The sequence below is a fragment of the Eulemur rufifrons genome, chromosome 7, assembly GCF_041146395.1.
Source record: "Eulemur rufifrons isolate Redbay chromosome 7, OSU_ERuf_1, whole genome shotgun sequence".
Classification (NCBI taxonomy): Eukaryota; Metazoa; Chordata; class Mammalia; order Primates; family Lemuridae; genus Eulemur; species Eulemur rufifrons.
The window spans coordinates 109,258,708-109,402,886 of NC_090989.1; the positions used below are offsets into that span (position 1 = coordinate 109,258,708).

At 36.7% G+C, this 144,179-nt stretch overlaps 1 protein-coding gene and 1 pseudogene across 5 annotated transcripts; one reads left to right on the forward strand and one right to left on the reverse strand.

Annotated features, from left to right (window-relative positions):
- Positions 1 to 15,642: 15,642 nt before the first annotated feature.
- AGTR1 (angiotensin II receptor type 1) lies at positions 15,643 to 60,002 on the reverse strand. 5 transcript variants are annotated; one of them, XM_069473117.1, is made up of 4 exons: positions 59,598 to 59,661; positions 50,201 to 50,285; positions 40,352 to 40,530; positions 15,716 to 17,648 (listed from the first exon to the last, which is right to left on the reverse strand). In XM_069473117.1, exon 4 carries the CDS (start codon positions 17,599 to 17,601, stop codon positions 16,522 to 16,524), a length of 1,080 nt encoding a protein of 359 aa, XP_069329218.1. In that variant the 5' UTR covers positions 17,602 to 17,648; positions 40,352 to 40,530; positions 50,201 to 50,285; positions 59,598 to 59,661; the 3' UTR covers positions 15,716 to 16,521. The 5 variants fall into 5 exon arrangements, with proteins under 5 accessions (XP_069329219.1, XP_069329221.1, XP_069329218.1 ...); XM_069473118.1 differs by lacking the exons at positions 40,352 to 40,530; positions 59,598 to 59,661 and adding an exon at positions 59,707 to 59,928 and having other exon boundaries at positions 15,643 to 17,648; XM_069473116.1 differs by lacking the exon at positions 40,352 to 40,530.
- A 1,552-nt stretch (positions 60,003 to 61,554) lies between these two features.
- On the forward strand, positions 61,555 to 61,766 carry LOC138386602 (large ribosomal subunit protein eL38 pseudogene; annotated as a pseudogene).
- The last annotated feature ends 82,413 nt before the right edge of the window (positions 61,767 to 144,179 follow it).

The window sequence follows — 144,179 nt, forward strand, 5'->3', positions numbered from 1 at the left end:
AAAAATCAAATGAACTCATGCTTGATTTTCTTCCATCTTCACTAAGCTGCCTTTTATTAGTTCTCTCATTACAAATCCTAGAAAACAGGTGATGATGATACTGTCTGTTGCACCTTGTTTAAAAGATAGAACACTTCTAATTCATTCCTCTTAGAAAAGTACACTATATGAACAATTTGCTGATTAAAGTATACATTTAAGAAAGCTAGTCCCCTTCAAACTTTCAGATCTCTTACATCTGGCAATTTGTGTGTCCAACATTATTAACATAAATGGGAAAAGCCTCAAACAGAATGCTAAGGATAGTTAAAACTGTTTTAAAACATAATAAAAGGCATAATTACTCTATTCATTTGGAAATGAAATAACATTGTAGATAAGACAAAAAATTTGTAACTTGCCCGTTAGTTGGTTAAGAATAGAACCCCCCCTAATTGTGGGGGGTTAGAGCTTCTCCAAAGGTTATATGGTTGAGGAATAGAATAATTTTTTTTAAGATAGATTTACAATATTTTCTAACCTTTTAATTTTGGCCAGAGACTTTTAATAAAAGTGTATTACATTTGTGTAATGATGTGTCTAAAGCATTTCATTTAGCTGGTTAGCTCAGTAGACTGCATAATTTACATGTGACTCTGATAACCATATAGTTTAGAATTTCTACTTTAGTTTTTGAAGATTATACAACATTCATCTCCAAGAAGTCTGGAAATTTCAAGTAATATGTTTTAGAAAGTATATTTCAGATGATTGTATTTTTAAAAATTCTCACTAGCAACAAATGAGCAGCAATTTGATAAATCTATCTGTTTTTTGGGGGGGCTACTTGTAGAAAGATACTCAGAATTTCCATTACTATCATTATACTTCTCTTATCTTCAGTAGAGTATTGAATCCATGTTCTGTAGCCTCTTTGCAGAATGAATTAGTTTTAGTGAAACACAAAATATTCATAATCTGCCTAATTCATTTAATGATTATTCAAGAATTTGATGTTTCTATTGCTTTCTAACAGTGTAGAAAAACATGATTCACTTATCATTAGGATTTGTTTGACAAATGTCAACTTATTTTCAAAATATCTAAGTTGGTCAGCCTTAAAATTTAATCAGAAATTAGTGACTAAGTTGTTACTCTAAGTCTATACATAATTGAGGCAATGTACTGCCACTTTTTAAATAAGTTTTTCAGACTTGTTATTTTCAGTTTTTATAACTGATACTCATAATCATAAAAGCTCACTCCATAAGAGAGGCAAACAGCAAAACGTGTGGAGGTTTGTATGTGTATAGAGGAGGAAACTGGGACTCAGGGAAGTTAAGCAACTTTCTCTTGGACCCACTGTCACTGAATTGTGGACTCATCATACTTTTGGACCATTTACATGAACTCCAAGTTTTATTTGTGTGGTGTGTGGATGGTCTTTCCTAGACCTGGGATTTTTGGATTAGGTGAATTTCCTTATAAGTTTTTATTTTATCTTTAGATACCCACCTCTGTTTTCCTCTGGTAGCATCTAGATTGTTCCAAGTATCTTTCTGTAGCTATGTTAGGGCTGGGGGATTCTGAGAAATAAAATGAGAATTTTGACATTATGAGTCTAGAATGAAAGTAAATTAGGATTTATCGAAATGTTCACCAGGAAGCTCAGCCACAAACTTGATTGAAAGATTAAGCCTGAATATACAAGTCTTCCTATGTGTTTCACAATGTATTCTTTTGCGCCTGCATTACCTATTAAATTTTTATAAGCATTTTTTTATTCAAGCCAGAGCTAGAAGAATGAAAAGTTTATGAAAGGATCAAAACATTTATTCCTCAATTTTCTTGAGCTATAGTATAAATCCCTTCACATTGGTGAATGTATTCATAGAAACGTATGTTTGTCAGAGAAAATTACCCAGTTTCCCCTCAGTGAAACACTCATTCAATTTGCGTGTGTGTGTGTGTGTATGTGTGTGTGTATCAGGGTGTGGTAAATTATTATTTCTACAAACTCATATTCTCTTTGGGCTGGCTATAAGATATTACTGAACAAGCTATCTTGAATTAATGTGAATATAATTTCCCCTTGGACTCTTTAACAACTATGTTTTGTAATTTTTACTTCAATAACTATAGATATTGAAGATATCTCTTTAAGATATTTGTTATAGCAAATGAAAATAACCTTCCTGGCTTTCAGCTTTCATTTTCATGAAGTTCTTTTTTGGATAATAGTTGCAGGCACATTTGTGTTTCTTATGTGTTTCCACCTTTATGTTACATAACAGGAGGGCTGTCCTCTAAAGTGTGTATTGATACACTTACAGCTGGTTTTGGTTGACATAAATTAATTAGAATTGTAAATTATTACATAACTCCTTTTCCATTCTTCATTGGGAGCTGTAGTTAAAATGCTGGCACTGGCTAATTAACAGGCTCAATTCCGCCTTTTCAGTGAGGCTAGTCCATAAAGGATTTGATGCTTTCTTTCCTGAAACAAACAAAAACAGCTTTGGAACTGTCAGAAATAACAGCAGCTCTTGAAGGCTAATCATTACCAGCTTTTGTCATGTGGTTGTAATTGTTGCATGAATTCTGCTTCAATCAGGGAAAAATATGCTTAAGTGCCAGTAAAAGTTTTTATGCTGCTATGAAATTTTGCAATTTATGGCTTTGTACAGATCAGTCTGCGTTACTAGGCAACACTGTATGTGTCGTTCATTCAAATTATTCTTTAATCCCCAGTGTTGCTACAAATTCTAGATTAAAACAAATCATAATAAACTATTATAACATAGGGTTAATTTCTGATGACAAAAGTGAAATGGAAGTTGTGATGCTGAAAAAAGGAAGCAGTATTAAAAAAAAAAACACTTGATGGGAAACAATAAGAATATTTAGAGCTTAACTGTATTCACCTCAGGAAAAAAAAAAAGTGGTTCCAAATGGATTTAATGATCATGTAGTTCTCTGATTGGCCATTAAGCGGGCTAGGTTTTTGGCACTTAAGCAATCATATTTGTGATGCTGGTTTTAATTAAGAAGTACACTGCAGGGTATTCAATGACCAGGGAAGTGTGGCATTGCTGCCTGCTTGCTCTGCATCTATACGCATGTGACAGAAGATAAAACCCTGAAAGAGATATAATGGCTGTCTCCCTCCATCTTGAAATAGTCTGCCTGAGATTGTGAGTTGTCGCGCAGACCAAATCTTAGAATCTACACGAAGACTGAGCATTCTCATTTAACATGCAAGAAATTGCAACATCTTCCTCAAAACAATACCAAATTAACTGGCATAAACAGAGTCGTAGACATTTCAGAGATGTTTGATGACTCAGAATGATGTTAGAGAAACCCTAGAACCAGTGTTGGAATAGCCGTAGTAACCTTGGTTTGTGGTTTGGAAGTGTTTTCTTGTTTGAATGCTTTTGGTGTTTTGAATTTCTGTTACTGTTCTTAAGCAGACTACTGATATTTCAAAAATGGTTCCTGTGCCAAAAGTAACAAAAGTCACGTTTGAGCAGAAGCTCCCTAAGTTTTATTTTAGTACAACTCTCATACCTAGGACATGTGCCTTAGGTGAGAGCATGTGGCTTACCTGCCTAGGAAATGGGAGACTTGAGTTCAAACTACAGCTAAACGCTGTCCTCATGTACTAGATCCTAACTACTCAAATTGTCACCCATGGAGCAGTGTCAAGAGAATTCCCTGGGAGCTGGTAAGAAATACAGACTCTTAGGCCCCATCCTAGACCTACTACATTAGAATTCCCAGGTGAAGCGTATTGAAAGCTTGCAAAGTTTGGGAAGCACTGCTCCAGAAGCACAGCTCTAAAGCAGGGCTGGTTTCCTCCCTGCCATAGGTCCTTTGCTTTGGTCTGTGTCTCTCCAGCTGGGAGGTGTGACTCCTAGAGACATGTAGAAGTTGTCATTGTGAAGAACTAAAGAGGACAAGCTGCAAAGCTGGGGATGGCTCATTAGAGCAGCTTCTGCTTGAAAGGCTAGGCTTCTCTTCCCTAATTACCTGCAAACCTACCTTCTCCTTCTCCCCTTTCCCAGATCCCCCCAGGGGTGATTTGTCATTTCCTTTAATTGCCTTTTCTTATTCTCAGGGCTGACCTATGGTGTGATTTTAAGAGCCCTAGAAACATCTTCTGCTCCAAAGTTCTCTCCCCTCTGTCTGATATTTAAGAGTTGTAGTTCCACTTCTGATGTTCCATTGCACGTAAGGCATTGTTCTGTGTTAAAACAGAAAATCTTATGCAATGGTGGGGTTCAAATTTTGGGGCCTTGATGTCTGTAGAATAAGGGTGTTGGAGAAGACCTTATCCAGTGAATTTTCCTTTTCTAAAATTTATAATATGTGAAACTTTATTAGAGGCTTCTGACGTAACTAAAATCTGACTTGATAAGAGGTAGGGGAAGAAAGATTTATGAAAATAAATTATACAGTAAGGAATAGATTAACCAAGAGTTACCTTTTGGGCTGGTGAAAAGAGTTGGTGATGTGGGGACATGGGCCATAGAAAGGAAAGCCAGGAGCCTCCTATGTAGTGACAGACAATGGACAGACACCCACAGCAACTGGAGTGACTTTCCAGTTGTGTCCAGAATGGGCTCTGCTCATTATCATGTTTTTATTGGCCTTTCCTTCTTAGTAATAAATGTTTTTTGGAGAGCTCATTTGTTATTTTTTGGCTGCCCAGCAACTGAACATGGAATTGACACTGCACACAAGCCAGCAGGTTTTGGGGAAAATTTTTTCTGGGGCTGTCACCAGCCTCCTGACCCCTCAGTCTCTAGGTTCACCAGTGGGAGTGGGGGAAGAACTCAGTGCCCAGTGCCGGTAGTGTGAGTGGGATAAAGCCACATCTTACTGCCTGTTTTTGAAGGCTGGCTTTGGATACTTTGAGCACGAGTTGACTTTTGCACCTCCAGATCAAGATGTCCACCCAGTAGGCAGTTAGGAACATAAGCCTACTGGGCCTGGAAGGAGGAGAGAGTTTTAAGACAGCCAGTTGCATCAATACAGAAGACAAATAGAAGGAGATTCCTTTTGTTCAGGTCTGTACATAGAAAGTCAAAGTGAGTAATCTGTGTATGTATTTAGGTCAGGATAGCTTCATAATTGATCATTAAACAATATTGGTTGTGTGTTTATGTTTTTATGATGACAATTTTGCAGAGAAGAAAAAAAGAATTGCTTTGGGATTCAAAATAGTTGGATTATGATAATTTGAATTCTCCCATCTCACTGTTTTCTTGAATCCATAGGAAACAAGAAAATTACTCCACTGCTTTTAATTTCAACTGTTTTCTATACAAGGTGGATGCTTTTACAGGCAAGAGGAGAAGGAGAAGAGTATGAAGGCAGAAATTTGAGAGAGCACCCCACACTCCAGGATGTGGTGCTCATTCCTCCCTTCTTGAGCAGATTGAATGAAACACAAAACGTGCTTTGTGAGAGTGGATGTCATGTGGATAGTGAAGAAAGGGCTGTGTTTTGCTCTGGAGAAATGCAGTGTAGAATGGAAACAGTTTGTGCTATAGGAGGAGCCCATGGAGGAAAAGGAGGAAGAAGAGGAAGGGGAAGGGGAGAAGGCGGGGGATGGAGGAGCTAAGCACCCAGTCAGCCTGTGGAGTGAACACCATAGGGCTCTGCCCCGTCCTTTCTTCAGGTCTGAGGCACTCGTCCCCCAGGGGCTGAGAGGATTGCTGGCCCACAGCTGAGAGCTGAGTTTCCTCCTCTGGACAATGGCCCTTTGCTGGAGAGAGCCATCTAGGTGTCACTCTTGGAGGGCAGACTACCTCCAAAGACTGGTCAATGTCAGGGGTTAAAGTGCAGGCCTATAAAGGCATAAAGATATAAAGGTTACACCCCAATTTGGTGTAACTGTGGTCATTGTAGCTCCAGAACTCCCTGTGGGATTGTCTGATACTGGCATTGAGCTTGTATCCTTGCACCCTGACTTCATCCTCTTCTCAGTCCTGCTTCCTTTATTTCCTCACAGATGTTGATCCTGGGAGCACTCCTCAAATCCTGCACAAACCTTTATCTCACAGTCTTCTTTAAGGGGAGCCTGATCTGTGAAACCTGTAGGTCCCCTCAGGATTTGCAGAGACCTGGAGGAAAAGACCCAGCGTTTCATAGAGTTGACCAGACGTCATCACAGCAATTTTTACCTGGATCTAATGAAAGTGGTGGGAGACCCCAGGTGATGTTAGTTATTTACATAACTCTGTTAATGTGCTGTTTTTTTTCTGGATAATATTTAGAATTAGCTCCACATACACTGTGTAGGCAGTGTATCCTATACTTAGTCCTGAATTTGCTTGTAGCAATGTTCTGGAATCCTTTTCAATATAGCCACCAAATCATGGTGCTGGGTTCAGGCAAAACAAAAAAAATTCCAGATCTGTTTTCTTGATGTAGAACATCTTGGCTTATATCTTGCATAATAAAATAAAAAGGACTTTCTAGAAAAAATATTCAGAGAATGGCCTCAAGTTTAGTTTTGAGTCATAACTTCTTTTTAGGCACTGAATGTGGAGAGGGAAAATAAGAAGAAGCAATGCTCGGGTCTCTTATTTAAAAATTGTTTCTAGGCTCTTGGAATGACAGAATGCAATTTGACATCAGAAAAACATATATTCCTTTATGAAAGCTTTTCCCCCCCCCTCTTTTGTATTGGTATTCCTGAGTCAAAAAAACTAATTAAGGCATGGGGTGGAAGCTGCATCCTTGGTACTACTGTTCCTGACAAGGTCTGGATATGGTCCTTACCTATCAGAAGATTGTGAAGGGAACATATAGTTCAAGGGAACAAAAATTAATCTTTAACTTCTGTAAAATTAGTCCCTTGCCATCAGTATTTTTTAAAATGTGAGGTTATATTAAAATAACATTCATAATTTTTGTACTTGCATGTGGTAAATGGAGAAAATGCTAACTTAGAATGTATACTTCCATGTATTAGCTGCATAACGATTTAAATTTTAAAATAAAGATGATATTGTTTTACATTTTTCAATAACTATGGAATATGAGAACTTCATAAAAACTGAGCCCAATACTGTGTTAAATGAATATAAAGAGAAAAATATTGAGATGGTTTAACAAAAACATCCATTGGATTAAGCCCAGGAGTGTTCCCTGAGGAGTGGGTGCTCACACCCCCTCTGAGCAGAGCACAGGGGCCCTGCCTTATGCAAAGCATTGGATAGCCCTTGGCAAGTAGCAACAGCAGGAAGTGACACATCACTTCGTAGAAAAACATGAGATTGATGGAGCATGAATTCTGAGTAAATCAAATTATGAAGATACTCCATTTGATGAGGAATTTTTCTGTTTCCCACCATTAGGACTGGGAACCACTATTTGAGAAACATTGGACTGTCAATGATGAGATGAACAGTTCCTTATTTTAGTATTGTGGGCTGGAATTTCTCTTAAGGAATTTTTCTAAGGACATATCCTGACAGTCCACTTGGGGGAGAAAATGCATCTCTGTGGGAGGGAAGGCATGGCAAGGTTGACATTCAGTAGAGGGTGGCTAATGAAATGAACGTCTAGGCTGCTTTGTGTGAGGAAATAGAAACTGGGTTTGCTTTCCCAAGGGAGGTGATGATAAAAAGGAAAAGGTGCAGAGAAGGAAGGATATGATGTGTGAGAGGGGTGAAGTTTGGGACTGCATGGAGTCTAGGGGAGAAATGTTCCAAGGTACAGAGGACTTTTTGAATCCATGACATCCGCTAATGACATAGCATGTCAGTGTGCTTTCCGTGTGTGTGTGTGTGTGTGTGTGTGTGTGTGTGTAACTGGAGCTGTTTCATGCCTGTATCACATGGAATAGAGGCATCTTACAGCCTGTGTGGAACAATGAGATGATCTAAACTGGGGAAAGCAGATGGCTAGAATTAAAGGAGAACATGGAAATGTAAGCGTCTCAAATTTCCGCAGAAATTTGTGGAGATCTTGCACTGTTTTAGGAAGTCTGAACAATCTCATCTAGGGTTTCACTGGACCCAGAGGTCTCCACTGACATCGCAATGACATCACTGCTCCTGTCAAGTGTGCCCATTGAATGACTTTCATACCATAGTACTGAATGCCCTTACATCAACAAGCTTCATGGAATTGATGTTGCACTCTTGGCTTTTAAGAATACCACTGCAAGACCAACCTAAGGATTAGGCCTAAGTGAAAAACGTTTCTTAAAAATGATCCCTCATGTGACTCTGTGTCTCCATGCATAATCCCACATGGGAAATTTCCTTAGGAATTCAGCATCAAGAAGGCTGCTCCACTTGGGGACCTGGTCTGCTCTGGCTTTGGTAAAAAGAGCTAAAGATTTAGTGATATCTTTCAACCTGAAAGAAGCTGCAAGAAGCTCAGAACCCAGTATTTTCCTGAATCACAACTACTTTTTTCCCCACACACTCAGTGGTTTTGCTTCTTCCTTTCTGTGGTTCTTCTGTCTGATTTCTTTTGTATTACCCTGTTTGAATGTGCTTTTCATTGGAAGCTGCTCAAATCCTCTATGGAAATACTTAGAGTAAAAATAAAATACACCTTTGATTTTGTTCAATAAAAATTTTCATCAGACTCACACCAAATGCTAGGATACTGTGGAGTGTCCTGGTGAAGCTGCCAGAAGCACCGCATGCTCATGTTTTATTTCTTCACTTAATGTCTTCTCTAAGGATTAGCAGCTCAGTGGGACCCACACCTTCATTTTGTCTCCAGTGGAAGCAGGAGTGTAACCCTTTAGCTTTACGTCATGCTACCAGCTGCTTCTGTTCCTAACATTCATAAATAAATTTAAAATATAGCACTTTTTGTAGAAGATTAATAGACTAATAGCCCCAGTGCTCTTTTTGACAAAATTTTTCCATGAAATAAATTATTTGGGTGAAGTTTACATGCAATGCAATTTGAGAAAGTAAGTGGGAGCATAGAAAAGAAGAGAAGGGAAAAATGCATTTTATAGGTTATAAAAATTGGGAGACTAACACTTCATTATTTAACACAATGTATTGTAGCTAATTCACACAGCTTCTCAACCTTGGCACTACTGACATTTTGGACCAGATAGTGTTTTAGGACTGTTCAGTGCATTATAGAGTGTTTAGCAGTATCCCTGGCCTCTACCCACTAGATGCCAGTAGCACTCTCTTCCCCTAAGTTGTAACAACCAAAAATGTTTCCAGGTATTGCCACACTCTGGTTGGGAATCACTGATCTACCTTTATGCCCAACTTTCCTATCATGATAGGCTGCATAGCTTCTTGGCTGCTGGAACTTTTGTGTCATGGTCATTTCCTCAGCCCATGATGAAACCACCTTGTTTTCAAATATTTCATGTATAATTGCTCCTTTCTATTTGTTCTACAGCCAGAAGCAAAAGGTGAAGCAATGTGTATGCTTTGCCTGTTCTGTTGCAACTCTCTTCCTACCTTCCTACCTTTCACTGTCTTGAATAGCATCCATTTTGAATTAGTTTTCAATGTTGTTGCTGGAACTGTCCTTAGAACTCATGCACAGCAATATCACCTTTATCCTCTGGGTCTCTGTGCACAGTTGAAATAAATCACACTTTTGTTTTAATTATTCCAGGTCTATTCCTCACCTAAATCTATTGCCAGATCTGAACTGTATACCTTAAAAGAAAATCTTTCTCAGAATATAATGTAGTTTCTTCACAATGTTTTCTTCAAAAGAACATCATTCCATTAGGCTGTAAGAAAGTAAAACTTTGACATGAAAATTAACTTAGGAATTTCCTTCCCCCTCTCATTTAGTAAATGCTATCTAAATTCTTGGCTTCAGAAAGGACCAGAGAATTTAACTAATTACTGTGACAGTTAACAGTTGTAGCCTGTTTATTTGCTAGACCCAATATAAACTCATCCAAAATCAAATTACAATAAATGTAAAATCCAGCACTATGTTGTGTAAGGTCAATTAGTGCTTTCCATTAGTAAGCCCAATTTTCAAGGACAAAGACTGTTGAAATTCTAGCTTGAAATCCAATATGATGGGTTTAAGACAAAGTAAAATATTATCATCTTGATTTTGAATAAATAGGCATAGACAATATTTTGGAAAGGACCTACACAATTCATAATTTGTAATGCCACTTAGGGAGCTGGGGGTCAGAGCAGAGAAGAGCAACATAGTCAGCAAGTAAAAGCATAGATTCTGGAGTTAGAATACCTGGGTTCAAATTTCAACTCCAGCATTTACCAGTCATGCTATATTGGACTGATTATGCAAAAATCTCTAAGCTTCTTTTTTGTCTCATTGGATTATAACAGAAGTAGCATGATTGGTTGTTGTGAGGAGAGAATTCTGTGCCTATTCTTTAGTGAGAATTTAATGAATGACAGCTATAATGATTTTGCAGAAGGTTGGATCTTAGTGGATAACTTTGACAGAAAATCCATCCTCAACTGGCTTAAGAAAGAAGAGAAGTCTGGAGTGTGGTACTAGTTCCTAACACGGAGAGTTACTTCTCAAACTATGTTATAAGGACTTGGTTCCTCTCCATATCTTTGTCCAGTCTTTCACTATGTTGGCTGTATACTTATGCTCCCTGTGAAAACTCCTGGAAACTCCCATTTCTCCCTTTGGAGTGACAAATATTAATATCTGCAGTATCTCCTCACATCCACTTAGGTCCCACACAATAGGAAAGAACAAGCACTTTGTCTGGTAGCTCCTAGCAACACCAGGAGATTCACCATGATTGGGTTCATTTAGGTTATGTGCCCATCTCAGTGCAGCCAGAGGAATATGATGGACTGATTTGCTTACATCTTCTTACATCCTCCATGGAATTGGTGGCAATAATGGGGGTGGAGGCTTATCCAGAATCTGCACTAAAAGTGGATACCCAAATGGAAAAAGGAGGCTATTTCTGGAAGACAGTATAACAGATAAAGGAACTCAAGGATATCATTGATGAAAAGGGTATCGCGCCCCCCCCACCATTATCCACTTACTATGTGAATAAATGAGAATAGCAGTCGCTTATTTAGGGAATATAAATGTCTGCATATCCTCTGGCTAATATACTTTCCACTGTGCACATTCAACACTGTTTGGATGTTAACAACAATGGCCAGGAGAAGGCCACCAGTCAGAACGAATCTGCATCTGGGGCTTGTTGTGTCACACAGCGCTGGCTGGTTCTCAGCAGATCTGCTCCGGCATCTGCAGACATGATGCTATCCTCTCTGTGGTGAACTCTAGGAGGGCTTCTCCCTGTTGACTAACACCAGCTGCTTTCCATTTGCCATTTTGGAGAACTGAAGCTTATTTTTGGAAAATTATCATTTAGCAACTGTATGTGCCCATATGGCATAGCAGAACTTCATCAGGCTTGGGAAAGAAGTTCATGAGATATATCCCAACTCACCGGGAGGTTCAGCCAGGATCCCTATTTCTTATCTTGTTCAGTTTTTCAAAAGAAGCTTTATAGGACATGAAATGAATCAACAACTGGGCCCAGGGGCGTTTTTGGCTCATCATCATTTGGATACTTGAAGCAAAGTAATCATAACAGCAAACTGGCTTTTAATAGTTTCAAAATTAACATCATTTATTCATCAAATTTACATCTCTTATGCATATAGATAAATATTTTCCTATTACACTGCTTGAAGGGTAAATCTCCGGGTCTTTAAACTCTCTGAAGGCTATTATACAAAGCTTCCTTGTATATAAATGATTTAGAATTAAATGTTATTAAAGCTAAATTCTCTTATTTTAAGCTTTTGGGGGGAAAAAGGCTAGTCAGATTTCTAATTCTGGCTTTTTCTGATTGTGGAAATTCATCTTTTTGAAGCTCAGCTACATCATTTCTTAAGTAAGGTGGGTTGGTTTGGTGAATGGAGGCCTTTTCCGTTGGATTTGGGCAGTGTTGAATGCTGTGCTCACTGGCTCTATGAAACCCAGAGAACTCCCAGGTCACTGTCCACTAAGGAGGGCCCAGGTACTATGCAGGCCATGGCTTTGGGTCCTCAGCTGGTGCAGGGCACTCATTTCTTCTCTTTGCTTACAATTTCATGGTCCAAATCATATTTATTATAATTGCTCATGCAACAGAACAGTATTTTACCACTGTGCCATCTCAGGGGGAGATCTCAGTTTACAATAACTTACAACAGTAGGTATTATATTAACCATAGTCCCCTCCCACTACTGGTCCTTCTGTATCACCACACTGCTTCCCCCTTAACACCCACACTACTGAATGTCCTGGCCCTTACTGTCTCATGAGACACACGAAAGAGGGGTAGTTCACATGACCCCTTATTAGGACAGGGAGCAAGAAGTTTTGGGATTTATATGGTATCACTCTTGCTGGATGGCCAAAGGATGATGTGTTGGTCACTACAAAAGGGAAATTCTTATTGGTCATAGGCAGGAAGAAACACTTGCAGATCTTAGTTATAGATCATTGTATTCTGGTCCCTTGATTAGAAACGTGTGGGGTGAGCAGGGATACAGCCAGGCATTAGACACAGGTACGATCAAGGACTCAAACATCTCCAAGGCTCTCTTTCCTTTTCTGTTAATTGCACTCTCCATGCAAACCAGCTTCCTTCACACAATGGGAGACATGGTGGGTCCCAAACTTACATCTCACAAATTCCAGCCCTGGGGAGAGGCCAACTCTTCATCAGTGCCTGTTTGAAAATTCCTTAGAAAAACTGTAATTAGTCCACTTCAAGCCTGGAGCAATTAACTGTGGCCTGGGGATGGGATTAGGTAGAAAAATGGCTCATCCTGAGGTGATACTATCCTTGGGTGAGGCAGAAAATCTCCACAATAAGGGGAAAAGAGACACTGTTCAGATGGTTCCATGTGTGTCCACTGTACAAATAGACAAGAGTGGATGTAGTTACAGATGTCAGGTTTTAACTGACTCAATTAAAATTTAAAATTTGGAAAATCTGACTCTGATCATTAGCTCCTAAATTTTATCTCTTCCATTTCCTTATTCCCTTTACATTTATAATTCATTCTCCTCAAGGCCTCCTCTATGGCCTTATAGGGGCTCTGTCCTCCTAGCATGCAGCCTGAAATGCACGCAGCCTGAAATATATAAAATTTATAGAGTTGAGTCTTGTCCCATCCATTCTGTCTATTGTTTATAGCTTTTCTCTCCCTAATATTTGGGTTCCCTCTTCCTTTGGTTGATCTGGGTCCAGTGGATCCAACATGGCCCCGGGGCCCTAACATCTGTGTGCAGCTCTCCTGTGAGGTCTGCACCCTGGCCTTTGAGGCAGCATGTGGCTGCCTCCAGCCTCCTGTCCACACCTCAGGATCTCTGTATCTCATTTGCTTCTGATTTACTTTCTTTACCCTCAGAGATCTCATTCTTCATACTAAGTATCTGAAATTCCCTGGGGTTTGTTTTCTTCACTCACCACTTTTAGAACCTGCCTGAATCTATTTCCTCTGGATCCTCAGCTTGGCACATATTGTTGGAAAAAAATGAAGCGTTACAAAATGGAAAATCAATGGTATCAAACTTCTGTGGGTCTTTCCATGGCTGGCAATCAAGTTGCTTCTCTTCCACACTGCTGCAGCAGCTGAAAAATGTTTATCATACATTCTAAACTCTATGTTATACAACTCTAGTTTCTCAACACAGAGTAGACAAGCAATACAAAATTTATTGAATCCATGAATGAATTATTATTGACTGAAAAGATGAATTTGTTCATGGGGGAATAAGAATTGAAATGTAAATTAGAATATTGTCTATGTCTATATCTATATCTATATGTATAGCTCTTGAGTTCTATTAGGCACCTAGATCTTTACGGTAAATATTCTTTTCTGTATAAATTTTTAAAATATTCCAAAAATAAGGAGTCTACCTAACCTCTAAATAAATTAAATAAATTCATGAAGAATAAATCATGGCAGCCCATCCTAACATTTTGGAAAGTAGAATCTTAACTTCAATATTAAGTTGGTCTCACTGAAAAAGCAAGAATCATCATAAAGGTTATTGATATCTTTTTCACAAATTATATGGGGCAAAATCACAATATAATCTGAGGAAATTAAAATAAAAATGAGGCATGAAACACGTTACTCACACCAGTTAATAAACACATGATATGGGACATCTAAATACAATTATCTACCAGAAATCTCATCAACTATAACCTATCAAATGGTTCAGCAAATTTGAAGTGCTTACTATCCCTCAGATTAGAATGACTATTGAAAAAAAAGAATGGTTATAAAGCTGATCAGGAGAGATTTCAAATAGGATAAGTTTATACTTTAATTTGGGATAAGCTAGAATTTATTTATTTAGAGGTGTTCCTTTGTGAAAATAGCAAAGAAACTTTGGGGTGAGTGGCTGGCATTATATTAAAGAAATTTAAAATAATATAGAAGGAAAATGACATGCAGCATATATAACCATACTTATTCATAAAATAACTCTATCCTTGGGAATGTGAATGTAATAGTCTGCTTTGTGGAGATTGTGCACCAAGAAGACCCCCTTGCCCACAACTTCCTTCAGTTATTCTATACATCACCCCAATTCTTTGGCCACAGTTCACTGGGCCAGAATGAGCACCTTAGCCTGCTGTGTGTGGACTTCAGGAACAGCAAAGGCCTCTAGGTTGAAGAATGAGGCAACTGCCCAATGGGAACAGAAATGTTAAAGCATGGTCTTCAGGCACGGTAGCATCCTTGCCCTTGAGTGTGGCACCTGGATCCTTATAGTAAATCTCCTTTCTGTTTAAATTTAGTAGATACCCCATGTTGCTGAGGCTGTGGTGAGATAAATTCATACACAGTTTATGGTATTGTAAATTGTTACATGTCTTCTGGAAAACATTTGGCAACATGTATTTAGAATATTAAAAATGTTCATCTCTGTATACTCAGTTGTGGCACTTCCATGAGTGCAAGGTCTTTATCAGATTCATGTACTTGAGTGTTCATTTCAGTGTAATTTATCATACCAAAAAAATCAGAAAAGAGCTCAATGTTCCAATTTGGTGACTAGCTAACTATACTGCAGTGTGTTTGTATTTTGCAATATTATGCAAATATTAAAAGGTTGTAGGGAAATATTTAGTGGGGTAGGAAACTACTATGCTATGACATTAAGCGAAAAATATGTACACAAATTACTATACACAATACGACTTCAGTGTTTTGATTTATGCATGTATGTGTGTATAATGAATAAAAAAGGTAGAAAAAAATGCACCCAAATGTTAAAATAACTTTTGAGGGGGCACTAAACATGACTTTTATTTTTATGCTTTTCTATGTCTTCTAACTTTCCTACAATGATGATGGATATAATTATAAGAATTCTATCATTAAAAATTGAGTAAAATAATGTATAATTTTAGTGTTATAAGGAATGAGTTTTTTTCTTCATTACGTGAAAAAGTTTGGAAAATTCAAAATGGTGTGTTTATTCCATGTTGTGCAGTAGAGCAAAATATCCTTTCATTATCTTTTCAAAGGCAAGATATAAAATCCATAACCAAAGTATTAAACTATCAGTTACATCAAAATTTAAATGAAAATGATAATACATATTCACAGTTGTCTTATTTTAAAAATAAATCAGCATCTATTTTAAGTAATGCAGATAGAATACATTAAAATAAAATTATTTTAAAGTAAATATAACTGACAGATTTTAATTAACAGCAGTTTAGAGATATATACATATATATGTAGAATATATACTTTTTTAAAATAGTAAGGCATACTTTATGATATATAATCTTTTTACCACAAACTATATACACTTCTCAGATATGAAATCAAACTAATATGACTAGGAAGACACTACTACTTGGGACCAGAATGACACCTTTACAAGTAGTTTAACTTTTACATGTGACTTTAGTAACACCATTATACAAATAAGCCTTCTTACTGGCATTGTTTTGGCAGTGTAAATCTCTAAGACACTGGTTGAATTTCACAAAAGCTTCTGAAACTTGACAACTACTGCTTGGCAAATTTTTGTATATAAAATGTGTAGTAGCTGATACAAGTGGGCCACAGTTGTTTACAGCTAAACAGGCACAAAAGCTTTACTGTCCTTTGACTATTGGGCAGAACAATCTTGAACTTTGACCTCCTATTGCTCCTCTAAAGGCTTAACATATTCTAAATACCTTTATGCGGAAATCAAAAATAATAGGCCAAGAGCAGACTGGGGGATTGCATTTCTGTCAGTAAAATTTCCCAAACCAATACATTCATCCAGTTTCTGACATTGTTCTTTCAGCAGCCATCATCTCTCTAATGCAAAATGTGGCAAAATGTGGCTTTGCTTTATTTTGTTGAAAAGGGAAAGAAAAGTTTTTGTTCATAGCTTTAGACAAGTTGGTTCAGTCCGTGTAATCCATTTTCTTCTTAATTCTGAAAAGTAGCTAATGCTCATTGGGTAGCGAAGTGCTGTGCAGGAATGTTTCTCTTGCTCCTTCTTTCACAAGACGACTTCACAGACAGGTTTCAAACATGTCATTCAACCTCAAAACATGGCGCAGGTTTCCTGGTGGATGAGTTTACATTGTCCGAGGGGCGGTAAGAAAGTGTGCTCATTTTTGTTGAAATGCCCGAGTGGGATTTGGCTTTTGGGGGAATATATTTTAAAAGCTGGAGAAAATATTTTTTAAATTTTTTTCCCAGAAAGCCATAAAAAAGAGGATTCAGGCAATTGTTAAAATAAGCTATGCAAATGGTGATGGGCATGGCAGTGTCCACAATATCTGCAATTTTACAATCATGTATGATGCCCAGTTGAATCAACACATCCAGAAAAGTGAATATTTGGTGGGGAACCCAGGAAAAGAAAAAGAAAAGCACAATTGCCATAATTATCTTAAAAATATCATCATTTCTTGGCTTGTTCTTCTGAATTTCATAAGCTTTCTTGAGAGCCTTCCAAATAAGTGTATAACTTGTAAGAATGATCAGAAAAGGAAACAGGAAACCCAGTATATTTTTGGTTAGGCCCAGCCCTATAGGGAGGGTTGAATTTTGGGACTCATAATGGAAAGCACAAACCGTAATATTGGTATTCTCAATGAAAAATACATTTCGGTGGATTATAGCTGGCAAACTGGCCAAGCCAGCCAGCAGCCAAATAATGATGCAGGTGACTTTGGCTACAAGCATTGTGCGTCGAAGGCGGGACTTCATTGGATGAACAATAGCCAGGTAGCGATCGATGCTGAGACACGTGAGTAGAAACACACTGGCATAGAGGTTGAAACTGACGCTGGCTGAAGCAATCTTACATAGGTAATTACCAAAGGGCCAGCGATATCCCATAGCAGTGTAGACAGCCCAGAGTGGCAAAGTCAGTAAAAAGCATATGTCAGCCAGTGCTAAATTCAAAAGAAAAACACTGGCCACCGTCTTCAGTTTCATGTAAAAGTAAATGACGATCACCACCAAGCTGTTTCCAAATATTCCCACCACAAAGATGATACTGTATAAAGTAGGAATCATGACAAATATGTAATTATGCCTTCCAGCTTTGGGACAGTCATCTTGGATTCTTTTAATACCGTCTTCAGTAGAAGAGTTGAGAATCATTTTGATCTCCTGGGTTGAATTTATCTCAGACACTGTACCAAATGGACCTGGAAAAGATAAAAGTAAAAAGGAGAAAAAAAATTTTAAACTTCCAGTTGTAAACAATAAGCTTCATTTCTCAATTATAAATCCAGTGACACAACTTTTGTCTTAGGAAAAACTATTGGAGCATATTTTCTAGAGAAACACTGTGAACTGCTAAAGTCTAAGATTGTACATTTAATTTTTAAAACATATTGCTTTTGTAAAAAGTGGTAAGTATTTTCCAGAGAAATGGAAGTGAGATCCTATTTGAATAAACCTATCTAGGTTCTTTTCATTTTTTTAAAATAAGTAAATCCTAGCTTCCATATTGATTAAAAACATAACCTAAATCTTAGAAAACATTACTGAATTAGTTATTCAGAAAGACTTGAAAGTATTTCCTGAGGTAAGCAAAACTAATTAATTTATCTTTAAACTCAGAAGTATGACACATCTGTACCTTATTCTTGAAGCGGTTTCTTTCAGCTCACAATCTTTACTTAGATATAAAAATTATTAGCATCTTCTTTTAAGTGGTCAGAAGAGCTGCCTTTAGGTCACTGTGGAATTGGTCATTGTGGAAAATGATTTAAGAGGGTTGGGGGGAAGGCTCAAGACTTTGGGAAACAGCATCCTTTCCCTGGTTTTCTAGGCCTCTACAGGCAGTAACCCCTTATTTTTTAACTTCCAACTCTGTCTAGCAAAAGGGCCTGAATACCCTACCTAACTTTCATGCTTACCAGCCATACCAGAATTTAACTCTGAGGTTAACCATCTGTATAACAAAGATGTCAAATGAGTAGATTAAGCTAGGATTGTCAACAAAGCATGTCTTCAGTGAGGGCTTGAGATAACAGTAGTTCTTTAGGATTTTAGGAAGAATCAGATGCTCAGGAATGAGCTCCACAAGTACTTCTGCAAATATTTGCTCCAATATGCTACATAGTCAACACTCAAGCTATTCATTTATGTGATTTAGAAAATCAACACATTCTGCCCTAGATCAGAGTCCATCAGGAATTCCTGGGAAGGAGGCTGAAGACGCTGTGAGAGTAATATCACAGAATGTGGTACAGGCACACTCTGAGGTGGAGGCCAGTCTTGGGCACAGGTGAGGACAGCCAGGTGGGGCGTGGGGCTGGGCACCCAGATCCTACTGCTGCACCAGGAGCAAGGCCCCCATTGAGCATGGCTGTGCGTCCCTGTAGCAACGCACCCTGGGGAAGCAGAGCAGCAGGAATGAGACACTACTGCTCTGCCCAGCATGGTTGTGTTGGCATCCAGGAGAGCTGAACACACGTTCTTAGGGTGGAGTCTACCTTGGTGCAAAAGGGTTCTGGGCACCAGGTGAGACTCCAGTAACTGAGTTTTAAGAGACAACACAGACGAAGAAAAGGATTCTTATGTGGCCTCTTTGCCTTCCCTGAGTGAAGTTATTCTCCCTATCCAAGTTTTTGATTCCATGTCCTTATTATCTTTCCCTTTTGTATTCAGCCTTGTATAACCTAAATTCCTTTCTTCTTTCACTTGTGAGGACATTAGCATCCATGAACAGTATTACCTACCACAAATATCATATCTTCTGTAAAGCTTTCCCAATTTTTCTGAGCTGCTTTGGCACTCTGGATACAGGTTTTGACACTTAATTATAATTGTATGTTGACATATGTGTGTCCCCCACTGGTCTGCTTGAAGGGAGGGTCTGTTTTAAATCATCTTTTTTACTGTGTAGGCCCTGGTGCATTCCAGGAGGCAGATGATAAATGTGTCATGAATGAGAGAGTGAGTGAACAAAAGAATGAGTGAATCGCATATACCTCAAATGCTCTGAGCATTGAGACTAATTTCTACGGGGCTTATGATATGAATTTACATCTCGCTTCTTACAGAGTCTCAGAGAGAATACACAGTGTCACCCTGGACCTCACCTTGGGCAAGAAAATAAAAACAAAATAAAATAAACAAGCAGAAAACCCCTTGATCCCTGTAGAAATCTGTGGTTTAGAAAACAGAAGATGATGAAAAGAAGGAATAATGTAATAGAAACTAGGGCTAGTTTAGGGAAGTATGATTAGTTGTTCCTCACTCAGAGGATTTCCCTATACCTCGCTGATTTTTCAGTTCATTTTATTATAGTTACTGAACTTAAGCCAATTTAGAAGTATAAATTCATTTATATAAACACAATTTTTATTAAAAATTACTTATTAAAGGTCTATGGGCTAGCAGTCATTCATGCCTTAATGTGGCTTAATTTACCTATTTGCTATCCTTTTAACATGTAGTTGAGATCAGATAGATTTTGCTTAGGAAAAAAACTAGAAATGTCAAGGTTAAAGAACCTCAAAGGTTGAAAAAGGCCTGAGTGAACTCCATAACTGAAAATTAGTTATGGAGTTCTAAAAATAGGAATGAACACACTTTACACGTTAGAATCCCTTGGGTACTCTGAGCTGTGAGAGCCAGGAGGAAATCCCCTTCTCTTTCCCCTTTCCCCTCTTGATGCTACTTTGGGGGCACACAACTCATGTTGGTTCCATTAATCCTATGCTTGGAGTGAATTGAATTATATTGACTAGTCTGAAACTATAACTGGCATTCATTAAAAAAAATTTTAATGTATATCTATTTTATTTCATAATATTATGGGGGTACAAATGTTTAGGTTACATATATTGCTTTTGCCCCACCTGAGTCAGAGCTATAAGTGTGTCCATCCCCAAGATGGTGTGCACCACACTCATTAGGTGTGAATATACCCATCCCCTCCTCCCTCCTCCTGCCTGCCTGACACCTGATGAATGTTACTACCATATGTGCACATAAGCGTTGGTCAATTAATGCCAATTTGATGGTGAATATATGTGGTGCTTGTTTTTCCATTCTTGTGATACTTCCCTTAGTAGAATGGGCTCCAGCTCCATCCAGGATAATACAAGAGGTGCTAGATCATCATTGCTTTTTGTGGCTGAGTAATACTCCATGGTATACATATACCATATTTTATTAATCCACTCATGTATTGATGGGCACTTGGGTTGTTTCCACATCTTTGCAATTGTGAATTGTGCTGCTGTAAACACTCGAGTGCAGATGTCTTTTTTATAGAATGTGCTTTTCCCTTTGGGTAGATGCCCAGTAATGAGATTTCTAGATCAGATGTTAGTTCTACTTTTAGCTCTTTCAGGCATTCATAATAGAGTTTCTATGGGAAAACGTTTGCATTTGTATGGACCAATTAGTTTTGGACTCCAACTTCTTAGAGTTACAACTGATCCATACTGACTAACATTTGATATTTAAAAGGTTGCTCTGAACAGCTAGAGGAGAATCCTTGGAAAGTTCATGAGATATTTATTATCTTAATGTGTATATCACTTGAAAGACTCTAGACATAGGATTGAATATACGAATTAGAAAAACATTTTACATAAATGTTTGTATAATGACAAAAACTCCCTACCTAGGAAGGAAACAAATTTTCTCATACTTGAGGGTGGAAGAAAAAGAGAGAGGGATTTTAGGTGACGGAAACAGCAGAAGCAAGCACAGGGAAGGAGAAATACAAATAGCATATTCAGTGGGCATACATCACATATTCACTGAACACCTGCTATGTATGGGTGTCAAGGATGCAAAGTGAATAGTCACAGTATTTCTCCTCCTTTCACTGTTTGAGTCTAGCTGGGGGGACAGGTTATTTCCAGTGTGCTGAATGTCTTACTAGAGGCATGTGGAATGTTCTATGTTTTCCACTGACTCAGTTTGTAGGGAGTGCAGGGTGGCAGAAAGGGAGAGGGATCAGAAGATGGCACTTGGAGGATGTATGGGAAACAGAATGGTTAGAACGTAAAGGTGACCAGCTGGCCAGCCAAGGGAGAGATTGTGCCACCACTTGAACTTTTCCCTCCTTGCCAATGCCTGCAGCATCATCTATGGGAAAGAGCTTTTGTAAGTTTACAGATATTGCACAACCCTTTTGGGGATGTGAGATCTGGATGTGCACTAGGTGTTTCTAGACGGGAGGGTGACACAGGCCATTCCCCAGTCTGCACTGCTGCGACTGATACGTCTTCCCGGAGAAACTTCATTTTTAGGAAAGACGGAAAGTTGGAACTCTTGTGAAGGGCAGCTATCTTGTAACCATGATAAAAGAGTGGGAAACAGTGGGGCTCTTTTCTCTTTGAAGCTGAAAGGATGCTGTTTTGGTGAGAAGCTGAAGGAGAGAGAGATGTGATCTATTAGGAAAACCAAACTTGTGAGTCCCAGAAAGCAGCTATGTTTCAGCTCCATTCTACTTCTTTTCCCAGCAGGGTTTTGGTGGGTAGAACACTAATAAAAACACAAGAGGATCCACCTCTTCCTATTTTTCCTATTTCTGGGTCTTGCTATAGCATTTACCCAGGCTCTATGGCTTACATGAATTCCATTGCACCATTTCGCCTTAGGGAAAAGAATATGGGTTTGTAGTTAAGAGATTTGAAATGGAATCTTTCTTTGCCATGTACAAATATATGTGGCTCTGGATGTCACCCCATTTCTCTGAACACAAGCCTCAGTTTTTTGATCTGTAAGAAATAGGAAGAGTGATTTTAATTGTACATGATTGTTGTAGAAATAAAATGAGATAACGTGAAAGCACTGGGCATATCTTTCAAATAGTGTTTAATCTACTATCTAAATCTATTATTTGAATCTTTACTATTATTTTTTGAATCTAAGGCAAGCACTGACGCAGAACAGCGTCTGGGTCAAGAAAGCATGAGAGATTTAGGAAAAAAAAATTTTATCATTGGTAAGTTTGTTCTGTTGTTGTTAAAAGTCTAAAAATTCCAAACCTTTGTTCTTTTGAAGTATGAGTAAAAAATAATCTTAAACAGCTGAATAAATTTGCCATGGTCAGGTGGGAACCTTCAATCTGCTGGGAACACAGGGGTTGGTTCATTGTGGCCAAACAACATTTGTTTAATGATTGGTTTTGTAAGAGTTACCTTGTATTCATTGACAGCTTCTCTGGTTCTTAAAAACAAGCATAAGAAAGAAGATTTTCTTTTTGTTATTCCAAGAATATTTCCCCAAGACTTTTGATTAGAATATTAATACCTTCTTAAGCTTTTAGGCAAGCCAAAACCAATCTAATTAAATTGTTCATTACAATCTTCTTTTTAAATGAGTTTGCAATCTAAAGAAAAAAAAATACCTCATAGTTTCCCATGATAATAGAGAACTAAAAGACCAAGTAATTATATTTTGGAATAGTCTTCTATCAAAGTATCTTTCTCAAATATCAAAAAGAGTAGGCCAGCGTTTGTAAGTCATTTGCTCATAGTTCTGGACAGCTCAATAAGCCATCCTGTTCAACAAACCATTCTCTTTATTGTTCCTGTTTTATAATTCAGACTTTGGAAAGCAACTGTTTCTGCTCTGTGTCACCACCTCTGCCTCTGCCCCCAGTAATGCTACAGGGAATAACTGTTAGTATTCATTTGTGAATTTATTGACTCATAGAAGTTAGCATGAAAATTTTTAGGATTTGTACTTCTTTTTTAAATTCTCTTATTTCTTAGCCTTCTATCCCTGTTTTACGAAGTCCACTTTTTCCTTTGTCTCTTTCAACATTTTGAACATCTGCATGTTAAGAGCCCCAACCCAGTTGCTTTACCATTTGTAGTTCCTCAGATATAAATTCTATTTGTTGCATCTGTGGATGCTCTATTCCTGGTATTTGCCTTCCTCTTAGGATTTGTAATCTTTGACTGTGAGTTCATCTTTGGTGGGAATTAACTTCCTAGAGGCTTACGTGTCTGGATGGTGGCAGCCTGTGATACTTTTGTTTGGGCATACAACACTCATTTGACCTGGAAATTTCTAGTGCCAATTTCCAAGCTTAGTTTTCAACCTCATAAATTTGTTTTTGCAGATACTATAGATTAGGCTCTCCATCCATACTCAAACATTGGCTGGTCTATGGAAGTGTTCTAGTCTTTGGTCCCAAATATGCAGTAATTTTCCAGTCTCTAGCTTTAATCAAGAAATAGAGTTTCAACTGTCTTTAGTACATGTGTCTACTGGCCCTGACTTGCATATTGGCAAAGTCATTAGAACTTTATCTCAGCTGTGTATCTGGTGTTAGTCCTACTCTGGACCCTGTGGTCTTAACTTTTAAGCAGAGCTGTGATCTGGTATTTTGTGTTTGGGGCAGGAAGGGGACTCTCCATGCCTGCTTAGTCCATTGTCTTCATCTTGACTGAAGTTGCCCTCCATAGTCATGGCCTTTGATGAAGCATCCAAGCCTTCCCAGGCTGCATTCGCTACCATACTGTTAATTCTGTCAGCTGTGAAGAGGGGAGCATGGTAGAGCACCTGACACCATGGGGCAAGTGACTAGAATTGCCTTCAAGTCAGATGCAGAGGAGAATTCCACACTTTTGGTTGGTAATCCTGGCCTAACCTCTCTATGTTAAATGCTTTTTAGATGACTTTGTTCACCCCTGTAATTCCTAGGTGAATATTTCTCTCAATATAAAACATTTTATTAAAATTATTAATGTCGTACCAATTAAGCACTTAAGATCCAATCTCCTGCAACTTAATAAATGGCTCTGTGATATGTGTAAGTGGTAAACAGTGGTTTCTGGCCCTCGTCCCAAGTCAATATCATCCACGGTGGTCTGACCTCATGAGAAATGAAAACAGGGCAAGCTGCTTTCTTACTTCTGCACGTGGCCTACTATAACCAACTGTGGTGATGGTGGGTAAATGTTCCATCATTCCCAACTAGCCCTCCCCTTTGCTTCATCCAAAATACCCCAAGAACCCAAAGAACTCAGCTTTATGAGAGGAAATTCAGAAATTCTTTTCAAGTTAAGATATAAATTTCAGTGAAAGCAAAATGTTAATCCCACATTTTAGCATCATGGGAATTATTGAAGACTATTATCTACTAATAGAAACTTAAACTACAGTTAAACCTCACTCCAGAAATTCCTGCTTATTATGAAGTATAGTTTAAACAACTCAGTTGTGATGAATGTCCCAAGGTCTCCCCTACATCGCTATCCCAAACTCTTGGCTGTTTTTGTTGTTTTTATTTCAAAAAGAAAAGAGAAACAGGTAGGGATGAAAGATATGTGATCAAGTCTAACTTATATGCTTTAAAAATCTTCCTTTGACATGTTGGTGTTAGTAGAAAATATTGTTATGTTCAATATGAAGAACCATGAAAGGCATCTTTAGGGAGCCTAAAGACAAGAGACTCCAGAGAGTAGGAGAAAAGGAAAATAGAACCTCACTTGGAAGAAAGTCTGTAAATAAATGAATTTCTGTCCTCTTATACTCACAAATTCTTCAAACTTATGGATTCATAGAATTTCCCCACTAGAATGATCACATTTTAACAAATCAGCATCTCAGCCATCATGGGGGAGAAAACATTATTTTAAATAATATGGATTTTGGAGACTGCTCATAGGCTTTTCAACAAATAAAAAAGGCAGCACCAATGTGGTCTTCCCCATCAATAATAGCTGCTTCATCCAACTTGTGAACAAAACCCTAGATTTCCTACATGAAGCCACTTCACTCTTATTTTTTGAAACTTTAATTCAGCAGCAGAAATTGTTGATCTCATTTCAAATTCCACTTTAAGGGGTATGAGGAAAGTTATTGGGCAGGAAAAGCAGCACTAATTAATTTGCACCCTTAAGAAATTATGATAATATTATAGAATTTATATGTATTATGAGTTTTATGTGAGAGATTATTGGCCACATGGCAATTCATTTCAGATTAAAGCTTTTAGCATTATACAAATCACATAACCATGAATTTTAAATGAAGCTAGAAGGAGTAAATATTCAATATACTGTACATATTCCTCCAAAATGCTCAATGTGCTGATTGCAGTAGGAATACTCTTTGAATGATAGTCTGCAAATTGGTCCTGGAAAATGTGAAAGGAGACTGAGGTTTTAATTTTGGCTTTCCCACTCACTACCTCGGTGACCTTGAACCAGTCACTTAGCATCCCTAGACGTCTATCCTCAGGGAATTGGTTGCACACTTAAAAATAAATCTTCTGAAGCACTGAAATCTCATAATCTTTCTTTTGAATAGGTATGCCTCCTTTGAAGACAAGGCCAACGTGGCTTTACAAGTAGAAATATATTAAATCAGCTATTTATATTTATCTATATATTTTTAATCCCACATTAATTTAATAATATTCTGTATTAAACGTAAGAACTCTGAATTAAAATCAACAAAGTGGAAATAATTTTACCTTTTACTCAAGATGAATAAAGAAACTCCACATAAAATTATTATAGTCACAGTTTGTTTCTGTCTTTTCAAAAATTAACTATCACTCAAATGTTTCCTAAGCACAATATTTGGATAGCTGGTGTGGCCTTGGGCTAAGGAGGTCGATGCTATAGGTTTGGGCCCTGTTTGGACAAACATGTTTCATTACATTTATGCCAAAGGCTGTGAGCCTCCCAGACATCCCTCTATTATTCACTGGTGTTACTAGGTGAAAGAGAGTAGTCCATGCTTGAAAATTAAAATTAAAAGCATGTCCTGAAGTTAGGGAGTTTAGATTACATCGTTCTATGAAAAGAGGGGCACAATGTGATAATGTTAAAATAACTCATACAAAATGAACCTACTATCAGATTCTTTATGGGAAAATACAACGTTTTAAACCTTAGAAATTAGTTAATATGGTTCAGTTCCCCAGATAAAAACACAGAAGTGAGGGCAGAGTATTACAAAAAAACCTCCTGGTAATGTATCATTTAGTATTTTAAGTATTAGTCAACATTTTAAAGAGTTAAAGGGACTCTGTTCTAAGAAAATGAATGCTATTATAGGGATGCTATTTATTTTATTTTATCATATAGTTGCATTTTTTCCAAACAGTTTTGTATACATTTTACTTCTTACTTTTTTTCTTTTTAACATTAAGATACAGTAAAACTTGAGGGACAGAAAAACAGTCTGGCAGAGAAAGCACTGGACTTGGAGTCCTGGCAAAGAGTCTGCCCTGCCAGTAACCAGTGACACAATCTCATACAGGCAATTTAATCTCTTACTTTGTTATTCCTTAACTATTACAAAATATTTAGAGTGGGAATACCAACACCTGTTCTCACTTCTATTTCATAGACTGTTAAAGGTAAAATGTCAGGTCTTTGGAAGACTTAAACACATTTTGGAAATATAATCTTTCTATGATGCAAGGATAAGTGAAATGAATTTAATGAAAGCAAGCTCAGATCTTAAAAAGATGAACGGAATTTTTTTAATTCAGAAATTTGCAGAAATATTTTTAATTATTAGAATCTAATGCTTTTATTTCAAGAATTATAACAAGTATTTGGTTAATGCTTAAAGAAAAGTAAAATGGTAGATATTAGATAGCTGCTACATTTAATACTTGTGGCAGCAAATGTTTGGGTACAAAATTGGGCCTTTAGGCCAAATCTGACCAACAGATGTATTTTCTTTGGCCTGCAGAATGTTTATAGCTTTTGAGATTTGAATCCTCTATAGTTCACTAATCCTCACCTTTCAGTCCAAAAGAAATACAAGGTGAGCCATATATGTAATTAAAATTTTTTCTATTAAAAAACATTAAAATAAGAAACAGGTGAAATTAATTTTGCTAATATTCTTTAACCAATCCAATATATCCAAATAATTGTCATTTCAACATGTAATCAGTATAAAATTATTGTGATATTTTACTTTTTTGGTACCATGTCTTCAAAATCCAGAGTATAACTGATGCTTCCAGCATGTCTCAGTTGAAAATAGCCACATTTCAAGTGCTCACCACCACCTAGGCCTGGCCCCATACTGGGCAGCACAGTGCAGGGGCTTAACTCACTGAAGTCCTCAATCTGGCCCCTCTAGCAATGGTTCTGAAAGTGCGGTCCTGGAACAGCAGCATCTGCATCACCTGGGAATTTGTTGCATCACTGGCAAGTCTCAGGCCCCGCCCCAGACGCACTGAATCAGGAACTCTGCGGATGGGGTCCAGGAAGCTGTGTTTGATGAGCCCTCCAAGTAATTCTGATATACACTAATATTTGAAAAACACTGCCCTAGAGGCAACTTAATTTAGAATTCTGGCTTAAATGATGATAATGATGATTAAACAGGCAAAACCAAATCCAACAAACAATGAAAATACCCTCAGCTAAAATGTTTTCAATTGGCCTTTATGAGGCATCAAAAAACAGAAGTATGAGAAACTCTTACTCATTAAACTGTGTATTTCTCTTACACATTCAGGACCGGTATAGTTAAGGTGTATCCAACAGGATGTCATCCAGTAAAATACTCACAAATATCTGAAATTTTGTGGCTACTCACCTCCATACCACCATTAGAACTAAGATCTATTTGGGTAGGGACCACAATGACTGAGGAGAGAGCTAGAGTTAAGGTAGTGAGAAGCAGATAGTGATGGGAACCAAAAGATCTGAATCAGGCCCATGATCTACCTCTTATGAGTTATGGAGTCTTTGGCTTTTCACTTAACCCACGACTCATTTTCTTCCTCTGGAAAACAATGATAATGATAATGTTCATAATGATGATGAAATAGTAAATTATCTGTCCAGTCTGGTTCACATGATTCGTGGGAACATCAAAGGAGATTGTGTATGTGGAGATGCTGTGAGATCCCAGAACTTTGGGAATTTTGCTGGTGTTATTAAATTCACACTATGGTGTAAATGACTAATTTTTTTCCTCCTACAAGCAAATTTGGATAAGAGATTGGGAAACTGCACATGGCGCTACAAGTGGAAGAAATGAAAGTACCAGCAAGGGGTGGAAAGACTCAGGGGAGGCTGAAAGGCCGCTTGGACTATTTTGCCAGCTCTGATAATTCCTCTTAAATACTATTTAATTTTTAAACATAAGTTAAATGATACTACACTATTGATTACAATAAAAAATTTAGGTCATTCTATCTACTGTTATTTACCACTCCTCTCCTTTTCTATGTTGGGCTACTTGTGCTTTCTAATTAAACAGCCTGTGATAAGAGGCACGGATGCTGGGCCAATAAAAGGTGAACAACACTTTGCCAACTGAAAAATAAGATGAGATACTGGTGACTGCTGCTTCCTGTGAAAACTTCATTAGCAATAAATGAGTTACCAGATGTCACACATCAGATTTGAAATTAAAATATATTCCAGTATTTGTGTGCGGTCTGAGCAGGAATTAAAAAAAATGAACTCTAAGAGATCTGCATAAGATAACGTATCATTTTTGCTTTCTGAGTATTTATTCCTCCTCTAAATGTAAAACAAAATGCATCCCTTGGGTTGCAAAGTGGAAATAGAGCATTTCTGCATAGAAGGGCAATGTAGTGAAGCACACATTACTCATACAGCAGCAACTCCTTAAGGACAGGAAAATTTTTTCGAACATTTTGTGCCATACCAAGATCACTATGTTTTTAACTTTGCCATGGCACTTTCTCCTTTTCTCACCTTCACTTTCAGCAAGCGATTTCTGTTTTTTGTTTTGTTTTGTTTTTTTTAACCAGCAACAAAACTGTTCAAGTCAATAACTGTCAATGTCGACTCCACTCTTCCTAAACTCTGCTCTAACAACAACCCTGTTAGTGCTTTCCTTTCTTCATGAGATATTAAAACTCTCCTCTTGTTCTTCCAGCTAGCTAAGCCGACTGTTCTTGTCCTCAAAGTTACAAGCCTCCAAATCTAAAGCAATTGTGGTTAAGGAGGAAACCCCACAGTAGGAAATAGAAGAGCACAATTTCACTTGAGCCAGCAGAAATTTCAAATGATAAACCAGTGTGAGAGAAATATCTAATACTCTCTAGTTTTTATAAACAAATATTTTTGGCTGAACTTCTTCAACCCACTTCCTTTGCAATTTCAAAATTTTTGCAGTTACTAGGTTCCAGCTGAAGATCGTGGCTGTTCGAAATCATTTGTTTATTTTTTTTCTCCCCAATTAATTTTGGTTCTTATATCCTGTAAGATAGGTGAAGCTTATAAATCAGATTAAGAGGGTGACAGTAAATTATCACTCTCAAGCCTCCTCTTGGAGAAATATTTACATAGAACTTTTCTATACATAGAAATTCCCCAAAGCACTTAAAATTTTATTTCCAGATCATTAACTACTTCATCAGAATCTGGGAATGTGGAAGCTACTGACCTTTGACCTTCATTCAAAAGAAGACAGTTCATCCTTGAGATGATTAGCTATGTCAATGGGGGAAATGTCAATTTAATCTTTTCAGCTACATAACTTTAGCACAAAATGACATACAAGTGTATAATTATGCTTATCTAATGTACAATTATTTTATAATTGGTGTTTCTGCTGATTCATAGAAAGGACATAATAGTGGTTTAATAGTAACGTTTCTTATTTATGATTAATTGAATGCTTACTATGTGCCAAGTATTGTGTTGATTGCTTTCATTCCTATAAGAGCCCTTTGAGGGAAAGTACTATTATGCCCATTTTTCAGATAAGGAAACAGGTTTACAGAGCAAGTGCTCACATTTTTGACACTCTATAAATAACGTTTCAAGGCTCTATTAATTTTATTTTTTGGTAAGGTTATGTCTTCATACTCAAGTCCAGTGCTTCTCAATCACGGATGATTTTGCCATCCAGGGACATTTGGCAATGTATGGAGACATTTTTTATTTTCTCAACAGGGGTTGGGGGGTGCTACCAGCTCTTAGCAGGCAGAGACCAGTGATGCTGCTAATCATTTTACAAGGCACAGGACAGGCCCCAACAACAAAGAATTATCTAGCCCAAAATGTCAAATGTTGCTATTGGAAAATCCTGCTCTGGTCCACCCTCCCCTCTTTTAAAAAATCTTTGATAATTTGTAGCTCTTACCTTTTATGGAATAACTGTGTACTGCATGTTATTGGTGGCTTTTGTTTCATGTATTATATCTTCCCAGGAAAACTTTAGACCCCTCAAAAGATAAAACCCTGCTGGGTAACGTCTTAAAGTCTAATGTGGTATTGGGTACTTTTGTAGCTCTGAAACTGGGAGTTGACTAAATATCTGCTGTGTTAGGTCATTCTAGAAATTATCCTTTCTAAGCATTTTTCATAACTTTAGGATCTTGCAAAAATACACTGAAAGAGTGAATTTGAGTTTAGATTCATTATAAGGCCTCCAAGGGATTCATGTCTATTGTGGTGGCCCCAAGGTTTTTCCCACTGAACTGAGGAAGCCACCAACTCCGGAAGTCAAACCCTGCCCTCTTGTGGCATTACTGCCATAGACACTGCAGGGAATCTGAGGGTCCGAGGGCATCAGCCTACATTCTTAGGGTCTGAACTGACTTTGCAATTTTTCAGTTTAAATTCGGCTTTGCATTCACATTAGGCTTTTTCATCTTTGTGGAACAGCACATTAAATATAAGATATCATTAAGGCTTTCATTAGAATTAAACCAAGTAGAGAAAAGTGAGAAAGAGAGAGGATAAAGGTACCTAGTTACAAATGATACTTTATAGAATTTGGCAACCACAGAGTTTCAATTACTTATCTGGTTTCTTTGTGACTTGCCTCCTCTATAAAACTGCTTTTCTGACCCATAAGGGCATAGAATAGTTGTTTTTTAGCCAAGGAAGAACATTTCTGGGAAAAGCTTTCTAAGGAGAACTATTAATAGAATTCTCTACCAAAATTCTATGGCCATGGTTTTAACCATTTATTGGTTCCTGTGATATTTTCCCTACACATTTCTTATAGACTAGTTTAAGGAGAAAAGCACTATGAAGTTTGAAAGACCAACTAAACTGGAGGAAGTTATACTCTCCCCTTTTCCATTAAGAACTCTATTCTCTTACTATGAAAACACCACAGTTCTTCTTTCTTATCACAGAGTGCAGCCTTTTCTGTATACTGATGCCAAATGGGTAACATTTTAGTGAGGCATTTGAAGTCATGATATGCAACTCGGTAGGAGAAAAACAAGGTCACTTAAAAGGTCTCTTCATTGAGAACATCAGAGCTTTCAAAAGATGCAGGCAGCCTTCCCTTGATAATAGGGGTGAAACAGAAATAAATAAAAAGCCCATCAAGTACAAAAATTTAAAAAAGCAATCAGATGGAAACACTCAGAATTAGGACTGAAAAGATGTGAATGCTGATGCTGAATTTTAATATACAAAACTAAAAGCAATGAGTTTAAAGAACAACGTAATTTAAGAAGTTGAAGAGCAGAAATCAGTTGACTGCAGGCTTTAGCAGGGGAAAAAAGACTTAGAACAAACACTAGCCTAGAATTGGAGTTGGAGGTCTTGGGAGCTTTTTCTTTGCCTCTGTAGAATTTGAGACCTCAGGCAAGTCATTAAACTTTCATTGAACTTTGATTTGGGAAATGGGAATGATACTATGAAGCCTCTACCTTGCCCTTAAATGAATGTTTTAAGATCATGTGCATAAAATAATTTCTTCAAAAGATAGTATATTGTCTAGATACAATAAAACAACTTTAACAAATGGCTGAAGTGTAAAACTAATATGTATACTAAGAGGTATATATTCAGCACTTAGAATCTTAAAAGGAAACATAATTTAATTAATGTTTGCACAATCTATTGGCCAGCTGGTATAGGAAACAAACGAACCCTAAGCTTTGCGGTAACAAAAGTCAGGGTTAAGAAGCTGTCTCCATCTCTGACTAATTGTGTAACTGGCCAATTTACTCACCCTCTTTAAGCCTTAGTCTCCTTATCTTTAAAATGAGATAAAAACCTACTCTATACTGTTAACATGAGGGTTAAATAAAACATGAAGAAAAAACATTGCCACATATCAGACACTCAAGGTTATCTATTGTAACTAGCATTAAATATATTGTCGATATGTATTCAAATGTCCCTACACATATACAAGTAAATTATTATCCCACAAAATTTGACTTTATATGTATAATTTGTCACATTACATATAGCCAAGAAATTGAGGTTGTGTTAGAAACCCTAGTAATACAATAATATATGGTGATATAGTTTGTTATTAATCCCATAAAGCCACTTAAAGGATCTATCTGAAGTGAAAGAATAAACATCTAAAGTGCAGATGACTTTAAGATTAAGTTGGAGGAGAAAAAAATATCACACTATAGACCTTTGGTTGGTGAATCATACCTCAAACTAATTAAATGACAAAATTCCCTTCAAAATGCAGGGTGCGGAGAAAAAAAAATTGTTTGCATACAGCAGCCCTAGTATTCATATAAGTCTCTTCCTTGAATTATTTGACTTAACATGTGGTAATTGTTATTCTTTAATATGATTTCATGAGTTCACTTTCTAATAATTAGACACTGTATTGTTTCTGGTAATAGCATTTTTGGTATTACTTTATTACTATATAAAATAATGGAAAAACAAATTAGGCTAAATATTTTTATACCCAGAACAGAGCAGGCAGATTTGTGAAGTTCATTAGAACTTTGCGAAAATAACATAACATGCTAATAATTTTGGATATCTTGATATGAAAGAGATTCCAATTAAGAAGAAATATGTTTTAGAAATCAGTCTATACCAGCAGGCATAGTTGTATAGATAAGTCAATGATCACCTTAAAGCCATTGCCTAGATAAATTACATGGTTTCTTTATGTTATACCCTAAATTAACATGTTATCTTTACATAAAAAGTCATTCTGCAACTTACAGACTTTCTGTTTAGATTTGGAGAGTAGTTTTATCTCAATGTGGATTAGGAAGTCACAAAAATTTCTGCTATAGAAGGAAATCTATGGGTCAAATTTATTGATGTTCTTCAGAGAAATACAAGAATATATATGTATGCCCTTTGTCCTGGTAAATACACACAATTATTATATTATCAATTGTCAGGTTATCCAAGTAAAGTCTATTTTAACCTATAATGTAGTTGAATTACTATTCTCTACAGTCTTTTGCTTTCCTTAAAACAACTTAAGTCAGAGATTCGTAGCATTTTATTGTTGGTATGGTCCCTAGAAATTATATGCTTCAGGGTTCAAATATTCAAATACTTATATAGGCTGGGAGTGGCAGAGATGAGTGAAGTGGGCATGGTGGGCCCTCCCCCTTTCTCAAATGGGGACAGGAGAGTCCCTTTTAAGCTACAGCCAATTGTGCCAATTGTAATGGAGGTGGGATATAGCTGATTTTTGAAGATAAGCTGGAAATTTCAAATTCTATGTGAACCATCCTAATTGAAAATGTTTTCAATAATGCAAATTAAAAAAAAAAACACTATGAAACTTAACAACACTCTTCTACAGATCAGATTTGGTCCAAGGGCTGCCAATTTGCAACTTAGGATCCAGGCAAACCACCACATTTTACTACTGAAAAAAGACTCCAAGCCCCAGCAAGATGCTGCAGACCCTCATTCTAATGTCTTACACTACATTAAATACTTGAAGTACATCTCTGATTGTTAGACATCCCCCTTTTCATTTACACATTCAAAACCAATTCATGGCAGAGTAGTCTCAGGAAATGGGAAAACACAGAGATGTGATGGGATGGGGTTATTGTCCACCCATGCTTTCATTAAGCCAGGCTGCCCAGTCTGCCTGTGCGTGAGACTGGCTTGGCGTCTGAGAAAGATCTCAGAATGGCAGCCTGGACTTCACCACTTCCCCCTTCATTGTTCCTGCCAGCAACTTATTTTCCCCTTTTCATTTTTCTATACTGTAAAAGACACTATTATGACTCTTAGAGCTATTGCTGCTCCAAAATGATGTCTCCATGTGGATGAATATAGCATAGAATCTATGATGTTTGGGTATTCTTGTATATTACTTTGACATTTATTCAACAAATAACATCTAGTACCCAGAAGGTCATCAGTAGTGAAAGAGATTGAAACAATTGCATAGAGCCACACTGACTCAATGGCCCTGGTTATATAGCTGATGAAGAGCTTAAATTTTAAAATATTTTAATAAGTGCTACAATGTTTATTTTTGAATGTTTCATTGTCAAAGAGTTTCTGAAGTGAACTTTGCTCCAAGTATGAAATTATCTGCATATTTATAAGAGTACATTTGTATTTTTGATACTAATGTATCTTTTAAATTCATTCATTGCAGGTTTGGGAACATGCACCAAAAAAGTGCATGAAGAGAACATATCTGCTATTAATTAGGCAGATACACTGAGGGAGACACAAAGGATTAATACTGCATGGATATAGAATGTTTCTGATTAATAGTAACACTTGGCTAGCATATTCATTGTTTGGGATTCTAGCCCTAATAAAATTTCCTGGACATGTTGATTTTTCAGCTTTACTGAAAACAAATAGTTTAATTCTCAATAGCATATTTCAAATTCTGTAAAAGGACAACTTGTATATTTCAGTTAATTGCTTGGTTGGCTGGAAGAACATAGTTCATGATTTCATACACACTATGTTGGATGGGAAGCTGAAAAAATGCTAACTTCCATATTAATTGAAAAGATAACATTTTATGCTTTTTAAAACTAAAGTTTAAACAGAAAACAGATGAAAACAGTAGTCTGATGATGTAAACGTCCCTGTAACTAACTCAGAAGGTGCCATGTTGAGGACTGTTGACGGCTGCTTCCCTGCATGGGGCTCAGTCTAGAGTGGAGTATCTGTCTAGGAAGGTGCTGGAATCTGAGCACCGGAGATAGGCCGGCAGGAGTCAGAGTGAGATGGAAAAGGGGCTACATAGTGGCAAATCCCCCTCTGAAGAGGGAGCATGTTTCTGAGAGATTTAGCATTAAGTATTAGGCTACTGGATTAGAACAGAATCCAGGGGAGAATATTGTGGGGGCAGTGGAATAAACATGGTCTCAGCTTCTGACATCCCAGTTTGAGTTTTCATCTTAGATGTAGTTTTAATCTCAAGAAGTTCAGTTTCATTCTTCTTTATATCTTCCATGTCTCTACTTAATACGTTAAAACTTTCATCTACTTTCTTGAACATATAAAATACAGTTATGATAACCACCATTTAATGTCCTTGTGTAATAATTCCATCACCTGTGTTATTATTGGGTCTGTTTCTATTGATTTGTTTTTCTTTTTATGAATTGCATTTTCCTACTTCTTTGCATGCTCAGTAATTTAAAATGAATGCTAAACATTGTGAAATTTACTTTGTTGGGTATTGGATGTTTTTCTATTTCTATAAAAATTTTCTAGAAATTTGTTCTGCAAAGCAGTTGAGTTACTTGTAAATAGTTTGATTCTTTTGAGTCTGGCTTTTAGGCTTTATTAGGTGGGACCAGTGCAACATTTACTCTAGGGAGGATTTTTTTCCCCATTCCTGAGGCAAAACTTTTCTGAGTATGCACCTGATGCCCCATGAATTATGTGTTTTTCTACTGCGGCTGGTGGAAACAGGGACTATTTTCTGTCTCTAGATGATCTCTGGGGTTGTTCCCTTTATTCCTTTTGGGTGATTATTCACTCACATGCACTAAACACGAGGGGTCCCCTTTGCAGATCTCTGGGATCTTTCTCTCAACTCTCTGGTACTCTGTCCTCTGAACTCTAGCCTCCTTGGCCTCTCTGTCCTCCCAGATCCACCTCCTCAACTCAGGGAGACGTCTGAGCTCTGCCCGAGTTTGCCTTCCCTGTACCATGGCCTGAAACTCCCTCCAGGTAGTGAGCTGGGCAGTCACAGGGCTCCCTTCATTTGTTTCCTATCCTTCAGGGATCACTGCCCTTTGTTATCTGATGTCCACTGTCTAGAAAACCATTGTTTCATATGTATGTCCAGTTTTTAAAGTTGTTTTAGGTGGGGAGATCAAGCAGAAGTGTCTGGGTTTGAGTTTTCACCCCTACGTCTTATACGCTATTTCATTTTGGAAGAAATACTCAGCCTCTTCCTCCTCTTGGCCCATTTATGGAGATAATATTACAATGATTAATTAATGGAGTCACATAGGGTTAAAATGTTATAGTCTATAAGATTAGGCAAAGGAACATCCACACGCTCAGAGTGGGCTTTTAAAAAAAAGACCGGAAGTGAATGAACCTTCTCTCTCCTTGGTGGGAATCACCTGAGCTCTTTTCTCTTGCCCAAACAGGGATACTCGCCTTATTTGTTGCCTTCTTGCCAATTAATGATGTTGTCCTTTACCTTCTAGGCCTGCTTGTAAAGGGGCTACAGGACAAAGAGACAACTTACCTCTTCCCAGAACCCACAGGGCAAAAAACAAATTTAACTAAAATATTTTTGCCCAAAGCTATACCAACACAGGATTATAATACCATCAGCAGAATATGTGATTTGCAGCAATAAAAATCTCATTTTTTCTTATTTATACCTTAATTTAAAATAATAATTTTCACTAAACTATGAAGTAGGAAGAATGCATAAAATTATTAATTGAGAACATCTGCCCACAATTATAAATATATGGAACTCAGCTTATAATCAGTACATTAACATTTGAAAAGAAAATGATTTTTTTTTTAAAAGCAAAGATGTCTTTCTCCTGACATATTAAAATTCCAACTTACTAAAGTAGTAACGTGAGTAAAAAAAATAATAAAATCCTATGGCTTTTTTATTGCATGTTTATTTAGGCCAAACCAGTATGAGGCAGCTAGATTAATTACTTTTATACTGTTAAGTACTGTACATAGTTAATTATTTCATCTAAGTTGTGTCTGAGCCAAACCTGTGAATTACTATTCATGCAGGGCAATGATGATAATTTATGTACTCCCTCCATGCTACAGCTTGTTAATATATTATTTTTGATTTGAAACTGGATGTTAAAAGTTTGTAAGAGGCTTTTAAAGACTACCCCATGACATAAGTTCTAAAATTATGGATTCCAAAATTAAGGCTGACAACATGCTATGATAGGAAGTTATTTAGATGATGGAATTATAATAGATTTGGTCTGAAAAATACATTCTCCCAGTTTTTACTCTGACCTGTTGGCTCTCATGGTTTCACCTTTTGCTTTTTTAATTCTGCTTGATTTCATGATGTGGATGTCTCTGGGCCTTTGTCATTTTTCTACACGTCTACGACATGCAAAAACCTGATCTCACCCACTCTCCCAAGGTGGTGTGGCTGAAAGTGCCCAATAACTTCAAGCATTTAGTGAGGTGTTCACAACTACCATGAACTCACCAAGCTAAAGAGAGGACACAGAATCTATTTTCAAAATGTAAGATCAACTTTTCAAAATTCTAGTAACAGGACCCCAGAGATATGTGTACATAGTCAAGTGAAAAAGAAATTTAAATGTTTTATAAATTTAAAAATTAAAATTTAAAGTAAACAAGAAAACAAAGAAGAAATCAGTAAAAACTAAAAATGTAATCGAAAGAATAGAGAGTTGTCATAGAGCCCGCTTGCTGTTCCAGGTGTGGCCCTGTAGAAGCAGTATTAGCATCACCTGGGAGGTTGCTGGCACCCTCAGGCTCCACTCCACACCCACGGAGCCAGAATCTGCATTTTAAGAAGATTCTCAAGATGATTTGAGTATCCATGAAGGTTTGAGGAGCACCAGTCCAGAGGCACATTTAGTAATCACTTGGACTTAAACATGGAGCAAATATTTCCCTCTCATGTAGAAGACTGGAAAGCCACCCCAATCACTGAACCTTCCCCACTGAAGTTTGGCTGCCCATGGACAGAACTTGAGAATGGGACAGGCAAACTGGGGCTGCTGAGATTCTGTTTTCATAGGGAGCCCTTGGAGTATAGAGGAAAAAAAGCCCCAATGAGGCAAAACTATGTACAAAGGAAAATAAAATGTATTGCACATAACACAAATATCTGCCAGCTTCATTCATATAGTCTTTCAGAGGAAAAATAACACAGACACAGACTTTTGCTGAGACTTTGGTGAGAGGGTCCTTGCTTGTTTTAGAAGAATTGAGCATCTAAAAGGATGGGGAGCACTCCACCTTCTCTCAAAGCACATTCTTACCTTTTTGTTTCTAGGAAATATGTGAATTTTGCCACATAAATAATTTCAACTAACTTTTCTCTTAAAATGCAGGCACTTTCTGTACAATTTCCTTTTCTTGCAGAGGCTTTCAAACTGTTCAACCACTAGAGGTCTGTATTACCTATTTTTAAAAAATGTAACTAAACGCTGACACTTTCAGCTTTCAATTTCAGTAGCTATTTCTATGTTTTAAGATTTAAAATATCTTTACGACATAACAACAGGGAATAAAAATCACAACACTTAAGAAATGAAGGAACAAATATAAAAGGAACCCTTCCATTTGGAACAAAACTGAGTCTGCCCTGCTATTTCTAGTAGAGGGCTGAGCACACCTTCACACTGTTTAACACAGAAATCAGTGGTCAGTCACTAATCATGGGAACACAATTTATTTTCTGCAAAATGCCTATGCAAAATAATTTTTCCCCAACATATTTAAAAGACTCTAGTTTAATTTTAAAGTATTTATTTCCTATTGTAACAAAAGAAAAAGTAATTGAATTCTCATTTAGTTCATTTAAAACAGCAATTTTGCTACATTTATAAGGGTTTTTAAATAAAATGTGCTTTTATTGGTCATAATTGGTTTAATTAGTTTAAAAATTAATGTCCTTTCAGTCTTACTTTATAAGACCCTGGTATACTTTTATAAATTAATTCATGAGCATGAGCTTGACTAGTTAAAGTTATAACAGGAATGACGCTTGCTGGTGGTACCTACTGCAACTTGGTCCTCCAGGTTTTCCCTGTGCTCCATGTTTGCTTAGACATTTTCACCAGAGTAGCCCATTTGCGTTTGCTCTCTGCCAGCAGCATCCCAGGCTCCGAGCCTTCCAGAAACCTGAACATGAGGTGTCCCATTTAATGACCATCTTGATTAGAATTGATGAAACCTTTCCACAGCATAGGGAGCAGGCCTCCTAAAGCATCACACACTCATATATTCACATATTTAAACAGGATGGTTGAAAATATTAGAGATTTAAAAGCTGTAATTTACTGAGTATTGCACCAGAGGTTTGGGATTCTGATGCTAGATTTTCATAGATTCTAATTATGCTTGCATTTGGAGTAAGTGGCTACATTTGTTGCCAGGCAAGGTAAACGGCTAAGAGGCTCCCTTCTTTTAAAAGGCATCATTGCATAATGTTCCTGGCCTGTAACGCCTCTAGAAGCACAAGCAGGTTGAGTGTGGCTTCCCTCTCAGTCTGTCACTTTATTAAAACACAACAATTTGCAAGTGTTATTTGGCAGATCAGCTGGGTTCATTTCAAAGGCTAATATTTAATAGAGGGGAAAATAACCTACTCCAATCCTTTTAAAAAGTGTTTTCTATGTATTTGTGGGTAAATTGCCTAGTGTTTTATATAGATCTCAAAGCCAGGATTTCAGAATAATTTTAGTAATGTCTTGCACTGCTTGTCTATGTAATCAAAATGATCAATTCTACAACTAGGAAACTCATTCACAGTGCAATAATTTGTACTACAGACCAACTTGTTTAAAGTAATGGAGTTTTTCTTCATTTCCTGTTGCATTTCTGCAACCTATGGTTGGTGGCATATGAATTAACAGTTTTCCTCACTGAAATGTGACAGAAAAATATCTGCTTTACTTTATACTAAACATTCCATTTAGAGTTTCTGACTCTTCTCTTATTCAAAATGATGTTAGCTTATACTTGCACCCAATATCAGTATAAACCTATAATTAAATAGTAGCACAGTATTTACTTACATGAAAAAGAATGCTGCTATTGTAGTAATTAACCAGTGACAGTAAGACCTTAGGCTCTGGTGAATTTGGTTGGTTATTGCCAGGAAAAAAATGGCTGGAACCAAGGAGACAGAGTCAGTCTCAAATTCAAGTCCTGGCCCTGGCACTGGTTAGCAATGTGAGCACTTTAGGCTCAGTTTCTGTGAAGAAATGGAGCCAATAACAGAACTTAGTCTATACTTTTTTTGTTAGATTAAATAAGAAAGTTCAGATGGAGTGACTGACACAGTGCCTGATACTAGTAAGTGTCCAATTAATATATGTTCCTATTATTTTCTCTGATCCTTCCTACCTTCCTGTATAAAATGGCAACATATTACAATGGTAATAATCATAGTTACCTCTAAGGGTTGCTGTGAATAACAGATACGATTGTGTGTGTGAAACAGGGCCTGGTTATCAATTGCTTCCCTAGCTCTTCTCCCAAAGCTTTTACCCTGAAAACTAGATCACAAGTTGGGAGGATTTCAAAGATGATTCATTCCTGGATTTGAGATTTTTATTTTTTTGAATAAGAAGACTGTCCCATTTAGATTACTTTAAGTTTCATTTTTTTCTGATCTGGCTGATGTCTTAAATCTGTGACTCTACCAGACAAAACATTATATTGAGACAAGCAATGAGACAAAGAAATCATTTTCAAGGCAGTTATAAAACTGCATAAACTGTTTAAATTCAGGAAATTAAAAGAAAAAAATAATCTTGCTTACAATGCTATTTCCAACTCTTTCATTACTCCACCCCTAATAATTTAGAGATGTTTGTTTTCTCTAAAATGTTGTATAGTATCTCCTTTCAGGAGAGAAATCTGTGGGAGAGGGATTTAAAGGAAGTTGTGAACTAGCTTTTTATTAGGGATAGATTGCTGATTAAATCATAGACATTCTTTTAAACTCAACTTGCCTCCCCAATACTATTGGGATTTGGAATTACAGTTGTCACATTTTGCAATGAGTACCAAAGAGAAATGACCAGATATAAAATACAACTAAAAAGGCTTTGCTCAGAGGAGAAGAACTAGACTTTGGCAGTTTGGCCTTTATGCAGCAATTTCCAAGGACACACAGCAGTTACAAAAGAGGGACCCAAACAGAAGTTTTAGGTCGGTTTGAACCAGTTTTCATGTTTTTGTGTGAGAAAATGAAAACTACTTGTTTAAAGTTACGTGTTATATATCAGTAGTCCCCAACCTTTTTGGCACCAGGGACAGCTTTCATGGAAGACAATTTTTCCACGGACAGGAAGAGGGGGATGGTTTCAAGATGATTCAAGCTCATTACATTTATTGTGCAGTCAAACTTCTATGCTAATGATAATCTGTATTTGCAGCCGCTCCCCAGCGCTAGCATCACAGCCTCAGCTCCACCTCAGATCATCAGGCATTAGATTGTCATAAGGAGTACCTTGCACGCCCAGCTTACAGCAGGGTTCCTGCTTCTATGAGCATCTAATATTGCTGCTGATCTGACAGGAGGCGGAGCTCAGGCGGTGATCCGAGTGATGGGCAGTGGCTGTAAATGCCAGACACTGACCTCCTGCTATGTGCTTGGTTCCTAAAAGGTTACCAATCCGTCGCCTAGGGACTGGGGACTGCAGTTGTATATTCTCAGAATGTTTCTTGCAGGGCCGATATTATGGGATGTCAGTAATATAAAAGGTACTGGGAAATATTATAAATTCCTGTATAGTTACAAATAACTGTATTTGTACTATTAATCAGCCCTAGGCCCTGGAATTCTACCAGGAGGTCTTTTCGGATTATATTTCAGTTTAGAGGGCCAGCCACACACAGGCAATTCACAACTGAACTTCACATCTCTCTGTTAGCTGAACACAATCCCATTTCCAGGAATCTCCTTTTTAGTCCTATGAGACCAGGGCTTTTATGAGATAAGTATGATTCTATTGTGGGATTAGTGGAGAATAAGAAAGGGGTACAGCTGAGTAGCTCTGCAGAGGAGGACACGGTGCTAAAAGTAAAGAGCTCTGAAAAGGACATGGCCATGCTGAGGGCCACCCTACCCCTTTGCTAGCTTTGCTTAGACCAGCAGTTTTCTGAACATGATTCAGTCCAATTTGCTAAAAAAGCATTTTGACATGATACAGTTTGGGGTTAAAGCCATTGTTGCATAGTGATTAGGTAGACAGCTGTGATCTGAGTTTAAAAAGTTCTGGATTTCTATCGGGATACTAGTTGTTTGAAAGTTATCCAAGTCACAAACTCTCTAAGGCTGGAGAAGTATAAAGATTAAATTAAATAAGTTATCATATATAAAAGGCCAGCAAAGTCACAGGTTCTCATTCAATGATAACTATTTTTAGAGCAAAGGACATGTATATATGAATAATACAAGGGTCAACTAAGTTTTTCATGGTCTAATTTTTCTGATGTTAAAATGCTTCTTAATAGCATTTAATTACTAATATACTCAAACTTAGAACAATCTGAAATGCAATTGTTAAAGTCTTATTTGATAAAAAACAGTGCTGATAAGAATAATGGCATATTTTAAAAATCAGAAACCATATTTTCAAAACCTTTTAGGCCACAGAACTTCTCAGCTATTAAGCTAGTACTTTTTTTGAATAACGGAAGTTGCATTTTTTTCCTCATTTTATTCATGATCACTTCTTATGTCTTACTCTTGGGGAAGTCTCTAATGGAGGCCTGTAAAGCAGCTGGCCAATTTGGGGGAGGCATGACATCTCAGCTGCTTGTCTTTTCCTTCGTCCCATCTGCTGGAAATAGTAACTAAGTCCTTTGCATAAGCTGATAAGAAAAGGGCTCTAGAAAATCAAATTAGCAGGAGAGAAACTATTAGTCTTCATTTTCTTGTTTCCAACCTGCAAACACAGATTGTTAAATATGCCTGTTCCCTAATCCTCATTAGGAAATCTTAAAGAATAGCAGGACAGGAAAAAAGCATGGGGATTATGAGAAAACACTACCACTGAAAAATAACACAAAGCCAGGATTGTTTCCTCTTATTCAGACTACCTGTATATTTTTTAGAGTTAGCTGATTTGAAATTTCCCATTGGCTAATTTTATTTCTACTTATATGTGGATGGATGACACATACACAATCCCAAATGTATCTTTTTATTTCGAATTTTCTCGTTGGACTTGGGATAAAAAATTTAAATGGAATAACCAGTATATGAAATTATTTTACATTGAGTAGTATCCCTAGGACTTGTTTAAATACATTGCTGTATTTATCTAAGAAGGCAAAGCATTCATTTAAAAAATGATCTAACAGGCAATGCTGTACAGCTCTAGCTCTCTTTTACTTGAAGAGTTTTATTTTCAGGTCCAGAGACACAGCATTACAGGTCAGTGATAGGCAAAGTGTGTTTGGAATATACCAAAGGTACCAAATTTGGTAATTGGATGTCCAGAAGGAATTGACATAAAATGCAGGTTTCTAATGATTAGAGTTAGAATCTGCCACAGAACTAGCCACTGAAGACTAAATCATGGACCTGATTTTTTTTTTTTTTTAAATCTACAATTTAGGGAACATTTCACTGCACTTCAAAGCATTTTAAGCCTTTGAACCATTTAGCTTTCTAAATTCTATTTCCCTTCTTCTAGCATCTATTCTAAATATGTCTCTAGTTCCTACCTGTCAGTTCATACTCTTCAATACATGGTATTACTATTTTTGTCCACTCTTCTTTTGTGGTTTCTAAAAATACTGGTCTACTTGCTGTGCTTGAATAGTCAGTATAGCGCTGCCACAGGGCCTTTGCATTTGCTGTATCCTCTGCCTAGAGGAATCTTCTCCCAGATAGCCACATAGTTCCCTCCTTCTTACTAAGGAGGATTTCCCTAAACACCCTTTTAAAACCATAGCCCCCTTCACTCTATTCCCATTTTTCATGTCATCCTACATATTATATATTTTACTTGATTGTTTTTCTGCTTTATGTACTAGAATGTAAGTCTTAACAAGGCCCAAAATTTTATGTCTGCTTTGCTCATGACTTTGTGCTCAGTGCTGAGAACAGTGACTGGCACGTACTGTTCAAAAAACACTTATTAAGGGAATCATAGTAGAATCTGTTGCAAATTGCAGCCCTAAATAGGAATACTTTGTGCTTAATATCATCTTCTTTCAGAAGGATTCTTACTGCCATGACATTTCTTTGATATTCCTATTTTAGAGACAGAGGAAAGAAATTTTAAGGTTACCTCACACGTGCTCAATAGCTAACTTCTAGGCCATGATAGTTGCAAACTGAAATGCCACTGGGCATTAAATTGGGGCTGTTAAATAAATGTGTGAAGTACCCGACATGAGGCACTAAAGAGTGGTGAGGCTCTGTGACAAATAGGACACAAATAACTTATATATTACCTGACTTAAAAGCATTCAAATTTGAAAAATAAATTTAAAACATATCCCTGTCTGAACAAAACCGATCTGTGGTTTCTAAGCCCATTTTGCTGCCAGTTGTGGCCAATGGGACCAGAAAGACATTTCTAAGTCATACTGTTTTTTTTTTTTTTTTGAGACAGAGTCTCTCTCTGTTGCCTGGGCTAGAGTGCCATGGCGTCAGCCTAGCTCACAGCAACCTCCAACTCCTGGGCTCAAGCAATCCTTCTGCCTCAGCCTCCTGAGTAGCTGAGACTACAGGCATGCACCACCATGGCCAGCTAATTTTTTCTATATATTTTTAGTTGTCCAACTAATTTCTTTCTATTTTTTTTTAGTAGAGACGGGGTCTCGCTATTGCTCAGGCTGGTCTCAAACTCCTGAGCTCAAACGATCCACCAGCCTCGGCCTCCCAGAGTGCTAGGATTACAGGCATGAGCCACCTCGCCCGGCCTCACACTGTTTTATCTACTACTTTTCCATCTGTATATTCAAGCTTGGTATCTGCCTATGTCAGGACAGAATACTCAATTGATCAAATCTAATTACATTTGATTCCCAACTAAATTGTATATCACCTTCCCCTCTTGTGAGAGGAATGTCTCCTCTTGGGTCCTCAGCATCTGATTATTGCAAACCTAATTGATTTGCGACTTTTCATTAATAAAGTTAACTAAAACTAATTATACATAGTGAGTAAAAGTTTCCTGTGAAATGAATTTTTCTATTTAGCTTAAGGGTTCTTAATTGTTAGACTGAATTGCTGAGGAAGATTGCAAAATTACTTTCTCTTGGGAGACATATATATCTATATATTTTTTCCAACCCATATAGATTGATAGATGGTGACACCATAGAAACTACGAAAGAAAAAAATTTGATTAAATATGAAAGTTAAAGATGTTAAAGCATCCTCCTAAGAAAATAAAATCACAATAAGGTCACACAGATGTCTTTATTTTAAGATGTTAAATTAGGTCTGGTAAATTGACCACATTATCTTAAGGAATCTAAAATAAATTCAAAGTTTGAAATTTATTCACATTTATTATCTGATTTTCCTTAATTGGTGCTTATTGTATTTCTCACTCTCTAATTCAGATAGTATGTTTAGTCTAATCCATCCATCTAATTAAATTTAAATTCTAGAAGTCCAGAGGAGCTTCCTACTACTTCAGTTGTCCCAAACTCAGCTGATGCATTATGAGCCAATATTCACAGGACCACTTTAAACATTACCTGTTAGTTCAGCTGTGTATAGATAAACATGCTATATGTGAAATGAAGACTAGCATCCATTATTGGTTTAGGGTTGAATAAAATACGGTGGGCCCATTACTATCATATAATAATCTTACATATCACATGAGAAGCTGTAACCATTAATGATTCAAATTTGTATTGCTTTCACTTTGCCAAAGCTGCTTGGATTTCTTGCTTTGCATTGTTAAGGAAGACAGTTATTTTGTCTCCCTGCTCCATAAACTGACCCCACTGGAAGGGCTAGGAAACCACAAAATGCCCACCTTATTTTTACTATTTGACCTGGGAGCATCACTAGGAGCCAAGGTGGAGGCTATAGGTCAAAAGACAGCTTTTGCCCCCTGGTTGGTTTTTATCTACAGTGGCTGCTTGTTTTTGATGGTGCCTGGCCTGTGTCCAGATTTATTTTGGCCTTGCCTGGATAAGAGGAGGAAGAATGCAGCTCCTGACTGGACTATGGACTTGCAGTATGACATCGTTCGTGTTGTCCGATGGCCCTCTGAGTGAGTCTCATTTGTTTCAATTCTATTATACAAAGGCATCAAAGACTTAGTTTCAGATAAATGGTTATCTTCCACCGGGTCTGCACTATATTATTACATTTCTGAGATATCCTAGACCTTTCTGGAATTTTAAAAATGACTCATACATCTAAATCTTTTTAAAAGGAAAAACAGGTTGAAGGGAGAGGATGATGACACTTTTGACGCTTCCTACGTTTTTCCTGCCAGCAAAACAGAGGCTCTAAATTCAGAGCCTAATTCTCCGAGCTCTTTTAATGGTTAAAAATATTAATAGTAATCTAATTTAAATTATAATTTACTATATAGTCAGCTATAGGTTAAGCATATCTAGCAATATTATTTAAGCAAAGAAATAAAGTTATTGTAAATAAACTGTGTGAATAGGTTATTTGGAGCAAACCTGTTTACCTTATAAAACAAGCTCTATTTTTGTTTATTTTAAAAAAACACAAATGGCTAGCATTTACCATAACTTTTTTTCATTGGTAAGATTCTGGGATTAATATTTAAAAATTCAAAAATTCCAAACTAGGTCCAAACTTCTATTATTTATGCTTTCATTGAAAATGATATTAATACTATGTGTGAAATGTGTGAAGGGAATATTGGCTGAATATTTATACCCCTTTCTCACAGCTAGTTATATAACTATTTCAAATTCCTGATGCTTCAATGACTCAAAGAGAAATTTGTTTTTTATTTTTTTACCTTGTGTAGCACACAACCATTAGATTAGGAACCAAATGTAGATGAACTACTAGGTATAAGTGACTGGAAAAGTGATTGAGACTGACGTTTTAGTAATGGGATCATATTAGTGAAAAATAGTGACTAAGAACTTTAAGTACGTACTATAACAAGGGTGATCATACTAATTAAAAATGAAAACAAACTACTCTTATTTGTGACATATATATATATAATTTAAATAACTATAGAGACTTCTCATATCATGTACATTTTCATAAAAAAGGAAAAAAAGAAGTATTCTAGTACTTATTTTGTTTGGCTCTCCAATTGCTTAAAAAACGCAAATCGGCTTTAATCAATACAATTGGGACATATTTATCATTGTAGAAAAACTACATAAAACCTTACAGAAGGTAAAGAATAAAGAAGAAGGTATTGGCTCTTAAAAATGATCTTACATCTTTTCTAGTTTTGCTTACCTGGAGATGTCAGTGATTCAGGTAACCAAGCCAATAGCCATTATTTTAGACATTAATTCAATATAACCAAAGATACCTCTTTTTACAACTTTTAAGACAGCAAGAACCTCAAAGTTTGGAAGAGTACATAAAATACTTAATCCCATATGTTTTAATATGCAAATAAATAGAAAAAAGAAAAAGAGACTTGTGAAAGCAATATACCAGGAAATCTAACACTAAGAAAATTGGAATTTAAAAAATACGTAAAGTTTTTCAAACAAATTTAAAAGAGCATAACTTTCTTACAGAGTAGCAGTGAAAGTCCACTGCGTTAATAAATTTGTTTGTATCAATACTGTCCATAGTGCTTCCTATGATGATAGAAATGTTCCGTATCTGTGCCGTCCACTAACCACACGTGTACTGAGCACTTGAGATGTGGCTAGTGCAACTATGGAACTGAATTTTTACTCTTATTTAATTGTAATTAATTTACATGTAAATTTAAAAAGCCACATGTGGTAATGGCTACCATATTGGATGGTGCAGGTCTATAGATTTTAAGCCATCGAATATGGTTCTTTATTTATTCTTTTAAATGTACAAATAAAGTTTTCATCATTTATCCTAAGTAGATTGCAACATAAATGCTTTGGTCCTATAAAACAAGCTCTGAAATATTATTTACACCTCACTGGTTTAAATCAATGAGAGATCAGAGTTCTCCAGTTGTAAGTTGGTAGAAGTTTTAAAGGGATATTACAGAGTTCAGAAGGTCCTTCTGCAAACACTTTGTTTTGCTTTGTATTTCAGAATAGTGCTCACAGGTCAGGATGGGGCCTGAGAGATTATTTTACAGGAAACTGCAGATAAAGTTGCCAGTTAGTGGTAGAATTGGTATAGCATCAGTGCTTTAACAAACAAAAAGTAACTTCTTAGAATTCTATTTTGCTCATTCATCTGAAATGTAAAGGTTTGAAAAAGTTTAAAATTTCACAGACTGTTTTCTTCTATATTTTGTTATCCCTAAGCTATCCCTATAGCTATCTTGGAAGTTTTGCTACAAATGTGTGACTGTTTTTAATAGAAACTGAAGGCTTCTGAAATCCAGGAGAAGGTAGGCTGGTCCAAGAAGAATCACTGTCAGCAGAAACTCCTTAGATTATCCATCCTACTATTTCTGCTGTAGGGCTAATGGTATCACAGAGAAGGCTCCTTCTGTTTAGTACTCTTAAGATGTAAAATAAAGTGTTCTGTTTTTGTATTGTCCTAACTAAAATGCAGATTTTAATGCACTGTTTCCAGAGCTGGATTTTTGCTGAAAACATGTGTATTCCAGAGTCCCATGTTTAACTCCAGTTCAAAAAACAGGAAACAAACAAACAAACAAACAAAAACCCTAAAGATATCCAGTGACAGAACTCTGCAGAATGGTACTATTTTCATCTTCAAGATTCAAGCAGTACTAAATAGTTTCCTAATACCAGCACTGTACAGTGCCTTCCAGAAAGTGGTTCCTACTTGCCAGTCTAGCAAAGAAAGATAAAGTCACCTCTAGTATTTACCTACCCAGCACCTACCTAGCCTACGTCCCCTCCACTTTGATAAAATGGAAGCACAACATATTCAGAAGAAGAAAAGCTATTCTTTTCATTTTCCCTTGAGGGGACTAAGGAAGCTGAAGGTTTGTTCTTTGAGCTAAGTTTTTGTTAGGAGGGAAAAAACCCTACTAGTTAGGTAAATCCAGGACTCTTTTTATGAAAAATATCACACAGGCCCCTGTGACAGGAGTTAGACAGACAAAGCAGTCCTGGCTAACCTTGATGCTCTCCTCACTAGGTTCTGAGAGCATTTAATGCCCTGCTGCATGACTCCATGTGACTCATGCTTGCCAGGGGCTAGCTGCATGGGCCTCGGAGGGTCCCTCCATCTCCAGTTTCACATTGCACTTTTTCCTCTATCTTGTCACTGGAGTAAGGCAGAAGTTTGTAAGCATGAGACTCTTAGACATTTGTGTTTTCTGAAGGTGAGCTGGCCAAGTTTGAAGATTTATGCTCTTAAGGCTCCTGGAAGTGAGTGCTGGGGTATCACAGAGCCCCAGTCCCCCACTAGAGGACTGATGAGAGAGCACAGCCATTTCCCTTCTGGTCCTCCTAAGCCCTACACAGCAAGAAGAACACTGCTCAGGGCAATCACCTGTGGCCACAAGGGATCCTTGCCAAAGTGTTGCGAATTTCTCACATAGTTTATATCAGTATATAAATGGAAATAGCTTGGTAATTCTGACAATTTACATTTAAAATCATATAAATACATATGCTCTTAGTCTGTATATTGCAGGGGATGGTGTAAAACTGAAATTTCATGTTTTTCTACTTCCCCTACTTCTTTCACAGGACAATGGTGTGTGTGACTTCTTGTGTTATTCCCACTGTTAACACATTAGAGAAAACTACTGACAGACATAGTGTTGTAAATGTAAGACAATTACCTGGTGCAGACTTTCTGGGATGGCTTCAGTGACTTATTCAGATAAAGAACCCAGCCATTTTCAACCAATTTATCACATACCAAACCTGGACAAAAAAAGATTAAAGTGATTCACTAAATATGGTCAGATTTTATTTTTTAATTTACAGAGTAAGCATTGACACTGTATCTTAAGAATGGTCTTTGCAGGGAATAAAACCATCTAGTCTACATCAAGAACTTATTTTTCCTTGTATAGAATTAGGTTGTATTAAGTGGCTGTCATGGGATCTCATCCTCCTCCTGCTTATGGTCAGCATTTTCCCCAATCGCCTTATAGATACCACTAGGGAAAGAGAAAAAGAATGTTTTTGGCTAAACTAGTGCAGTCTTCTAAGACACTTCTTTCTGTAGACATAGTTACTACTAATAAGAAGTATGATAATGGATTTGATTTTTCCTTGTAAATCTACAGTTAAACTTTGTTAAATGATTCTACTTTTGTTTTAGTATAAAGCTTATACAAATGTTATGGTACAGTACTTTAAAAAATATCCTTTTAAAAGATTATCTTTTCTGTTTTTCTTTTTCATAGAATGCCTGCATGTAGTATAAATGTCAAGTTACAAAAGAATATAAAAGTAAACATTTCACCTTCTCTAATCTTCTGGATCCACTTCCCAGAAAGACTAATATTAATAGTTTCTTATGTATCTCAAGGCTTAAAAATGCATACACATGCATATAAATGTGTATATCCGTATTTCTTTTTTGCACATCATACTATTCTGCTCTTTTATTTGTTTTACTTATTATAATGGCTAGCAGATTTCCCACAACAGCATACATAAATCTCCCTCATTCATTTTGATGACTATACAATATTCCATTCGTTGCACAGACACATGATGATCTAACCAATCTTCTATTAGTGGGCCTTAATCTTTTTTTCAGTTTCCCTTTTGATTGCTACAAAAATGCCCCAATAATTATATTTATACTTATTTTTGTACTTATATAAATATGTCAGTATAAGTTCCAAACAGAATTGTTGAACTAAATTGTTTGTATACTCTTAAGTTTTTTATGGATATTTATAAAATATTTTGTATAAAGGTTGCACCAATTTATGATATTAAAATTCTGGCTTTAGTCAAATCTTTTTTTCTTAATCTGATAAGTAAAAACATATATCTTTGTTTTGATTTACATTTCTTTAATTATGAATGAGGTTAAGCTTCTTTTCATTTTCTTATTATTTGCTGCAGTTATTCCTCTACTAGTGTGCCAAGCCCTGGCATTTGCTCATTTTTCAATTAGGTGTTTATTGTTTCTCATGTTATGTTAAAGAAACGAGCATTTTACACGTAATGTCTGGCAAACAGCTTTCCCAGGTTTCTTGTTTATCCTTTGACTTTGTTTATGGTACTTTTTACTATGCAGACTTCTATTTTTATGTAGCCAAATTCATCATTATGTTTCATTATGGATTTTAAGGATTTAAATAAGAAATATTTTTTAAAGTTGAAGAATATTGTGTATAGGTTACTTTTTAAACAGCTCTGTATACCAACTTTATCATTGTCATATGGAAGAATTTTGGCCTAAGAAGGATCTATTACCCAAAGAAATTTCCCATAAGATGATTTTATCTACAAAATACCAAGACAGTATGAATTCTGGGAGCTATTTTATAAGGCTCTAGTGCACCTTAGGAAAAAAAAAAATTATAGGAAGGGTCAGATTTAGAGTACCATTCTATAGAAAGTTAATAGTGGTTGTCTAAGACCTAAAATACAGAGTGAGTTATAAGGAAAGTAATAGCAATTCTAAGACAAATAGAAATAAATATAAAATCAACAGAGATCCATTATAGAAAATTTTTAAAGCACATACAAAAAAAAAAGAGAGAAAGAAAGAAAGAAGAAAAAAAATCACCCCTGGTCTTACCTCTCAAAAGATTTTAAAATTTGTTGTATATTTTTCCTAGTTTTTCTTATCTACTCCACAGATATGCATTCATTTCAAAAATGTATTAAGTGATTGTACTCACAAAGAAGCACTGACATAACTAAATTACTTTCACTAAGATACCAATAACCCAAGACAGGCTTAACTAGCACCTTGACAAGAATCTGCCCCCCCCCCCGTACACACACTGGATCATACTTATGATTCATGTTTTATACATTGGTTTTTTTCACTTATCTTTCCTTGCCATTAAATATATTTAAACATATAAAATATATATGTTATATGTTACATTATATATTTGTGTAAAATACATAATGACTATATAATGTCCTATCATATGGCTTAATCTAATGGGAATTTAAAAGAATAGGAATAGATGTGTGTTCTCTCAAAAATCCATTCTGATAACTCAGTAAATCAAAGGCCAGGACATAGTTACGAAATCACTACACAAGAATCACAATCAAATTCTTCTTCATTCTTGATAAAAGTGGCAGCAATTAACTGTGTAAAGATTCAGGGCTGTGAGACATGGTGATACAACGTGTTTTATGTAAAGTGACATCATTTGAACGGAAAAAGAGGTTATGAAAGCTGGGTTAATGGAACATTCTTGTTCTAGAGGCATACCCTATAATTTAGAAGCATTTGGATCAGGTGACAGGAATTTGAGTCAAAAAGTGAAAAAAGTATATGTGCTGATAAAATTGTAAATATATGAAGTTTACTAGAAAGAATATTGTGAGATTCTTAAAAATCTATTTAAAAAAAACTGGTGCAGATTATACTCAGCCACAGTCACAAATGTTTGGGCTTAGTGAAACCAGGGGACTCTAAAGGGCCATAGGGGATGGTCACTGGTACTTTATCACTAATTACCATTAAGAAACTGCCTGCTGGGTGTAGGATATCTGCCCTACGATCACAGGGAACCCAGACTCACTTGTCTTTTCACTGACATCAGTGAGCAAAACAAGAGGTATTCAGCATGATCCAACTGACGGATGTCAAGAGAATCTACATGCACTGGGAAAAATAGTTCAGGGACCGAATCATTTGGACAGTCACTGGCTTAAAATAAGTCACCATTTGCTTGGAGACCGACTGGCTAGTAACTACATTAAACTACAGTTTGGTAAATCATGCTTGATTCTGCTAAATAAGCATTTCTATTAAAAGCTGAAAAAGCAGTATGTTGGAATGCTAAACAGTCTACACGTATGTAGAGAACAACTTATTCAAGAGAAAACTTACTTTATAGCATCAGAACACTAAAAGGCAAACAGTGAGTTTTAGATAAGTTATGGGAAAAAATAGAGATATCGAAAGTTAATTTTTAAAAGTATGTCACTTTTTTTTAAAAAATCTTTATTGAGGTATAATTGATATACAAAAATTGTACATATTAAATATATATATTACACATATATATATTTGAGACAGAGTATCACTCTGTTGCTCTGGGTAGAGTACTGCAGTGGCTTCATCATAGCTCACTGCAACCTCAAACTCCTGGGCTCAGCCTCCCAAGTAGTTGAGACTACAGGTGCACACCACGATGCCTGGCTAATTTTTCTATTTTTAGTAGAGACAGGGCCTCAGTTTTGCTCAGGCTGGTCTTGAACTCCTGAGCTCAAGCAGTCCTCCCACCTCGGCCTCCCAGAGTGCCAAGATTATAGGCATGAGCCACCACACCCGGCCTTAAATATATATTTTAATGAGTTTGGACAAGCTGTCATATTTTTGTATTTTTCACAACAACTAAAGGGGGGGATTTCTAGAATTTTTTATGATTGTAGTAAAGGCAAATTTTATAAGCAAAATGGCATAGGTCTTGTTTTTTTAGATGAGGGAAATAGGACTTGATTTCAAATTATAACTGTAAATCAATTTTCAAATAATTAGCTGGCTTTAAAAAATAGGCAGCCTAGTGTAGAGCAGCTAAGAGCACAGGCTTTGGAATTAGAATTCTTGTGTTGAATTCTCAACTGTATCAGTTACCACATTTGGGTAAGCCACTTATCTTGTTATTACTCAGTATTCCCATTTATAAAATGAGAATAAAGCAATGACAACCTCACAGCATTGTAAGAATTAAATAAAATCACCATTGAAAGGATGAGCATTGTGTTTGGCACATTATATGTGCTCAATAAATGTTAGCATTATTAAAAATGTTAGTTTATTAAAAAGCCAAGAAGATAACCTTTAGGTAGTCATTCTAAGCAAGCCATAAGTGCTGTACACTGTGGTTCTCTAATCTTATGTGCATTTGAATCACCTGGGGATCTTGTTAAAATGCAGATTCTCATGCCATGCGTCCGGGTAAGGTCTGAGATTCTGCATGGCTAACAAACTCCCAGGTGATACCCATGGTGCAAGTATGTGGACTGTGACACCTGAGGTAGCTGTGGATGGCTGCTCCTGATTTGTAATATAATGTGTCTCAAAAGGATGAATGGGGAAAGGGGCACAAAGGAAGGTGTGGGCAACATGTGAACAGATTTAATATGCTCCCCTGGGGATTCTAATATTCTTATCTTGCCTCCCAACACCTTAGGAACCAGTGATTTGATATTTCAAATTTTATTCCTTTTTGTCCTTTCCTTATTCTTTACTATCCCCTGGCCATTGCTGCTTATGTCAAAAAATGGTATTAATGCTTAGTTCCCCAATTAGCAACACTACTTTAAATCATTTTATTGTATGTAACAGGATAATACACCTAAATGAGATGAGAAAAAATGGTTTCTCTAATATTCTCTTTTAAAACATAGGGATCTGAAATGTATTTAACATTTTCCATGCTTTTAACCAAAAGCCAACAAACCACAAACAGTAAACAAGTGACTTTTGTGAAGCATTTAGTAATAGAAAGCAAGGATGCATTAAATGTGGCCCATACTATCAAAGGAGTTATAATCCCATGAGGAAGGGAAAGGAGCAATGGTTATTACAGAAGTGTCTGGAACCAAACAATGTGACCTCTTTAGACATTCTAACTAGGCAGGACAGAAGGAGGGGCTGTTTTTAAACGGTTTCCTGCTTCCTACCCCAATGTCATTGGGACTTATTAGAGACTCATATCTAAGTATGTGTTTAGCTTGACCAATCTCTTTCTAGGGCAAAGACCAATTTTTTTTTTTTTTTGCAGACAGGGTCTCACTCTGTTGCCTGGGCTAGAGTGCAGTGGCATCATCATAGCTCATTGCAATCTCCAATACTTGGGCTCAAGCAATCCTCCTGCCTTAGCCTCCAGAGACACTGGACCACAGGTGCATATCACATTGCCTGGCTAATTTTTGTATTTTTTGTAGAGATCGGGTCTCATTCTTGCTCAGGCTAGTCTCGAACTCCTGGCCTCAAACGATCCTCCTAGCTTGCCTCCCAAACCACTAGAATTACAGGTATAAGCTATCTTGCCTGGCCCAAAAACCATTTTTATACTTTGATATACCCTCAGGACCTAATGTCACTCAGATCTATAGTATTTCCTTTATAAGTATCTGCAACTGTTTCATAGACACAATTCTTCATCTTCCAAAGTAGATTAGAGATTAGAGGAGTTTTGATTAATACAAGATGAGAAAATATCTAAAGACATTTAGCAAATGAGCAATCGTGAGTTCTTTTTAATAGTACACAATTATATGTGTATTTACCGATATTCTTACTTTGCAGTTAGCCATTCAGAGTACTTAAATCCATTGATTTAAATAAGATTTTAACATCATTTGGTGAAAATCAAGGAATCCTATGTGTATATAAAATGAATAAGAAATCACATAAAAATTGACTCAAACTGAAGGATTACTAATTCTATGATTTTGCATTTTAAGCACATCTAGAACTAGGTCTTGAAATAAGGGGGCACACTGCAATTACAGAAAACAAAGCATACTCATTTCTTACCTATTTTCCAAACTTTTAAATGTTAGAAAAGTAATTATATGTGAGACTAGCACCACAATATAAAATATTCTTTGGTATAGAAAAATAACTCTGACAAAAACTGACAAATTCTAGACATTTATTTCTACTTAACACATTTAGAAGATACACCTATTGAGGAACTAAACAAAGCAAAAACAAATGCGAACCTTTCTAAATTGAGCCATAAGAATAACATAAAATAAAGCAGTCATACAGCATTTACACTATATAATGAATTCTTTGTTACTAAAATATTTTGATAGACAATTTTGGTTTTCATATGCAAGGGAATTTTTTCCCCCTGTGAACATGTGCTATGAAGAGATAGAATCAAAATCAGATAGCAAATCTTTTAGTGTTAATACAATCACAGCTAGTAACAACATTCACTTGTCATTTCTATGACTATTCTAAGTATATACTTCGCTTTCCATTTTCACTTATCAAATTTGTCATTAAATTAATAAGTAATGAAATATCTGGCAAGTGTATAATTCTTAATTTTTTTTTTTTGCTATGATCCCATGTATTTTAGAGCCCTAATAGGATAATGGTAGTCACTTGTCAAATCAGTTGAATATTACCTTAAATTTCTATAGATACTCCTTAATTTAAAATGGCTTTATATATTAAGCTATTAAAAAGTTTATTTTTGGAAGCTAAAGTTCATCATGTTAATAAAATAGGAAATCTGAAGTGATAAATAAATTTAGGATGCAAGTTAATCAAAATTTACTTTTGCTTATTGGAGATTTAGTATACTGCTTAAATATGCACCTACATGAAAAGACATATAGATCACGTAATCCAATGACTAGGCAACTTGAAAGAGAAACCTTAGAATGATTCTGAAGAAAAATAATAGCACTTTCCAGTGGTGATGCGTTTAAAAGCTGATTTGTCCAGTTTGCCAGATAATATGGGAGGAAAGTGCTCTTTACCTGGGCTTGGATACTGCCTCATATTTTGTTGCTCTGGCTCCATATTTGTTTATTGCCACAGTGTATCTTCAAGACAGCTTTTTAATCTTTACGATACTTGGACTTCAAACTTCTAAACGTAATTCTTAATTTGCTGGCCTACTTGGGAGACTCTTTGGCATTCTCCAGCCATGACTGAGCAGGAAAAGGACTAGGTAAACTAATAAACATGGGGCTAGAGGGCAGAAGCTTGCATTAAGCAGCCAAAACATGTAAACATGCAGGGTCACTATCTTTGTCCCTGTAACAAATTTGAAAGCAAAATACAGTTATCTGCTTGAAAGGGCACTGTTGCAGCACAGGTAAAACTACAGGAGACCTGCAGCTATGAGTTTCAGATTTCTTCTCAGCTAAGTATTTTACCTGGGCTTTGGGTAAGTAGCAGATTACACTTTCCTTCCTCACGTTCCCTCTAGCACAGGGGAAAATTAGTCATTATTGTGAATTGGCCATAGTCATAATAGCAACATCAGTAATAAGTACCAGCAGCAGAAAAAACAAAAACAAAATTATATACACAAATAAACACACAATTCTGACCCCAAACTAGAAAGAAGAAAAAGAGAAGTAAAATACTTGAAAAATCCACAAAAATCCTGTCCTTCTTTGAACACTTCCCCAAAGAGAAGAAGAGGAAAGGTTTAAGCTCAGAATACTGTGGGACAGGGAGCACTGCTGCAGCCAACAGTGACTGAAAGACATTTTGTAAATCTCACGGAGGACAAGTCTTCCATCGGCATCAGTTGAACCAGTGGAAGAAAACCAATTTTCTTCTAAGTTGGATGATCGAACAGTTGATTCAGTTTAAGGTCAAAGAAGAGCAGAACCAGAAATCAAGGTCTCATGATGAGAGCAAAGAACAGTGAAGTCAGGGGAAAAAGAGTGGGGAGAGAGAGTAGATAACAGACTTGAAACTAATAATCATGCAACTTTGGCAAATTTTGAGACTTAACAACTTGGGGCTACCCCTGAGCCTTAAATCACCTTACAGGAACTGCCAACCATAATGTAGGGTATGGACACTCGGAGTAATCACTGAAAAACCTGATGTTTGTCCAGAGCAGATAATTTAACAGGAGAGTTAGACAGTTTTGAAAACTGTGAATATCTTCTAATAGGATAATTATCTTAGACTTTTTTTTTTTTTTAAAGCAATAACCAGGAAACAAAAGGAATCAAAGAATTTTATCACTGGAGGGGACCTTATAAACAGAGACTCGAAGTTCTGAGTTGTTAAATAATGTTCCTAATAGCACACAGCTACTTGTGGGAGTCTCCATTCCCTTTCTTCTGTGCTTGCCTGCTTCTGCGCTGTCAGGAAGGGTGGTGGAGAGGAAGGAGAGGGTACCAGGGCATTATCAGGGAATCTATCACAGTCTGAGGAGAGATTATCCAGGTGGTGTCTTGATAGCTGGGGAAACACCAAAGAAGACAAGGGAAGCAGGGAAAGTTTCTAGAGAAGACTCATAAGGGAGTTAAAGCCTATGCTAAGGGGAATAAACACTTAGGGACCCAGGACCCTCTGGAGCTAACTACCAAGAGAATCATGTTGGGGATGAAGCACCTTCAGAAGGAGACACAAGCTGTCCAACAAAATTATAGAATAGTAGGATGCCAGATCTCTTGCCTCTCTGTTACTTTCTCTTCTCAGAATGACACAAGAAACAAATGTAGCCAAGTCCCAAATGTGTCCCAGGGGAAGGAGAGTACCTAAAGTTTCACTGACAAGATAAGGCTCCTGAAGGCCTTAGTGGGTTTTTAAATACTTAATGAGGCTATCAGCAAACAAAGGTGAACGTCCCCAGATAGGTTAAACAGCCAGGTCACTAATGGTTGCCCAAAGATAACCGGGCAGAAGGAGATGCTTTGGGCAAGATTTGCTGAGGTCTTCTGGAGACCACAAGCAGGCTGGCATCATGGAGACCCTGAGCTGGACATTTAAGGGAATTGGAGAATGGGTGCTAGATACAGAAGTGGAGTGCAGGAGAAGGGCCTGCAAGAGGCTCTGTTCAGGCCTGGAAGCAGAAGACCTGCTAAAATCTTGCCTCAGTTACAAATGTGCACTGGCCACAGCTGTGGGGATTGGGGTGTGGAGACACCCTCCTTCTCCCGCCCCAATTTGATGAATCAAAGGGCACCTGAACACCTGAGGTGGGAGAGTTTGGCCCAGAGGGGGGTGGTGTCCAATGTCAAGGACCCACCGGTATGGTTTGGGGTGGGGGATGAGCGGTTCAGGAACATTGCCTGGGAAGCAGAGGGGGAGGTTGGGGATAGTCTTAGCTTCGCCTCCAAAGTAACACAATTTTTAACTGGATGCCGGGCAGAGTCATGCGGACTTCCCACTCCGGTCACGGTTAAAAGACAAGAGTTAACTAAAAGCCTGGGGAAGAAAGTTTACTTGGTTGCAACCCATTTCTAGAGACTTCTAACTTCTACTCAAAAGAGTTGGGTCAAAACTGAATGACATGTTCGGGCACGCGGCAAAGAAGCCCACATTGTCCCCCCTCCCAGTCCATTCCAGAAGCCCCTCACCTGGTCTGGGGACGGGCAGCCAGCTCGGAGGGGTCTCTTTCTCCTTGGTCGCTGGAAACCTCCCAGCACAGAGCCAGCAGATAAGACAGCCGGACAGGAAACTTAGCACCTCCGCCCCCGCAGTCCCCAAGCCACGTCCTGTCCAGAGCCGGCGCTGGTGCTGGCTCCCGCCCGCCGCCTCTGCGTCCCGGCCGTGCGCCCTCACTGCCGGGGGCCTCGCCCGCTGCTCCCCGTCGACCGCCGCCCCGGGCCGGGCAGCGCTGCCAGCCGTGCGCCCGCCCAGGCGCTCGTTCGCTCGCCGCTGCCTGGGGTCTCGCTGTCAGGCGCCGGAGTCCGCGGCGAGGAGGCACCTCTGAATTTATAGAGAGGGGCGTCGCTGCTCCGTGGGCTCCAGAGACGAGGCTCTGTTTTGCATTCCCTCCTCCTCTGCCCCGCCCCGGCAGAACCTCCCGGCCCAACCTCCTCCCTCTTCAGATACTGACGGCAGCGGGGATGATGCCACAGTCATTCCGCGTTATCAGCTGTCAATCAGATCAGCACTCACCTGGCCCCAAACCCCGCATCGCGAGGGGTCGCGAAGGGGGAGAGAGCTGAGAGAACAAAAGTATCAGTTTTCATGAAGATTAATATTCCTCTACTTTTTTTATTTTAACTTGGAAAACTTTGAAGGACTAATTAGGGAACTTTTTTTTTTTTTTTTTGGTTAGTGTGAGTAACTGGAACTTTTATAACTCACAGTTACAAAATGAAAGAATGGACATTTTCTCTTATTGGCATGCTACTCGAGTTGCATTTCTTAAGATGTAAAACTAGAAAAAAATTAAAAAACAAATATCTCCAAATAATTAAGGGAGTATTAATATCAATTCTTCACAAAGGGCTCTTCCAAAAAATAGAAGAATAATGATCGTTTCCTAACTCATGCTATGAGGACAGTAGTATTACCCTGATATCAAAACCAAATAAAGATATTTATTACAAGAAGACTACAGACCAATATCTCATAAATATAGATAAAAATCCTTAATGAAATGCTAGCAAATTGAATCCAGTAACATATAAAAGGATTGTATACCAAGGTGAAGTGAGATTTATCACAGGAAAGCAAGATTAGGCTACCAAAAATTAATTGATGTTTGATAGATCAGTAGGGTGACTATAGTTTACAATAATCTATTGTTTATTTGAAAATAGCTAGAAGAGAATAATTTGAATGCTTTTAGCATAAAGAAAAGACAAATATTTAAAGTGATTGATATCCCAATTATACTGATTTGATCTTCACAAATTATATGAATGTATTAAATTATTGATTATGGTCCCAAAATATGTACATCTATTATGTTTCAATAAAAAATAAAATTAAAGAAGGAAAAAAATCAACGTGATAAGCCATATCAATAAAGGGCAAAACTCACACAATTTTCTCAACAAATTAAAAAAAAAAAACATTTGACAAAATCCAACACCTTTTTATAACACTCAGTAAACTGGGAATGGAAAGAAACTTCCTCAACTGCAAAGTCTATTTATGAAAAACTTACTAATATACTTAATATTGAAATATGATGTTTTCATGTGTCTAAGAGTAGGAACAAATCAAGGATGTCTGGCCTCCCCACTTCTATTCAACTTTGTAATAATACTAAAGGTTTTATCCAGGGCAATGAGGTGAGAAAAAGAAATAAAAGGCATTTAGATTAGAAAGTAAATAAAATTTTTTCTATTGGTAGGTGACATGATCTTATATTTTAAAAGCCCTCTGGAATCAACTAAAAAGCTACTAGGTCTAATAAATGAGCAAGTTTTCAGAGTATAAGATCAATATTCAAAAATCAGTTGTATTTCTATATGCTAGCAATAAACAATAAAAAATGAAATTAAGAAAACAATTTGCTCCTTGATTTTCACTACTTGCTGTGCCCATCTTCACCTTCTCCCTGCATACCTTGTTGCTATGTCTGGAAAAATTGAGGAAATCAAGGACTTTCTGCTCACAGCCAGGTGAAAGGATGCCAAATCTGTCAAGATTAAGAAAAATAAGAGTAATGTGAAGTTTGATGTTCAATGCAGCCTATACCTTTAGACTTGGTCGTCATAGAACAAGAGAAGGCAGAGAAGTGGAAGCAGTCCCTGCCCCCTAGTTTGACAGTGAAGGAGATGAAATGAACCACACACACTTCTTTCAATTGTATTAACATTTTTAAAATTCAAAGAAAAAAATTTCATTTACCTTAGATCAAAATAATAAAATACTTAAAAATAAATTTAACAAAAAAGGTACAAAAGTTGTACTCTGAAAACCAACAACATTGTTGAAATAAATTAAATTATACCTAAATAAATGGAACGACATTCTGTGTTCATGGACTGGAAAATTTAATATTGTTTAAATGGCATTAATCCCCAAATGATCTACAGATTAAAAACAATCCCATGAAATCCAAAGCTAATTTGTTGCAGAAATTAACAGGGCTATCCTAAAATTCATATGGTAGTGCAAGGGACCCAGAGTAGTCAAGACAGTTCTGAAAAAGAACAAAGTTGGAAGACTCATACTTCCTGATTTCAAAATTTACTACAAAACTACAATAATCAAGGCAGTATAGTATTGCCATAGGGATAGATATATAGATCAGTGGAATAGAACTGAGTCCATAAATTAAATCCTTGTGTTTCTCATCAATTGATTTTCAACAAGAGTACCAAGACAATTCAATGAGGAATATATAGTCTTTTTAACAAATGGTACTGGAATAACTAGGTATTCACATGCAAAAGAATGAAGTTGGACCCCTTACAATACCACACATAAAAAAATAACTCAAAATGGATCATAGACCTAAATGTAAGAGCTAAAATTATAAAACTCTTAATATAAAACATACGAGTAAATCTTTGTGACCTTGGGTTATGTAAAACCTTCTTAGGTGTAACACTCAAAGCACAAGCAACATAAGAAAAATAGATAAATTGGATTTTATCAATATTACAAGCTTCTGTGTTTCAAAGGACATCAAGAAAGTGAAAAGAAAACCCCCAGAATGTGATTATATATTTACAAATCATATATCTGATAAAGACTTGTATTCAGAATATATAAAGAATTTTTCAACTCAATAATAAAAACACAAATAATGTAATTAATAGGCATTTATCCAAAGATGGTAGACAATGGCCAATAAGCACATGACAAAACTCAACATCATTAGCCAGCAAGAAAATGCAAATCAAAACCATAATAAGATATGTCTTTATGCCTACTAGGATTGCTATAATAGAAAAGTCAGAAAACAAAAATTATTGGCTGGGATGTTGAGGAATTGGAGCCCTCATGCATTGTTTGTGGGAATATAAAATGGCACAGCCACTTTGGAAAACAGTGGAAATTTCTCAAAATATTAAGCATACAGGTACCATATGGCTCAGCAATTCCACTCTTAGGTATATACCCATGAGAAATGAAAACATATGTCCACACAAAAACGTAGACATGAAAATTCATAACAGCATTATTCATAATAGCTCTGAAGCAGAAACAACTCAAATATCTATCAACTGATGAATAAACAAAATATTATATATCCATACTATGGAATATTATTTGGCAATAAAAGTGAATAAAGTACATTTTATAACATGAATGTACCTTGAAAACATTGTGCTAAGTGAAAAAAGCCAGTCACATATTGTTTGAATCCATTTCTATAAAATTTCCAGGAAAAGTATCTGTAGAGAATTTTGGTTGCCTAGGGCTGAGGATGGAGGGATGGGAGGGAATGGTAGTGAATGCTATAATATAAGCACAGGGTTTCTTTTAGGGGTGATGAAAAGTGGTACATTCGATTATGGTGACAGTTGCACAACTTTGCAAACAGACTAAAAACCATGGAACTTGTACACTTTAAATGGGTGAAGTGTATCATATGTGGATTATATATCAATAAAGCTGTTTTAAAAAGGTAAAATATGAGATTTGTGTAGATGAGTAAAGGCATCAGTGTCTGACTTTTGTTTCTTGCTTCCAAGTTTTTGAAGAGAGTAGAAACATTCAATTCTAACCTTTCATGCCCTCCTCTGCAAGGACTAACAACCTCTGTGCTAGACAACATTGCAGGTCAGAAACATAATGTAAATTAATTATTAACTAAGACCTATTTAAAAAAACCCAAAGGCTTTTCTTTGGCAACATACCATATGTTGAAAGCACTTATATTTTTTGAATTCTCGTAGAATTAGAAATGCCAAATGTACTTAGATGTAATCAAGCATGTAGTAAACATAGGTTTCTGCAGGAGGACTTGGTCAGAATGCCAAGTTGAGGAAGACATGGTCCCTGAGTCCTGGATGTACTAGCTCAGGAAGGGGACAGCATCCCCTTCTCCACTAGATTGTGCCTCTGGGACAGGGCCCTGCCTTCACAGTTCACTATATTCCTGGGGTGTCAGGCACATAGTAACACCTGCAAATACCTTGCTCTAAGACTGACTGAGCCCATACAAGAACTATATCTTGGGAGGCATTTTATTTGAAATGGGTCTTGAAGAATAGATAGGATTTTTGAACTGAGGAATTTGTGTGGGAAGAGAACTTACTAAAATTTTCTAGAGCACATGAATATTAATAATGAAAACTATCATTTATTGGATACTTACTATATATATCAGGTATCTCTTAAGCCCTTCATATCTATTAACCTCATTAATAATCACAGAAAACCCATATATAAAAGGTAATTATTCCCATTTTACAGATGAGGATACCTAAGCTACAGAAGTTAAGCAAGTTACCCAAGGTTACGTGGTTTGTGAGAGGCAGGGCCAAGATCCCAGATTATCTGGCATCAGAGCCTATGCATTTACTATAAGAGGGAGTGGCAGAAAGAACTAGAAAGATGAGGTTAACATGAATGTGGAGTTCAGAAGTTAGTACAGGGATTTAAACTTAATTTGGTTCTTGAGGAATGACTGAGGCTTTTGAGTGAGGAGGAGCATGATGTGTATGGTGGATTAGAGTGTGGAGATGTTAGAAGTTGGGATAACTTTGAAATTTACCAAGCTAGAAGTAACCCACATCAGTGTAATGAGACTAGAAACAATGTCAAGACAGAATACAGAGAATTTTTAGAAATGACTAGGGAATTGGGGGTTTATTGAGCTGGTTATGAGAGGTAGCTTATCAGGTTTATCTATTTAAGAACTTTGTGCAGATGTATCACTGGCCATTATGGTTGGAAAAAACATGGGTCTTCTTTGGAGGGCTTAAAGATATTTACTTTACTGTTTATTTTTTCTTGGTGGGAACGCTTGGTTTTAGCTCAAATGGCTGGAAAAGATAGTCATGGATTTTGGTAGCTTTTGAAGATTTGTATTTATATTCAAGACCAGGGTGACCAGGAATTAGATCCAAAAGTTTCGTGGTAGAGGAGAGAGCGCTGGCATCAGGAGACGAGCTACATGGTGGGGAGCTGCCTAGGAGGCAGTGGAGGCTGCAGAAATGAGCATTTCAAGAAGCCTGGCGATAAGGAAAGAGTGCAATGGAATCAAGCAGAGACCTTGACTATATTTAAGATTTAGGAAAGCATAGGCAGAGACAGGAGAAACAGCAAACTGGGAGAAAGAACAAGGAGCATTAAACAGCGAAGGAGGCCAAGAGGAGAGGGAGGCACAGGAATGAATAGCACAGTGGAGGGAGAGTTATCTCAGGCGTGGGGTAGGGACCCATGGGAGACAGTGGTGTCGGGGAAAAGAGAAAGAATGAAGGTACAGTGAGATTTCATGGACTTTTTCTAGGATTCCAGGCCCTTTTCTTGTTTTTCAGCATTGATTTCCTGGCCTTGGCATGCTCTGTTTTAAATAGACAACACATAACTCTTGGATGTGACATCCTCCTTTCTACTGTGCTTGCTAGCAGTCAAGAACTCACACTGGTAATATTTCTTTTTATTTTATGTAACTTCTTCCTGTGTATACAGTTTTCAGGAGTCTCTCTTGGATTATTTGCTCAGCAAATGTTTATTGAGCTTCTTTGTATTTGGTGCTATGCTAAGTGATGAGGGAACAGAGATAAAAGTCACTGGCTTTTCCTTCTCCTACAGGATGAGTGGTCTCTGGGAGGCAGCCACGCATGCAGGTGATTCAGGTACAGCTTGGGAATGCTGGGGAGTGGGGGTCCACACACAAGAATTATGGAACTAGAAAGGAAACTCACAACATCTAACTCTCCTATAGAGTGTAAAGCTTGTCTTGGGCAATAATTGTTTGCTCAGTTTTGAAATTGGGCTCGTCATGAGCCTTACCGCGTAGTGTCACAGATATTTGGAACCATTTATCACAAGGCCTTTGTAGAAAAGCCAGAAGTCAGTGATAACCAAATCTAGAGTCTGTGAATGAAAATAGGAAATGCTCCTGTGATTATTAAGATTCAAGAAATCTTTATATTTTAAAATCGATTTAGTGCTGTAAATCATTAACCACTGTCACTCCTGTACTAAATTCCAAATTGGTTTTAAAAATAATTATAGTTTTGGGGACTAGAAGTTTTTTTAGAGAGTCAGCTGTGTTGGATAAAACCTCCCGCAAGGGTGGGGTTTGCTCTCAGGGATATTGTATCATCAGAAGGAGCAGATGAGAAGGAAATTTTCCAAGAAATTGATGGCATCATTATTGTGATGAATTGGCTGAGGAATGGTATGGTTTTAACCCTGGGCTTTTCTACAATAATGGCATGTTGATCCTGTGCAAAAGGGTGTACCTTAGAGTTATGACCAGAGGCAGGGATTTGAAGCCTAGCTTTTTTTTTTTTTTTTTTTTTTTTTTTAATTTCAGCTTATTATGGGGTTACAAAAGTTTAGGTTATGTATATTGCCCATGCCACCCCCCCGACCCGATTCAGAGCTTCAAGAGCCCTGCACACTTAGACAAGTTTTTTCCTCTGATATGGGTTTTTATTGTATGGGCAATAATGTTCTCTAAACATTTGTCAGGGCTAAAAAAAAGAATGTGTGTAGAAGTTTCAGATACTTCAGTGCTTAATGGATGGCACCCATTTTTGGAAAGAAGCAGACAGTTTTACATGCTGGTAAGAGATGTATAAATTTTTTGATGTTTTTTAAAAAGGAGCAAAACTTCTTTATCTCCCTGATTAATATTTTTCTATTATAGTATTGAAATTGTGAAATTTTGATGTAGGCTTTTTCCTTCTTTCCTCTTCGTACGTGTCACATGAGGCGGGATTGAATGGTGCTGTCACTGTGTAGCTGGAAGTGTGGACACAGAACTGAAGGGCAGCTGGGTTATTGAAATGCTAGGTGAGCACAGGCAGTGCCCCAGAGCCTCACTTCCGCTGAAGCCGGGACCTGGGTGGCGTCAAATTCCAGATCATCTACCAAACTTCCAAGTCTGAATATCAGTCTAGAGGTAAAATTCAACAGGAAATGCAAAAGAAGAAGTTCAATGCCTAATCAACATAAAAAAAAGTTTATTTTTCCCAGTAATAAAAATGAAATTTAAAGGAACAAGGTGCAATTTTTCAGCTATAAAATTAACAAAAATTAAAAAGAAAAGATGATCACATCAGAATTCCGTTTTTGCAAGGTTGTGGGGAAGCTGATGTGGTTCCCCCCCCATATATGTGTGTGTGTGTGTATATATATATATATATATATATATGTAAACATATAAATACATACATATTTCTGTAGGATTGTTGCATGCCCTCTTCAACTGGGAATTTATTCTAAATAATAATCATGAATATATGCAAAGATTTATATGCAGGGATGTTATTTATATTACCATGTATAATAGCACATAATTGGAAACAAATTTAATGTCCTCTAAATAGAGGGTTGGTTAAATAAGCTATGATACACCTGGAATAGAATCTAGCCATTAAAAGTAATGTAGGAGGATATTGAATGATACAAAAAGTGTTCATGATATGTTAATTAGTGAAAAATCAGATTATGGAACAATATGTATACTGTTATTCAAATTATATAAGACATATATATGTTTACACACATACACACACGTAGAAAAAGATTGAACGTATACTTACTAAACTGCTTACAGTGGGTTTTTCTGAATATAGGGATTATGAGTACGTTAACATATTTTCTTTTTCTGTTTATATTGTTTCTGTTTTTCTTGTTTATATTGTCCAAATTTTATATAATGATTATATTGCCAAAAATTAGCAGAATGAATAAGAAGCCAGGGAACTTAGCACAGAAACTTTTGGAAACTTGTGGACAGCTTTTGCTGACACTAAACTTGAAGGCCCAATGGCTTCAACCCTGTAAGTGTGTCTATATCTGTATTTTAGGGCATTCCTTTGGTTTTGAGTATGGAACTGGTTCTCCTGTATTTTATGGTATTTCAGTATGTAGCTGGAATTTACTTGAGAAAGAAAGGGCATCCTAAACATATGTAAGTATTCACCATATTCAGGTTCATTTCTAAGTAGAGGTCCATGCTAGTGAAGAGAGATTGAGAGAACAGAGCCAGGCTTTTGAGGTGGATACTGTGGCAGGTGTTAATCTAGTCTACTACTGCACGAACTATGATTTTTTGCCTCAGAGAGAGCACTGGGTTAGACTGATCATATTACAGTGTTAGCCTATGTAGCTTCCAAATGAATTCATTACACAGCTACTGGAAATTATAAATTGGAACTCATGCAAATGGCCACATATATTGCTCACAATGAAAATAATTTAATATTCTCTGTATTTCCCTTGTTCTAAAATTTTTCTCTAAGAATATCATTAAGCCTTATGAACTTTAAATTTACAAGGAGGGCTTCATTTTGATTCCAATTTCTATCACCCCTTCCTGCTTTTAAAATTTTCACCCATATTGCTAAAATCTCTCTAAATATACCTATCACATTTCTTCAGTTTTTTACTTTCATTCTTTTGCCTATGCTGGTCCATCGTTTAGGCTATCTTCCAACCATTGCTGTTTTAAAAGCCTGCCTATCCTCAAAGACTCAGATCAAACACTCAATTTCTTAATTTTCCTGCTCACATCTGCCAGAAGTTACTACTTTCTCCTTTGAACTTTATGTCCTGTTTTTGAAAATAGAAAAGTAGCAAAGAAATGTTATGGGAAGAAATGTTAGCTAGGAGTTCAGAGACCTAAACTCCATTTTTCTTTCTCTCAAGAGGCACCAAATGGAGCTTGGCCAAGATATGAAAATATCTTGACATCTAAGTATTTCCTGGCACTTAAAATAAGGGGTTTCCAATATTCTGTCTACTAGTTGTGTGAACTTGGGCAAGTTATTTAATGTTTTTGTGCTTCAGTTTAGTCATCAGTAAAATGTGTGTACTAAAAGCATCTAACTCAATGTGAATGAGGATTAAATGAAGTAAAGTAAATAGAACTGTGCCTGCTTGTAGTTAGGGTCAATCATTGTTAGCTGTTTTGTATTAGCCCAATAATTGTGTTATATTATATATAACACATATATTTTGATAACACATATATGTTATCAAAATATTCAAATACAGTCACTAAGAAATCGTTCTGATAGGATAGGAATCTATCTTACTCAATGTACCAAAATTTATATTCCTGTTTTAAGTGGTTTACAAGAATATAGAAAAAGACAAGAATATGACCAAAAAACAGCATTGTTGAACATTCTTTACTGGGGCATGTTTATAGCCTCATTAGTATAACTGAGTTTTATAGTGCTGTGTATTGTAATGAGAGTCTACCTCTCAGGTGATTTATTTCAGTTGTCTGTATGGCATACTGTGAGAAACCAATACGTAGGATGAGTAAACAACTGCTTTACCCCTCTTATTTTCTACTTTTACAGATATAACCTTTAAAAAAAGCCTAAGTTATAAACTTCACAGATCATTAATCAGGCAGGATTTCTATTATTCCTAATCACCTTTATTTATAGAGATAGAGAATGAATGTTTTCCAGGTTTGTAACTCACTGGAGTATAAGTTTATTTTAAATATTAGCTGATAAACTGGTGAATGTGAAAATTTGTAGAAGCTTGGAAGACTCTGAAAGAGTAAAATGTATTATTCTAAGTTATATTTTGCTTTAACTGTGAGAAAATATTTAAAAATTATATAAATGTTCATGAGGAAAGAGAAACTAGTAGAAATAAAGCTAATTTTAATATTAGAGATGAAGTCAGATATAGTAAATGAAGGTAAATCACTTTAGAATTAAATTAATTTAACTTTCTAAAAAAAGCAAGGTTAGTACATTCACCAATAAAAATATTGATAGATGATAGAAAACAATGAAAAGTACTACAAAAGTAAAATTCCCAGCAATAAATTTTTTATATGTGAATGTTTTAAATCTATGAACATCCGTGTTGATAATCATTGAATACATGCATCTTGCTCTGTACAAAGGAACTGACGTACATAAAATTTGTATCAATTACTTAAATACTTAACGTTAAAAGAAGGAAGTTTTATTAATAGATGGGGGTGCTGAAAAATGAAGTAATCAGGGAAGAATAAGATAGATACTTAGGATGATGAAGGGTATATATTTTGACCCATATAGAAATCAACAGACTTTCAGATTAAAAATTTTAGAAAAATGGATGACATTTGCAAAATTGTATTTGAATTTAACTGGATGAGGAAAGATAGGGAGAGCAGGTTGTCCCAGTTTTAGTTAGATTTCCATTTTGTCTTCTCTATACAATACAAATATTTTCTACCATATTTCTTTCTTTCTTTCTTATTTTTTATTTGCTTCTTCCAAAATAACCACCATATTTCTTATTTTGGTTCAGTTTTGGCGGGTGGCCCTTTCTTCCCTTCTTTACTATCAAATAGTTTAGTCACATAATCATGCTGGCTGTCCTTTACCCGCTATAGAGGTCATGATATCAGGCTGTCTACTTGGTAGACTCTTCTTTGGCACCCAGCCACCTTGAGAACACCCGTGTTGGACAGGGAACGCTCGCGCCCCTGATCATTGAGTTGCATGATTCCTGATCCAAACAGAAGGCTCCTCCCAGATCAGGGAAAGCCATGTCTTTTTAGAGGAGAAATGTTTATATCTGACCTGAGCTTCGTTAAAGTTAGAGACAGTCCCTAATGAATGAAGCTCCCTCTGGCCCATTTAGAATCTTTAACTTGACTTTGCAGTCCAAATATTTTTAAAGATTTTTCCTTGTTTTGAGTCCTTACATGTAAACAAATTATCCTTAAAAAAGTGAAACTTGATGCACTCACCTGTAGCCCCTGGGTTGCTAACAGCTGTCATCTTTTTAGGACTTCGTCTATACTAGTTTCATGCTGGAAGCATTCAGAAAGGCAGCCTGCATAAACAGTCTATATTTGGTTAGCTTGAAAGCCACTTATTAGCAAGGTTTGCACAACTGTTTATTGAGACCTGGGCTCAGATTATTCAAGTAATACCCCTAGTACTCATATGCACCACTTGGGATCCACTGGTAGAGGCATAATTGAATTGAAGGGGTCTCTGAGCAGCAAATTTTCAAAAATTAAGTAGTCTTTTCCAGCATATGAGCCAAAAGTTAATTTTATATTTACCTTCATAGGATTTTTTAATTTCTGACACTTTGACATGGCTACTAGTATAATTTAAAATAAACAAATTCAGGTTCCTTTGGCTGACTCTGCCTGTACCCACACTTTCCGTCTGGTTTGTGTTCCATAGTCTTTCCACATGAACTCATGCTGTTAGTTGCTCATTAAATTGTTTTTGCCTAAGTACTTCCTGATCAATTCTATTATTATTTGTTCTTATTCTTTCCTAGTATTGATGTTAACTGCTTGGTAATTTCCTGGATCTCCCCTTTGGCACATCTTAAAGATTAGAGTAGTTATTATTGTAATTATTTTCTTGACTCTTTCTGCAGCCCATCTGTCATCCTCTATTTTCCACATTGTTTATGACTTGAATATACACAAGATGTAAACATATTATGCATATAAAACAAATATTGTGCAGATAACATTCTCAAATATTTCTTAGCAAAGAGAATTATATTTCACCAAAATGTACTTTGAACATACCAAAATAAGAAATAAAATTAGTGGATAGAAATTAACAGCTAAATATGCCTTTTTGGCAAATCATTGTCTTTTTCTGGATGAAAAAAAAAGTAAGTCATGTTATTAAAATTATTTACATAAAATGCAAATAAAGTAATACTTTCTTTTTATTTATTTATTTTTAATTTTTTTAAATTCCAGCATATTGTGGGGGTACAAATGTTTAGTCATATATATTGCTTTTGCCCTACCCGAGTCAGAGATTCAAGTGTGTCTTCATATTATATATCCATGAGCAACATATGTTATCTCTTTCCATTTTTTTATTTTTTGCTTTTTTCAAATATTGCTTATTATTATAGTGTAGATATAAGCCAGTTTTTGGCCCTTAGTCACAGAAGAGACACTATTCATTAATCAAACCAACTATAAAGATTACTGGGTTAGTTGTGGGTGCATCAAGAAGACATAGCCCCTGAATATAAGAAGTTTGCAATCCAATGGGGTAAGAGAAGTAAGAATGTATTATACTATGTTGAAATAATTAAGATATGCTTAGAAAATACAAAGAAGGCCAGAATTAATTCGGATAGCCACAAGTTGGGAAAGTTTTCATACTAGAGGTGGAAGTATTTGAGCCTTGTCTTAAAGTTTAGACCTCTAGAGAGAAGTCACTACATGTGCATATGGCACTATGAAAGTGTGCCTTTTTTCCATGTGGGTGCAAGGGAAATGCAATGATTCTTTAATATTGATCTCTTTTGCTGGATTGAAATTTCCCAGTAAGCAGAGACCATGCTGGTCTTGTTTACTGCTCTATCTACAGCCTGGCACAGTGCTTGGCACATAGTACATGCTCAATAAATATCCATGGAAGGAATGAATGGATTGTGAAAGGCTAGGTTCAAATGTTTGCACTATATCCTATGGACAATGAGAGTCACTGGGGTCATTGAGCAGGGAGTCCTGTGATCCCATTTGTTATGTAGGAAAATGAAAGGCAATTCTGGTGGAAATGCAGAGGATAGATCCAAAGAGGACCAGACTGTTGGTAAAGAGATGAGTTAGATAGTCCAGAAGAGACATGGAGAGACCTTAGACCAAAGTGATGGCTTCGAAGATGGTGGGACAAGCTTCTGAAATTCAGTGGAAGGGACTCATTGACTGGTTGGATATGAAAGGTGAAAGAGTCAGAAAGGAGGAGGTTTTTGGGTTCAGAGTTTGGGTGGATAGCAGTGCTATTAACTGAGATCACGGATGCAAAAAAAAAAAAAAAAAACCCCAGTAAATTTTAGGGGAAGGATGAGTTTAATTTTGAACTTGCTTAGTTTTTTTTCCTGAAGGACATCTAAGTAAAGCAGAATCTGGGTAGGATATGTAGCTTTGTAAGTCATAAGCATGGAGAAAATGTTTAGGCTATGGAAGGAAATGAGTTTAAAAGAAGTGTGTGAAGAAGAAAGAGGGAAAAATATGAAGATGAAACATTTAGGAACATATACATCTAAGGGATATACAGAGGAGGAGGAGTCAATAGACAAAAAGAACTAACACCGATTCAAAAAAATTATGAGACAGATACTATCTTAGGTACCTTGCATATGTTATTTCATTTAATATTCACTAGCTAGGGAGGACTTATCAGAGAAGTAGGAACTTTTCCAGGAAATGCATTCTGAAACCTTGGCTGGAGGGAGTTTAAGTTGGCATTTGCAAACTTTTTCTGTAAAGAGCCAGGTAGTAAATGTTTTAGGCTTTGTGGACTGTACCTACATGAGTAGTATATACAACTACGAGCTATGCCCTTATAGTGTAAAAGTAGCAGCAGACAAGCAAATAGGTGTGGCTGTGTTCCAATAAAACTTAATTTGTGGACACTGACATTTGAATTTCATGTAATATTCACATCACAAAATACTACCTTTTGAACCATTTAAAAATGTGAAAACTATTCTAAGATCATAGGCCATATAAAAACAAGGAGCAGACTGTTTGTTTGCCAAAACTTGGTTTAAAGAAAAAGAGGGGTGTAAGTATCAAATACAAACATATGAGCTTGAAAAGTATCACTTGAATCTTGCAAATAGGAGGCAGTTGATAACCCAGCAAAAGTAGTTTCAGTAGAATAAATGGGCAGAAACTCTTTTGTAATAAATTCAAGGATGATTAGGAAGTTGATAGAATAATTGTAGAAACTTTCTTAATTTGACAGAGGAGGAAAAGATAAAATTTAGGTGACAGTTTAAGGGAGAGGCAATGCCTAGTGAGGTTTTTTTTTGTGTGTTAGGATTTAGGCAATTTGGCCATTTTTTTTTTTTTTTTTGGTAGATAAAGGAGCCACATGAAAAAGAAGAGAGATTACAGATTTAGGAGAGAAGAGATCTTGGTAGAACAAGATCTTGTGGAAGGCAGGAGGGGATAGGGTTCTGTGTGCAGTTGAACAAATTACTTTTGGTCGCCTTTGTCTTTTGGTTGAGGTTTGGAATAACTCATATTGTTCTTTCCCTTGGTTCTTCTTCTGAATCATGCTTCTAAGATGGCTAAGAGGAATTCTATTTGATTCTTAAAATAATCCTGTCTGACAGAGAAGTCTGGTGTTACTACCAACATTTTACAGGTGAAGAATCTGAGGATGAAGAGTTACATGTATTCAAAGACTTCTAGCTAATATTAATAGATGGTAGATTAGAAACTCACTCTAATTCTCAGTCCTATTCCCTTTATATTGTATACATGCTTCTTTCCCCACCTCTAAGTAAATTTACAACATGCAAGAGAGTTTAGAATAAGATTTGGGCCGGGCGCGGTGGCTCACGCCTGTAATCCTAGCACTCTGGGAGGCCGAGGTGGGCGGATCGTTTGAGCTCAGGAGTTCGAGACCAGCCTGAGCAAGAGCGAGACCCCACCTCTACTAAAAATAGAAAGAAATTATATGGACAGCTAAAAATATATATAGAAAAAATTAGCCGGGCATGGTGGCGCATGCCTGTAGTCCCAGCTACTCGGGAGGCTGAGACAGGAGGATCGCTTGAGCTCAGGAGTTTGAGGTTGCTGTGAGCGAGGCTGACGCCACGGCACTCACTCTAGCCTGGGCAACATAGTGAGACTCTGTCTCAAAAAAAAAAAAAAAAAAAAAAAAAAAAAAAAAAAAAAAAAAAAAAAGAATAAGATTTGAATTAAACATTCATCTATTTGTATTTAGAGATCTTTTGATTTAATGGCTATGTTAAAATGGAGTCATATCCTTCCCTATAGTTTTCTACTCTGAAGTCTGCAATAAATATTTATTGATTTCTTTTATAATTAGATGTTTTCTTTAGGGGGAGTACTTTTAGTAGTTAAGATCTTAGGAAACTTGAATCACAACTCTTAGCTACATCACAGTATTTAGATAATTCCTACTTATGTGCACAGGGACCTACTTCGATGATGTCATTTATATAATAATTGTCTTGGTGTGGTCAGCTTTTCCTAGCCACTAGCCAGTAGGGGGGCAGGCAAATGGAGTATTCCTGAGAGTGAAAAAACCTGCCCCAAATTTAGGAATATTTGTAACTAGTTGAACAATAATAAGAGAGTTTATTTAATCCATGCTGAAGAAATTTTAATGTTAACCATATCAAAGTTCCATCTTTATTCTCTCTACTTTCTTTTTTTTTTCTCTTTTTGAGACAGGATCTTGCTCTGTTGCTCCGGCTAAAGTGTAGTGGCATCATTATAGCTTGCTGCAACATCAAAGTCCTGGGTTTAAACAATCCTCCTGCCTCACCCTCCTGAGTAGCTGGGATTACAGGTGTGTGCCACCATGCCTGGCTAATCTTTCTATTTTTTATAGAGATAGGGTCTCCCTCTTGCTCAGGCTGGTCTGAAACTCCTGACCTCAGGCAATGCTCCCAAAGTGCTAGGATTCTGTGCATGAGCCACCACGTCCCGCCTATTCCCTCTACTTTCAGAACAATTGCAGACTGCTGTAGAGATGTAATCTAAAATAATAAAGGAATACAAGCAGTGGTGCTTTAAAACTAAATTCTACCTGCAGTTTCAGTTTGGTTAGGGGCCTGCATCTATCCATAGGAGTTTGGAGACAATGCTACCCCATCTGACAAAGAAGTAACAGTTTCCTTTATGTCTTTTCTTGGACACCCTACCTGGCAATGCAACAATTCATATACCCTTTACCCTATAAGTCTTTAATGTGTGCTAACAAGAAAAGGCAAAGGGGCTCCAGAGAAAGTCATTTAAAGCAAAACATGAAGCATGAAACATAATGCATATGAAAACAACTTAGGTCATGAGAAAAACATGTTGGGAAAAGGAGTTTGACAGGGGAAGGAAGCCATAATACAGCTTCAGAGCTTCAGAACACATTTTGTTTAAAAATAGGAAGAAAGAGGAAATTGGTAGAAAAGGATAGTACTCAACAATTTTAAATTATTATTTAAATATTTCATGTTACCTATGATGTCAGATCTTCAATATGCTTATTTATTAAAGAAAAAATAATGCCAAGATGTAACAGAACTTTTCTAAATTTCAAGGTATAGGAATCAAATATGTTGTATGAAGACTAGATTATTCTAAGAATAAATTATTTCATAGCTCTAATTAGGACCCTAATTTAATTCACGTTTAATTTCAGCAGGCCTTTTCTCTCCTGCCTGACTCTTTCTCTCCACAGAGATCCCTGGGGATGTCACATTCTCATCATTAACTTGACCCTTGCCCTTCCATCCCTGAGTCCAAAATCATTCAGAATCCAATTTTATGTATATTTTTGGCACACTGATATTATTTTATTTATTATTTAATGATGTGTCCACATTGTAATTCTTTTCTTCTGAGATCAAACCATGCAGTTATATTTTCTGTGCTGTTTCTCCTTCTGAAAATAGATACATGGCACATGTGTTTCTGGGACAAATTGTCTTCCTCAATGGAGAGACACCTAAGATGTGTTTTCCAAAGAGGTTGCAGAAACAAAATGTTTTGGACTTTCCTTTTAATTTCTTGTATCTGGTAAGTGCTATAATTAAAGACTAGAAACCAACGGAAATTATTTCAAAGGCTAAAGTTTCCCGGAAAGGGATTATCTATTTAATTACCAAGAAGGCTTCTTATTGTAAAATTCAACATTTTCAAATAAAAGAAATTCAAGTAGTAATTTTAAAAACATTTTCATTATGAAATATTACACATATATAGAAGAGTACATAAAATAAACATATGATGTATTAAGTAATTATAAGGCAAACCTCCATGTAAAGACCATCCAAACAGAAAAAACACCAACATTGCCAGAATCTCAGAAGGTCCCCATATATCTGTTTTCTATCACATTCTTCTCCATTCCTCTTAAAAAGCACCACTGTGCTGACTTTTATAGTAATCATTTCTTTGTTTAAATCTTTACTTATTTTCCATGTATGAATATATCCCAAACAATATAGTTTTTAAACTTTGTATAGATAAACCCATATTGCTAATATATTTGCATCCATCTTGCTTCTTTAGCCCAGTGTAATGTTGATAAGAATTTTCTGTGTTGCCATGTATACTTCTAGTCTGTTCATTTTCATGATAGATTATTTCATTGTATGCATATACCTACCATATGCATTCCATTGTGAATAGATATTTCTGTTGAAGAGCAACTATGCTTACCACTATACCACCAATGCTGCATGACACTTGGGTTGACATCTTCGCTATTACAAATATTGTTGAAATGAATATCCTTTGTATATGTTTTCACTTACGTACACATTTTTCAAGGGCATATATCTAGAGTGGAATAGCTGGGACATAAGGGGTGCTAAAACAATAATTTTCAAGCCTAAATTATTTTAGAGATGTAACCTCTATACTTGGCTTCTATATTTTTATTCCACACCCCAAAACACAGGATCATACCTTTTTGCAGAGAAAAAACTCATATAGGAGGCACATAGGCTTTAAATTGGCCAATTTGTAATAGCTTTGTAGCTGGTTGCTCTTTTAGGGAATGAAATCAAATGTTTTTTCTTTTCATGCTATTATCACTCAGTGAACTCCAAAAAGCACCCCATTTACGTTCCCAATTCCTATCTTAAATTCAAAGGGCACTTAAATACACTGGTATGCTGATTAATCACCATTTGCACCCTGGTGCCTCCCAAATCCATTGTCTACCCTTCTCTGTACTGTTCTATTTATTTCTTGGAAGGCTAACTCCTACTGAGGGTATCACCTGCTCTTGCTGATGGCCTCTGGTTGAGTTTGGCCAATGGGAGGTTGGGTTTGCTGTCCGGTTCTGGTGCATTTGGATAATAGGGTGCACAGGCAGGAAAACTGAGTGGAGAGAGTTTTTTTTTTTTTTTTTTTTTTTTTTTTCTGGCTTCCTTCCTGTTTTGGCACTGAGGCTCCAGCAATAGTTCCACTAGTCCATGACTCTAGCTCCTTCTGCAAGGCTCATTTTCCATGAATTTGGTTTTCACTGTGTTCCAGAGCCACTATTTCTTCTTGTCTCTTTAATGCCAGGAGTGGTAATGGCTTCCCATTATTGATAGTCTCTAAGCACTTGCTGTCACTTATTTGTTTACTTATCCCTCCCCACACTCTGTAAAGCTTTTTAAAGTCTTCATTGATCCGTTGGGGATAAATTCTGTTTCTTGATGGGATCCTGCCTTATACCTGTTTTTTAAATTTCCTTTGCACAGAAGTGACGATTTTTTTTTTAAGTATAATGCCTATTCAACTTTTCTGAATGGTTGTCACATTTGATTTTAGGTTTAAGTAGAAAAGCATTGCTAAAAATGAAGACGTTCATCCAAATATAAAAGGAGATACAAAAGACTGGCCAGTGTAATTGAATATTAGGGGATGTGCATGAAAGTGAATTGAAATATGCATTATAGGAATTAATCTAGGATCACAAATTGAAGCCCATATGTCTTGTCTGCAAGCTGATGATTAGTCAAATTATTCATGGTTTTCTGAATCTCTGATACTTAGGAGTTTTTTAGTTTACCCCATTTTTGTAAGTATGTTCAGGAGGCTTTTCCTTAAGGCCAATAAAACTATTCCCTGCATTTTATCTGGCTTCCTTTTATTCTGGTTTCTGCAGAGAGTACACCACACTGGTAAGTGTAGTAACAAGGTCAAAGATAGAGTTTGAACACTTGAAAGAACCAGGAATTTCAACATTTCAACTGGCCATAGGTTCCACCCCTATTTTCCCACATTTGAGCTTAGAGGAAAATATACACACAACCTCTCCAGAATTCCTGTTCTATTGAGCTCAGAACAGAAGGTAATTCTAGCTTCGCTTTTATAAGCATTGCTGTTAACAACCCTAAGCTTGGTGTGAATTCCTAAATCTACACTGAGGAAACACTTATTGTTGGTAATCTATTTTTATCAAATTCCAGCCCAATTGACTAAAGGAGTTATGTTTTAAAAAAATGGTTGTAGTTTAATTTGAACATGGTATAACAGTCTCTCCCTAGCACCATTTGTGTTACTTCTAAATGTACAAGCATCAAATATTTATGTGTGAACACCCTAAAGCTCACCTATACAGGAAAGAAAAACAAAAAATAAAGTTTAGTATAATCAATTGACCCTAGAGACCCTAGTGTATTACTCTTGGATAGATATAGGTAGTGAAAAGTTTATTTGTCCTAATAGTTATTTGGCTTCCTTTAGAAATGTAAAAATTAGTATGTGTCTAAAATAATATACTAAATCTTGGTCTTGGTATGTTATTTTTAAAGAAAATGACAGTGTAATATTGCCCATGATGTTCATATTTCTTAGAATAATGCCTAGCACATAGTAGATACTCAGTAAAGACCATATATTGTTGAGCAAGCCAAATGGCATCCATTTATTGAAGAGATCCATTCTGATTCTTCATAACAGCCAAATATTTATTATCATATAAGCTTCATTTGATATTTTAACAATTCTATTGCTTATGGTTTTAGTGCTTTACATGCAGTATGAAAAAGACTGTAAAGATGGACTCTTATGGAATATGCTGTGTTTGGGGCTAATTCTTAACCAAGATGCTATTTCTTCTACTTAATAGCCTCTGAAATCAGTATGAGACTAAGGTACAGTTAATAATTTTACAAGTATCCTCTCCAACCACAAAACATAATGTGTTTAAATAAAGAGAACATGTTCAAAAAAAAAAAAAAAAAAAGAGAACAGATTGAAATGCAATTTGTATCAACACATTACATTAACGTTTTTACCTAGGGAAAAAAAAAGAATGTAATAGATTTTAATGCATATTGAAGTACAAAGAGATGCTCAGTGTTACTTTGACATTGAAATATCTTTTACAGTTTTCAAAAATAACTAGTTTTCCTTCTATATTTCTACTAACTTTTAATTGCATAAAGTTCTTAAATCTGAAATTTCTGAGGATTTGGAATGAATCTATTGTGTGTGTATATACACATATACATATTTATGTGTATAATTTTTTAAAAGTTCCATAATTACTGATTTTGGCTTCTGTACTACTGCTCTGCTTTCTAACCCTTGGATATATTTTAATTGCATGTGTTCAATACTTGGAAAAATACAAGGTGGAAACCAGTTAACATCATGGAAAAAAACAACACTAAGATAGGATGCCAAACACAAAATGAAGTATAAGTGAGATCGACAATAGAAGAAAGAGGTTTAACAGTACCCAATGAACATTTCCAGATAAGCTTAGTAATGTTCTTGGGGTGCTTTTGAGTTGTGTAACAAGAAAGTATGCATATGAAAACATTTTGCACAGAGACTGGCACGTAGAACTCAATGCCTTATTAGCAACATGTATCTCTCCCCTCCTGGGGGACAATCCTCATCTATGTGATATTTTGTAATTCATCAGTACATTTTTAAAAGATTCTCTCTTGTATAAAACTTGTATAGTTTTCTCTCTTTGCTTGCCACAGACTCAGTAAAAGCACATGAGTAATGTCCTAGACTGTGGAGCTATAAAGAACTTGGAGGTCCCTCTCATTCTATAGCTGAGGAAAATGAAGCCCAGAGCAGTTAAGTGACTCACCCAGATTCACCTGTTAACTGACAAAATAGGACCAGAAGTCAATTCGCCTTACTCCTCATCCTGTGCTCTATTACTTAGCACATGTATGAGTGATAAATTAAATTGATAATTATGATAATCAGAAAAAGCTCATTATTTCTATGGGTTATAATTTCCAAACTGATAGTCATATACATTATTAGAGTAGAGATATGTCTCACACACACAAAAATGAGCTGAATATAACAAATAAATTCTATTTTTTTTTTTTTTTTTTGAGACAGAGTCTCACTCTGTTGCCCAGGCTAGAGTGAGTGCCGTGGCGTCAGCCTAGCTCACAGCAACCTCAAACTCCTGAGCTCAAGCGATCCTCCTGTCTCAGCCTCCCAAGTAGCTGGGACTACAGGCATGCACCACCATGCCTGGCTAATTTTTTCTATATATATTTTTAGCTGTCCATATAATTTCTGTCTATTTTTAGTAGAGGTGGGGTCTCGCTCTTGCTCAGGCTGGTCTCGAACTCCTGAGCTCAAACGATCCTCCCACCTCGGCCTCCCAGAGTGCTAGGATTACAGGCGTGAGCCACCGCGCCCGGCCAATAAATTCTAAATATTTTATTTTATTTATTTATTTTTTCTTTTTTATTTCAGCATATTATGGGGGTACAAATGTTCAGGTTACATATATTGCCTTTGCCCCAACCGAGTTAGAGCTTCAAGCACGTCCGTCTCCCAGACGGTGCACACCACACCCATTAGGTATGTATATGCCCATTCCCTCCCTGCCCCCCATCTGCCCGACACCTGATGAATGTTACTACTCTTATGTGCACTTAAGTATTGATCAGTTAAAACCAATTTGATGGTGAGTACATGTGATGCTTGTTTCTAGATATTTTAAAGAAAACAGTATGATTCGACCAAAACAACCCCAATAATTTGTATTATTGCCACACATTTCATAGTTGAGATTTTTATCGTGTTTAATCAAAGGAATAAAAATACATAGAAAAAAGAATATAGATTGAGAGAAAACTGGAGTTCTTGTCCTGGATTTATCATATCTCAGCCGTTTGATTTTGGCAAGATTATTTAAATTCTTTGAGTCTTACCCCTTCAGTTGGAAAATGAGTATGTTTTTTTCTTGTTTTTTGTGTGAAGATTATGTGATAGTATTTAGCAAAGCGTTGTACCATGCTAAATGTTATCATTATATAATAGAGCATAGTAATTAAGAACAACTCTTGAATCACACTATGTCGTAATACTGTTTCTGCTTCTTATTGGCAAGCTACCTCTTTAGGCCTCAGTTTCCTCATCTATAAAATGGATAAATTAACAGCACTTACTTCAGAGTTATTGTGAGGATGAAGTTGGCTAATTTACATGAATAGCACCACTATACTTTTCAACACTATTAATAACATTAAAAGTGTTTTATACCATAAAATCAATGTTTTACATTGCATAATTAATCATATAATAAGGATAATCATTAATAAAAGGAAAAATATTAAATTTATTTTATTTATTCTAAAATATCCCATCCGTTAAAATGTATGAAGGACTGCTAAAGCTAAGCAAGGAGGAAGTTCATCAAAAAAATTCACATGGAGTGACTTGAGAAAGAACACAGTTAATTTAAAAAGCAGGCTAAGTACTATCTTTACTTAGAATTCTTCTCTTGGCTCAACTGACCATTATAACCTTATTTGTCTTAATGATAATTCCTCATTTTATTCCTAGCTGTACACCATGTCCAGAATCACAGAGGAAAAATTGATAGATTTTGGCCTGAGTCAATGTTCAGAGAAAGCAATTAAACATATGAAGATTAGAGAATAGTTTTACTTTTGCATGTGAAAAAGAAAGAGATAGCAATCAATAAAGTAACAAGTAAGATTTCATTTACAATACACTGGTAAGATTTTTGATCACTGGGTAAATCTCTCTCCAAAGTTTAACACTATAATTTATTTATTTTTGAACAAAGAATAATTTTAACAGGAAGAAGGAAATTCAATTTGCAGAAAAAGGAAAATAGGATTTTAGACTGCAAAAAGTCTTTGCGTTAATAGAGATATAAATTCTTTAAGTGGGGGAAATTACATAATTTCATGGGTTCTTTTCAACAAATAGTCATGTGAAATGCTGCGCTCAACGCAATTTTTACAGAAATTTTTTAAATTAAATTTTTACTTGGCTCATTATTGTGCATGAATTTTGAAAAAATATATTGTTGAGCAAACAAGGAGAAATGATCTACCGCATACACATCAGGCCTCATAGAAGAACATTTATTTGAGAAAACTCACAGAGATCGGACACTTGCTGTTGCCCCTGACACTCTGGGGCGGCACACAGCAATCTAGCAGTTTCTTTTATTTATTTATTTATTTATTTATTTATTTATTTTTTTATTCATGATAAATTATTAAGTGAACAGTGCAAGTTAAAAACAATAGTTTCATATTTTTTCCCCACCCTCCTTTCCCGAGTCAGCACCTTCAAGTGTTACCACTCCCCAAACAGTGCGCAATGCACTCATTGTGTAGGCATACCCCCATCCCCTCCCCCACCCCCCACCTCAGTCTGATGTCCAATTGGTGTCGTTCCCAGATTTGTATTTAGGTGATGATCAGGGAAACCAATTTTCTGGTGAGTACATGTGATGCTTGTTTTTCCATTCTTGGGATACTTCACTTAATATAATGGGTTCCAACTCTCTCCAGGAGAACCATAGAGATGTCGTATCTTCATCATTCCTTATAGCTGAGTAATATTCCATGGTATACATATACCACAGTTTACTAATCCAATCATGTATTGATGGGCATTTGGGTTGTTTCCACATCTTTGCTATTGTGAATTGTCAATCTAGCAGTTTCATATGCCAATGATAGACTCCAAGAGAATGAACCCTTGGCTGGGGACTTTTAAGCTGAATGATTAGGGGAAGACCAGCTCTCACCCTGCTATTATCAGGAGCTGAATAGACATCCCTCAAAGGTAGATAAGGGACTTCACATATTCTTTTCAGTTGTTCATGGGACAGTCACATCACATAAGTCAGAAGCATGAGTTTACTATTGTCTTTATTTGGAAATTACATATGGTTTAAAGGTATGTATGGGTGCCATGCTGACAAGGAGTAGACTGCGGTGGCTTTATAATATGTCAATTTGGCTAGGCCTAACTTCATTTAGCAGAATTCACTTCTATATGCTTATAGTTGAGGTGGGCTGCAAGAGATTTTTTTTTTTTGCAAGATTTGAAGGATGGAAAAGAAGCAGCCACCATATAATTTTCACACTCAGAAGGTCTGTGCAGGTGTTGTTGACAACTTAGCATTTTGTCAAGTGCTGGTGTGGGACAGCAGCTAGACCTGCAACTGCTTCACCTTCCTCTGAATCCTCTTTTAGTTTCCTCTACTCCTGGGAGAGGTATGTATTTAGTCCCATGATGAAGAGCACCAGCTGTTTTTGTAAGACACTAGAGTTATTGAAGTCAGAGGTAGCAAGAGCCTAGTTGGATTCCAGTCTGTCTTTGTGGGGTTCAGCCTGTGCTATGGTTACCACTTATCCTCTCTCTCCCCTATTTTTTATCCATCTTCCCTTCTTGATTGCTCACCCTGGTAACTTTAAGCTCTAACATCAGATGTAAAAGCAACAGCTTTCCAGAAAATTTTATGTCAACTTTTGCAATTACATAAAGTCAAATTCTATAATAAATTTTATATATCTCCAGGTGCTTCTGCTTCTCTTATTAAATTCTGATTGATGCAGAATTTGATACCAAAAGTGAGATATTCCTTGGAAGAATTATGCTCCAAATATGGGTCAAAGAAATGGTTTGGTGGCAATGAGAGTGAGATGTGGCATAAATTACTTATCAAAAATGTTAAGAAGGGCCGGGCGCGGTGGCTCACGCCTGTAATCCTAGCTCTTTGGGAGGCCGAGGTGGGCGGATCGTTTGAGCTCAGGAGTTCGAGACCAGCCTGAGCAAGAGCGAGACCCCATCTCTACTAAAAATAGAAAGAATTATATGGACAGCTAAAAATATATATAGAAAAAATTAGCCGGGCATGGTGGCGCATGCCTGTAGTCCCAGCTACTCGGGAGGCTGAGACAGGAGGATCGCTTGAGCCCAGGAGTTTGAGGTTGCTGTGAGCTAGGCTGACGCCACGGCACTCACTCTAGCCTGGGCAACAGAGTGAGACTCTGTCTCAAAAAAAAAAAAAAAAAAAAAAATGTTAAGAAGAATGAGAGATTAGTTTGGGTGGACACCAGACAATACTTATTGGAAATAGTAAGATTAAAACTGTCCCTGAACTGTTTGTACTTAGATATCTATGTAAGTTCCAGGAAGTGTAACATTACAATAGAGGGAATAGTATTAGTGAAGCCACAGAATAATTCCTACTTTTTCTCTTATATTTTCTACTATATCCCTAGTCACCCAAACCAGCAGGAGTTGTTTGGATCCTTTTTCTCCTTTATTCTCCATGTATCAATTATCTATTGCTGTGTAACAAAATACCTCAATAAGCATTTATTTTTCATGAGTTTATATATCAACTGGGAGGTACTTCTAGTCTTGGCTGAGGTTGTTCATACATCTGTCAGCTTAGGGTCAGCTGATCTTGGCTGGGCTAGCTCACATGTTTGTGGATTGGTTTGCTATACGCCAGTCCTGGATAGCTTCAGATAAGAAAAGTGGGCTCATGTGCTCTCTCATGCTCCAGCAGGCTAGCATGGGCTTACTCTCACAGAGGAGGCAGGGCTCCAGGAGAGGAAATGGAAACATTCCAGTGCTTTCATAAGTCTCTGCTTATACCAAGCCTTCTATTAATAAAACCCTATCGGTCAAAGCAAATTATGTGACCAATCTCAGAGTGAGAGGGAACTACAAAATTACAGGTCAAATGGAATGGGTACAGGAAGACCAATAATTAGAGCCACCAATGCAACCAACCTATCATGCTACATATCCAATAAGTCATTAAATCCAATTGATTGTACTGTTTCAAACTCTTTTGAGCCTATTTCCTCTTTTTCGGTTCCCCTGTCACTATCTTAGTTTTAGCTCATCCTCATCTTTTGACTAGGCTAATTGCAGTAGCTCCTGTATGAGGCTGAATAATGTCCCTACCGGATTCACACTTACCTAGAATCTTGGAATATAGCCTTATTTGGGAATAGGATCTTTTGGAGATTTAATCAACTTAATTCATAGTAGATTGGGGTAGACCCTACTCTCAATGACTGATATCTTTACAAGAAGAGGGAAATTTGAACACAGTTGCAGGCAGGAGAATGCCAAGTGAAGACAGAAACACATATGAAGAAAGTCATATGAAGATGAGGCAGAGATTAGAATTATGCATCTACAAACCAAAGAAGGCCAAGGATTGCTGGTAACTACCAGCAGCTAGGAGGAGACAAGGAAGAATCTTCTCCTAGAGTGTTTGGAGAACATAGCACTGATACTTTGATTTTGGGCTACTACCTCCAGAATGTTGAGAGAATAAATTTCTGTTGGGTTAAGCATGTAATTTGTAGTAATTCGTTATGGCAGCACTAGGAAATCAATACAGGTCCTAAGCTACTTTCCTTCCCTCAAATTTCATCCCTAGAGTGGACTGGAATCCATACTCTGTGTTACCCAAAACAGAATTTTCCAAAATATAAATCTTTTCATGGGACTCCTCTCCATCATTTCCTGAGAGACTTTAAGATAAGCTATAATATCCTCAGCAAGGCATGGAGAGGCCTTCATAATTTAGTCTTCTGTAAACCTTTCCAGCAACTCTCTGCACTCCCATGAAAACATCCTAACACCCATTCATGTCTAAAATTATTAGCAATTTAGCACATGCTTCCACCTCCTAATCAATTTTAAGACTCAATTCAGGAATCCCTGTTAATTTTCTTTGATTGCTTATGACTGGCCAGGATCTATATGCCTTTCTTATGGAACATTTCTTGTTGTACTTTAATTGTTCAAGTATTTCTATGTTTTCCACACCAGATCTAGAGTGGGGAACCTGCAGCCTCCAGGTCACATGTGGCCCTCCAGATCTCCAAGTGCAGCCTCTTGACGAAATCCCAACTTATTAAAAGGATTTGTTCTGTAAAATTTGGATTCAGTCAAAAGACCACACTCAGAGATTCAGAAAGCTTGGATACAGTATAAGTTCAATAAGTGAGTTTTGTTTGATGGTACCTAAATAGATGGATGGAATTACATGGAAAAGAGATGGATGGAATTACATGGAAAATGGAGCATAGCTTGGTTTGGCTAAGGAATCAGGACATCTTTCCTGGGAACCATCTTTCCAGATTGTCTCCCTTTTTCTGTGCTGTGATATAAAATTAGTACATAAATTCCCCAATTTTTCTGTGAGTCTCCAAGAAACTTCAATTTATGCCTGTTTGTTAAAGAAACACTTTTTCTCCTTATGAAATTTTTAACATGTTGGAAGGAACAAAAGTTTTCTAACAGAGTTACACTGTAGTTTTTTCATAATACTTTGGAGTTAGCCAAGCAAAAAATAGCTATTTTTTTCCCATTAGAATATAAACTCCATAAGAGCAGGGATTTTACTTGTTTGTTTATTGATATATCCCTAGCACATAGAACTATAGCCAGCACATAATGTACACTCAATAAGTATTCATAACTTTGCTTATGAGACTCCCTTAACATCTTTGCTTATTTTGGCTACCTTAATATGTTTAACTTGTCAATTTTTTTTAAAAAAGAGATATTTTATTCTGTTTGTAATTTGTTAGGGTTATTAAGAAACCACTTAGTCTACTTTTTTCCTGTTTAATAGTTTTTGGTGGGCTTTGAAGGCATTGACTTGTTTCTGACTGCTTTTACTAAATAGAGACAAACACCGCCTGCCATTTTGTAGCCTGTTGGTTGAAGTGGACTCACTCTCTTTTCTCTGATAAGGTATTTTAAATAATAACAATAGTTACATTATTCTAAAAAGTGGAATCTGTATTTTAATCATTTTCTTCTTTTGTTTCTCATTGTGGGTGTAGGTCTGAGTATGTGCACATGTATCTCTGTGTGTGTTTGTACATGTATGGTAGAGAGGGAGAAACTAAAGTATAACTTCTAAATGTGGCAATAATTATTTCATAGTTAACTCAAATGTTTCTTAAGTCATCTTGTCACCTTGCCTTTGCTATGTTTAAATTTGGGAACTTAGTCATGTATACCTTGTTAACCATATCAGCATTTAAAATCTGGGTGATGGACACATTTATAACTTTGACTCAAATGATACAAAAGCAATTTTTGCAACCAAAACATTTGTACCCCTGTAATATTCTGAAATAAAAAATATATTAAAACAATATTTCAACATATATGTTCTAATCTGCAAAATAAAGTTCATTTGTTAAAAGATAAAAAATAAAATTTAATGAATAAATAATTGTAAAAGTCCTTCACAGAAATAAGTGTGTTAATAAAGTCATTAATGAAATATGGAGTTTCTTGGGTTTTTTTTAATTACTTAACTCATTTTGATATGTTCTGCCTGAAACTAATTCATGCCATTTTATTCTCTCCATGTACTATGCATCTGTAAATTGGATAAGTAATGTTTTCTTAGAACTAGGCTGTCAGTGTAAATAAGTTATCAGTAAAATTGAGCCACCCACAATTCTAGTAATTCGCTTAATTTATTCATAAAATGCAAAAGGTCTTTGAGTTTATGTGTAAAGTTTCAGAGACTTGCATGATAGACAATTCTCCAGGATACAAATTGTTCCTTTTGCTGCAGTGATAAAACCCTGGCTTGGTCAGGCAAAATAAATAGAAGAAATTCCAGAAATAAAGGCCATTTATCAAAAATTTCTCCTTTGTTGGTTTCTTAGGAGTCTTTCCTGTAGTGTCATGACCCCAGTCATGTGGAGCACATGTCACCTCATAAAGGCACAGAGTGGCTGGAGATATCCAGAGACTTAGTTTTGTTTCATCCATCCATTGATCCACCTTGTTTGCTAGCTGCAAGTGCATATTGGGTACCTGCTATACACTGGGCACTATACTAGAGGATTCACTACCTTTAATCTCATTTAATCTTTACAAAGCCTTATTACTCACCCATTTTACAGACAAGGAAATTGAAGCTCAGAGTGGTCAAGTAATCTGTTCAAGGTGCTAGTGTGTAGGCAGTTGAGCTGGGATAAAATTAAGGTATGCTTGACTCCAGACACTACACACAGTTGCCCTTTCTGATAATTTTTCCCTGGAATGGAAAGGGTTGAGGAAGGGGAAAAGAAGAGAGGAAGCAGCAAGTGGTTTGATAGGATTGACCTGTCTGAGATGTTTCTGAGTTGGAGGTTCAGCATTAGAGGTGGTAGGGAAAAAGTTGTTCATAATTTACATTATGCCTTTGCACAAATTAGAGAAAGGCAATTCTTCCTCCAAGCCAGAGCAAACAGAATTCTAGCCCCTATTCACTCCCTGGCCTGCTGCCCTTTTTACAGAGTGCAACCTGCACAAACATTTCTTGGCAGCCCAGAATGGAAGTATCTATCCTGGAGGGCCGGCAGGGTGAATGTAGGGAAACAAAGCAGAGGATCTCCCATGCAGCTGACTCCCACCCAATCTTGCACTCTCACCACCCCGAACTCCTCTGTTCATTCATTAAAGGAGATTAAAAGTACAATATTTTAAATGTACAGTTAAAATTAGCTGATTTTCCCCATGCTGAAAGCAAGGGAAGTACACAGTTCAGAATCCTCAGCTAGGTTTGCAGTGGGGCTACATACCATCACACTTGTCTTACGTCCCAGCATGACTTCTATTCTAGAACACATTTTCAAGTATGCTGTGGTATTTTACACCAAACAGGGTTAAGAAAATTCTAACAAATAATAAATGGTCAAATAATCTAAAAATTAATAAAATATTAAAACTTAGGAGATTTAAAAAATAACATGTAAGATAAACATCCCATGTTGTATCCCAAGTTAAATATTAGAATAAAACAGTAAAAACAAAGTTCATTTTTGGACATGTAGATGTTATGGAGAGATACTGTAGAAAGGAGAATATTGGCAAGTGATTATTGAAGAGCTGAAGTATTGAGAGTGTCTTGAGAGGGAATGATGAAGTGAGGAGGGCTAGGCAGCTTGGAATGGAGTGGGGAGGTATGGAACTGGAGGACTCAGAAAGTTAAGGAACAAGAAAAAGAGTAACTGCAGCAGAAAGCTGACAGGAGAATAGGTTGCAGTGCCAACATGGGTACATAAATTTCACTTTTGGAAGTGCCTATTTCGAGTCCAGGGTTGACTGAAAATGAACTGGATGTATGGATCCCTTGCAATGAGAGGACCAAGGAAAGGGATCAGGGTGTTGTTAGTTTGTGTGGATGTTGGTATCTCCCAGGTTGACAGCAAATCTTGGGCTGGAGAGGAAATGCAATAAGAAGGGTGCTGGTGTTTTCCAAGTTTCCCAGAGAAATGGCAATATGGAGAATATTGCCAAGAGAGTGAAAGCCTCAAAGCAGCAGATGCTGGCTGTACAAGTTAGGGGGAGGTGCAGCGATCCGGAAGTGGCACTGGGAAGTAATCTGACACGATCTCCACTGGGAACACAGGGGACGTGGTATATCCTGAGAAAAGCCAGTTACCATATGGGAACATGAGAAATGTTCAGTCAAGAAGCTGAGGACACAGGAAAATTTATTTACTGTGGATTCCACAGAGGTTCCAGAGGGCACAGCAGAAAGATTTGAGAGGAAGAGTGACTCTACGGGAGTGTAGATCAAGGGGTGTCAGTCCAGAGCAGCATGGGGATTAGCACAGGAAAGATGTGAGGCATAGAGGCTTTTGCTGATCACAGTTTCCCATACAAGTATTCTCAGAGGTCTCCTGGGACCTGGTGTGAGCATGGAAGGATCAGGCCTCTCAGGAGAAGCCAGCTGCTCCTGAGATTAACCATTGTCCTGGAAAGTCTTGGTAGAAGTGATCCAACTGGTCCTAGGTAATTGCTTTTCTTATATGCAATAGGTAAAGTGTTTCAAGTTTTGTACTAAGGACTTGGACTTTTTACTTGAGAGTGCTGTGGAAGATAAAGCAAGGTACACAGAAGACAAAGCTAATGCCAGGCCTGTTGATTTGTAAGAATGAATTTCAACCATGTGTATTATTTCTTAGAAAGGCAAATTAACTTTTTAGGTTAATCTTAGACTAGAGATAAATCCTCTGAAAATGACAGATGGGCATTTAGAGGGCAGTAATGCCCTTCCTTGGGCACTTCTATCCCTAGGATGGAGGAACTGAGCACGTATGAACCAGAGGTGGTGTGAAGGAAGGATAAGAGTGTGAACTTGGTGTTAAAATTTAGAGAGGAGGAGCGAGTACCTCTGACAGGGAAGGGGTAAATGAAAGTTTGCCTGGGAGTTTCTTCTGGAGTTGTCTGAATTGAAGATGACTTGTAGAAGGGCTGTGCAGCCAGTCCTGTTGATTGGATGTAGACTAAATGGGAATAAAAACTTTTCTGAGACATCAATATCTTACACACAAATACTTTTGTAATTCTGAGACCATAGGATACAAGAAACGTGAGAATTCAGTTATTGACCTGGTTTACCAGGTAGAGAAGTGGGGTCAGAGAATTGCATCAGAGGAAAGGTGAGTGTAGCACCTCTCAGGGATGAAATACCATGGGACGCCTGGGAATATTAGGAAAATCAGAAGTCATATGAGGGATATAAGCCAAGTAAGATGGGTGGCAGCCAGACTGTGAGCCTAGTCCAGAGGTCTGAACCTCATTGCTGAACTTCATGTCTGTGATTTACAAAGATAATACCACTTGGCAAAATAATGTGGTTGCTTATGTACCTATGGAGTTTTCAGAACTCTGGGTCTCTGAAACCAGAAGCAAAGCATGGAACATATTCCCAACATTCTCAAACAATGAGTTAGTCACTTTTATCTCCAGAAACTGAGAGGTTCTTGTGCTAATTACCTCTTCCAATGAAATCCTAGGTTTTCCCAACAATCTCAACCACTTCTGCTATCAAGAGAGAGGGTGGTATTGTTATGGACATTTGAGAATCTGTCTCTTCTGGGTAGTTTAACAAACCAATGGGGAGGGATAAATAAAACAATGCTGTTCAAGGCATTGAAGAAATTATGGATAATATAAGACTTTGAGAAAGCAGATTTGAAAAACAAGATTGTATCAGAAAATGATTTTAACTTTTTCCCAGGAAAGCAGGGAGATAATTTTAAAAGTACAGAAATGAAAATGCTTTTAGAATTTAGGAGTGTGAACATTCACTTTGAAAATTTTAAGATAGGCCCAACATATTTAAATACTACACTCTAACATTCATTACAAACTTCTTAGAGAAATGGACTGTGTCTTAATGATTTTTGCAGCTATTAAGAGCAGTGATCATTAATCAATATTTATTAGTTGAACTAATGCAGATCACATATTGTTGTACCAAGTGTTATGAAGATATCAAAAACACATAAGCCAAATCTGGAGGAAATCCATTATTTACTTCCTGTGTTGAAATTGTATTTCTCTGTTCGTATGCACTTGTGATGTTACAATACATGCTAAGGACTCACCAAAAGAGAACTCAGGAAGAAATGTTTCTTGTATCTTTGATACTGATTGTAAGGTTTTCAAATTATTCCTGGTGAAGTTTGGGCGGGCGAGTGTGTTGATGACGGTGTGTATTGGGCACAGCAGACCCCACTGGAAAATAGGACCTGGTTAAAATAATAGCTTCACCCCCTATTTATAAATTTCCTAACTAGAATACAGACATACCTCGATTTATTGTGCTTTACTTTATTGTGCTTTGCAGATATTGTGTTTTTTACAAATTAAAAGTTTGTGGCAACTCTGCACTGGGGAGTCTATTGGGGCCATTTTTCCAATAACCATGTGTTCACTTCATTTCTCTGTGCCACATTTTGGCAATTCTCATAATATTAATATTTCAAACTTTTTCATTACTATTATATGTCATAGTGATCTGAGATCAGTGATCTTTGATGTTAATATCATATTGTTTTGGGGAGCCACACACCTTGCCTGTACAAGATGGTGAACTTAAATGTCGTGTGTGTTCTGGTTGTTCCACTGATTGGCTGTTCCCTATTTCTCTCCCCCTCCTTGGGCCTCCTCATTCTCTGAGAGACAACAACATTGAAATTAGGCCAATTTATAACCCTACAATGCCTTCTAAGTGTTCAAGTGAAAGGAAGAGTCTGATATCTTTCACTTTAAATCAAAAGGTGAAAATGATTACACTTAGCAAGGAAGGCATGTTGAAAGCTGAAATAGGCTGAATAAAGCTAGGCCTCTTGTGTCGAACAGTTAGCCAAGTTGTGAATGCAAACAAAAAGTGCTTGAGGGAAATTTAAAGTGCTACTCTAGTGACATATGAATAATAAGAAAGTAGAATAGCCTTATTGCTGATATGGAGAAAGTTTGAGTGGTCCAGATAGAAGATCAGACCTGCCACAACATTCCTTTAAGCCAAAGCCTAATCCCAAGAAAGGCTCTAATTCTCTTCAATTCTATGAAAACTGAGAGAGGTGAGGAAACTGCAGAAGAAAAGTTTGAAGGTAGCAGAGGTTGATTCATGAGGCTTAAGGAAAGAAGCATCTCCATAACTAAACATGGTAGGTGAAACAGTAAGTGCTGATGTAGAAGCTACAGCAAGTTATCCAGAAGACCTAGCTAAGCTAATTGATAAAGGTGGCTATAATAAACAATAGATTTTCAATGTAGACAAAACAGTCTTCTGTTGGAAGAAGATGTCATCTAGGGCTTTCATAGCTAGAGAGGAGAAGTCAATGCCTGGCTTCAAAGCTTTGAAGGACAGGCTGACCTGTCTTGTTAGGGGATAATGTAGCTGGTGACTTTAAATTGAAGCCAATGCTCATTTACCATTCCCTGAATCCTAGAGCCCTTAAGAATTTTACTAAATCTACTCCCCTGTGCTCTATAAATGGAACAAAGCCTGGATGATAGCACATCTGTTTACCGCATGGTTTGCTGAATACTTAAAGCCTAATGTTGAGACCTACTGCTGAGAAAAAAAAATTATTCTTTTTTTTTTTTATATTTAATATTGCAGTCATTTCATTTAAAAAAATAAAAAAGGAACACAAAAGGCTGGAGAGGATAGTAGAAACCAAGTATGGTGTGCCTGATGGTGAAACCTTTATACTGAGAGTTGTGAAAGCCTTTTTAAATTGGATAAAATAATAGGATGAGGCATGTAAAATAATGAGTGATATGGAAAAGACCAGGTGGCTGGTCCTGTTTGTCCTGTGTTGAAATGTTAGTACAGGTCATGGTTAATGAGTGGTGACAAGTTGTTTTCTATCTACTCTGAGCATACAATAGAGGAAAAGCCTTTCCACAAAGGATTTAGGAGAGGTAGGAGGAAGAATTTTTTGACACCATAATGTTATTCAGTGGATTTTGTGGGCTTGCCTTTTCTGAAAGTCTTTATAGCCTGGACAGACCAAAGGTAGACTGGGTCTGAAACCAAGAACTATGGTGAGTTTTGCCAGTTGGACTTAATAGTTGTCACTGCCCCTGTATTAGTATGCTGGGGCCAAATTATTCTTTTCAAAATACTACTCCTCATTGACAAAGCACCTGATCGTGCAAGAGCTCTAATGGAGATGTACAAGAAAATTAATGTTTTTATGCCTGTGAACACAGCATCCATTGTGTAGCTGGTGGATCAAGGAGTAATTTTGATTTTCACATCTTATTATTTAAGAAATGCATTTCCTAAGTCCATAGCTGCCACAGGTAGTGATTCCTCTGATAGATTTGAGCAAAGTAAGTTGAAAACCTTCTAGAAAGGATTCACCATTCTAGATGCCATCAAGAACATTCATGATTCATGGGCGGTGGTCAAAATATCAACATTAACAAGAGTTTGGAAGAAGTTGATTCCAACCCTCATGGATGACTTTAGTGGAGAAAGTAACTAAAGAGGTGATAAAAATAGAAAAAGAACTAGCATTAGAAGTGAAACCTGAAGATGTGACTGAATTGCTGCAATTTAATGATAAAACTTCAGTGGATGAGAAGTTGTTTCTTATGGATGAGCAAAGAAAGGGTTTCTTGGGATAGAATCCATGCCTGGTGAAGATGCTATGAAAATTGTTAAAATGACAAGAGAAGATTTAGAATATTCCATAAACTTAGTTGATAAAGCAGTGGCAGGATTTGAGAGGATTGAATCTAATTTTGAAAGAAGTTCTACTGTTTGTAAAATCCTATCAAACAGCATCACATCACATGCTATAGAGAAATCTTTCATGAAAAGGGGAGTCAATCAATGTGGAAAACATCACTGTTGTCTTATTTTAAGAAATTTCTGCAGCTGCCCCAATGTTCAGCAACCACTGATCTGATCAGTTAGCGGCTATCAGCATTTAGGTACACCAGCAAAAAGATTACAATTTGCTGAAGGCTCAGATAATCGTTAGCATTTCTAGCAATAAAGCATTTTAAAATTAGGGTATGCATATCAGTTTTTTAGACCTAATGCTATTGCACACAGTGTAGTATAGATATAATAAACCACAGTGTAGTATAGATATAACTTTTCTATGCACTGGAAACCAAAAAATTTGTGCGATTCACTTCATTATGGTGGTCTGTAACTGAAGCTGCAATCTCTGTGGTGTATGTCTATATTAGAAATAGGGTTAGCCTAACCTAAATGTATGATCCCAAACAACAAAATTATTAGAAGGAAACATAAGGGAAATGCTTTAGGACACTGGTCTTGAAAAAGATTTTATAAATAAGACCTCAAAAGAATAGGCAACAAAAGCAAAAATGACATATGTGATTATATCAAACTAAAAAGTCTTCTGCACAGCAAAGGAAACAATAACAGAGTGAAAAGATAGCAAAAAGAATGGAAGAAAATTTTTACAAACTACTTATTTGATAGGGGGTTAATATCCAGACTACACAAGGGACTGAAACATCTCAACAGCAAAAAATAAATAAATAAATAAAAGTAAACAAAAAAATTAACAAAAACAAAAATTAAAAAAATGAAGTTAAAAATGGGCAAATGATCTGAACAAACATTTCTCAAAAGAAGACATACAAATGGCCAACAAATATATGAAAAAATGCTCAACATTATTAATCTTCTGGGAAATGAAAATCAAAACCACAATGAAGTATCATCTCACTCCAGTTAGGATGACTGTTATCAAAAAGACAAAAAATAGCAAATTCTGGGGAGGATGCAGAGAAAAGGGAATTCTTATACATTATTCATGGAAATGCAAACTGGTATAGATGCTATGGAGAACAGTATGGAAGGTCCTCAAAAAAGCTACAAATAGAAATGCCATATATATGATCCAGAAATCCCACCACTGGGAATTTATCCAAAGGAAAAGACATCATTATATTGAAGAGACATCGGTTTCCCCATGTTTATTGTAGCACTATTCTCAATAGCCAAGATATGGAATTAACCTAGGTGTCCAACAACAGATGAGTGAAGAAAATGTGGTCTATATATACACCATGGAATACTATTTAGTCATAAGAAAGAATGAAATCCTGTCACTTGCAGTAACATGGACAAACTGAAGGACATTATATTAAGTGAAATAAGCCAGGAACAGAAAATTAAACATTGCATATTCTCACTCATATGTGGAAGCTAAAATAAGTTAATCTCATAGAAGTAAAAAAGTGGAACAGAGGATACCCGAGGTTGGGAAGAGTAGGGGGAAGGGAAGAATAGGCAGAGATTTATTAAAGGATACAGCTAGATGGGAAGAATAAGTTCTAGTGTTGAATAGCACTGTAGGATGACTATAGTTAATAGTAATATATAGTTTTGAGCTAGAAGGAGGATATTGAATGTTCCATCACAAAGGAATGATAAATGTTTGAGATGATGGATATGCTAATTTCCATGATCTGATCACCATATATGTATCAAACATCGCTATGTACCTCATGAATATGTACAATTATTATTTTTCAATTAAAAATACAATATTTTTAAAGAAAGAAATAGAGTTGGCCCACACTCATAAAAGCCAAAGAATTTTACTTTTTCTTAATCTTTTCAGACTGACCTTTTAGGAAGTAAAACAATACTCAAATAATAAATGTTAAGGAAAGAGCAATTTGAGCCTTTACCTCAATGCATTTCTGTAGTATGAGATAGAAATTTGCTAAAAAGGGTCATCTAAGGACTACTCTACGTGTTTATTTTTGTTTATTTTTATTTATTTATTTGTTTATTTTGAGACAGAGTCTCGCTTTGTTGCCCAGGCTAGAGTGCTATGGCGTCAGTCTAGCTCACAGCAACCTCAAACTCCTGGGCTTAAGCGATTCTACTGCCTCAGCCTCCTGAGTAGCTAGGACTATAGGCATGCGCCACCATGCCTGGCTAATTTTTTCTATATATATTTTTAGTTGGCCAGATAATTTCTTTCTATTTTTAGTAGAGATGGGGTCTCGCTCTTGCTCAGGCTGGTCTCGAGCAATCCACACGCCTCGGCCTCCCAGAGTGCTAGGATTACAGGCATGAGCCACGTGCCCGACCTATGTGTTTATTTTTGGATTGTAGGTATGCAGAGAAGAGTCAATCACAATCCTCAATTCATGTCACAGTGTCTACATTGGTCCATGCAAGCCCCCTCTCTTACATCATTTATTTACTCATTCTCCTCTGTATCTATTGCCCACCAAGGCCATGATTCTAATGTGTTTGTTGTGTTTCCTTTATTTATGCATTCTCTTGAAAATGGGTATTGTTGTTGATGTACATGTACATTTTAATTTATATAAATGGTGTGTTATGTTGGGCTCCCTGGAAGCTTAGCCTGAGTTAGGAATTCTGGTCCAAGTGATTTACTGCAGAAGCTTTCTCAGAAGAAGAGGAGTGAGAGAAGAAGGATAAGTTAGGGAAAGAGCTAAGCAAGGATGTGGCCTCAGAGACTAGCTTCAGTCTGATTCTACAGGATGCTTTGGAGCACAAATTGTATTACAATGTTGTTCCAACTTGAAGTGAGGGGGCTGGTATAATTGTATACCCTATCAGTAAGTCACTGGCTGAGGTCCCCCACTCGAGGATGGTGGGCGAATGCTAGTTCCCAGGGCCAAAAGGCTCCCAGAGGGAGGTAACTGTGAGCCATTAGCAGCCAACACTCGAACACAAGAGCTGGGAGAGGAGTGTGTCAGCCAAAAAGGAAATCTAGGCTAGTCATCAGTAGTGTCACAACAGACCTCCCCTTGCATCACTCAGAAACATTTGCTTTTTACATTAATTTTATTCTATACAGGCACAGCTTCTCTAGGACTCTGTTTGGTTACAATCTCTGAAAACTTATAAGATGAGCATTAGTGTGACAGCAGCCCTTGATGCTGTAGTGGATCCCAAGATTGTAACCAATCCTTCTTCTCTTCCTCTTCCGCCACTCATTATGGATTCCCTCCCCTTTGGTTAGCATTGCTACTGGGCTAGCTTTAAGTTTAATGCGATCCTTCCTCTAGGGGATACCTGCTCTAACTGGGAACAAGGAACTCTAGTCCTCTAGTATCTAAAGTTGTAGGGACAGGAAACACATATCCCCCAAGTGGGTCACTGGGAATGATGGTGAGCAGTGCCATTCCCACTTCCACCTTTTGGTTTCTGGACCCATGTATTTTACCTGTTGAAGACACAGTGCCAAGTTGACACCTCAGCTGTGCCTCCAAAACGCAGTTTCCTTGCTTGATCAGACTGGCAGCTTATGAATAGTGTGGTATGTGATAGGATCCCTGAATCACACAGCATTGACTCATCGCAGTATTACCTCTGCTTTAAAGTGGTCCTCTTGGTTTAAGACACTATTAAGTGGGATTCCATGAAGGTAGAGCAGATACTTTATAAAGCCCATAGTTGTGTTGGCTGAGACACTGCAGGCAGGAAGGGCAACCCATACCCAAAATACATGTTACTCTTGGTCAACATGAAACCTGGGTGGAAGGGGCTCACTGTAATCAACCTGCCCCCAAGTGGCTAGATGTTTCCAGTAAGGGTGATCCCACATGGGGAGCTCAGCATTCATCTCTGCTACTGGCAGGCCAGAGGTGGCAGTAGCTAGATCAGCTTTGGTGAGAGTGAGCCTAGGCTTTTGGGATCAGGCAGCACCTCCAACTCTGCTACCATGGCTACTCTGTTTATGATATAATTGTGCAAACACTGGAATAGCCAAGGACAGAGGCTGGCTTCATCTACTGACTGAGTCCACTTGGTTTGTTTCGTAGTGGATACACTTTGCTGGGTATTAATCTGCAATAAAGATATCTTCTCACTTTGTGCTCACTCTCATAAGTCCGTCTTATCCCTCTTCCCCAGGTATCTCTTATTTTCCAGTCTCATTTCTTTTGGGCCCTTGAGCAGCCAACTAAACCATTCTACATCATAAATGAATCCATGTGCATCCTTACTTTGGGCTACTCTCTCTTCACACAAAGTGGAAGACCAAGTAAGTGCACCACCTGAAGCTCCAATCATTGGGAAGATTCACCCTGACCACTGTCCTGTAGGACCACCCTGAATGGGGTTGTAGTGTAGCACCAGCGCACATGGATGTGGACTACCTGGATCTGTTGCAAGTTTTGTCTTACTCTGGGCCCCATTCAAAGCAACCAGCCTTCTCCATGACCCAATAAAAGGGTCAGAGCAGTATTTCCTACTGTGGAATGTGTTGCTTCTAAAACTCAAAAAGACTTACTAAGCACTGTGCTTTCTTCCTTAGTGGTAGGAGATTATGTATATGTATATATATTTATTTATTTTACTTTGAAGGGGATATTCCAGCATTCCTCAGACCACTGAGCCCATAAAAACTTTACTCATATTGAATGTCCCTCATCATTATAGAATTTACCTCCTATCACCTAAGGTTTATATGTCTTACCAAGGCATCCAGAGTACTTGTCATTTTTTGCCTATCAAGTCTGATTAACATGATTCATCAATACAATGGACCAAAGTGATATTCTGCAGGATGATTAGATCAAACAAGTCCCTTTGGACTATATTATAGCAGAGAACAGGAGAATTAACATAGATCTCAGGCAAAACCATGAATTTACACTCATGTCCATTCCAAATGAATGCAAACTATTTCTATCCTATTTTCTGATAGGTATGGGAAAATTAATTTGCCACATCAATAGCTACATATCATGGACCTGAGGCTGTATTAATCTCTTCCAATAAAATCACCATATTTAGCACAGCAGTTGCGACTGGAGCTACAACTTGGTTAGGTTTGTAGTAGTCCACTGTCATCTATCACAATATATCTAGTTTTTTCAAAGGCCAGATGGGAAAATTAAAGGGTGATACTGTAAGGACTGCAAACGTTGTAACTTTTAAATTCTTGAAAGTAGCACTAATCTCTGCCATTTTTCCAGGTTGTGATATTGTTTTATTATTTTTGATTACCTATCTTTGTGGAGTAGAAGGGGTAGTCTCAGAGGCTTCCACTTAGTTTCTGTTACCATAATAACTCTGATTCTATGGATCAAAGAATCAATGTGAAGACTCTACCAATGCTTCTATATTCATTACAATTATTATTATTATTTATTTTATTTCAGAATATTATGAAGGTACAAATGTTTAGGTTACATATATTGCCTTTGCCCTGCCCAAATCAGAGCTACAAACATGCCCATCCCCCAGACAGTGCACACCACATCCATTAAGTGTGGATATACCCATCCTCTCCTCTCCCTTCCTACCTGCCCAACACCCGATAAACGTTATTTCAACACTTATGTGCACATAAGTGTTGGTCAATTAATGCCAATTTGATGGTGAGTACATGCCGTGCTTGTTTTTCCATTCTTGTGATACTTCACTTAGTAGAATGGGCTCCAGCTTTACCCAGGATAATACAAGAGGTGCTAGATCACCATTGTTTTTTGTGACTGAGTAGAACTCTATGGTATACATACACCACATTTTATTAATCCACTCATGTATTAATGGGCACTTGGGTTGTTTCCACATCTTTGCAATTGTGAATTTTGCTGCTATAAACATTCTAGTGTAGATTTCTTTTTTACAGAATGCCTTTTTTTCTTTGGGTAGATGCCCAGTAATGGGATTGCTGGATCAAATGCTAGTTCTACTTGTAGTTCTTTGAGGTATCTCCATATTACTTTCCACAGAGCTTGTCCTGGTTTGCAATCCCATCAGCAGTGTATGAGTGTTCCTATCTCTCCACATCCACACCAACATTTGTTGTTTCGGGGACTTTTTGATAAAAGCCATTCTCACTGGATTTCAGTGATACCTCACTGTGGTTTTGATTTGCGTTTCCCTGATGATTAGAGATGTTGAGCATTTTTTCATATATTTTTTGGCCATTAGTCTATCTTTTGAAAAGTTTCTTGTTCATGTCTTTTGCCCACTTTTTAACGGGTTTGTTTGATTTTTTTCTTGTTGATTTTCCTGAGTTCCATATAGATTCTAGTTATCAGCCCTTTATTAGATGTGTAGCATTCAAATATTTTCTCTTATTCTGTAGGTTGTCTATTTGCTCTCATTATAATTTCCTTGGCTGTGCAGAAGCATTACAATTGTTTATTTGAAAAGTGATGAAAAAATCACCAAGAGGACTCTTTGGACTCTCTGAGACAGACATGGGCCAGGACTCTAATTATTATCTGACACTCACATGCCCCTGCTTTAACAGACGGGCCATAACGGTGTTATAGGTGTCTGAGTCAGCATTAACTTGGGCCTTGTGTCCATCACAGTATTGCCCTTTCCTCAGTGTATAGTTACCTGAGTAAAGGCTGTAGGTCCCTTTGGCGGAGAACTTAGAGAATCACTTCTATACACATTATGCCATGGTGTTGTAGGATCCTTCCTGATGAGATCTTGGCCTCTTTTTTAGTTGATAGGGTCTATGTTTGAGAATTAGTCATCTCATTCATGCTAATATTCTGAACATTATTTTTCAGTTTTAAAAAATAATTGGACCCTAACCAGCATGTGTGGACAAATACAAAAATTCAAAATATGGATTTTCCAGAGGAAAAATCAGTTTCTGAGGTGGTACATGGCACAGTAATTCCTGCCCTCAAGGAGTTCATAATCTAATTATGTAATCAATATCTATTCATATGGCAAGGTTATTGAGGTCTAGTAACTATATTGCCTATTATTGTTTATCATACAAAATTTTCTGATTTTTTTTTATCTTAGTATTATTGTGGTCAGATAAATGAGATATTAGAAGTCTGCTTGTGCAAGATTAATGCTGTTCCTAGCACTGCATTCCACCTATAAAACTAGAATCCTCTGCAGATTCAACTCCTGTGATAAAATGTAAATTATTTACTCCTTCAATTTAGGGAGCTTTAATTAGAAGAGCCACATATAATCACTTTTTAGGAGTTAGAATAAATGCAAAATTCATAGAACTCCTATAATTGAGTGGGTTAAGAATGAGGAAATAAAACAATAAACCTATTCTGTTATCAAGAAAATATTATACAATCAATAAGAAAAACCCCATGGAAATATAAACTAAATATTTTCTGTAAGTTAGGGGTATGCTTCCTCAATATTAGTCATCTATCTTTTAGTTCCCAGGAGATACTATTTCCAGGGAAATATCTAGAGAAATCTATGGGAGGTAATTTTCATTTGGCTCAAATGATGCACCAGGGATTTCTTAAATCTAAGCTTAAATAGATTAAATTTACTTTTATTTACAGTCTCTTCAAATAACTTTCTTTAAAGTCATCATTCTCTTAAATAAAGATTCTTGACTCACCCCAAGTTCTCCCTTAATTACAAAAGTCCAAGTAAAATGCTTCCAAGTAAAAAAAAAATTTTCTTAGTTTTTATGATCTTTTGAGTAAAAGTGATTTTTTGCAATGTACTCCTTTTTCTTTTTATGGCTTTCACAATTCACTAGATCTTTCATTAGTATTTATGTAACAAATACAAATGTAGATATATATATATATATATATATATGTGTAGTAAGTTTCCTTTTGTAACAAGGGACATGAAAAAGAGTATTCTGTGTTTCCATCCTTAAACTTACATGTACTTTAAAAAAATCATGGTTTAACTAAATAAAACCTCAGCTAAAAAATCAGTATTAAAAAATATAAAATTCCTAAAAACAACATTCTTAAATGCTATCAAGAAAAGGAAATTAAAAAATGTTCTAAGATCAAAGATGGCGGAGTGGTGGTGACGGCCTGAATCTGCGCTCCCGGGAAGGAAGGCATCGATCCGGACCTGCCACAACGCTAGAAGACCGCTCCCACACAGGAACAGCGGTGTGAATCCACGGAGAATCAGCGTGGGACAAACAGAGCGAGTGAGGTCTGAGGTGAACGAAAATTGGGAACACGGGACAGACACTAGCCAGCGGAGCGCGGGTCAGATACACCCGCCCCCAGCCGGGGTGGGTGCAGCCTCTCGGGAAAGCGGGTAGCCCTCCGCTCCCAATTGAACAGAGCCCTGACCCAGGCCAGCACAGAATCACTGAGGGATACGTGGCGCATTGGAGACAGGATGCTTTTTTTGAGAAATTACCTTAGAACCTGGGGGATCTCAGCTGAGACAGCGCTTGGCGAGGAGGGACGGATCTGCCCCAGGGCGGAAAAACACAAAAGACTCCCGGACAGCAAATAGCGTTGTACCCCGTGCTGCCTTTTTCGGCAGTTCTCCAGCCGGTCACCCCCGGTGCGTGTCCTTGCTGGCCAGCCCCTGGGCAGTGGCGGTCTCTGCCTGCCGGGGAGCCGGCTCCCTCCAGCCCCGGAGCTCGGCAGGTGCCATCTTGAAAGCGAAGGCAAAACCGCTCGGGAGCCAAAAAGTGCCCAGCGGCTCTTTCTGCCCGTGCTGCCTTTTTCGGCGGTTCTCCAGCCGGTGACCCCCCTGGTGCGCGTCCTTGCTCGCCAGCCCCCGGGCAGTGGTGGTCTCTGCCTGCCGAGGAGCCGGTCTCCTCCAGCCCCGGAGCTCTGCAGGCGCCATCTTGAAAGCGAGGGCGAAACCGCTCGGGAGCCATAAAGTGCCGAGCGGCTCTCTTTGCCCGGCGCCCTCCGCTGGTCTCTGAACCAACGCCAGGAGTACGGGATATGCCGGGGCCGCGCTCGGGGTGAAGGGGCAGAGCTGCGCTAAGGCAAAAAAAAAAAAAAAAAACAACACGAACAAGAAGAATAGGCTCGCCGAACTGTATATTTTATTCTTGGTAAATTTCTTCTGGGTTTTGTTTGTTTGTGTTTGTGTTTGTTTTTGGTTTTTTTGGGTTTTTTCTTTTTTTTTCTTTCCTTTTCTTTCCTTTTTCTTTTTTTTTTTTCCGGCGGCGGACAGCCTCGGCGGGCACCTTTGCCCTCTGGGCCTCTGGCTGCCGTGCCTTTTTGAGCGCGGAGGTTGGATCCCCACCACCCTCGGAGCTGTGCGGGCGCGCAGACGCCATCTTGAAATCCACTGCGAAACCGCCCGGGACCCAGCCGGGCGGGCGTGAAGGGGTGGAGCTGTGCTAAGGCGTAAAAACAAAAACATCTAATGGCCGCTCCGGACCCAGCCGAGCGGAAGTGAAGGGGCAGAGCTGTGCTAAGGCGTAAAACAAACAAACAAACAAAAAAACATTGAGTCGCTGAATTATATACTTCAGATTTGTGTATCTTTCTGCCTTGCGGTGTGGTGAAGTGCTGTGTAGTTTGTTTTTATTCATTTTTGTTGGCGTTTTTGGTGTTTTTTGGTTTGGTTTTTTGCGTTTCTTTTCTTTTTTTTTTTCTTTTTTTTTTTTCTTTTTCTTTCTTTCTTTTTCTTCTTTTTTTCTTTTCTCTTTCGTTTTCTCCTCTTTCTTTTCTTTCTTTCCTTTTCTTTTTTCTTTTTTTTTTTCTCTTCTCTTTCTCCTCTCTTTTCGCCTTCTAACTGGGGACCCACGGTGAGCTTCCGAACGGGCCAGGTCCCTGGCTCTGGTACATACCGGATCCTGAGTAATCACCCCCAGGGCCGGAGATCTGCGGGCACGCAATTGCCACTCTAGGGCCCACAGCCAAGTCACTGCGGAGCAATAGGGTACCAAGAGGCTCCCTGGACGGCCCTCTCCCCTGGTCCACGGACCTTATATAGGATCCCTGCCCAAGTGTAAACACTGAATACTTCTCCAGAAGCAAGAGTGTGGAACCTGATCCCTGGGGACATTGGGCCAAGACAGACTTTTGCCCGTGGGAGCTACAGCAACTGGGGCGCTGAGCAAGCAAAGTCACCGTCCTCTCCCCATAGCTAGTATCTTGCCGGCAGATAGAGTCAGAAACCTCCCCTATAGAGGAAGAACCAAAGGGAAACAAACAAACAAACAAACAAAGAGAATTTCGGTCTACTATTAGTGTGGACCCTGCCTGCCTTCTGAAAGACCACAACACAGTGTCCTAACTCACCAAAGCGGTCCTGGATCACTCCAATCCTCTAGGATTGGACCCATCGGAAGCAGTCCCCCAACGGAAACAGAAAAATCTCTGAACAATACACAACAGTCTCCCCCTCTTGCCAAAAGAAGCAACATACCTAGACTGTTTCACAGCCTAAGAATAGAGCACAAAGAGTCCTGTTAACCAGACTAAACCTATAAGTAAAGATCCAACGACAAATCTAGATGGGAAGGGCCCAGCGAAAAAACACGGAGAGCAAAAAGAATCAAATGGAAAGCTCATCCCCAAAGAGAAATACCAGCTCCCAACCATTTGACACAAACCAGACTCAAAACACCAACATGTCACAGGAAGAATTCCAATTATGGATTATAAACAAGCTGAATAATATACAAGAATCAATGGATAAACAACACAAGGAAAACACAAAAAAAAATACAGGATTTGGAGGAAAAATTCACTAAAGAAATTGAAATATTGAAGAAAAACCAAACTGAACTCCTAGAAGTGAAGAATTCACTCAGAGAGCTACAAAACACTGTGGAAAGTCTCAAGAGCAGGGTAGATCAAACAGAGGAAAGAATCTCAGAAATTGAAGATAACTCCTTCCAACTAAATAAGTCAGTCACAGAGATAGATCGAAAAAGTAAGAGAAATGATCTGAGTCTTCAAGAAATGTGGGATTATGTGAAGAAACCTAACTTGAGAGTTATTGGCATTCCTGAGGGTGAAGAAGATAACAAGCAAGGGTTGGACAAGCTATTTGAAGACATAATCGAGGAAAATTTTCCAGGCCTTGCCAATACTCTAGACATACAGATTCAAGAAGCTCAAAGGACCCCTGGGAGATTCATAGCAAATAGGAAAACACCACGCCACGTAGTCATCAGGCTGACCAAAATATCCACTAAAGAGTCACTTCTCCGAGCTGTAAGGAGAAAGAAACAAGTAACTTACAAAGGAAAACCCATCAGAATTACGCCAGATTTCTCAGCTGAAACCTTACAAGCAAGAAGAGGTTGGGGCCCCATTTTCATGCTTCTGAAACAGAATAATGCCCAGCCTAGAATCTTGTACCCAGCTAAGCTAAGTTTTCTATACGAAGGAGAAATCAAGACATTCTCAGATAAACAACGGTTGAGGGAATTCACCAAGACAAGACCAGCCCTCCAAGAAGTACTCAAAAGAGAATTATACACGGATCAGCACAAGAAAGATCCACGAATGTAAAACTACTCAAGAGCTAAAGATGAAATTCCAGATACCACAATGGCCCAGGAGAGAAAACATCACAATGAAGTTCTACCCAACAAGCTGAACAAAAAACTGTCTCACCTATCAGTTTTCTCAATAAATGTGAATGGCTTGAACTCCCCGCTCAAGAGACATAGACTGGCCCAATCGATAAAAAAATACAATCCAAGTATCTGCTGTCTTCAAGAAACTCACCTAACCTGCAAAGATGCATTTAGACTGAAAATAAAAGGATGGAAATCGATATTTCAAGCAAATGGTAACCAAAAGAAAGCTGGTGTGGCAATCTTAATTTCCAATAACTTAGCTTTCAAACCAACAAAAATAATAAAAGACAAAGATGGCTACTACATACTGATTAAAGGCACAATTCATCAAGAAGCCATGACTATACTCAATATATATGCACCCAACCTAGGTGCACCTAGATTCATAAAGCAAACCCTACTAGATCTCAACCAAATGATAGATAACAATACTGTAATAGCTGGAGACTTTAACACCCCACTGACAGTACAGGACAGATCCTCTAAACAGAAAATAAACAAAGACATAATGGACCTCAATAGAATGCTAGAACAAATGGGCATGGCTGACATCTATAGGACATTCTACCCAAAGTCCACAGAATATACATTCTTCTCATCAGCTCACGGGACATTCTCTAAGATTGACCATGTCCTAGGACATAAATCATGTCTTCAAAAATTCAAAAAAATAGAAATTATACCATGCATCTTCTCAGATCACAGCGGAATAAAAGTAACAATGATCACAAACAGAAACCCTCACTCTTACTCAAAGTCATGGAAGCTAAATAACCTTCTCCTGAATAATTATTCTATAAAAGAAGAAATCAAGATGGAAATCAAAAATTTCTTTGAATTAAATGACAATGGAGATACAACTTATCAAAATCTATGGGATGCAGCTAAAGCAGTCCTGAGAGGAAAATTCATATCCATAAATGCCTATATCAAAAAGACAGAAAACATGCAAATAGACAACCTAACGAATAGACTCAAAGAACTGGAGAAAGAAGAACAGAACGATCCCAAACCCAGCAGAAGGCGAGAAATTACTAAGATCAAATCAGAACTAAATGAAAAGGACAACAAAGAAACTATAAGGGAAATTAATAAAACAAAAAGTTGGTTCTTTGAAAAGATAAACAAAATAGACACACCTCTGGCTAGACTAACCAAGAGCACAAAAGTAAAATCTCTAATAACCTCCATTAGGAACATGAAAGGAGAAATCACAACCGATGCTACAGAGATACAAGATATCATCTATGAATTCTACAAAAATCTTTATGCACACAAACTGGAGAACGTGGAGGAAATGGACAAATTTTTAGAAACACATAGTCTTCCCAGGCTCAACCAGGAAGAAATAGAGTACCTGAACAGACCAATATCAAGAACTGAAATCGAAACAGCAATAAAAAAACCTTCCCAAAAAGAAAAGCCCTGGTCCAGATGGGTTCACACCTGAATTTTACCATACATACAAAGAAGAACTGGTGCCCATCCTACATAAACTATTCTCCAATATTGAGAAGGATGGAGTTCTCCCTAACACGTTCTACCAAGCCAATATAACATTAATACCAAAACCTGGAAAGGACACAACAAAAATAGAGAACTACAGACCAATTTCCCTCATGAATATAGATGCAAAAATTTTCAATAAAATACTAGCAAATCGAATCCAAGTACTTATCAAAAAAGTAATCCACCACGACCAAGTGGGCTTCATCCCCGAGATGCAGGGGTGGTTCAACATACGTAAATCTATAAATGTAATTCACCACATAAATAGAAGCAAAAACAAAAACCATATGATACTCTCATTAGATGCAGAAAAAGCATTTGACAAAATTCAACACCCTTTTATGATAAAAACGCTTAACAAAATAGGCATTGATGGAACCTACCTAAAAATGATACAAGCCATATATGACAAACCCACAGCCAACATCATTCTGAATGGGGAAAAACTGAAAGCACTCCCACTTAGAACTGGAACCAGACAGGGCTGCCCATTGTCTCCATTACTTTTCAACATAGTATTGGAAGTCCTTGCGAGAGCTATCAGGCAAGAGAGCAGAATCAAGGGAGTCCAAATAGGGAAGGAAGAGATCAAACTCTCACTTTTTGCTGATGATATGATGTTATATCTGGAAAACCCCCAGGATTCAACCAAGAGACTCCTGGAATTGATTAACGAATACAGCAAAGTCTCAGGCTACAAAATTAATATACACAAATCAGAGGCATTGATAAATGCCAATAACAGTCAATCGGAAAACCAAATTAAAGACTCAATACCCTTCAAAATAGCAACAAAGAAAATAAAATATCTAGGTATATATCTAACTAAAGAGGTAAAGGACCTCTATAAGGAAAACTATGAAACACTGAGAAAAGAAATAGCAGAACTTGCAAATAGATGGAAAAATATACCATGCTCGTGGATCGGAAGAATCAACATTGTTAAAATGTCTATACTACCCAAAGTGATCTACAGATTCAATGCAATCCCTATTAAATTACCAACATCATTCTTTACAGACATAGAGAAAATAATTATACACTTTGTATGGAATCAAAGAAGACCCCGTATAGCAAAAGCAATTTTAAGCAACAAAAACAAAATGGGAGGTATTAATTTGCCAGACCTCAAACTATACTACAAGGCCGTGGTTCTTAAAACAGCCTGGTATTGGCACAAGTGCAGGGACACAGACCAGTGGAACACAACAGAAAATCCAAATATAGAACCATCCTCATATAGTCACCTAATTTTCGACAAAGCGGGAAAGAATATACTCTGGGGACAAGAATCCCTATTCAACAAATGGTGCTGGGAGAATTGGTTAGCCACTTGTAGAAGACTGAAACAGGACCCACAGCTTTCACCTCTCACAAAAATCAAATCACGGTGGATAACAGACTTAAACCTTAGGCGTGATACAATCAGAATTCTAGAAGAAAATGTAGGAAAGACTTACAGACATTGGCCTAGGCAAAGAATTTATGAAGAAGACCCCCAAGGCAATCACAGCAGCAACAAAAATAAATGAATGGGACATGATTAAATTAAAAAGCTTCTGCACAGCCAAAGAAACAGTCCAGAGAATAAACAGACCACCTACAGAATGGGAAAAAATTTTTGCATACTACACATCAGATAAAGGACTGATAACAAGAATCTATTTAGAACTCAGGAAAATCAGCAAGAAAAAATCAAGCAACCCTATCAAAAAGTGGGCAAAGGACATGAATAGAAATTTTTCAAAAGAAGATATAAAAATGGCTAACAAACATATGAAAAAGTGTTCAACATCTCTAATCATCAGGGAAATGCAAATCAAAACCACAATGAGATATCACTTAACCCCAGTGAGAATGGCCTTTATCAAAAAAACCCGAAACAACACATGTTGGCGTGGGTGTGGAGAGACAGGAACACTAATACACTGCTGGTGGGACTGCAAACTAGTGCAACCTCTGTGGAAAGCATTATGGAGGTATCTTAAACAGATTCAAGTAGACCTGCCATTTGACCCAGCAATCCCATTACTGGGCATATACCCAAAGGAAAAAAGGTCATTCTGTAACAAAGGCACGTGTACCCAAATGTTTATAGCAGCACAATTCACAATAGCAAAGATGTGGAAACAACCCAAATGCCCATCAATACATGATTGGATTAGTAAACTGTGGTATATGTATACCATGGAATACTACTCAGCTATAAGGAATGATGAAGATACAACATCTCTATGGTTCTCCTGGAGAGAGTTGGAACCCATTATATTAAGTGAAGTATCCCAAGAATGGAAAAACAAGCATCACATGTACTCACCAGAAAATTGGTTTCCTTGATCATCACCTAAATACAAATCTGGAAACGACACCAATTGGACATCAGACTGAGGTGGGGGGTGGGGGAGGGGATGGGGGTATGCCTACACAATGAGTGCATTGCGCACCGTTTGGGGAGTGGTAACACTTGAAGGTGCTGACTCGGGAAAGGGGGGGTGGGGAAAAAAAAATGAAACTATTGTTTTTAACTTGCACTGTTCACTTAATAATTTATCATGAATATTTCCCATATTATTTCATATCAGTGTACAAGAAATAATGTATACATTATGAGGACATACTGTATCTAACAAGATATACTGTTAGACTCTTTGATTCTGTAAAATTAAATAAAAAAAAAATAAATAAAAAAAAATGTTCTAACAGTATAGAAATAGCTGTAATTTTCCTTGTATATCATGCTCTGTCATACCTGGAAAATGTTAATAATTTTCCCTCTGATAGAATTCATTTCTACTCCTCTTTTTACCCATTAGTTCCTATGTATGTCTACGTTCTTTAAATCCAGTTCAATTAACATATCGTTCAAGGAAGCCTTCCCTGATATCCACACTGGGCTGACTTTCTCTCTTTGTGTTCCTGCCATGAGGACCTGTGGCTTTTTCCATCAGAGCATGAGCTCTGGACTCTCAGGGATCATATATCTAGTTAAGTGCCCTTCACAGTGTTCTGCCAATGAGAAAGGAATTTTGCATGTTGTTTAATGAAATTTATTGTTTTAAAGAGCTCTTAAGGAAGAATTATTTTTGAAGTTGAGCAAATATTGGTCATCACATAGTAGAGGCATTAGGAATGTAAGTATGATTTTAAAATATACTAGGCATCAACCATAAAGGATGTAAAAGCTAAAGAAAATACCACAAGCCTCCCCATGATTTGTTTTTCCCTTTGAGAATTATTCTTTGTGAAATTTAGCAGGCTAAGAACTGTTTGTTTTTCCTAAGCTGTGTTTACGAAATGCCATGTTTAACATAAATATTTTTTGGAGTTAGATAAATTCTGTACAAGTTCATGCATCTTTGCACAAAGCACTTGACCTTCATCTCATTTTAGTCTTCTTCTAATCAATTTAAATGTACCACCAGCTTCATTCTCACATATTTCAATATTCATTCCACTCCTTCCACTACCCCTTCCCCTCAAATAACCCTCAGAGGAAGAGCAATTATTTGAGAAAATGAAATCAAGTAAATAAGCTCTATTAAAAGAGAAACCAAGTAGCCAGCCATATTAAAGATATCCAGGGTTTGTGCGTCTGGCTGAAACAATAATAAATATTTATTGTGATGCTTTTTTATGAGCATTTCAGGGCCCATCTGTGGTATTAATGGCTTATCAAGCAAACCTATGCATTAAGAGAAACTGTTTTCATTTAGATAAATGAAAGCAGAGGCAAAGGAAAATGATGCAAAGTTCACCTTGTAAAAGTCACAAATTAGATACAAAGCACTGCCACAGGCAAATTTGAATTCAATAGAATAAGGCTGGCAGCCATGAACATAAGGTAATAGGCTTATCAACTGAGGTTTTGTAATTTTTTATAATACACGTTTTATGGGGACCAGTGTAAAACTAGTCAGTAGAATAAAATATAATTTAAAAAGAAAAATTTAATGAAAGATTCTTTTTCTAAGCTGGAAAACAACCTGTCTCAAATTTGTACCAAATGAAAGGACCATAAAATTTTGTAAATGAGCTCCTTTGCCTCCTAATGCTTATGATTTTCCCACAGTATCTCATGTTCTACTTCCCTGTACGGTACCACCCTCCAAACCTGCCTCAAGAAAGGATTAAGAGGATGAAAAACGGCGTCAGCACTTATGATATAAAAGCAGATGGGTTTGGTTTAAAAAATAGTTACAGTTTTGGTCATTGAAATTATCCTGTAAGTGCATTTATTGAACATTTATTTATTGAATACTCATTATGTGCCAAGCCCTGTTCTAGGTGCTTTTACATACATTATCTCATTTAATCTTCACAAATTTCCAGAAAAAAAATGGACTATGTCTTTAAAAAAAAAAAAAGACCATTTATATTAAAATATAAACCTGCCTACCATAAAGACCTTATGTTAAACCACTGATCTCAACCTAGGGAATTAGACATCATCCCTACATCAGAATCTATGTTTCCCTTGAACTTCTACTAAAATTATAAATCTATAGAAGTGAACATTTTCCTTTTTTTATTTGAAATCTCACATTGCTGTTATTCATGAGTAATTACAGCACACACCAGGATTCCTTCCCTTCATCGCTGTCCCCATCTTCCAATGGTTAACAGATTCTCAGTTTCTGATCCTCCCTGGATCAGATTAACTTAACATAAACAAAATCCTAATTAAGAACCTAGCATACAGTCATAAATCATCTTCTATGTAGCACCACTCTGCTAGGAGCTTTAGAGGGTAGAAACATGACAAATGTGTATGTGTAAGGTTGATATATTTACACACAGAGAATCTTAAAATATTGTGACATGTGCAAAAATGGAATTATGTACAGATTAGGAAAGAACATGGTAGGAATGGAGCCTGTTGGCAGAGTAATGCTTCACAGAAGCTTAGGATCTGGGTTTTTAATGATTAAGAAAAGTCAGTAAAGAAAGAAAATGTCAAAAGGAGAGAGAATAGGTAGAGAAAATTAGGTATTATAAGCAGAAGGATCAGCATGTGTAAACACATGAAAGCATGAAACCGCATGGTCAGTCTGGGAAATTGCACATAGGTTGTTATTGCTGGAGTACAAAGTGCAATGGGTGGGGAAGTATATTCATTAGTATAATTCTTGCTGCTGTCATAAATAATCCTTAAATTTCAGTGACCTAACAGAACACATATTAATTTCTTATTCATGGAAGAGACACGAGTGAGGGTGTCAAGGTACCTGTCTTCCATACCATACGGTGATTCAAGGATCCGGACCCCTTCCATTTTGTGGTTCTGCCATTCTCTAAGACTGTCTCCCTGGTATCTAGCTGGCAAAAGCAGAAAGAGAGAGTAAGAAGAAGGCACTTCTACTTAAACTGTCTTAGCCCAAAAGCAACACATTTCACTTCTGTTGATAGTTCATTGGCAAGAACTAGTCACTTTGAGCCCTCCTACATGCAGGAAGAGCTAGGAAATGTAGGCTGTGGCTGGCAACCGCTTTTCAGCAGCAACTTATAGAAGAGAGTCCAAGGTCAGCTAGCTGTCTCAGCCACGAAGAACTACTTGTTCCTTTAGTCATGTTGACTTCTCACTGATCAGTTCAATTAGAAGCTGAAAGAGCTGAAGAAGAATATGGGACTGTTGGTTGGTAGAGGGAGCATGGATAGTAGAAGGAAATTAATCCTTTCCACCTTTCTTGAGCAAGTGCAGATCCATTGAAGAAATGATCAGTTCAGAAGGTACACAGATGTGGCCTTTGGGAGAGGGGGAGATTTAGCTATCGGTGGAACAAAGTTAGGACCTTTGAGGCAATTGAGTCCTCATTTAGTTGAGACTTCAAAGAATTAGTGTTTATTTATTATTTCACTGATAAAGAGCTCAGGTTATTTATTATGTTTAGGAGCAGTGTTTATTGTGAAATCACTTATCCTACAATGATGACTTCAAGAACTTTAGACTGTAAAGCAAATGTTTAAATTATCAGGTTATGTGAAAAGCTTTAATTTATTCATGTATTGATTTACTTGTTTATTTGATACTTTCTGGGCCCTTACTATGTACAAGGCATGGTACTTGAAGAGAAACAGAGATGTAAGTATATTGCTGGGTGTGTGGGTGGAGGAGTGGGCTTCAGAAGAGTCATTCTCAACTTTTTTCTGTACCAATATTTCTAAGGTTACCACATATTCACAGTCAACAACAGTGGCTCATATAGGCACTGATTTTCATCCTGTAGGATGTATCATTCTCTCCTATCTTCACTGGCCAGGGAAATCAGTACCAAATCTCCAGCGAGGAGCATCTATATGTGCACCTTCACAAAGTACTATAGGTGATTCTGACATGACACTCTTTGCAAGCCCTGTCTCTGTCCTGTGTTCCATTCATAATTCCTGATTCTGAGATTCAGCTACCAACTCAATAATGCTGAATGAGTTCCACGTGAGTACGCCAGAGATTTCAGTAGTTAGAGTTCAGGTGTTCTAGAAAGGAGGAAACACATTAGGAAATATTTAGTGTTGTAACAGAGACAGCCATATCCTGTTAAAAAATTATTTTAAAGATGGTATATACGAACTCTAGCTAAACCACCTAACTGTGCAATAGCTACCTAATTATTAAAGACAGCTTTTTGACAGATATTATTTAAATGGATGTTTTTGCATCTAAAGCCAAAAAGAATAAAACAGACACTCATAAGCAAATTCAAGATAAAAATGTACAAGGAGAAAGTTTCAGAACTTAATGTTCTTACGCAGTTTGATGATGTTAATGTGCTTGAGCTACTGTTGAATAAAAAGGCCTAATTACAATGGGTGTTGAAAGTGTTCAACAAAATAGGTTTCTGTTGAGTCTCAGGTCCTTTGAAAATTGTGTGTTATGCAATCACTAAGAACTGTTTGCCCCAAATCAGGTGCTTGTTTTGCTTATGCTTTGTTATATAAAACTTCACATTATTTAGATGAATTAATAGCCACTACAATTTCTAACTTCATTAGAAGCAGGGACTCTGTCTTGAATTTCTGTAGAAGGAAACAATTTCCTGCTACTATGGATAGATATCAGTAGTCAACTTGGGTTCCACAGGCCTAGAATAGTTTTTATCTTCTGTCACTTTGGGGTCAGTTTCTTATTATGAATGAGAAGCTGCCCTGTTGCCCTTCAAGAAAATGAAATAAAACTGGAATAACCTTCCTGCTTCTACAGCCTGCTTTCCCAACCTAGTATTTCAGCATCTGAAGAGTTTATTTTTGGATGTCATTAAGTATAGCTACTGATCCTTTAAATGAAATGGATTAAATAGCAAATGGCTTACGGTCTCCTACCCTTCAGTTTAGTCACCTGAAAAAATCCACAATTCAAAATATGATTTGTAACATAACCTTAGCTCATCTCTATTTCTATTATTTCTTGGGAAAAAAGTTTCATTGTTGATAACGTTGTAGTGTATGCTGACGTTAGTATGTTTCATCACTATCTTCTTATGTTAGAAGAGGGGCTACCCTTTTCAGTTGTCTCACTTGTTTTGGAGGTTGCCATAGCTTCTGAGATTTTCCTGGGGAAAAAAAATAGAATTCCCCCAAGGTATATTTTACCAACAGAGAGATTCCTCCCTTTAGGAATTTTCACAGATGTATGATATTTTGAGCTATTTACTTGTTATTAATAATTCTCACAATTTCTTACAAATAGCCTTGTCTTTAAAAGCTAGAAAATATACTGTAGCTTTGACTATATCCTAAGTGATAGTATTTGTGTGTGTGTATATATTATATATACACATATACATAGATTTATCTGATACAATTATTTGAACACATTATTAACTCTAAGGGCTTTTCTTTAAAAACTAGAGAACATTATCTTAAACACACCATTTCTTTTGTTATTTTAAAACTGAAGTCTTTTCTTGTATAACGATATTCTGAATTGATTGGACGAATGAGCAAATATAGACCTAAATGTCATTCAGGGGAAATTTGGATAAAATACAAGAAAGGTTTTGCACTTTTAAGAGAACTGATTTTTTAAATCATGACATTCATTGGATTTAACAAATATATATTTATTAACCACATCTGTTAGTATAGAAGATAAGTGTGAGGGGTGAAGTTAAAAAATCTCTACGCTCCTAGTGCCTCATAAATTACAGTTTAGGATTGGGCTTAATTTTGAAGCTTCCCATAATTTGTACAAAAAAATCAGAATCTAATGGTTGTAATCCTTTTCCTTCACTGTTTCCTCTCCTATAGCTAGAACTATTTTTAATAGCTTATGATGTGTAGAAACCAACATGACCCACATAATTAGTAATTCTTTCCTCAAAGGACAGTAACATGTAAACTGGATTTTTCACGTAAAGGAAGCAGTCAAAGAGGTCCTCGGTGACATTAACAGTCACCATATGATTTAAGTTAAGGGATTAAAAGGCAAAAATATTCTTAGCTTATCTTTCTTGTTAGTTTTCCTCAGTTACGTGACAAGGCTAATGTAATTGAAGTGCAGCCAGGAAATCTGTAGCAAAGCGTAGTTTTGTATTATTATGAATAAAAAAGTTTTAGAAATTATAATCTAATAGAGACATATAAATGCTTATAATACAGGCAACCTGCCAGAGAAATACTGCCTTATGCAAGTATAGGATATCCCACTCTGCAACACCCTTGCCAATAATGAGTATTATCATTGTGTTTATCTTTTCCAGGTCAAAAATGCTTAAGTAGAATGATCGTGGCTTACATGGACAAGAGGGAGGAAGCTAGCTACTGGGTACCATCACTCTCTGACAGTAGAAGCATACAACAGGAAAAATTTTTTGGATAGAAATTTGGTGATAGGAATCAAAAGACTTAAAAATACCTTTTGACCCAGCAAATCCACTCCTAGGAACTTATCCTAAGAAAAAAACTCAGAAGAACATATAAAGGTAAATATACAAAAATGGTTATTCATCATAAGGCTTTTGTAATAGTGAAAAGTCCTCCCAGACTCAGTATTATTTAATCAGAGGTAATAAGTCAAATGAAAGGTAACTGAAATTAGTGAAGTAGGCTGGGTATGTAGGACAAAAGGGAGGGTGGCAAACAGGAGTGAGGCCGACCATGCAGGCGGCTCTAGCAGGTTTTGCTATGTGGGGATGTTGGCTCAGAGTTGCCAGGGTGTTTGATTTATCAAAGGAAACTGGAAATCCATTTTTTTTGTAAGATATTCACCAAGTTTTAAAGTTATGTGCAGGAAAAACATGATGTAGTTGTGGGCTCAGAGACATGGGCTGCCAGTATATACAACATTTTAAAAAATATGAAAATCTATAGTGAAACAAAATGCCATTACTAAAAATGATGCTATAGTTGTATGTTTATTGATGTTTCAAAATAGCATATGTATTATAATATGATCCCAATTTTTGAAAATATATATAATACATGTTTGATGCATTTGTATGCATAGGGAAAAGACTTGCATTAAATCTACTAAAATATTCATCATTACTATCTTTGGGTGAGGAATTCAGGGACATTTTGATTTTGTATTTTCCAATTTTTCTACTTTAAACATATATCACACAATAAATTTAATTAAAAACAGCAAAATATGTTTAATTCCACAATGGAGAATGCAATACAAAATGTGATAGGAGAACAGAATAAGAACCTGAAGGTGGCAGTGAAAATTATAGGAAATTAGGAATGTACTAAAACTGTTAGGGATAAAATTAATGTGTTCAAAAGCCAACTTGACAAATATGTTATATATTACTAACAGGACTATTTTCCAAAAGGTTACTAGAGTTACAAAGATAAATAAGATGGACTCTAGGAGTCCACAGTCTAATGAGGATCTCCCCATGTTAACTTTTAATTATAGAACATAGGAATGTAATCACAGAATAAAATGAGGACATAAGAACAATGAAAATTGGAAATTGTAAAAAAATGATTTTGTTTTTTGTGGCCTGGTTTAGAATACCAGATGGTAAATCTCAGAAATCAATGTCATTATGAAATTATACTTGGTTGAAACAAGGAAACATAACATAATTTAAAACTATTTTAAAATACAGGGGAAAAATTGAATACTAATCATTTTATTAAAAAATTCTACACAAAAAAGTTACAAGTAACTATGTAATTTATTTTGGGGGGGGGATTCCAAATGTAATTAGATAAATGCTATATTCCAAATACAATGGTTCTTCTTTTTTTTTTTTTTTTTTTTGCCAGTGTCAAATTCTATATAAAGCAGGGTGTCTTGGACAAAAAACACAGAGGTTTAGTTATCAAAAAGGGTCCTCATAATTAAAAGGTATTAGGAGTGATAGGCTCCAAAGATAACGCTTTTAAGAGACTTTGATGTATTTTTGTTTTACTTCAATAAATAAAATCAAAAAGATTAGAAAAATTTTAGCTAGGTAAAATTTTAATTTGTACTTTATAAAAGCATATTACAGAACCTCACAAGAAGCATTAAAGACAATTAAAATATATAACTAGAGCAATTGCTTGCAAGATGAAACATTCATTGACTTGATGAAATGTGCAAATGAGATAAAATGGTGGTAGGAGATGTTAAGCATAAAGGATGCAATAACACTGAGGGAATCGGCTGACCAGAAAAAGTATATGTAAATAAGTGGTACATGTAATTCAGTATGAAATGTAAGGTAATGATCCTAGAAACTAAATATAAAAGGAATGTTCTGTTAGTAGCCATATACTGCAAAACATTTAAGAGGAAAAGAATCTCTGGGTATTGGTAGAAAAGCATATAAAAGTTTCTGCATAGGTTTTCATAGCAATAATCCTCCTGACTAATTAAAGAGGCATTAATAAAAGTATCATGTTTAAGTAGAGGAAATTATCAATGGATTTTTTAAAATGTCACTGGGATTATGTATGGAAAGCCATATGTGCTTTCTTTTACTTTACAAGTAGAGAGATAAAGCATAGAAAAACAGAGTGCAATACCAAAATGATAGAAATTTAAGATTTACTGAAAATAGACAAAGAGGTATTAAGAAGAGTACCAGTCACAATCAAGGCTCAAAGAAAAACTTTAGGTTATACTCTGTACGCTTCTAGAGATAACTCTTTTTATAAATCACATTTCAAACATTCACTATTTGTATAAATACCCTTTTTTCAGTGTTTTTTTTTAATGCTATTTTGAACATTGCACTATCTCTAAACAAAGCTAAACTGATCCTACATAAAGTGTCTTAAACCTGGTGCTGCATTTATATGTTTATCATCCTCTTGCCTGATTTTCCCATTAACTTCCTCATCAGGCCCAGGTTTCCAGCCATGTTGGCCTTGCAGGAACAAGGGTCAGCCTCAGCTCCAGTGCAGTGGGCAGAGGTCTGGGTGACAACACTTGCTGAACCAAGTCAGGCTTCAAGGCCCAAACCTTTCTTCTTCCCTCTGATCAACTTCTTCTCCACTGGGAAGACAAATGTGTAAACCATGTTTCTCAGGCCATATCATGTGGATAAGAATAGGGTACTTGCTGTGTGAGGACTCCTGGAATTTGAATTACGATAATTTGAAATGTTCTCACTTAAAATATTAATGAACTTTTACTGCTATGTCAAATTGAAAATCAAGTGACATTCTTGTGGTAACTTTTTGACAACTCTTTCTTACAACCCAAAAGTTCAGGAAGCACCTGAGGCCCTGCTTTCATGGTCTATACTTATGCGGAAAATCAAGATCAAGAGAGTTTTTCCCTATGCTCCAAATTAAAAACAAAAACAAAATCAACAGAATCAGGACTTGTATAATTTCAGTACTGACAGGCCTGGTAAATGGCAGACTAGGCTATTCCAGTAGCTGGTAAACAGAAATGACTGCAGACCATGGCACAGTCCTACATAGACCGGCACTTCTTTGGAGGAAGGGTTTAGTCACTATTTTACTGTTCTTTGAAGCTTCATAGTTATCATACTTTGAAATCTTTAAAAATATCCCCTAGCAATATTATGAGCGTTTACTAAGTGGTGGAGCTAGAACTAGTGCTGAATAACTCACCTGAAAGTCAGTAACTTTGGAAGAGAAGTTAGATGTCATAAAACGCTATGTAGAAGGCCAAAATACTGCCATGCTAATTTAAAATAGAGGACTCTGTAAAATATCAGAGATAATGTTGAGAAAATGTTTTAAAAAGCAGCAGGCTGGGTGTGGTGGCTCACGCCTATAATCCCAGAACTGTGGGAGGCCAACGTAGGATTGCTTGCGGCCAAGATTCGAGACTAGCCTGGGTAACATAGCAAGACTCCAAATAAATAAATACATAAATAAATAAAAACATTAGCCAGGCGTGGTAGCATGTGCCTATAGTACCAGCTACTTGGAAGGCTGAGGCAGGAGGATTATTTGAACCCACGAGTTCAAGGCTGCAGAAAGTTATGATTGTGCCTCTGCACTTCAGCCTGGGTAACAGAGCGAGACCCCATCTCAAAAAAAAAAAAAAAAAGGCACCAAAAATATAGTCTAAATATTGTAAATTTATGCAGGCTAGGATGTATCCCCTGTAGTTTCCATTTATTCCATTGGGAAAATTGATGTTGAATAATGCCAGTTTGAATTACAGAGGGACTGTCAGGTATACATGGCTCCATTTCATAAAACTGAACCATGCTGCAACCCCAAGATTATCAGGAGTGTTAGCTTTAACTATAACCCTTCCTCTCCCACTATCTCCTAATTCTTCTGCAGGCCAGGGGCAGCCTGGAAGCCTGGCACTTCAGCTTCCTTGAGATTTTTGTGCTCTAATAACTAAGATAACACAAACTCTGGAAAACCCACAGTACCTGAAGATCTCTCTGTAGCTCTATTGTTTCACTGCTGTCTGAGTATCATGCAAACAAGTTTAGATCAATTTCTGTAATGGTAGAAGATCAATATACTTGATTGTATACTATTAAAGGGTTTTTTTTAAGTTTCAATTACCTGCCCAGATTTAAATTAATTAATTAATTTTTTATTTAAAAATATTAAGGGCGCACAAACATTTTTGTTTACATTGGATTACTTTTCTAATGCTTGAGTCATGGCTATAAGTGTGCCCATCACCCAAAAAGTGTTCATTGTATCCATTAGGTAGGTTTTCGCACATCCTCTCCTCCTCCTCCCCTTGCTTGATTTCCACTGAGTTTTACTTCCCTCTCTGGACATGTGTGCTGATTGGTTAGTTCCAATTTAATAGCAAGTAAATGTGGTGTTTGTTTTTCCATTCTTTAGATACTTAATTTAGGATAATGGTCTCCAGCTCCATCCAAATTGTTACAAAAGGTATTAATGCATCCTTTTTATGGCTGAGTAGTACTCTATGGTATATACATACCTCATTTTGTTAATTCACTATGAATTGATGGGCACTTGGGTTGATTCCACCTTGTTGCAGTTGTGAATTGGGCTGCAATAAATATTCCAGTGCGGTGTCTTTTTGATAAAATGACTTTTTTTTCCTTTGGGTATATACCTAGTAGTGGGATTGCTGGATTGAATGGTAGGTCTACTTTTAGTTCTTTGAGGAATCTCCATACTGTTTTTATATGAAGATTGTATATAGATTGTAATAATTTGCAGTCCCACCAACAGTGTACAAGCATACCTTTCTCTCTGTATCCATGCCAACATCTTTTGTTTTGGACTTTTTAATAAAAGCCCATTCTAACAGAGGTAAGGTAATATCTCATTGTGGTTTTAATTTGCATTTCCCTGTTAATTAGTGATGTTGGGCATTTTTTCACATGTTTATTGGCCCTTTGTCTATCTTCTTTTGAAAAGCTTCTGTTCATGTCTTTTGCCCACTTTTTAATGGGGTTGTTTGTTTTTTCTTGCTGATTTGCTTGCATTCTTTGTAGACTCTGGTTGTTAGCCCTTCATCGGATGTATAGCTTACGAATATTTTTTTTCTTGTTCTGTAGTTTGTCTATTTGCTCGGTTGATTATTTCTTCAGTGGTGCAGAAGCCTTTTAATTTAATCATGTCTCATTTATTTATTTTTGTTGTTGCTATAATTGCCATTGGGGTCTTAGTCATAAATTTTTTGCCTAGACTGACATCTAAAGAAGTTTTTCCTACATTTTCTCCTAGAATTCTTATGGTTTCATGCGTTACATTTAAGTCTTTTTATCTATCTTGAATTAACTTTTGTGAGTGGTGAGAGGTAGGGATCCTGTTTCATTCTTCTGTATGTGGCTATCCAGTTTTCCCAGCAGCATTTATTGAATAGGGCTTCTTTTTGCCAGTGTATATTGTTGTCTGCTTTGTCAAAGATCAATTAGTTGTAGGTAGACGGTTTTATATCTGGGTTCTCTATTCTGTTCCATTGGTCTATGTTTATATTTTTGTACCACTATCATTCTATTTTGGTTACTATAGCCTTGTAGTAGTATAGTTTGAAGTCTGGTAATGTGATGCCTCCAGATTTGTTCTTTTGCTTAAGAATATGGGGACTCTTCTGGTTTTAAACAAAGCATAGAAGTATTTTTTCTAGATCTTTGAAATATGATGCTGGTATTTTGGTTTGGATTACATTTAATCTGTAAATCACTTTGGGTAGTAGGGACAGTTTAACAATGTTAATTCTACTGATCCATGAGCATGATATGTTTTTCTATTTGCTTGTGTCATATGCAATTTCTTTCCTCAGTGTTTTATAGTTCTCTTTGTAGAAATCTTTCACCTTCTTGGTTAAGTATATTCCTAAGTATTTTATTTTCTTTGTAGCCATTGTGAATGGTATTGAGTCTTTGATTTGACTCTCAGTTTGACTGTTATTGGTCTATAGGAATGCTACTGATTTGTGTACATCGATTTTGTAACTTGAGACTTTGCTGAATTTATTTATCAATTCCTGGAGTCTCTTGGTGGAGTCTTTGAGGTTTTCTCTATATAAGATCATATCATCAGTGAAAAGTGATATTAATAGTTTGACCTCCTCTTTCCCAATTTGTGTACCCTTTATTTCTTTTTCTTGCCTGATTGCTCTGGCTAGGACTTCCAGCACTATGTTGAATAGCAGTGGTGACAGTGGGCATCTTTGTCTTGTTCCAGTTCTTAGGGGTATATTTTCAACATTTCCCCTTTCAGCACAATGTTGGCTTTGGGTTTGTCATATATGACTTTTATAATTTTGAGATGTGTTCCTTCTATGTTTAGTTTGTTGATGGTTTTTATCATAAAAGGGTCCTGGATTTTGTGAAATGCTTTTTCTGCATCTATTGAGATAATCATATGGTCTTTGTTTTTGCTTTTGTTCATGTGGTCAATCACATTTATTGATTTACGTATGTTTAGCTATCCTTGCACCCCTAGGAACATATCAATACTATCAATCAATGTGAATGGTCTGAATGCCCCACTCAAGAGACATAGGCTGGCTAAATGGATGAAATACAATACAAGTATCTGAGGCTGGCTGAATGGATGATAAAATACAATACAAGTATCTTCTGTCTCCAGAAAACACATCTAATCCACAGGATTCATACAGACTCAAGGTGAAGGGATGGAAAATAATATTCCACACAAATGGAACCAAAAGAAAACAGGTGTGGCCATTCTTACATCAGATAAAATTGACTTTAAATAAATAATGGTAAAGAAAGACAAAGGTGTCCATTTTATAATGGCAAAGGGAGCAATTCAACAAAAAGACATAATAATCCTAAATATTTATGTGCCTAACACCAGAGCACCCAGAATCATAAATCAAATCTATTAGATCTAAGCAAAGAGATAAATAGCAGCGTTGTAATTGCTGGGGACTTCAACACCCCACTGACAGAGGTAGACAGATCATCCAAGCAGAAGATAAACAAAGAAACACTGGACTTAGATGTGATTCTAGAACAAATGGAACTAACAGACATTTACAGGACATTTTACCCCCAAACTACTAAATGAATACACATTCTTTTCATCAACACATGGAACATTCTCTAAGATAGATCATATCTCAGGCCACCAAACATGCCTCAACAAATAAAAAAAAATAGAAATCATACCTTGTATCTTCTCAGACCACAGTGAAATAAAACTAGAAATCAATTCCAAGAGAAACACTCAGTTCTACACAGAGTTATGGAAATTAAATAACCTGATGCTGAACGATTATTGGGCCAATAATGAAATGAAGATGGAAATCAAAAGACTCCTCAAACTGAATGACAAAGGAGACACAAGCTATCAAACTCAATGAGATTTAGCAAAAGCAGTCTTAAGGTGAAAATTTATGGCCTTAAATGCCTACATCAAAAAGACAGAAAGATCACAAATTAACAATCTAATGTCATATCTCAAGGAAATAGAAAAGGAAGAGTCAACCAAACCCAAAGGCAGAAGAAGTAAAGAAATAACTTAGGTCAGAGCAAAACTAAATGAAATGGAAAACAATAAAACCATACAAAGGATCAATGAAACAAAAAGTTGATTCTTTGAAAAGATAAACAAAATTGGTAGACCTCTTGCTATATCAACCACGAAAAGAAGAGAAAGGACTCAAGTAAGCTCAATCAGAAATGAAAAAGGAGATACTACAAATGATACCACAGAAATATAAAACATTATCTGTAAATACTATGAAAATCTTGATGCACATAAACTAGAAAATGTAGAAGAAATGGACAAATTCCTGGAAACACACAACCTCCCATAACTTAGTCGGGAAGAAATAGAACTCCTTAGCAGACCAATAATGAGCAGTGAGATAGAAGCAGTTATATATAAAAAAAAAATCTTCCAACCAAAAAAAGTCCCGAACTAGATGTATTCACAGCTGAATTTTACCAGATCTAGAAAAAAGAGCTCATACAGAAATTATTCCATAACATTGAGAAGGAGGTAGTCCTTCCCTACTCATTCTATGAAGCTGGTATCACCTTGATACTAAGCCACGAAAAGACACCACACACACACACACACACACACACACTCACACAAACTATAGACCGATATCCCTTATGAATATAGATGCAAAAATCCTCAATAAAAAACTAATAAACCGAATTTAACAGTACATCAGAATTTTGTTTTTGTTGTTTATATAGGTCACTGTTGAAAAGCCTGAATATCCCAGGTATAAATTCTGTACTTCTTAACTATTACATTAGCATCCCAAGTTTCTTAGTTTGTACCTGATTGCTGCTTAATAAACACACATCAAAGTGATAGAGAATATGAAATCAGTTATGAGATCTTACTTACCTGCCTGAACAACATTCATAACATTTTGTCTATAGTGAAATATGTCCAAGCTCCCAACAACCAAGTTACAAATGCACTGTTGGAACTTACTCCGTTGATTTAAATTAAGGATGGTTTATAAACCATAAATTGAGAACCATTACAACAAATTATTTGTGTCAACAGTTAAACTGCAGTGTACAAAAAACGCCATATCTTTTAGGAAGCAGATCCCATTCTAGTCAAGTTCTGATGACTGTATTTTAATTCTTCATCTTTAAGAAATGAATCCATTCTTTTCAGCTATAATCATCTTGGCTCAAGAGACCTAGACATTTCTTTTCTGCAAAGGCCCTATGATTCATCATAAAAAAACAGAAACTGGCCAAAATAAATGGTGCAATATTCCTCAGGGAAAAGAGCTACATAACTAATAGAAAATTCAATTTTCCAATTACTGTTCTTTCTATAAATTAATTGTGTCTTTACAAAAATCACCCCATCCCCCATAAAACAAACAGACAAACAAACAAAAAACCCCACAGCCTTTCACTTAAGACATTTTGTTCATGATAGTTTTGTATCTTTAATAAAAATGCACATACATTCACATTAATGCTGGATGAATAATGCCCCAATAGTCTATAAAATTGCTCCTCTAAAAAGGACATATGTATCACTGTCATCCTGTTTCTTGGCCTCACATCAGTTGAGAAAGATAAATACATCTAATGATTATTGTATCACTTAATGACTTTCTAGATTCACAAGAGATTTTATAGAGCAGGTTTAAAAAATTATGAAAAACAAAATCATGATTTGATAGAAGTCAAGATCTTCCAGTTTTAATAAAAGAAGACTAAAGATAGAGGACAATTTGCAAGCTGGTGAACGTTTATGGCTCATGAATTAAACTCCCAAATTGTGATGTTTCTTTTCTTTTCTTTTTTGCATAGAAAACTCACAGAGAACTTAAAAAATTTACAAAAATAGCTCATATATAGAGTGTAAACTAACATGGGAGAAGTTAATAGTGCCTTTAGCCAGTGTGATTTCTATCATTATCAGCCATTATTCTAAAAATGGTAAGTGGCAGATAAAGAGCTTAGACAAAATTTCCATCTTTTTTTGTAGTCAGCATGTGAAATGCGTATACTTTGTCTCTAAATTGTCACCCTTTTCTTACAAATGGCTCATTATATTTGCTTAGACTTGTGAAATGGAAACTATTTTATTTAAAGGAAATAAAGGCAGGAAACATTGAATAAAAGGCCTGTGATTGTTTCTAGAATGTGTATTTTAAAATCTTTAGCAGTGGTCCTAGATTTTGAATAAGTCAATAGAAGCTAAGAATTATCTTGGAAATTAAAAAAAAAAAAAAAAAAGGGAAGAAAAAAAGAAGAGAAAAAAAAAGCTGAACTGTGACTAGTGACCTGAAGAGGACCTCTAGTTTTTGTTTTTTTGTTTTCTTTTGTTTTTTTAATTTAAAGTAGCTTTGAAAGAGGCCTCAATGAAGCAGGTCAGGAAAGCTTTGAAATCAAGGGTAAGTGGCTTACTTCAATTAGGAGTGATGCTGGTTCACATTCAGTGATTTTATGCACACATATATGTGAATGTAATGCCACATATAAAGTTGTTAATATTCACATGTCACATTCGAAGATTAAAATGAGATAGAATATATTAGAATTTTGGTCTGGTCTAAAGACCAGAAGAAAAAAAGCAAGGGAGAAAAAAAGAGTAGGATTCTTATTGATTTCTTTAAAAGAGAATGTGGCAATATTAATTTAGTTCTGAGATAATATATTTAGTCTTTGACATTTAGCTTTTGTTCTTTTTGTGGAGCTGTTTCTTACATGCCTAATGTTTCTACAGTGGTTTGATGTCCAAATGGAAGGAGATAGTTTTTCCATTTGTGTTGCAGAATTTGAATTTGTTAATCTTTCCTTAATGCAAAATTCAGACAGTTCATACTTTGTAAAATGCCCTGTAGATAAAATTTAAATACATATATTGTGCCATGGGAATGGCTGTACATAGCAATAACCCACATACTACCAGACCTTCAAATGATTTTTGAACCATCATGGTAAAAAAATTAAATTTTGTTTCAGAGTGTAAAATTTATTTTGACTAGGATTGAATTATCTAAAAATTTCTATTATGTATAACATATGTATGAAATCTCTCAATTAATCAAAAAATTAGCTATCTCCTTATAATCTGAATGCATTAGAATTTACTGTATCATGTTATTTTTAAAAATGCCATTTAAAAGCAAAATGTTTCATGAATGGGTGAACTTTTATAATATAGAGGATATCATTATAAGCATTATTTTAAATTTTTATTTATTTGAAGTACTGTAAAAGAATAACTGCAGTTTGTCATCCACCATTTTAAGCCACCACACTAACATATTACATCCATAGTGTGTGCAGTTTCTACTATATGCTTTTTAATCATTCTTCTTGCTTCCTCAAGCAAAAGCAACAACTTACACTCATCAGCATTAAATGACAGAAATCACAGTTAGTAATTCTGGTTGAAGTCTTTTGTTAATACCTCATATCTATCAAAAAATTCCCTGTTCTAGGTTATAATGTAAAATGCAATTGAAAAACACAAATGGTACCAGAGAGCATACGGTTTTTTAATTTCCTTAAAAATAAAAAGCTAGGGAATTAAATGCCTGCTAATGAAGTGTTACATTTCTTAGTTTTCTGCAACTCATTTTAATTGAAAAAAAAATCCCTTAAAGTGTCTCCCATTTTCCTATTCTCAGAAGAGAAATCAGAATGATCTATAAAAGAACATGCGGTTCAATGACTAAAAAACCAAAGCGAAAAAAGGCATTCCCCTCTTTTTCAAAATCTTGCATTTTTTTCATATATGTAAGAAGAGGCGCAGAGTCCAGATGTTCAAAGATTCATTTTCAACAGATTTTTCAAACATTCAGATTGATCTTTTGGTAGAATAATCTCAGCAGTTTATGGGAGTGACGAATGAACATTTTAGGTCCACCTGATCCCCAGCCACACTGAACTAAATCACCGTTCCTCCAAATGGAGCCCTCTATACAGCTCTCTCTTCCTTGAAATGCCGATTAAAACAGCAAGAGGTGATGAAAAATATGTTGTAACTGACACAGGGATAAAGCAATAATGGAAATGTGTGAAATCATCCCATGGCTCTGGGACCGGGTACAGCTTGGACTGTAAGATATGAGACTTCCTGAGCCTCCTTGCCATCCACAGGGAAGGCAATTGCCTGTGGGCTGGGGAAAGCTTGAGATGCACAGCTCAAGGGTGGCAGGCAAGCTAGTGTCTGGGGGACCCTGGGGGACCCAGGACATAATTTCTCCTTTATGCTCTGCCTTTGACTCAAGGCAATAATACTGCTCTTCATGAAGGAACTGTGTTCCAACAGCCTCCTTGGTTTTGGGGAACTTTATTACTTGCCACAGAATGAATGTAAGAAGCCCAGAGAGTGTTCCCACATATTCAAGATGTTGCCTCTACAGCCCCTTCAGAAGCTAAAGAAGGAGAAAATGATAAGGGAATATGGATGAAGGGGAAGGGAGAGGCATACCTGAAGGCAAAGCAGGCAACGGGAAGGGAAAAGCCTGGAAGGAAGAAGAGAGAGTAGAAAGAGAATGTGGAAGAGAAGGTAGAAGAAGAAAAACAGAGAGAGAGAATGCCAATGTCTCTGTCTTTTCAAGTGAAGTATGCTCACCTGAATCATATGCATGAAAGTGCATAATGGTAATACTATGGTAAAATACTATGTGTGTGTGCACCTATGTGTACACGACGCTATACCTGAGCTGCCATGTAAGTGTATGTGTGGAGCATTTGGTCATTTCTTCTAGCCCTCAGCTTCTTTCAGGATGCAGAGCGGGCACCTGGCCTCGGGGCGTCAGGGGCATCCATTGGCACAATGGAGTGGGCTCTGTGTTCTCTGAGAAGATCGTGAGCAGGTCTCTCAGACCTGTGGGACTTTGCCACATATCCAGGCTGAGAAAATGTCTTTCTCCATACTTTCCCCGAGTCTTCTGCTATTTTACTGTCCAGTCTCCAAAATTCTAAGGATGTCTATAACACATTTCCAATTGTGTTGTAAAGGATTTTCAGTCCTTGAGACATCTTGGTAGCCAACCATTTGACAGAGCTGTTTTATTTACCTAGTCCCTGCCTCTTCCTGGAAGGATGCTGTTTCTCACAGCCAGAACAGAGAAAATGGTAGTATCTGCTTCAAAAACATGAAAATTAATGGGGGCTATATCTGAATAGACTTATCTTTTTGATAGGAATGTGCTCTTCTAGAAAATATAAAACGTTCACAGCAAGCGGCTTTTATACATTTCCCCAGGGTATAAATCTTTCTTTTATTCATATGCATACCTATTTTTTGCCTACTTGGGATGCAAAGCGGCAGTAAAGACTATATACGTGAGGATGCCATTTTTAGAAAATGGATCATAAAAATTGTTGAGCATGAAACAAAGTAAGGGGTGAAGAGTCCTGTAATGGAATAATTATTTCCTGTATAAATCAGTTCATCAAGGAATTCTTTTAAAAATCAAGCTGCTTGTATACAATGATTGTTGATTTATTTGACACAGATAAAGGAAAGAATGAAATTTAAAGCTAAAATTTAGGCACTCTGTTGGATGAAGATCAATTGCAATAAGGGTAGAGGGAGGGGAAAAGTTTACTGATTGACAGAATTTCAAATCACATACGTTCTCCTCTTCCAACCTCTGCAGCTGAACTGAGACACTTTTGGGAATATATTACAAATCCATGGAGAACTTGCTGGGGGGCTGAGGATTGTCCTTAGAAAGCACTTACTCTGAAGAAAAAGATACCTGGACCAAGATACTTAGTGATTGAGGAGGTCTTCTGGAATAGCACACACTAACTGTCTCTCAGCTTTGACTTCTGTTTCAAGCATCCTTACTCCTGAATCATGGGTAAATTTTATGTAGATTTGAGCAGCTACAAGAGAGGCCTGTTGACCTGAAAGTTTTGTAAATAATTGGAATACAAATAGCACAATTTAGCTTTAGAGATGCCTCTTACATGATAGGGGTGAAGGAGGGACAGGCACATACTCCTAAGTACCTTGACCTCAGAGCTGATGGATTCTATGAGCACTTGAGTTTCTGAGGATGATGCTTCCTTGAACAATGGGGATGTCACTTGGCAAGTTTGATTCCTGGGCGGAAGATGGAAAGACAGGATCGTGGCTTGTTAGAGACTGTGGTGCCCCACAGGAGTATTCTTGTTTGTGAGGCACCCCTGCAGGTCCCCACAAATATTCAATAGGGAATTTTGTAGGGCATCAAAGGTTTTGAATCTTCTGTCAGAGCTCAGAGCCCAGATACAGTGAAATGTGTTACTTTTTTTTTTTTTTTTTTTTAACTGTGATTCTATCCTTTTATGAAGCCCAGCAATACTGAGTTTAAACAGAAATCTCTATTTTTGGGTAAGATGAGCTGGAAATTTTGGCCTGATTTAATCTTTGGAGGTTCGCTCCAGTGATACGGCCTTGCAGGCATTTTGGATGATCTTCTTGGTGAGAAGAGACTCCTGGTTTTAACCTCATAAACTGTCAGAGTGACTCAGCACTTTAAAAAACTAGGAGTTAGTGTTATGTTCTTGCCAGTAGAGATTGGGATATGCAACTTTGGGCTCACGTTTAAACAAGTAGGAACCATGGCAATATTCTAGGAGCTTTTCTGGAATGTGTCTGCAGGGTATTCCTGAATGAGCTTGTTGCCACACCATCAACACGGCATCATGGTAATCTGGCATCCTTTGTGAAATCCCTTGTTAGTAGATCTCCACCATGTTTATGTATAGTAATGTCCTACTTGACCAGAGGTCAGACTCCCAGCAGCCTCTGTTCCTTGGAATGCAAACTCAGAAATAAGCAAAAAAATCCCTTGAGTACCTCAAATAGCTTCCACGTCCCCAGACTAAAGCTATGGACTTTCCTCCTTACAAGCTTATGTGCTTTCACTTAGAGATTGTTTATGTTTTACTTAACTGAGGTCATAGTAGTTGTAGGTTTTTGGTTTCCCAGCTCACAGTTGATTAAAAGTAACACATTAGAAAGTCAGAGGAAATGTTAGAGGCAAGCAAACTGGCAGAGTGAAGTAACAGTAGTTAGATAAGGGAGGAAGAAGCAGAAAATTAAGAAACAGACTCAGAACTGTGTGTGTTTTACAAAATAATGAAGTGATAGTAATTCATAATGATGGCACAGTTATCAAAAAGGCCAAATTATGTTCAGCAGTTGCTATTTTAAAAAGGCAGGAAGAATTTAATATAGTTTTCAAAAATTTACATAAAATGATATAAAAAATAGGTTTGAGCATCCAACGGAGTAAGTTGGAGCTATCTAGATGAAATGCATGGCCTGCCTCTCTCCCAAAGATGATTATTGTATTTGAATTCTCTGAGCGCTTTATTTGTACCTTTCTAATGGTGCTTGCTGTTCTCATCATTGTATTCTAGTCATTTAAGTTCACACTAAATGCCATTTAACTCACTCAGAGGCGTTGGGAAAGCTGGATTTCTATCATGCCGTGATGTATGTGACTTTGATGAGTCAGTCTCTCTGTGCTTTGCCTTTTTTTATTTGCAAGACATGAGATTTGAAACAAATGAACTGGAGGTTTTTTCAGTTTATAAATTGTATGACTTTATGTACTAAGCAATAAAAATTTTCTAGTGAATATGCAGAGGTATATATGGATCCCAGTTTTAAACATTGAAGACATCTATAGTCACAACCAAACCAATTACATGGTTTTGTGGGCTTATTCCCTGATACATGCCCACATCTTGCAACAAAAATAAAGGCTTTTGTTTGCAAAGTTATGTTGGGCATATGTTTTTCTTATTTGCTCAGCAACCACTTTCTCTTCTGATAACACTTTGGAACAAATACCTTTGCATTATCTCAGTCTATGTGATTCTAGCAAAGTGACCTCAGCTATTGCCTCTGGAGTGGTCAAATGACCCAGTCCTGACCAATCAACATGTGCCACCTCTTAGAGCAGAGTGATTGGTTCAGGGATGGATATGTGACCCAAGCTGATTCAATAAAGTTCAATCCTAGGACTTCTGGGAATATTCAGATATTTTGGAAATGTATAGAAGTTGCACCTTGGTAATGTTTTATGTTTTCCTGAGAAGTATATTTCTATAAAATATGCGATTTTTATCAGAACAATTAATTAATTAATATATCAATCCCATTAATTAATATATAAATCAACATATGTCAATAATTATAAACATATATTCCTTTCATTGGCCAAATAAATTATTTGGTAACACAAATTAATGAGTTCCAAAATTTATTTGATTTTTAGATATTATGGTGTGATTTTTTTGTTGTTGCATGCATCTGTCCCTTGATAAGTAATATCCCATCTAGGCCATGATTTGAAATAGAAAATGACATTAAACCCTTCCAATGAATTCCCCATTAAATTGAAACTCATTAGGCAGGAAGGTAATATGTGGATGTCAATGATTCCCATACGATTAATGTCTTATCTCTTCTACCCCCCAGCAATGCTATCACGAATGCCACCTGCCCTGATGTCTGCCTGTCACCCCAGCCACTGCTGGGCAGCTGTGGAGTTGCAGAAGGGCTTTGCATTATTCTTCCTCCCTGAAGATACTTCAGTCTACTGGTCCTGCTTCTAGGCCCCATTAACCCTCCCTGTGGCCGTCACTCGATAGCAGTAATGACATTAAGAATTGTAAAGTCGTAAATTGCTGGTGGGACTGCAAACTAGTGCAACCTCTGTGGAAAGCAATATGGAGATACCTTAAACAGATGCAAGTAGACCTACCATTTGATCCAGCAATTTCATTACTGGGCATCTACCCAAAAGAACAAAAGACATTCTATAAAAAAGACATCTGGACTCAAATGTTTATAGCAGCACAATTCACAATTGCAAAGATATGGAAACAACCCAAGTGTCCATCAATCCATGAGTGGATTAATAAAATGTGGTATATGTATACCATGCAGTACTACCATGGAGTACTACTCAGCTATAAGAAACAATGGTAATATAGCACCTCTTGTATTTTCCTGGATAGAGCTGGAACCCATTCTACTAAGTGAAGTATCCCAAGAATGGAAAAATAAGCACCACATGTACTCACCATCAAATTGGTTTCACTGATCATCACCTAAGAGCACATTTAGGAATAACATTAATCGGATGTCAGGCAGATGTGGGGGGGGGAGGGGATGGGTGTATACATACATAATCAGTGCGATGCACACTGTCTAGGGGATGGACACGCTTGAAGCTCTGATTCTGGGGGTGGGGCAAGAGCAATATACGTAACCTAAACTTTTGTACCCCCATAATATGCTGAAATAAAAAAATAAAAATAAAAAGAATTGTAAAGTCAATAACTTAGGCTATTTACCAATTGGCATAGAACTACTAAAATTTATTGCAAACTGCCTTGACAAGGCCTACCCCATGGAGGTTGTCCACTTCTTTTCCTGGACTGGCCTATTGCTGTTTGCCCCTTTCTTTGGGCCTGTGAGAGATGCTTACTGTCTTAGATTGCTTATCTTTAATGTAGTCATAAATTATATATAGCAAGGGTTTATAATCAGAATGTTTATTTCTGTTCAAGAATTAATGGACCCTCTGTGGTATAGTGAAAGGAGCACTGGATTTTGTGGGTTCTCTCCCTTGTTCTGTTCATTAGTCATGACAATAATAATTCCTGAAGTGTCCCATAGTCTTCTCTAAGGGACTGCCATGCCCACACCTCTGTGCAACAACAGTTATGGGTGACCATAGTTGGGACTTCATGGGAAGCATCCTCATCCTGGCCACAGTTTATTGGATCAGCACTGAGCAATGGGCCCAAGTACATATGTGGACCAAGGACCTACAGTGTTAATGCTATTTGGTATGGGGAGATGAGCTGGGCAAGCCAGATTCCTTTTCTTGGGAAATTAAATTTTAAAATATAAGACAAAGGAATCAGTGATGACTGCTGAAAGTGAATAGAGATTACCAGGCTCCCAAGAAGCCTAATTTACGTGCAGGCACAAATTATAAATTAGCAAAGGCTAAAAGGCCATCAGACATACAAAGCAGAACATGAAAATTGTTTAGTGAGTATCAGGCAAAGAGAAGCAGACATCAGAGAATAATTTATTGGTATTACCATTGGAATACTAGAGAACAGTTCCAGGAACCTCTGCTGCTAAAGTTCTTGACTCTCCCTGGTCCCAGACCCTGTCCAGTGCTGTGTCTCTGATGCCCAACTATGTAATGGTTTTTTCTATTATGACACATGTTCAGCTCTCTGTTTCTTGAGCTTGTTCGAGTGAGGGGTGTTCGTTACAGCATAAGGAAACTGACTAAAACACAAACTGGTCACTAACCAGATGTGTAATCTCTCTCAGCCTCAGGTGTTTTATCTCTAAAATAAAGATGTAGATTAGCTCCTTTGGGGTTGGTCTCCAAGGCTCATCTAGCTCTATATTTTATAAACTGATCCTATATATGGTTATCCTCATTTGAGCATTTTGAGAATTTCTTATTATTCATTATGCTTACATGCCTAGTTACATTGTGTATTGCCAAAATAAACTAATTTTACCTGCAGTAAGGGAAATTCGAGGTAACCAAATTTAAAATTAAGTGTGATTTGTCATCCCTTGTGCCAATCAATACTATTGCAGTTTGATATTAATCACTGTTCTCATTAGTATTATAAATAGAATAATAAAATTAAATAAAGTCTATTTTGCTCACACTGATGAATTTTTTCCTAAAGCATCAATGTTTGAGAAAACAATAATAGTTAACACAGATTGCTTACTAGTTCTTGATACTTATTGAATACTTTATATAAATTGTCTCTTCTGACCTTCATAAAGAAAGTTTTTGATGGATGTTATTTTCATCCTTTTATTGATGCAAAACAGAGGCTTAGAAGATCTAGGAAGCTCCTAGGGATAGATATATATCTCTCTCAAAAGCTCCCTTTTGATCTTAGTCTTTCCATGATGTTTTGCTCTGAAAATCATTAATTTATTCAAATTATACTGTTAGACACCTACGATGTGCCAGGCATTGGGGTCAGAGTGTCACGGATAGAGCAACTCTGAGCTGCGTCCTCCCATGTTGTCACTTAAATTTTAACTGTTATCGGACATTTTCCTCCTGGCTACATGTTTCTTCCTTCTCATTTCCCTCTTTATAACCCATCAACAGCACCACCTTTTTAATAGTATCCTGAGAGTCCACTTCCTGCTCAAATGTCCTAGTAAAACAAGTTATATATGACATAAAGCAAGGAAAGAAAAACATCAAAGAGGCAGTGAAAATTTAGCATTGCATTCACCAGGCTTCCTGGGAACAGCTGAGTGTGAACATAGTCCGCAGTTTAAGGTTTAAGGAGATTTAAGGAGAAAAATATGTTTAAAGAGAAAAATAATTCACAATGTTAAGCACCATATGGGCATATGGACATTTCATGCCACCATCAACCCAAAACTTATCAATAAGATTTTTAAAGCAAAGTCTTAATAAAATAAAATGCAGTTACAGAAATGTACTCAAAGTGGCTTGATGATAGATTTAACAATTTGAAAGTGCCAGAATCGTTTAGGGAATTAACCCCAGCTCAGTTTGCTCTAAATCACATGGATTTATCCTCTTTCTTTCAAATGTGGCAGTGGAAAAAACTTATTATTTGTTTAGATTTTGGCCAAACATATAAATAGCTAAGAGAAATCAACCCAAAAAGTGAAAACGAGATACCAGTTCTCAGCAGGCTGAACTTTATTTCTAAAGTTTATAAATACAAAAATAAAAACAAACAAAACCAAGTCAAAAGAATCTCAAGTGCCAAAAATAAAACAAAATGAAACACTATGTAAAGTATTTTTTCCTTCTATCCTAAATGTTTCTGTGGGGAAAATCAGCTTGAAGGAATTCTAGTTCTGTTTTGATTCTTCTACCACTTACGTTGCCTGCCCTAGGGTTTCATGCCTTGCCTGACTTAACACCAAAATCCTGAAAATAGAGTATTTGGTGTCTACACCCTACTTGAAGAGTATCGTAAGTATTAAATCCCAGGCTCCCACCAAATGCTCTGAATGGGGTTGCAGATAAAGGACAGTTATGTATGAACTTGTTTCTTATTTGTGGTGGGGATAATTTAATTTTACCTCCTATGTTATTGTGTATCAGGAATGAAAAATGAATTAGTACAGCTTCAAAGCAAGTGTTTAAAATCCTCATTTTCAAGTTGCTTTGTTGTCAGCAATTCCCATATTCTGTCATTTTTTTCATATTCATTTTTCATTAGTAGAGACATTTTATATAATAGAATTGTAAAAACATCTCATTTTCATATAGCATTGGTTTAATCCCTCATCTGAATGTGCAACTGTTGTTCAGCATTTTATTTCTGACACATATTTTCCTTCATGGTTGCTTCCTTAAGTAAAAAGAAATGTATTGAAATGATCCAGGTTAATCTAAGAGGTCTTTAATACAGGAGTTTTCCTACCTGTGTGGAGAGTATCATATTCATTTCCCCCCCAGCAATTTAACACAGTAAATTGTTTGGGGGATAATCAATGAAGGCTGAGGTCTATTATGTAAATGTATTCTTTTATTTGGCAATATCTTAATATATTTCAGATTTGATTTATTTTCCACTGTTGACCTGTTCTAACCATTCTAAGTTAACATTTAAAATGTAACTAGTATTCTTTTTTTAAAATCATAATCTTGAGAGGATAGACCCTAAATTGTTTTGGAACACTTATTAAAGAGCTACTAGAAAAAAAAAGAAACATCGTTTAAAAGTTGCAAGTGTTTTTTAAATGAACTTTTTTGCTGATGTATAACATCCTCATATAGAAAAATGTACATATGATAAGTATACGTCTCAATCACAAAGTGAATACACCAACATAAACACCATCCAATTCAAGCACTGTCAACACTCTAGAAGCTCTCATGTCTCCACTTAATATACCCTTCCTCCTGTAATACTATTCTGGATTCTAACACCAAAATAAAGTAATGTTGGACCATGGTGCTCCAATGTCTCAATGGGGAATAGGAGGCAAAGGACAAGACCATGATTGGGAAGATGTCCCCTTAAGGGAGTCGATATTACCTTTTTATTAGTCCTGTAGTATGGACTAAGCATTTGGAAGATAAATCCAAGACAAGGAAGATAAATTCTTCCTTCTCTAAAGCTTTGGGTATGTTTGGTCTGGTAAAGCAAATATTTGTGGGGTTTTTTTGGCAGTTGAGAATTCATTTTCTTTTAAACAGAACCCTACAGTTTCCTGTTTAAAAAAAGTCTTCCTGTGGGGAAGACTCATCTCTTCCCTACAATCTGGAGTATTAAAAATTATCTGCAGTTAATAAAGTGACCTTTCCTTCTTTTATAGAGGGAAGGGCTCTTGACCAAGCTCAACCAATCAGGCGCTCCTTCCCAGAACACAAAAACTGAAAATGGTGTGTGTTCATTAATTTCCAGAAGTGACATTATCCTCAGACTGTTCCTGCTACAGGCCAGTTCCTGTCCTTTCTGATTTCTGGCATCACTGGTTTCCAGCTTGTTCCCAAGCCCAGTTTCTTAGCCCTCTCATCAATTCTCTAAACTCCTAATTATTTCTTCTCAAAATAGATATATTTATTGCTGTAATTGATTTCATCTTTCCCCCAAGCTTTCATTCCTGCTGAGCACAGAGAAATTTAACTCAGACTGTGTGAACTCTTATTGTTTAAAACAGTTTGGGAATAACGCTGCATTTTCAGGGTAAATATGGAAGTTAATTTTAAGCTGACCTCTTTTTCAAGGCTATTTCTTACATCTCAGGACATTGATTCTCTGATCTTTCTTTCTAAATCAGCAAATGAATGCAGGGATCAGTTTACATCTTCAGGTGGGAGCAGATGTAGAAGCCTTAGGTCCCTACATATTTTGGGTTGTTATCCCATTGGTATGCTGTGATGCTGGTATCCACTCACTCACATATTGATTTTGTTAAGTGGAAGTTTAGTCCTTACCTGGCCTCAGTTTGCAAACTTGCAAAACCTTGCCATTTTGTTTTAATCCTAGGCCTTTTCTAGTCTATAGTGTACTCAGAACTTCCAGGACCTCCCCCCACCTCCGTAAAGTCCACGGGAATGTCTGCATTCTCTCTACCATGTGCAGACTGGGCCTCTATCCCAGACTACTCTTCCTAAAAACTTCCTTGGTAATTCTTAAGATTATGGTCCAGGTGGTACCATGTTGTTACAGTATCACATTAAAAGTGAGAATTCACTTAGGGAATTTCAATTTGCCTGAGCTTCACTCTAAAGTGAAGAGAAAGTATCCACTTCTCCCACCTTGGGAGGCACACAGTTGGGTGTTTTATCATCTCCCTTCCTCCTGCCAGAATTTATTTTTAAAATGCCGATAATGAGGCCTTGAACCTACCTCACTGTCGACTCCTTTCTTTTCTGCTTCCTTCTCTCTGATCCTTATGTCCAGAGCTTGTGGGCTTTCTGTCAAGGGGAAACTTATATAGTACGTATTAGGATAATGAATCCCAGTGGCTTAACACAGTAAGTTTTATTTTTTACTCATGCAAAGCCCAGTCAGGGTTGGTGGAGTTCAGAAGGTGGGATCTGTGTCTCTCTCCTCCAAGAGTTAACTTAGCAACCTAGGGTACTTCCATCATGTGCCTCCCTCACCTTGGCACCTTTCACATCTAGCAATATGGAGAGTCAAGGGGTGTGTGAAAGATCTCACAGGGCATGTAGTGAGTATTTAAAGGCAAGAACTGGAATTGGCATCCCTCACTGGCCTCATCTCAGACACATGGTCCCACACAGATGCAAGTGTGTGAGAACTGGGAAAGACAGTTTGTCTGTACCCACAGGAGGAAAACGAAATGGTTTGACAAACATTGTTTCTATTGCATCATATGCTATTTCTTCCCAATGCTATGGTAATTGTTTTCCCTTTTCCTGAGCCAGTAATGACATAATGCCTATGAGGAAAGGAACTATCTAGTCAAGGAATAATTGCATCAGGAGATATTTCAAAAATATCACTATTACCTTTCTAAAGCCCCATGTTGTGGTTCACTGTTGCTATTTTTGATCTTTCCAAATTTCAGGTTTGAATTTTGACTAATAAAGACTGGTTTAATTTCATTCTCAGTCTCCTAACTTGTACAATGGGACACAATTGACCTGCTAGGTATGTAATTGAGAATAGTAAAGTGATTGGTAAGTTTTCAGAAAAGTAATTCAGAAAATTACTTTCTTAGTGTATATGGGATTCCAAATACAGCACTTTCCTTGGCAAAAGTTGAACAAATATTAGAGCTTATTACAATAAATATAATTCACAAGTATTTTCAATAGCAAGGTACATAATAGCTGGAAATAATCATAAACATGTAATAATTGGAAATATTAACATGCTATAGCTAGTAAATTCAAAAGCAATTAATTTTTTGGAAAATATTTCAAAATAACATAAACATGTCAACAGTTGTCTTGGAATACAGAAATACCTATTATAATTATAATTATATAATTATATGTAGTATAATATAATAATGTAATTATAAAACCAATTGATTTTATAATTTCAAGAGAAATGTTTATCTTGAAACATTTTAAATTTACAGTTGATATTTCTTCTTTCCTCCTCCAAAAAAATAAAGTAGATTAACTTGCATCTTTAAATGATTGATCTTTAATCGTTCCTTATCAGTATTTTATCAAAAGGTTAATATGTACTTAAAATGTTTTTGCATCTCATCATTGCAAAAGTATCAAGCAGAAGGATGCTGGGAAAATTAATGTTAATGTCTTGTGACTCATAATATAAGTTATTATTTGATAGTGACGTTCAAAGTAATGGAAACTGGTGCCCTCCTGCTTTGGTGACTTAATTTTTATGCCTTGTTTCATGTCACATAAAATATTTCCTGTAAGTATTTCCCAATTCAAGATAGTACATTAAAAAAATTCACTGGCTGAGAATCATAACAATGAATGTAATTTACTATAAGTTTTAATGGCTTAAGAGCAATAGTGTTTTTAATGATTTCTTTTTTGGAAATGGTTAATTTCATTTGTTTCACATATTGTTTCTGGAATATTTCAATGATCATTTTTTAGAATCCTGTTATTGCTTCATGCAAGGCTGAAACACATTAGCAATTATCATTGGTGACAGAGATATCACAGTTCTGGAAAGCAACAGATGGTCCTTTTATGTCAGAGATTGAAAAAAAAATGCAAGGCAAGGAATGAGTTTTTTCTGTACAATAAATTTTTTATTTTATACATGGAAATAATTTCTGTACTTCTGTTATTTTATGACTAGAAAAAATATATACTTTAAAAAAATCAAAGCCCCTGACATAATTTACATAATTTCATGACTCATATTTAGTTTACATTAGTTTTAATGACTCTTATAAGACAGAAAATTTTAGAATTGTTATTGAAAATAAGAAACAATATAAATAATCTCAAATGGAAACTTTGGGGTTATTGTAAGACAAAATACTTAATACTTTTTCTACTTTATAGATATTCAAATTCTGCTAGTCACAAATTCTGCCCATTCTTCTCAAACTTGGTGTTGGATGAGATCCAAGATACAGCATTTCTTGTAGTATGTGGCTAGATTTCTGTTGTAAAGAGGGAATCCTCGGAATTTTTCCCAAAATTAAGTTTAATGGTATGCTGATAATAATCAAAGGACAACAGAATTTATTCTTTAATAATTATATATTTTAAGAAATAACTGCTTATTCCAATCATTTATCTTATTTATAGTATTACCAATCAACTATAGATACTTTTACTATTAATCTATTTACATATGAAATTAGCAACTGAGTGTTCCTATCTTATCTAGAGTGCCACATTCTTATTTTTGAAGAGGAATGTCACAGACAGGGTATATAATTGGCCATTAAATGATTTGTATATTATTACCAGTTCTGTTTTAACTGTCTGTGTGACCACGGACAAGACACTTAAAGTTTAGAGAACTTAGTTTCCTCATTTGTGAAAAAGAGTATAAAACTAAAGCTTTTCTCTAGTCCTTCTAATTCGAAAGTTCCATGAGTCTATGATACTATAAGTCTAGCATACCAGTCCAGCCTCAAAGTTCTCATGCTGGCCAAAAAGAAGATGACTGTAATGGACGTTGTTGAATGTCTCTCTGACATCCACTCCTCCTTTCTTTTAGCCTAAAATATTCTGATTTTGTTCTGATATCTTCCCTTCCTTCTTTCCTCTACACATACACACGCACACACACACACACAGAGGGTTAACACAACTTGGAGCAATCACACTCCTGGGCCAGTGACTGATACAGGAATGGACATGTGCTGCGATCTGGGGCAATGAGGAATTGGTACACTTTGCTCTCACAAAATGCTTCCCTTCTATTGGAACTATCCAAAATATCCAATCATAGGATCTTGTTTATATAAATTTTCCCCAGCTTTACTGAGATATTATTGACAAGTAAAAGTTGTATATATTTAAGGGATACAATTTGATGTTTTGATTTACATATACATTGTGAAATGGTTACCACAAATAAGCTAATTAACATATCTATCACCTCACATAGTTATCATTTGTGTGCATGTGTGTCTGTGTGTGTGGAGAGAGAGAGGTGAGAATACTCAAGATCTACTGGCTTAGCTAATTTCAAGTATACGGTATATTATTAACTATAATCACCATATTGTACCTTATGTCTCCACAACTTCCTCTTCTTACGACTGAGAGTTTATACCTCTTGACCAACATCTCCCCATTTCTCCTACCACACCCTGATCCCCAGTAACTACCCTTTTCTCTGTTTCTATGGGTTTGACTTTTTTAGATTCCACATATAAGTGAGATGATGCAGTATTTATCTTTCTGTGTCTGCCTTATTTCATTTAGCATAATGGCCTCCAGGTTCATCCATGTTGTTACAAATGGTAGGATTTCCTTCTCTTTAAAGGCTGAATAATATTCCGTAATATTCATGTATATAGACACATATGTGTGTATACACACGATATTTGTAAACATATATACACATATATATGTGTGCATTTTACATTTTCTTTATACATTCATCCATTGTGGACACTTAGGTTGTTTCTTTATCTGGGCTATTGTGAGTACTGCTGCAGTGAACATGGAAGTGCAAATATCTCTCTAAGACAGTGACTGTATTTCCTTTCAATATATACCTAGTAGTGGGATTGCTGGATCATATGGTAGTTCATTTTTTGAGGACCCTCTATACTATTTATCTTAACGGCTGTACCAATTTACATTCCCACCAACAATGTTTAAGGGTTCCCTTTTCTCCATATCCTTTCCAAAAGTTGTTATCTTTTGACTTTTTGATAATAGCCATCCTAACAAGTGTGAGGTGATATCTCATTGTGGTTTGATTTGCATTTCCCTGATGATTAATAGTGTTGAGTACATTTTTACACACCTGTTGGCCATTTGTATGTAGGTTCTTTGGCAAGTTTTTATTTGGGTTATTCTATTTATTTATTTATTTTGCTATTGAGTTGTATAAGCTCCTCATATAGTTTGGATGTTTAACCTTTATTGGATATATGGTTTGAAAATATTTCTCCCATTCCACAGACTGCCTTTTTATTATATTAATTTTGATATATCCATATAACAGAGAGCCATGTAATAGTAAAAGCTGATGCTGTGAAAGCATGTTTATTGACATGGAAGGGTGCTAATGGTAGTATTAAATGAGAAAAAGTGTGATCTTATATTTCTAAGAAAAGAACAAGAAGGACTCAATAAAATAACAGTGATTTGTTTCTAAGTGATTGAATTATGGGAAATTTTTTATTTCTGCTTTCTACTTTCTATAGTTTACATAATGAATATGTACTTCATATATTACAAAATGTTTTTAAATAGATATCACTCAAGTTCTTACAGTATGAGAAGAATTTCTTGAGTTGATAGAAATTAACTGCAGTTATACACAGGGGCATAAGGGATCCAGGAACTCCCAGCATCCTTTTCTCTGGTACCCAAGTCTTCTACAACTATGATGTCCAGCAGGCTTCAAAAGGTCAGTTAGTCTAAAAACATTAGCCTGAGCTTGAGGAACCAGCCTTCCCTTTGTTCCCTTGACATTTATATTTCCAAAGACAGGTTATGACTGGTTAAGCTTGCCATAATGGGATATAGATTGCTATGCAGCAATGTTCAGACCAAATCTCCCTGGAGGCACAAGACAGCTCTATGCTTGCTCTCAGCTAATTCATCCAACTGCTTAATCAAATTATTAATCAAATGTGAGGGCAAGAAGAAATAATTCTCAGAGAGCAAGAATTCCTCAAGATCACACTGAGTTCTAAAAGTTCATGTAGGTGAGCTTGTCACTGTGTACATAGCAACCGCTTAAGACTTCATGGCCTTATTCAGCCTCCTTTATATTCTACCAGCACTATTCCATTCATAGATTATTGACCCAGTAACTTAACTGTGCCAGAGACTGTGCTATATGCAGTGAAGAGTAAACATAAACAGGTTTCCAGTCCTTACCTAGAAAAAAAGTTTCTTTTATGATACATATATTCCTCTGTTTTTAAGCCATCTATTTTTATATCTGTCTACATTTAATATGTCCATATCTATACTTACATGTATATCTATATCCATATCTATAATTTCCCCTAAAAACCTTGAAGCCATTGTTCCTTCCACTTGGTTCAGTCACCTAGTACTGTTGATTAAAAGTCTGATACCAGTTTGATATTCATTTCTTTATTGGTCTCAAGTTTTAGCATTCTGGAAGTTTTCAGAATTCTTGCCCTATTCACTGAATTCAGTAACTATCCAGCTGTCCAGAATGGTTAACTAGTGTAGGGGTATTGTAGATATTTCTTAAATTGAATATCTTGATATGATTGTCCCTTAGACCACCCCTATTCTTAACACTGTACTACCTCTATCAATCTCTTTGCCC

What these genes read in the sequence shown, in the direction of transcription:
- AGTR1 (XM_069473120.1), bottom strand. Translation starts at nt 17,601, where the DNA reads ATGATTCTCAACTCTTCTACTGAAGACGGTATTAAAAGAATCCAAGAT.